The sequence below is a fragment of the Dipodomys spectabilis genome, unplaced genomic scaffold, assembly GCF_019054845.1.
Source record: "Dipodomys spectabilis isolate Male_0828 unplaced genomic scaffold, ASM1905484v1 ptg000061l, whole genome shotgun sequence".
NCBI classification, from domain to species: Eukaryota; Metazoa; Chordata; class Mammalia; order Rodentia; family Heteromyidae; genus Dipodomys; species Dipodomys spectabilis.
The window spans coordinates 4,200,642-4,307,590 of NW_024870738.1; the positions used below are offsets into that span (position 1 = coordinate 4,200,642).

Sequence of the window (106,949 nt, forward strand, 5' to 3'; positions counted from 1 at the left end):
AATGACATGGTAATTACTTAAAAATTGGATAGGTTATAAGAATGGAGAAATAAGAGAATGTAAAAAAAGGGGCAGGCAGAACTCTAGACAATGACCTTGATTGACCAAACATGATTATGATCATATATATGATATATGCATATAATTTCAGTGCATAGATAGAATACAACAGCATATTGGAAATACAAAGTGGTAAAAAAATGACAAAGTAGTTCTCTTTGGAACAGAATGCTTTTATAGGCCATCTAATCCATTAAAAAGGGCAGCATTTTCTAATTTTTTCTCTAAGGGTCAGACAACCAATTTTCCCTGTAACCAAGCATCTTGACAGAATTACTATCTCTTTGTGCTTAATAGATCCTTAGGAAATTAATCCAGCTCCCTTATTTTCTGTCCATCTGAACCTGAGTGGACAAAGCTTTTCATAAAGGGTCATATTGTAAATATTTTGGGCCCCATGATAGTTCTGTCACAATGTAACCGTCATTCTAGCAATGAAAATGGTCATAACCAATGTCTTAAGAGATTGGGTGGGGCTGTGTACCAAGAAAATCTGAGTTGCAAAAATAGGCACTGTACTATATTTGACCTACAGGCTTCAGTTTTCTAACTCCTTCTCTTAATATGTCTATTGGGTCTGGAAGGCTTTAGTCTGTGCATGAGGTGAGTTCTTAGAAGTCACTAAGAGGCAGAATGACAAGCAAAGAGGGAAACAAGTTTTATTCACTTCTAAGCCAGAAACAGCCAGAAATACCAAAGAGTTGGCCCCATGGGGAAACTGGAGGTTTAAATGGCTTTTGTAAGGCAGAGTTGTAGAAGAGAGAAAGAGGAGGTGGTGGGGAAGGGTAAGGTATGGAAGAGCAAGACCCTTTTGAAAGATGGTGGAATGTGTATCCATGATCAGGTTTGCATGCTTGCCAGGGTGATGTATGATCCAGACACATAGCTTCAAAGTTTCTGAGTACTGTGATTTTCTCAGAATAGATCACAGGAGTTACTAGCCGTGTCTGGGGAAGATAAGCAAAGCTAGGCAGGACGCCTGCCCAAAATGGAGTCTTCATATAAAATGGAGTCACTTAGGCCCATGTTTATTGGCTTTGCGTAGTCCACTGACTGGTACTTGTCCAAAACAAATGTTTATTATTAGTCCATAGTGAGATAGGTCTAAAAATTTATAGCAAACATTTAAAAAGTCACACTGCAATTTAGCACTGTTGACAACTAAGCACATGAAACTTTTTAGTAATCTTTCTTCCTGTATTTAACCAAGAACATCAGATGATGATAACCCCAAAATAAAATACTGAGTCCTTCCTGGATACAGTTTGAGAAGTAACTCTAAATCCCACACTTGTCACCCTTTCCTTAGGTAGGAAAGGAGCATGGATCTGTCATCTGAGTCAGTTAGGGGCAGTCTGGATTTAAAACCAATTTTCTCAGTTACTAGACAAGTAATATTTTCCAATGTGGCACAAATTTCACAAAAATTTGATAGTGACTTCAGCTTTTTAACCTTCCTGCAAAGCCACGATTATATTCTAGAGCCCTTTTAAGCCTGCTTAGAATAGTATGCTAAGTGGTCCTGTCAAGGGAGCTCTTCAACTTCTAAACTCCTGACTCCTGTGTCTGGTGTAATCTGGGCCCAGAAAGTCACTCCATGCCAGTCTGCCCTTTCTCAACCTCCAGGCTAAATAGATATGAGGAAAACAAACTAAAAGTACACCCTAACTATTCCTTTTCACCTCCACATCAGGCAAAATTGGTGGGTTATAAGGAGAATCCTATGGCTTGTAATCAAACAAAAAGCATATCATTCCAAATATGATGTCTTCCCTCTTATTCCCTATTATCCACCTAGAAGATTTTTCAACCCTCAGTTACATAGAAAAAAAAAGAGCTACTCATATACCCAAAGGAAGTGCAGATAGCTATTAAAAATGCAACAAGTAATGAAGGGGCAAATGCAATGTCAGTGGAAGATAGAGAAGCTGACATAATTTGTAGAGGGCTCTTAGAGGCCTACAATATAAATGATAGCCCAGATTCATTGACTGTGTCAGCAAGATCAGCTTAAAGAATGGTTACTTTAAAATGAATGAAAGTATCGACTCAGAAATGAAAAAGATGACTCTGGCTGATGTAATTCAGCAAGTAAGAGAAAATGGCCATACCATGGTAGGTCAAAGGTCAGTTTTAGACATAACTTGCTTCAGTTTTACTTTGAAGAAATTTAGAAGCTTAGTAGTCATAATTTCAGGTTCCATTGGTTTAGTGTCATTGGTAACTGATTTAAGGCTGAGAGCACATTTTGTCTGGTCTAAATTAATTCTACATATTTTGGAAGCAATTTATTAGATATTTATTATGGAATTAACTCATACATAGAGACTTTTTGTCTTTCTGTCTGCCTATTTTTTATTCTTTCTTGTAATGGGGTTTGAACTCAGGAGCTTGTACTTTCTTGACTTGCTTGCTCACAGCTACAATGCTACCACCTGAACCATTCCTCTAGTTTGGCTTTTGACAGGTTATTTTGGAGAAGGAGTCACTCAGACTTTTCTGCTTAGACTAGCTTTTGAACTGAGATCCTCTGGATCTCAGCCTCCAAGGTAGCTAAGATAATAAGAGTGAGCCAATGGTACTATTTTTAATTCTACATCCTTTTTTGTTTTTCTTAAGTTGAGCCCTGAAGAGGCTTTTTTTAGGTGACTTAACAAGTTTGTTTTTATCTGCCTGAAATAAAAGCCTTTATTTTAAAATCTCCAAAAATTTGAATATTGTTATCATTCTGATGATCCTTTTCATCTAGTCAATCTAGATTTCCATTGATTAAGACTTTTTAAAATCCCTGAATTGTCGATTTATTTAGGGAAATGCAAATATGTAGGCTTATACTTATTCAAATATATTTACCTTAGAAGTGGAAGTATGGCTCCATTGGTAGAATGCCAGCCTACAGTAGAAAACTCAAGCCAACCGCACATGTGAAGTCCTGAGTTCAAGCTCTACTATTGGTGCATGCATGAGTGTGTGTGTGTGTGTGTGTGTGTGTGTGTGTGTGTGTGTGTGTGTGTGGACACACACACCCTAAAATCCAAAAATACTCATAAAGAGGCAATGAAAACAGTGGTACCATTCCTTTAAATACAATATAGAAGGATTCCCCCACCGAATTGTAAAGATCAGTATAATGTGATCCAATAGTATCACTTGAGGATATATCCAAAATAATTAGAAACAGGTTCTCGTATCAATTAGAGTATTAGTCACAATAGCAAGAAGTTGAGGCAACCCAAATGCCCACTGACGGATGGATGGATGGAGAAAATGTGGTGAATATATATATATAATGAAATATTTTTATCCTCAAAAAATGATACAACATGGATAAATCTCAAAAACATGATGCTAAGGGAGAAAAACCAATCATAAAAAGACAACTAATCTGTTATTTCCCTTATATAGAGTATCTATTTCAGTAAAACTTAAAGAAGCAGAAAGTAAAATGGTCATTACCTGAGACTAGGAGGAATAAGAAATTAGGTATGAAGATGCAATGAATATAGAGTTTCAACTTTGTAAGAATAAAAATTTTAGAGACTGAGTTCACAGCAATGTAAATATAGTTAATCACTAGGGAACTATACATTTAAAATGGCTAAGATAGCAAGTATGTTTTCTATGCTAAATTTAAAAGTAAATTGATGTTAGAATCCCATTTGTCCAACCTTTCTTTGATTTGTTGTGCTTCTGGGTCTTTATGAAGAAAATTTTGGTCTGTGCCAAGGTACCCTAGAGTTTCTCCTATTCCTTCCTGTAGTGTTTTCAGGGTATCTGCTTTTACATTGAGGTCTTTGATCCATTTGGTGTTGATTCTGGTACAGGGTGATATATAAGGATCTAATTTTAGTTTTCTACAGATATTTAACCAATTTTGCCAGCATCATTTACTGAAGAGGCTGTCTTTCTTCCATTCTATTCTTTTGGCTCCCTTATCAAAGATTAGGTGGCTAGAGATCTGCGGGTTCATTTTGGGGTCTTCAGTTCTGTTTTTTTGTTTGTCAGTAGTGGGGCCTGAACTCAGAGCCTGGGCACTGTCCCTCAGCTCTTCAGCACAAGGCTACTGCTCTACCACTTGAGTCATAGCACCACTTCCGGCTTTTTCTGCTTATGTGGTGCTGAGGAATTGAACCCAGGGACTCATGTATGCAAGGCAAGCACTCTACCACTGAGCCACCTTCCCAGCCCCTTGGGTCTTCAGTTCTATTCCATTGGTCCTCAAGTCTGTTCTTGTGCCAATAGTAGAGTTTGAAGTTTGGTATGCTCTCATAGAGGATTAGGAGGCAGTGTATGGAGACATCACAGACAATAGCATTGATAGACCAAGAGTCAAATCAAGCCCTGAAGCCAGGTGCTGATGGCTCACACCTGTAATTCTAGCTACTCAGGAGGCTGAGATCTGAGGATCGCAGTTCAAAGCCACCCCAGGCAGGGAAGTCTATGAGACTCAGCTTAGATAAACTATCAGAAAACTAGAAGCAGTGCTGTGGCTCAAGTGGTCAAGCACTCACCTTGAGCTGAAGAGCTCAGGAACAGTGCCCAGGCTGAGTCCAAGCACCACAACCAACAAAAAAATATCTAGCCCTCATATTTAAAAGCACTATCATATCAAGTAAGGTGAAGTATAAGCTTCAGCTCCCTTACTTATGGTGTACTCATCTTGCAAGGATGTTGCCCCTATATAAACCCAAAATATGAATTTCATGATTTTTTAATTATTAAATATTTTTTGATTATATTTCAAAGCTTTTGAAAATATAACTGTCTTTCTTAGCTAGAGGTAGGCCAGATCTGAACTTTAGGTTATAGTTTCCTGATACCTGATCTAGGTTAATTACCCTTTGAAATGTTGTCAGTGTCTAAAAGATATCAGAAGCATCTACAAAATAAAATCCAATATTTTATATAACAAGATGTTTGTTATCTGGCCTGAAACTTTTCTGCTAGTATCATCCTTTATCCACATGTACCTTTTTTCTATCATTCTGATTGCTATTTCACCATGAATTTTTTCTCTTCCTTTCCCCTACCACTTTTACAACTGCAATACCATGTTCTCAGGAAGAGTTCCTTGGGGTCCTTCTTCCCCCATCAGAATAAAATTTTCATGTCTTCCTAATTCATAGTTCTTTTTTATAACTCTCCAGTGACATACATACATACATACATGCATATATGTCATGGATTCCTATTATTTCTGCCTATATTTTCATCAGATGGTCATCATTGTGAGGGCAGAAAATGTGACTCAGTGAGAGTTACATGTTTTTATAGAGAAAAATGAATTCACTGAATTATTTTAAACTGTAGTCACTTGTAACTACCATTGAGATCGTAAAATAAAATTTTGCAAATCAATTGTAAACCCTCCATAATACAAGACAATAAGACCCTCATTTGCTCCCAGTTATGTATTTTTGTAAAAAAAAAATCAATTCTTAATATAGATTTTTTCGAAAATGATTTGTTACTGAACAGAGTAAAGTAGTCAGACATCTAATTTGAGAAGTTCTATAAGCTATACATTTAGGTCCTTATATCCCTAGTAGGATGGCGTTAGGAAAGAGCTTTCCTCTGAAAAGGCAAAAATTCATGAGAAACTGCCATTTGGAGCTATTTGTAATCTTAGACCTTATTTGTGCTGGTGACAGTTTTTATGGCTTCTGAAATAAGACTCATATTGCAAGGGAATAGCTCCGAGAACCTAAGCAAGGAGAGAGAAAAGAACATCACCCAATTCCACTGGTCTTTATAAAATGATAAGGTGGAACTCAGAGAGATAGCAGAACCCAATGAAACCACTCAGAGCTTGATCAAACTGCACTCGAATATGTATTTTCATTCCTTTGTGATACTTAGAAGGGGAATATTTAGCTTTCAAGTAGATGTGTGAGGGCTTGAGAATGTGTCTCAAGTGATAGGGTACTAACTAGCAAGCATAAGGCCCTGAATACCACTAAATAAATGATTAAATAAATATGAGTGTATAATTTTATATCTACACCAAACTTTTCCCAAATGATTGTGTCGTCACATTTCCTCTAGTAATGGATGAGGGATTCAGTTTGTCCATGTTCTCCATACCCAGTCTGCTCAGTGCTTTATTTTCAGCCTTTCTGTGGTTATATTTAATTTTAATTTGCTTTTATTTTGCATTTTCCCAATGATGAAGGATTTCGAAGACTTTTTGTGTGCTTCCTGACTGTTCATACAGCATCCTCAGTGAAGTGTCTGTTCAAGTCTGGTAGCCAGTTTTCATTAAGCTCTCTGTCTTTTCATTGGGCTATCAAAGTGTCTGTTACATTTGAAAAGGGCCCTTCTGAATAGTTTTCAGAACTTTTTTTTTTTTTTTTGTCGTGGGGCTTGAACACTGTCCCTCAGCTCTTCAGCTCAAGGCGAGCGCTCTGCCACTTGAGCTACAGCTCCACTTCTGGTTTTCTGGTGGTTTATTGGAGATAAGAGTTTCAAGGACTTTTCCTGCCCCGGCTGGCTTTGACCCGCGATCCTCAGATCTTAGCCTCCTGAGTAGCTAGGAATACAGCCACCAGCGCCTGGCTAGTTTTCAGAACATTTGACCACAATAACTATATTTGGGTTTGCAATATGCCATTAATGCCTTACCCATATATACTATTTATGCCCAACATCATGCTCCTAAGTAGCAGTACTATTTATATTGCTTTGCTCACAAAGATGACATGTACTTCCCACTTGCAGCTGAGTCACACATTTTCTGCCACTGATTGTCACAAAAAGTCACAGTATTTCCAATCTAATATATGAAAATAGATGCAGAGTAGATTGAATTTCACATATTGTTATCAAGCCTGTTGACTGAAAGCTATTGGATTCTCAAAGTCCTTCCTGAGTAGATAGGTCAGTGTTTATTTTCATGGATTTTGCTGTTCTAAATCGAATCAACCAGCCAACAAGCCTTTATTGAGTGCTCTAAGTCATCTCTATAAGGCATTACATATTAAATCCCCGTTCACAAATCCAATTCCTCTTTTTTTGCCCTAAGTTTTATTTGCTTTCTTTTTGAAAGCAGTATTAAGCCCTCTCATCATTTTAGCAGCAAGATAGCAAATGGAGAAATCAAATTATTTCCCAGAAACTTGACATCATCGCAATTCCAATATTAAGTAATAATCATCATCATCATATTAATAAGACATTAACTTTTCATAATAATTCATAGCACGGTCATACAATTCAATTACATTTAACGACTACCCCCACAGAGTAGAAATTACCTTTCTGTTTCACTTACAAGGAGATAATTTCAAGAACTAAAGAAACTCATTTGAAGAGGAGTTGAAGCAAGAAGCCATCTGAGTAAGATCCTCCAACAATTGATCATTTTCCTCTTAACACACGTTAGTCATGAGCCAAACTATGCTTACAAGAGCTAAGGAAACCAGATGAATAAACATAGTACTAGGTTTTCATGTAACAAAAGGAAAAGATACATTGAAGAAGGCAGGAAGGAAGGAGTGGTGGTATCTCCCCTCCCTTGACTCAGCGGTGTGGGCAGAGTGACACACAGTAGAAGGGAGTGGCAACTAAGTCTGGACCTTAGATTTGACATCTAGTACCAGGCCTGTCATGGTGAAACCAGGTGCCAGGTAGAGCTCCACAACCCCTACCCTGTGCTAATTCGCACAGACCGAGCCACTCTAACTGTTAGCCAAGCCATTAACAACCTCCACCATCCCTCCCTCCCTGAGCATCAGGCAGCAAGTAGAGAAGCAGAGCTCCACTCATTAGAAGGCATACAGCTAGCACAGGCCTTTGTCTTGGAGCTCAGTACTACAACTGCCATTGTAAGAATCAACAGGAGGCAGAAACTAAAGACCCTGCACATGGGCTAGAACTTGCTGATTAAGCCTCTACACTTGCCTTTAGACCATGCACCAGGAGAACAAACAAGTTTTGGCCTTCAACATTGCTAGCTTCAAGTGGTCCTAGAGTATACTCCTTATCCACCCCCGGCCCCCCAAAACTACACAGGTTTATGTAGCTGTGAAATTAGATGTGACCCAGCTTAGCATCAACTTTAGTGGCTAAGGAACTGTCTCCACCACAGATCCTCAACTTCATAAAGGACAGCTATCCCTCAAGACATCTGATAACCAACCTCTTAAGGGTAAAAAAGTAGATGTTCAAGACAGCAAGAGAAAAGAAACATATAACACATAAGGGCATCCCAGTTCACAGGACAAGAGATAGTAGCATAAGGATTTCATACTGCTGAAGACAAAAAAAGCCCTGTCATCTGAAAATACTCTATGCAGCAAAGACAACCTTTAGAAATGAGGGAGAGATAAAGACATTCCCCAATAAAAGCTGATAGTATATAGCTCTGTTAGACGTAAGCCTACAAGAAATGCTAAAAGTACTTCAAACTGAAGGAAAGATGTGTTAATGAGTAAAATGAAGACATCAGAATGTCTAATATTCACTGGTAGGAGTAACTATTTAGACAAATTCATACTGCTCTAATACTGTAAAAATAATGCACCAGCCATCCATATCTTTAGTATGAAAACTGAAGAAAAAGCAATAAAATATTAACTACAATATTGTGTTAAATGATAGACAATATAGGAAAATATGAACTTGACATAATTCATAATGTGGGGAAGGAATGGATGCAAATATAGAATTTTTGTTCATATATTTTCTGTTCCTTTTTGTCCCTTTCCTAGCTTTATAATTATGTTAAGTTGCTATAATTTCATAATAGCTTGTTATAATTAAAAGATGTTACTTAATAAGCTTCATGGTGGGGCTGGGAAGGTGGCTCAGTAGTAGAGCACTTGCCTTGCATGCTCGAGGCCCTGGGTTCGATTCCTCAGCACCACATAAGAAAAAAGCCGGAAGTGGCACTGTGGCTCAAGTGGTAGAACACTAGCCTTGTGCAAAAAAAAGCTCAGGGATGGGCTGGGAAGGTGGCTTGCCTTGCATGCATGAGGCCCTGGGTTCGATTCCTCAGCACCACATAAGCAAAAAGAAAAAAAAGCCGGAAATGGCGCTGTGGCTCAAGTGGTAGAGTGCTAGCCTTGAGCTGAAGAGCTGAGGGACAGCACCCAGGCCCAGAGTTCAGTCCCCATGACCAGACCCCCCCCCAAAAAAAAGCTTCATGGTATCCACCAAGTATAAATATATAATAGACAAACAAAAATAATAAGCAAGGAATCAAAGCACACAAGAAACTGTAAGAGAAGATGTAAAAGAACTACAAAAATGTTTTTTAAAAAACTTACAAAATAGCTGTATCAAGACTTTCCCTATTGATAATTACCCTTAAAGACACAGAGTGATTGAATGGATTGAGAAAGTGAAGACTCAACTATACGTTGCTTATAAGAAAATCACTTCCACTCTAGGGTTATGCATATCTAAAAGTGAAGGGATAGGATAACATGAACCTTAAATAAAAAATGGTAAAAAAAAAAAAAAAAAAAAAAAGACAATTGGAGACATAACTCAAGTGGTAAAAGGCTTGCCTAGTGAACATGAGGCCCTGAGTCAGGTCCCACTACCACCAAGGAAAAAAACCAAACAGTAAAAAAGAGTCAGTATGTGATGGCAAAGGGGTCAATTCAGCAATAAATATGAAATATAGATATGTGTGTGTTCAACATAGAGCACCTAAATATATAAAGCAAATGTTAGTAGATATAAACAAAGCTGAAGGTAGTAATGCCCGCTGGTAACCCCAGTTACCTGGGAAGTGAAGGCAGAGATACTGAGAGTTCAAGGCCAACACAAGCAAAATAGTGAAAGCCTCTCTAAAAAAATCATAAAGGGGCTGGAGGTTTAACTCAGGTGGTGGAGTGCTTTCCTATCATATACAAGGCCTTGTGTTCAATTCCCAATCTGAAAAGCAAAACAAAAAACAAGTCTAATTCAGACCAAATCAAGACTGTATTATCAGGATTCTTTTGGCTAGCGATGACAAAAGCATATTCAAATTAATGTATGCAAAAAGGTGAAGTGTTGGCTGATATAACTGAAATTTTCATGGGTTAGTCAAGGATAACTTTATCCCCAGGCTGAAATATCAATAATAATTGATGTCTTATAGATCACTTAATTCTACTCATCTCTATTTCTCCTCACTGGTTGGATTTTTGATTTCCTTTCTCCTACTGCTGAGCAAGAAGCAATGATATAGTCACTGGTTAGCTTACACTGGGTTACCTAATGACTCGTAATCTACTGTGGTGAAAACTATAGATTAATTTGACTGAGTCTCCCAACTCCTCATAGATGTGGAAAAATAAAAGTAGCAAGATATGATAGTCTTTTTAGAAACCTGTGGCATTGGACAAGGGAGTTCTCAAGGTAAGATGACAGTACATTTACCAGATGAAAATAAAACAGTAATATCAAAAGCTGATGAAGGCTGGGTGTTCAAGACTCATGCCTGTCATCCTAGCTACTAATGACGCTAAGATCTGAGGACCACAGTCTTCAGACCAAGCAGGACCAAGCAGGAATCTATGTGACTCATCTCCAGTTAACCACCAAAAAGCCAGAAGTGGAGCTGTGGCTCAAATGGTAGAACAGTACCCTGAAACATAAAAACTATTGTCTCTTATGCTCAGAATTTATTTGCATTTTTTCTGTACATAGCATGTTTTGGGCTTGGGCCCTGTCCCTCAGCTCTTCAGCTCAAGGCTAGTGCTCTACCACTTAGGCCCCAGAGCCACTTCCGGTTTTCTGGTGGCTTATTGGAGATAAGAGTCTCACAGACTTTCCTGCCCGGGCTGGCTTTGAACCGTGGTCCTCAGATCTCAGCCTCCTGCATAACTAGGATTACAGGTGTGAGCCATCGGCGCCCGGCAACATGTTTGTTTTTTAATACCCATCTTGGAACTTTTGTTTTGTTTGCTTTGTTTTGTTTTGTTTTCCCAGTGCTGGCCTTGAACTACAATCCTCAGATCTCAACCTCTGGAGTAACTAGGATTACAGGCTGAAGCTTTGGGGTTTTTTGTCTGTTCGCTTGCTTTTTTGTATTTTGGAGGTTCCGTGGGCTTTTTTGGTCGGTTATGGGGCTTGAACTTAGAGCCAGGGCCCTGTCCCTGAGCCTTTTTGTGCTCAAGGCTAATGCTCTACCACTTGAACCACAGCTCCACTTAGGGTTTTTGAGTGTTTTATTGGAGATGAGTCTCACTGGGCCTTTTCTGCCTGGGCTGGCTTGGAGCCATGATCGTCAGATCCTGAGTAGCTAGTCATGAGCCACTAGCGCCTGGCTGAAGCTTGGTTTTTAATAGATAAATTTATTATTTTATATTTGATGATAAAATAAATACCTTTGATTAAAAATAACCTTTCATGATATTTATTTTTCTCTACATTGTTTTTTTCCTTTTTTATGGTACTGGAAACTTGAATTCAGGACCTTTTGTTCTCGCACAGTTTACTTTCTCTTAGCAAACCTGGCTTTTTACCGGTTGATTGGAGATAAAAGTTTTTTGGACTTTTCTGCCTAGGCTGGCTTTGAACCACAATCAGCCACCTGAGTAACTCAGATTGCAAGCATAAACCATGAGGACACAGATTATTTTTGACTTTTGTCTTTGTTATTACTTAGCTTTTGCTTAGAAGTTTACGGGTATGTGTCATTTTAAATTATAATGTTGATAAGCGTAAATTTTGGCTCTTTGAAGTATACTTATTTAATTAAAAATCTAAACTGGAAGAATAGCTGAGAACAAATTCATGGAAGATGAGAGAAAATTCCCTGTCCTCTCATTCTCCAAATTTATTTTATTTTGTTATCTGCTTCTGTGATTTTTGACCCAATTAGTTACATTAAAGATGTTTATATCATTGTGCCAGGTAAGTTTAGATTCATCCTTGAGCTAGAAAATCCCAAATGGCTTAAACAAATAATGCTCACCTATTGACATCTCACCCCTGACCTGGTCTGGCCCTCAAAAGTTCCATCAGGCATCACTGATGAGTCTCTCTCAGCCTCAAACACAAAAAGATTGTCAATTACTCTAAAATTATTATCAACATTGACTAATTTCATTATGCCTGGACATTATTCTCTGGAGACTTTGTTCAAAAGGTGCTCACAGTTCTTTTAATAGGGATTTTAATGCTTTATTAATATCTCTCTTTGGTCTTTTCTACCTTCACTACTCTAAGGGAAAGTATACCTCAATTACATATTGGAAGAAAACTTTCAGCATTTTGTTCTATAATCTAAAGAGGGAAAACAAGACAATCAATTTTCAACAACATCTTTTTCTCATTCTCTGCTAGAGCCAGAGGCATGTTACCATGAAAACCGTGTTGTCTTTATGAAAACAAAAATATGTATTCCATCAATGGGCACAAGGGAGAAGCTAATTAGCTTGCACCAGAAAACAACTATGTTTAATCTTCTAGGATAAAATGATGTGAACGAAACTCAATCAGTTCAGATTTGCTCAGCAGGCTCCTTGTGATTTTTTTCTTTTTCTTTTTTTGTCTCATAAGAAGTTTGTTTTTGCTAATGTTTATCTGAAAAAAAAATTCCAGAAGTGAATAGGGATTGACTTCAGAGATGAAATCCTATACCTCCAAATTCAATCAATATTAAAAATTTTCATGATTATTCAGGCATGGGAAGAGACTAACTGTAAATAACGTGTCCATTTGAGTGAGTAGTAGTAGAAAAGAAATCTTGTCTATGAGAAGCCTCATCTCAAGAATGAGTCATATCTTGAGGCTCTTATCTCTCTTCTCTTTAAATTCCTGTGATTCTCCTTCCAGTTGATGTTCTATCAGCATTTTAAAACTTCCTGTCTGGGTTGGGAAGGTGGCTCACTGGTAGAGTGCTTGCCTTGCATTCATGAGTCCCTAGGTTTGATTCCTCAGCACCACATAAGCAGAAAAAGTGGTGCTGTGGCTCAGGTGGTAGAGCACTAGCCTTGAGCTGAAGAGCTAAGGGACAGCACCCAAGACCAGAGTTCAGGCCCCATGGCAGGACACACACATACACACACACACACACACACACACACACACACACACACACACACACACACAACCGTCCTGTGCATAGTTAAAGAAAGTGGACTGGAAGTTAAGGAATTAGAAGAGGTAGAAATAGTGGAAATCACTTTAGGCAAGAATCTGAAATCAATAATTTTACAAGGCATATAATGATTATCAAAGTTTACTCAGAGTTCAATACCTAGAGACTGAAGAAACAACTGAACATTCAAGTTTTCCTGAAGCAGAAGCAAAACAGTTTTTAATGAGAAAAGCTACAAGTTGGATTTGTTTAGTCTCTTGATGCAGAATACTGGATAATGGAAGAGATAATGTCTCCAATTTTGTTGAAAAATAATGCTAAGAAAGAATTGGGGTGTTACTTGTCTTTGTTTATTTTTCAAGACAATAGGGTCTATATTTAATAGAACTAGTTTGCTGGGAAGCATTTATGTTTTCCAAACTTGCTGTATGGGCATATACTTTCTTCTGCATATAGTTGTCAAGGCAACATGCCAAGTCTTTTATGTACTTTTATTTGCTAGTTAAATTCTCCAAGAAATTCTGTAGCTAAACCCTGGTTCTGTATGTACAGGCACAAATACATGTAAGATACTTGTATCAATAAAATTGTCTCTATTTTGCAGTAGTGATATCAAATCATTTGATTAAGGAAAAGTTTCTCTTATTGAATATGAAACCCAGAGTCTGAGGTGAATCAAGGAAATACAACTCATTTTAATGAGCAAAATCAGGGTTATATATAAATAAAAAGTAGAGTTCTTCAACGCTAAAGTTTATATACCTTCATCCAGTTAAATCTTAGGTATGCATTGTAATTGTAACAAATTTTGCTTTTATGCTTGTACTGGGTTTTGTTGTTGTTGTTTTGTTTCGTTTTGTTTGTTTGTTTTTGTTTTTTGTTGGTCATGGGGCCTGAACTCTGGGCCTGGGCACTGTCCCTGAGTTCTTCAGATCAAAGCTAGCACTTATTCTACACTTGAGCCACAGCACCACTTCCAGCTTTTTCTGCTCATGTGGTGTTGAGGAATTGAACCCAGGGCCTCATGCATGCAAGGCAATCACTGTACTACTGAGCCACCTTCCCAGCCCCTGTGTACCAGGGTTTGAACTCAGAGCCTCCAGCTCTCACTGGGCTTTCTTGTTCCTGGCTGGAACTCCATCACTTGAACCATGTTTTCAAGCCTAGAATCTTGCTGGTTAATTGCAAACAGAGTCTCACAGTCTTTTCTACCTAAGATGGCTTTAAACTTCAATAGTCCAGATCTCAGCCTTCTGAATAACCACCAGTACCTGGCCAGTTGGAACAATTTTAAGTGATTCTTCTCTATCCTAAGTGTTAAATTTAGGCCTCATTTTGGTTTATCTCAATCCATCCTCATAACAACCTATCAATTACATACCATAAATTTCCCCTTTTATAAATGAGAATACTGAGTCTCAGAAGTTCAAGTGGACCTAGAATGTAGAATTAATGTGCAATGTTCATTGTTTAGTTCCTCCCAGTTTCGGGGTGCTAAAATGGTCTGCTCGAGTTTGAGGATCCAGCTTTGTAAATATGGCACCCCTTCATTCTCATGTTGATGGCAGGACCAATTAGAAAAGACCTAAAAATATATTTTACTTGGTAATTCTTTTTGTTTTCTATTTTTATTAGCATACATTAATCAGATGCAAGGGTTTCATTATAATATTTACACATATGCATAGAATGCTTTCCAATCAAACCCATCTCTTCTATCACCCTCTTCCTCTCACTTCTTAGAACAAATTCAACAAGTTTCATTGTTCTATTTTCATGCACATGTATAAAATATTTTAACCATGTTCACCTTTCCTCCATTTCCTCTCTTTTTCTAACTTCCATTTCTGTTGTCAGACATTTCCAAATAGAAGCTGTTTTAAATTTGTGTCCTTCAATTTTTAGGGCTACATTCTGAGCATATAGTAGGATAACTAGTGTGTGTGTGTGTGTGTGTGTGTGTGTGTGTGTGAGAGAGAGAGAGAGAGAGAGAGAGAGAGAGAGAGAGAGAGAGAGAGAGATATGGCACTGTCCTTGAGCCTCTTTGTGCTCAAAGCTAGCACTCTACCATTTGAGCCACAGCTCCACTTCCGTTTTTGAGAGGTTAATTGGAGATAAGAGAGATGTTTCTACCTGGGCTGGCTTCCAACCACTATCCTCAGATATCAGACTCGTGAGCAACTAGGATTGCAGGCATGAGCCACCAGTGCTTGGCCACATATCATATTTGACTTTTTCAGGCAGACATATTTCACTTAACATAATGATCTATAGTTCCATCCATTTTCCTGTGAACAACAAAAGTATATTCTTATTTGTGGTAGAATAATACTGTTTTGTGTATAGACCCAATTTTTTATCCATTTATCAGTGATTGCCACCTTTGTAAGATATGAATTAGCAGAGAAAAGAAGCAATGGTCCTCCAAAGGAATAAATAAATAAATAAAGTTAAATGTTGGGAATCATAAATGTTAGTACTGAACAAGTGGCTTGTGTGTTTACTTTAAAAATATGATGCTGCTGGCTTTTTAAATGGTCCCAGTCTTTCTTTTCTATTTCTAATAATTCTTATCATTTTACCAGCTTGCTGAGAAACCAATGAAATCACTTTCTTCCCTGAGACAAAGTTAAGACATGGAATACTGTGAATGGTTAAAGAGCAAGAAAACAAAATGGATAACCAAGTCCTGTTTTGAACTCTTGAAATCATAACAATGAAAGTCTTCACACCCAATCTACAATCAATTCAGTCTGGAAGCTAAAAAGAATTAAGCACATTACTGTTCTTGATGCAATCAGTCTTATCAATTAGAGCCTGAGCAGCCCTGAGTACCTTGTGAAGAATTGCCAATAAAAATACTAAAATAAGCTTTGTACAAGCTGGGAGTATCATGACATCTGTTTTCCAAATTACTCTGCTGTAATTGTTGAATCTCATTACAGTTGGTAAAAATTGTATTCTTTCACTTGAGATAAGTACTTGTGATGTTTAAATAGCATCACCTCCGCGATGATGGCTGAGAATCCATGATAATTACATAGTTGGGCTGAGTTTGCTAAAAGGTGAGGATTCTTACCAAAGACTTGTATCACTCCGGATGCTTATGACTGTGGACAGTCGTGAACTTTACATCAAAGATGACTTATGCAGGGAGATAATGGAATGGTTTAGGCAATAAAAAGTCCAAAAGCAAAGGAGCTTCAGAGATTCCACAATGCTACTATAGACTTGGGTTCTTTTCTCTTCTGTGAGAGTTTGGATTTTACAGAAAGAATAAGTATCATGTCCTCAGTCCTACAGTTTTGGCTTCATCCTAAGGAATGCATGCCTTCTCATAGTAGAACTGCAACTGATAACCATACTCCATTCACCCTAATTGATGTTTTCAGTGAAAGGGAGGTTTCTCATGGCATCTCCTGAGCCTGAGGAAAGTCTCCATCCAGTTGCTCTCCACAGATCTCACCTTGATCCAAACTGCTTTAGGACTGCCCAGCCTTGAACTAATATTGACAAAGAGAATGGAATTTCCATGTTTGGTTCGGAATTCTAAGTCACTGGAATAGAATGAATTCTGCATCATGGACCAAAATAGTGTAATATTTTAATTCAGTATTATTAAACCCCCGCTTAAAACACTAAGGAAGTCTGTTCTGAAAAACAGAAGTAGCCCAGGAAGAATTATTTATTTGGACAGTTAAATGAAACCAATCACTGTCTGCTGTATCTCAGCCATCAACACTAGAAGAAGGGATGCTTACCATTCCACCACTATTTGTGGTTACAAACATTTTTGTGACAAAATAGGACATGTCTTGACACACAGTCTCCCAAAAAAGAGCAAGAGAACCTTCAGGAGGGCATCATGGGGAGATAACAGCACCTTGGACAAAGGGGGAGAAGAGGAAATAAAGCAACCAAGAAGGTAGGGTTGCAAGTTGACATTGCATTTCAACAGAGGAACAGAAGTAGCGCTATTGAATCTGCTCTATGTTGTTCAGAAGACTCAGCCCAGCTGAGTAACAAATGGCCTCAAGTTCAAGTTGTTTTTGGCTTCTTTAACCCTTTCAAGTCCTCAAGCTCATCTTAAGCAACACGCTGTCATCATGGACTGCTAGATCACATGACCAATCTTCCAGTTGACCAAGCAACTTCAATTCATTGCAGTGGCCCACTTGCTTATGTATGTTTCTACCAACACTGGAATTGTGATGGCAGAAGACACCATCTTCTTTTGTTTTCTCCTGTGACATTCTCAGTCACATACTTGATCTTGGCCTAAGGGACTGCACAAGAGACATTCAGACACCAAAGCCAGAAAGCACATCTTTCTCTCTCTCTCCATCTTCCCAAGTGTAATTTTTCCACTCTCCTTTTCACTCACTCTCTCTCTCTCTCTCTCTCTCTCTCTCTCTCTCACACACACACACACACACACACACACACACACACACAATGTTTGGGAAGGCTGGAGTGGTTGTCTATTATTTCAAAACATTTTCTGGAGGGACCTCCCAAACTTGCCTCTCTTTATTAAGCCAGTGTTGGAGAGAATTCTAAGTTGGGAATGATTCCATTTCCCTCATCCAGTTCAGTGCCTCTTCCAAAATAAGCAATCCTTTGAAGCAGTGATGAGAACATTCCTCTAGTTTCTGCCTGGACTACTCTGAGACTGCTCATTCCATTTGTGAAGGGACAACAATAGATTTGAGAAGTTCTGTCTTCTTAGCTGGGAACTGGTACCACTGTGTTACTTCCTTGGCCCTGGCTCTAACTTGTTTGTTTGTTTGTTTTATTCTACTTGGAACTTCTTCAGAAAGGTAGACAGCTATCACTTTCCCGAAGGTTTCTCATTCCCCAGTGAAGCATGACTGTCCTGTTAATAATTCTATGTTGAATATGATTTCTGTGCTTAATTATCTTTGTAATCTTAACTCTCATTCTGTTATTCATCAGTATCATTTTAAATTCCTTGCCCAGGACATTACCTAACAAAGTTTAAACATTTGGACGAGTTGCTTCAAAATACTATGCTAAATATTAATCCAGGATAAGAATCATTCATGTGTTTGTATGCTTTCATTCTTATTTAAATAGTCAACTCACAGTACAAACTTTTGTAGCACTTTAGCCTTTTTAAAAAAATTGGAGCCTTTTGGTTTCCACAGGAGCAGCTATCAACCAGCCATTCTTCATCCCACGAAACAGTTTATGTAGTATAATAACTAAGACACTTAGACTCAGAAGACATGTATTCAAGTTGTGATGCTTATGTGGACAATGTTGGAGAAATAATTTTGTCCTATTCGAGCTTTTACTTTTTCATCTTGAAAGCAAAACTGCTCAGAAAATCTAACTGATGGAGTTCTTTGGAAAAAATCAATTGAGACAATTCAAGTTGAAGACTTTTCTTGATTAGAAAGCATGACACACATTTTAGTAATACCACGTTATTATTCCTTGCCTATACAATCCAAAATCTAATTACTGAAGATACTAAGTTTACAGTAATGCAGGAAGATTATTTCTTGAGTTCAGAAACACAAATGGATTTGTGTTTGAACTAAAGCTCTCACTCAGAATTTATTTAACCCAGAGTTTAATTTAGTTTATTCTAAATCAATTTTGGTACGATCACTCTTTTTTAATACCTGTTGTTTTGGTTTTTAGGCTTGTGTTTCAAACAGATTCTAAGTCTCAAAAATAGAGAACTATATGAAATATCCATAACCCAGTCAATGAGAACGAGCAAATGCATGGCTTTGTATTATTTTTATTTTGAGCATTATATCTATATCTATCTATCTATCTATCTATCTATCTATCTATCTATATATATATATATATATATATATATATAATAAGTAGAATCTTGTGGATGAAGTTGTAAATCCCCTTTTCCTTCTAACAGGTTTTATATGCTGCCCTTTCTAGCGTCAACTCCAGAATGAAGGATCATATATCTTCACTGCCTCTATATTTATTTCCATATGGAAACACACATAATAGTGCTTAGCATATTTAAAATCATGTGAACATTACTATGTCATGTGTATCTTACCGCAAATTTCTCCGTTAACTCCATAGTGTATTTTAAAGGTCTGTGTCTAACCAGTTTATGCTTCATTATTCTAACTAATACATTCAGTCTAAGTACATAATATATCAGTTTTTCTGTTGGCCAATAATCAGGGAGTTTCCTGGTGATTTTGCAATTACAAATTAAGCTACAGTGCTCATTTATATAGAGCTTTCCTGGTGCTCCTCGGCTAGAATTTTCTCAAGGGTTTATCCTTCACAGGGAAAATGTCAGGGTTTCAGGCCATGTACATTTTTAACAATAATAAATACTGTCAAATTTACATCCCAAATGCAACAGTGAGAAATGATACTTTCACCCCACATCTTTCCAACCCTTGTCATTGACAGATGTTTTCATGGCAATCATTTTAATGGATTTGAAATGACATCTCATTTTAATGTGTCAATTTGAGTTTCTTTTCATGTAGCTTTTAGGCATGTGTGCTTCTTGTTCACCAAATTGCCCATCCCTATCTGTATTATTGCCCTAAGACTTCTATAGCAAATAATTCCAAACAGTGGTTTTAAAATGACACTAATTTAGTCTTATAATTTTAAAGATCAAATTCCAAGATGAGTTAAAATGAAGGCATCAGCGTGGCAGTTCCTCCAGAAGCTGTTTCCTCTTTCTGGGGAAAGGCTGTTTCTGTCAGCTTGCCCGCATGTACTATGTTTGGCAGCATCCTTGGCCTCTATTCATTAAAGCCGGTAGCAAACCTCCCACTTCTGACAACACCAAATACCTTTAGACATAGCACATATCCCACGAGGGTCAAAATCACCCCTCATAGAGCTTTATGCTCTAATTCACACTCCTCTGTCTACCATGATCTCACTGTCCAGGATGGAGATGAATGTACAGATAGAAAAGAGAGCAAAGATAGGAATGTATAGATAGGAAAGCAAGTAGGAATAAGATGTTGAGTATTGACAAAATGAGATAAACCATCCCCAAAGGGAGAAAGGCAACAGCAGCCATAGCAACAAAAATACAATTTCTATTTGTGGTCATCTTATATTTGAGACCATGAATATGAATATTCTAGTTGTAGACTACAAATGTAGACTACAAATTCCAGAAGTAAGCCTTCTGCTTTTATTTTCTAGGTGAACATTTTCTCAATATGCCAGATTTATAATTAAAATGAAAATTTCTTTACCATATTCATCTACTCTCATTTTATATTACAAACAAGTCATAATCACATATGATGTAAAGACTAAAGTGGGGTTTTTCTGTCTTTATCATGAACCTGACAATTAACTGAGAAAAATAATTACAAGTTGAACAACAATTTCCATGTAATTATAATGTCTTTGTATAATCTCTACACTTGTTTCCTTTTTATAAAGTTAAAACTGACAGACACTGGTGGCTCATGTCTGTAGTCCTAACAACTCAGGAGGCTGAGGTATGAGGATCCTAGTTTGATTCCAATCTGGACAGGAAAGTCCATGAGATTCTTATCTCCAAATTTACCACCAAAAAAGCTGGAAGCAGAGCTGTGGCTCAAGTGGAAGAGCACTAGCCAGCCTTGAGCACAAAAACTCAGGGACAGGGCCCAGTGCCTGAGTTCAAAAACAAAACAAGCAAATAAGAAAGCACAAAATTGGGCTGGGAAGGTAGCTCAGTGGTAGAGAGCTTGCTTTGCGTGCATGAGGCCCTGGGTTCGATTCCTCTGCACCACATAAGCAGAAAAAAAAGCCAGAAGTGGCGCTGTGGCTCAGGTGGTAGAGTGCTAGCCTTGAGCTGAAGAGCTGAGAGACAGTGCCCAGGCCTAGGGTTCAGGCCCCATGACTGGACCAAAAAAAAAAAGCACAAAATTTTTATGTAATTTATTTTATTAAACTGTGCCAAAGACCTATGACTCATGCAACTACAACTCTTAATTTTCGTGTTTTCCTCAATATTCAACTTGATCTGATAGGCCTAGATTGAGGCTTCTGGATGAATCTTTATTTTCTTGATCAAGGTGATTTAATATTTTATGATTGCAAGACGTGTCTAGGTAAACGAGAGTCAACATAGTTACATGCATCACTCACAAACTTTTTTTGTCATTTCTACAGGTGGGGGCAGTGGGGGACATGGCAAATCAGCCTGGGCTACAAGGAGTAGAAACCTGGTAGACCTACAAGGAATTGAGGGCTTGAAGAAGATGGGAGGGAGTCAGAGGCATTGGTTTTTGGATGCAGCCATAGAAGTTACAGCTCCACCAGGTTTCTACTCCTGACAAATGAGAGAAGAGAGGCTATGGGAAAATATGGATTTGGGACTTCATTTAGCGGTGTGCACAGGCCTATGGGAAGAGGAGAGCCCAGGCTACAAACAGACTCATAGTGCCTTCTCTGAAAAGAAGAAATGTCCCTCATGTTGGGGACAGTTAAGGGACTGAGCACAGAACAGATATCTTTGTGGAGAGCTACTTTACTTTCTGATTCACCAAGGATGGAAAAGCTCTTTAGGAAATGTTAGCTCTAAGATTCATATATCTAAAATGTTCTCCATTGAAAGAAATAATAACTCTCTTAAGGCCCACTTGTATTATCTACTCAGGGCAATAATAATAGATGTTAAATATTAATAATGATTCATTTTGCCAGGGTCTCCTGCCCAAGTTCATTACTGATGGAACTACTCATTTTTCAAACTGCATAGGCAGTTCAAGTACATTGTGCTGAAGGCTATAAGGGGATTACAGAAGGAAAAAAGAGATCAGCATGCCTTAAACAAAGTTGAAATAGATTTTTTTCATGGAGGAACACAGATAATACAGCTGTCATTGCTCTTGATCAAAGTTGGAGAGGCTCTAAAGGGATCCGAGTAGAGATGGGATAGGAGTGACAGGATCAGACTGATTCCATCCCATCAGATTTGTGGCTGCAAGTCGAGCATAGATTGACCAATCAGATGGTAGAAGACTAGTTGACAGATGATGAGATGATGGACGGTATAGAAGGTAATATTAAACGAATGGATTCCTGAGCTCCCCACAGAGGAACAGGAAGGACTGAGGTTGCCACTTCCAACCATCCATCTCTGCTCTGACAGTTCAGCCCTCTTTCCACCATGCTTCCAAGAACTCCAGTTATCTGCCCACTGCCATTCCTTTCTTCACTCAGCTTTGGCTAGAGATAGGAAAAGGCACAGAATGAGAGTCAGAAGCCTTCGTTTTGAACCTAATTCAATTATTCACAGGCTTGGAGTTCTTTGGAAAACAGCTGAACTTTTTTACGAAAACTCTTTCCCTGGATCTATAAAGTGAACATTTCTCTTTATCTTACAATACAGTCTTTGGTTGGAGACTTACAGATGATAGTGCTATAAAATTGATAGAAAATAAGCATCAGTTGTGTTCTGCTAATCTTACTCCCATTTCTCCACTCCCTTCTCTTTGTCTCTCCATACATACCAACAGATACACAGATATAGCAAGGAAAACAGCTTAGCATAAAAGAAAACAATGTGAACCAAAGTCTTACCTTTGTCCCTAACTGGATCAATGATTATGGGTCACTCATAGTTCCCTTGTGATTTGAATAATAGCTAATACATTTCTTATGAAGGATTAGAGCTAACACTTTCTAAATAGATTCAGGGGGTTTTAACTGGCTGGCATGTCTTATTTAACCCATTCTACCATTCCAAAATGTAGGTACTTTTATTTCTATTCTCATCTCCTTTATGTGGAAGAGATTGAGGCACAGAGAAAGTAAGTAGCATGCTCAAGCCTAAACAGCTAGATAGAGAGACCAGGACTCTACTTAAGGCACTCTGTTTCCTAGCTATCAGTATTATTTGCACCGGGGCATTTGGTTCTTGTTTAAAGAATCAAAGTATATTTGTATTCACCACTTTAATCTTTAGCTCCCTTTGATAATTTGAAGCATTTAGATTTATCTCATTAATTTCCTTGGAATAATCTCTACATCAGTATTTCAGAGTTAAGCAAAATTTACAAAGACATGTGAGTCATCACTTCCTACTTCAAATTACTTGGTGCTTTGTGACTTCAACCATTTCTCTAGAGAGCCGACTTTCTCATTTCATATCCCAGTAATTCTTTGAATGAAACTCATTTCTAGATCCATTCTCTCAATTTCCTTTATCTCTTGTTTGTGAGTAACAATTTTATTTTGCCTTTCCTACATGCTCTTAAATATAATCACATAGTCAGCAGCCCTTCATCCTGGTAATCCACACTATTTTCCAATCTCTGCTCTGATATCTAAATGTAAATAGAAAAAGCAAACCTATATATAATAAATATTCAATGAATACTTATTTTTCCCATGCTTTGTCACATGCATAAAATACATTGAATTTAAGCTCTTGAAAAGATTTTGGAAACAATCGCATGAAAGAAAAAAAAACACTTGAATACATATCTTAGGGTTCATTTCCCTAACATCAATTTATCTGACCTTTTCTGCTTGACTCAAACATATACTAGTTATTGCAAATAAGGGAAACCATGGGACCTATGTTTCTTTGGGCCTGGCTTACTTCACTTAATATAATTTTCTCCAAGTCTTTCCATTTCCTAACAAATGGGGCAATGTCACGGTATAACCCCTGCTTTCACTGTATTTGACGTTGGTATAATTTGTGGAGGGGAAGGGAAAAAATAAATCATTTAAATAGGGATACAGGAGGTGGACCCATTGCAACAATGAGATGTACAAGTCGTTATGTTGAAAACGAACTTCACAACTTTGGTACGGGGCGGGGGGGGGGGGGGAAGGAGGATTGAGTGGGGGACAGGGGGAGGATGGGAAGGGATGGGAAGGGGAAACAAAAGAAGAGGCTACAATGCTTGATAAGAAATGTACTTATTATCTTGCCCATGTAATTGTAACCCCTCTGTACAGTATTTTCACAATAAAAAATAAACAAAAGAAAAGAAAAGATTTTGACCTCTCTCTCTTTCACACACACACACACACACACCACACACACACACACACACACACACACCTCAGAGACCAGTAAAAGGTTTTCTTTTATTCTTTTTTCTTTTTGTCGGTTGTGGGACCTGAACTCTGGGCCTAGGCACTGTCCCTGAGCTCTTCAGCTCAAGGCTAGCGCTCTACCACTTGAGCCACAGCGCCACTTCCAGCTTTTTCTGCTTATGTGGTGCTGAGGAATTGAACTCAGGGCCTCATGCATGCAAGGCAAGCACTCTACCACTGAGCCACCTTCTTAGTCCCAGTAAAAGGGTTTCTAAAAGTCAAAAAATATCTCTGACGTTGCAACCCAGTGTCTGCCCACCGCTTTAGCCAGGGTAGCAAGTGTAGGATATTTTTTTAATTTTTATTTATTTTTTATTGTGAAAATACTGTACAGAGGGCTTACAATTACATAGGCAAGATAATGAGTACATTTCTTATCAAGGTGTAGGATATCTTAAGAAATCTTTTTTTGGGTTGCTGTGGGAACTTTGAACCTGTTCAAAAATAACCTATCTTCTAACTGAACATAACCAAAAAGTAATACAGAATTAAAATCTGGACAGCAGACATTTCACAAACAATGTTTAAATAGTATTTAATCCTGTATTCCTCAACCTGTGGCACTTTAGGGGACATTTGTAATACCTGCAGACACTTTATTTATCACTTCTGTGGAGGAGCGTGTTATTGGCATCAAGTGGGTAGAGGCCACAGACACTACTAAACTCTTCACAGCACACAAGACAGTTCTGTATGCATTCTCTGACTCCACAAGTAAGAAAAAAAGTAGCCAGCTTAAAATGCCAACACGTTCAAACTCAAGACACTTTTAAAGTAGCTGTCAATACTGACTATAATCATACTTGCACAATTCAAGGTCCTAAAATGTGTTATTCTAACAATTACATCACATTCAAGCCCACAGACAACTTCGGCGCACCTAAAGTTCTCTTCATATTTCTTTCATTCTGGAAATAAAAGCATGCATACTCTCAGGATATAAAGACAAACCAGACTCAAGCCTTACATAGCCAGCAAAATCAAACACCCACAGCCCCATTTTTTTTTTTTTTTACTAAAATGCATCATTTTTACAACCAAGCCAACCTAATAAAGCAAGCCAAATTTCTACTCCTAATTTAATTTCCTACTCTCACAATATCAAGTTTGTAAGGCACGGTGTCATCTGATCTGACTTTTGGCTTCATTTTGTGTTCCAATAAAAGGAGATGTTATACCAGCCCTCTTGTTATATCAGTCTTCAAATGAGGCTATGTTATGACATATGACAGAGGAAAAAAATTGCACCTTCAGATGAGATCCAAATCTGAATAATCAGAGATAAGCTATTCTGGCAAGGCTTGTCTTTTTATTTGTACAGAAACAATGTGATTTATTCTTCTCAACCTCATTTCCACAATGAGTTACCCTAGGAAGAAAAGGGCACCCCCTCAGTTATTGACGGTCACATCTCACTCAACCCAACTTAATGACCCTTGCTTGGTCAAGTGCCACCAAGGACTCTTGGCTCGCTCCAAAATCAATCCTCGCAGCTACTCTCGTATTTTCATTTAGTAAATTTAGAATATTATGAAGAACCCTTCAAGCCCTCTCTGGGATGACATCCAGGAGCCACTTTGCCTAAACAAAGTCGTTGGTTTTAATGGAACAAATACAAGAGCCAATTTGTATTGTGTGGCATTCTGACAAAAAAAAAAATGCTAGGATTCATTTGTCCTAAATTCCATCCCTAATTATAATAACAACTCTACAACTAAAGTAAAGTAGTCTTTCAAAAAGTGAATTAGATCGTATTACTCTAAGCTTCAACCTCTGCCGTAGCTTTCCATTACTGTTGGATAAATTCTCAAATCTGTTGTACAGCCTGTAATATGATTCTAATCCCCCCCCTGCCTTTCTCACTAGTCTTAATGCAATCCTTCCCCCATTGAATTCTATGCCCCCATCTTCTGATCCCTTTTAGCTAGTCTTCTTTCTTCCTGGAAATCTCGTACTGTCTACACCTACTCCCTTGCTTTAGCTAAGTTCACTCCTTTTCTTTCAGATCTTAGCTTCAGGTTCTCAAAGCAGCCTCTTTGGCTTTGCGTTATGTCTGCTTAAAAATTCCATTGATCAAAACAAGTCACATGGCTAGTCCACAATCAAAAGGTAAGAATAGTTATATGCCAAGGCAAGAATCTGGGTAGCCAAGAATAGTGGTTTACAGCTGTAATCCAAGTTATTTGGGAAGCAGAGATCAGAAGGATCATGGTTCAAAGCCAGTCTGGTCCCAGACTGCGTTAGTGAGACTCCATTTCAAACAGTAAGTTGGGTATGATAGTGTATGTCGGTCATCCTAACTAGGCAGGAAGCATAAATTGAAGGATTGCAGTCCAGGTCTGCCCAGGAAAGGACCCTATCTGAAAAATAACAAAAGAAAAAAGGGCAGGAGAATATGGCTCAAGTGGTAGAATAGTGGTCTAACATATTCCAGCCCTGAATGAATATCTGAGTCCTGCCAAAACATGTATGAATATAGGTCAAGGGAAAGAATTGGAATCAAGAAAGCAGTCACTACATTCCTCTTCCATGTATGTACATACTATGATTAGACATATAACAGTGTTTGTTTGGACAGAGTTCATTGACAGACTTGAATGGCTATCTCTTTTGTTCGAATTTTATTTTATTGTAAAGATTTGAATGGCTATCTCTTTTGGGTTCTTTGCTTAGGCATATCTTCCTCCTGAAGATTCATCCCACCCCTGCAATACCCTATTAAGGTCTATTAAAATTCCTCTTTTTTTCCCCACCAACTTCAATGGTCAGTCCTTTCTATGAAATTCCACTGCAAATCAATCTGATAAGGGCATGTCCTAAAGCCCTTCTAAACAAGAAGACCTCCTATGCTCAAGAAAGTGAAAATCGGCCCTGTTGCAGCAATCTTGATGTTCTAAATGGACCTCAAGCAGCACTTACTCACAAGACCTAAACTATATGCAAGTAAGGCCACCCTGTGATAGAGCTGGAACACAGCCAGCCCATAGCCACAAAAATGATGCCGCACATCTCCATTTGGTTCAGCAGGAGCGGCTGCTGCCTCTTTACTATTCACCACTCAAGCCTGGCTTTAATCCTCCTGCTTCCATGACAAGCATTATGAAGACAATCACCAAATAGTCCCAGCTTCTTGATAAGAGACAAGCTAGGAAGACATTTTAATTCCTTAAATCTTCCTCGCAGGCCTGAACACAAGCCTGAGCCTTGTGATGGGTTCCTTCCTCCGGGGAGCCGTGACTTCACTGTTGTGGAGAGAAGGTATGCCTAATAACAACGAGCTGAATTGAATATAGTTTAGGTCTTGTGAGCGAGCATTGCTTATATCCATTTAGAACATCAGGATTGCTGTAACAGCGCTGATTTTCACTTTCTGGGGCTTATGATGTCTTCTTGTTTAGAAGGGTTTCGGCGTTGCCCTTAACCAGATTAACTTGCAGTGGAATTTCATAGAATTGACCATTGAGGTTTGTGGGGGAAAAGGTGCAACTTTCCTTTCTCCCTCCCTTCCTTCCTTCCTTCCTCCCTCCCTACCTCCCTCCCTCCCTCCCTCCCTCCTTCCCTTCCTTCCTTCCTTCCTTCCTTCCTTCCTTCCTTCCTTCCTTCCTTCCTTCCTTCCTTCCTTTCTTCCTTCTTTTTGGTTCCAGTCCTAGGGCTTGAACTCATAGCCTGAACACTGGCCCTGAGCTTGCATTGTCTAGGCTAATGCACAACCACTTGACCCACAGCTCCACTTCTGGCTTTTTGGTAGTTAATTGTAGATAAGAGTCATATAGACTTTCTTGCTTGTGCTGGCAGGATCTCAGCCTCCTAAGTAGCTAGTACTACAGGCGTGAATGATCAGTGCCCAGCAATTTATTCCTTCTAAATAGTCACTCCTATTAGCAGAGTTAAGTGCTCTGATATAGGCCTGTTTTAGAACATGCTGCATTTCCAGCATAGCTCAGCAAAATAAAGAATCCTTAAATGATATCACCAACTGAATTTAGGATTTACCCAGACTTGGCAATGTGCTAGCTACTAAACAGGTGCAGTTTACTGATAAAGCATGATGTTCCTCTTCTACAGATTCTGGATAGAATCATCAGCAATATATTCAGAGTGACTGGATTTAGTCTCTCATTAGTGCCTAGACTTCCCACAAGATAAAGGAAGGTTCTGCAGGAGAAAACACCTCCTATAGTAGCTCCTTAGCAAACTCCCACCTGAAGAGAATGAGCCAACTCAGTTCTTACAGGGAGCTAGAGACCCATTTTTCAGTTAGTGTGGCCTGAATTCCTGGTTCATTTACCTTTACTCATTTTTCCAGTGAATATTTTGCCCTTTCTATATAGCATGGCTTTCACTTGCAGTCACTGAAGAGCAGAGATTAATAACCAAGTCTCACTTCTATCATTTTTCCAGATTCTATCAAAGTCATACACTATCGTGTTACCAGAAGACACATGCACACCACTTCAACAATATCATTGATCATATTATTATCAGTAATTGGTATATTTGCTTGAAATAAATTATTTGGAAACAGACATATATTCCTTATCTTCCTGAACCCCTGATAAGAAATGTTAAACCATATTGAAATATTTCCCCAGGTATTCAATGTCTCTGGAAACAGTAACCTATTCTTTACAGCATTGTCTAATTTATCTCCAGACAAGAAGATGATTACATTTTAGTCAGTTGAGAAAGGGAAGGGGTGAGTGATTTGCAAACATTGATTATGAGTTCATGAACTTTGTTATCCATGGCTGAGTTATAGTTTTCTCACTTCTTTTTGCACTTCCCTTCTCAGTTAGAAAGAAAAGTATATAAATGTGGTATACATTAGTGCTATTTGCAGAGTTTCTTCCTTCTGGGCTTATCTTCCCCCACCCTCCCAAAGCTCAGGTGGACAGCAGCCTCACTTTGGTTGATGAAAATGCAAAAGGTGTTCTGTATTCCTTCTCAGAGAAAGGTTTTACATTGCCAATGTGAGACTTCCCAGCATTTGATTCTTCACACTGTAGGATCCAATGAGACTCCTGAGAATGTAGGCCACACCGTCCTGGATCCCAGGATGTTGAGATCTATATTCCCACAGCCAACTCATGGTGGTCCTGTTTAATGTAGAAGGGATATAAGTATGCATTGACTAATGGACAATCTTCAGAGATGTTATCAGAGCATTAACCTTAATTAACCACAGTAGAGGTCTGCAGTTTTACTTTTTAAAAATCAATCAAGTTTTGTAAACAATAAAGGACTTTACTCTGGAACATAGTAGCCCCTAGTTATCTGTGGCCACTAATACTCAAAATTAAATAAAACTAAAAATTCTTTGCCTCAGTCACACTGATCACTTTTCAACTGCCACAATGGCTGCTGAACTGGAAAGTTCAGATATAGAACACTCCCCTTGTCATAGAATGTTCCAGAGGACAGCACTGAAAAGCTTAATAGCAGAGCATGTAAGACATTGTCCATTCTCTTCTAACAAACCCACCTCACCATGAAGTTACTATTCCTTAGAAACTTTTTGTATTATGATTAAGTTTAAGATAAATTTTAATAATTTTACTTTGATTATTTTATCTTTGAGTAGTTGTACAAATGAGTCTCAATTCAACATGTCAGTTTATGAGCACAATGCATCTTGATCAACGTCATCCCTTCCAGCATTCTCCCTCATCTTTCCCAACTCTACCCATCACCTCAAGTTATCTAGTTCTATTTTCACATATATACATTGAATATTATGACTATGTTCTCTCAACATTCCTCTCCTCATTGATGTACCCCTCCTTGCTTGACCTCACCCTAAAGTATCATCCTAAACCTTCATCTATATTTTAGTACTTTTTATAGTTTTACATTACAGATGTAATCCTATCTACCTATTTATATATAAATATTGCTCTTTCAGTTCAACTACCAAAATGTCCTGAATAATGTGTATTATATTATTATATTATATAGAGAGTATTATATTAGTTTATCCTGAAAATTGTTCTCTCTGTATATATGTGTGTGTGTGTGTATTATATTTCACACTTTATTTTTGCCTGTTGGACATTTACATGGTATCTAGAAATATCCTCTCATTATATACTGACTTGGATCTTTCTGATTCTTTGCTCAGGTTTAACATTTTTCTCGGCTTTGAAATGATAGAAACTATATGATAAATAATTGTATTATTTATGTTTTCAACCTAAATAGCAATAAAGTTTAGAGACTATGACATTTATGTTCAAAATCTTCTCTGATACTTTTGTAATTTTGCTTGTACATATGGACCTTGAATCCATATATAATACATATGTAATACTTGAAGTCTGTTTAGCAAATAAATTATTTACATAAACATATAAACATAAAATTATATAACTTTTGGGCTGGGAAGGTGGCTCAGTGGTAGAGCGCTTGCCTTGCATGCATGAGGCCCTGGGTTCGATTCCTCAGTACCACATAAGCAGAAAAAAAACAGAAGTGTGAGGCTCAAGTGGTAGAACGCTAGCCTTGAGCTGAACTGCTGAGGGACAGCACCCAGGCCCAGAGTTCAGGCCCCACGACCGACAAAAAAAAAAAAAATATATATATATATATATATATATATATATAACTTTAGAGTCATACTTCATTAGAGAATGTATAAAAACTCTTTATGATATGGCAATTATTTTCAATATTCCTTATAAGAACTCAAAAGTTATCTTCAAAATTCCTCATAAGGAACCATCTTGGTTCTTTTTCTACACATTTAAAATTCTGTATTAGGAATAAGTTTAAATTCTTACTGAAAATTCTTATTGTATTTTGAATTTGTAATCATTGAACTTACAAATTTGGCAAAAGCTTGCATCCTTCCATTGAGTTATATCATCCAGGAACATAATATAACTGCATTTTTTAAACATTATTTAGTATCATGCGATAGAGATTTTTTTGTTTCTTCATTTCAGTCTTGTAAATTGTGTTTTGATTTACACTAGTTTGGTTTTTAAATATATTCAACTTTATTTTTTAATTATTTCTACTTCTTTCAGACTTTTCTGTTGCTTTTTTATTGAGGTTTGCATCTCAGTGCTAATTTCATTCTCTTTGTATGTTCATGGCTATACTTTGTTTCAAGTACTTCTTTGGCTAAATCTTACATAGTTTTGTGAGACTTTGTTTTTATAATAGCCTTTTTATCATTATTGAAAGTAGTTTTGATTGCTTTGGCTTGTATTTTGTCCTTAGTTTCATATACTGAGATCAGAAAATATGGCCTGTATTTCTGATTTGGAGAATTTGTCAGAGTGTGTGTGTGTGTGTGTGTGTGTGTGTGTGTGTGTGTGTGTGTGTGTGTGTGTGTGTGTGTCTGCACACATGCCAATCCTGGGGCTGGAACTCAAGGCTTAGGTGCTTTTAGCTTTTCACGCAAGACTGATACCATGCCACTTGACCCACAGCTGTATTTTTTCGCTTTTTGGTCATTAGTTGGATAGCAGAGTCTCACAGACTTTCCTGCCTGGACTAGCTTTGAACTATGATCCTCAGAACTCAGCCTCCTGAGTAGCTAGAGTTACAGATGTGAGCCACTGGTGCCTGGCTTCCATTTTACATGTTTATCTCCCACATATATTTAGAATTTAAAACCAACATTATGTTCTTATGATCGTTGTTTTATTGTTGCATCTTTAGTCATGTACAAAAATTAACAGCTCTCTCTGAATTTGCGTTTGCTACTGGTTTTTAGTATGTCTTTCTCAGATTACGTTTTCTGTTTTTTATTTATTTATTTATTTATGTTTATTTATTTCACAGTTCCAGAGGTGGGAAGTCCCAGAGCAGGTCACCAGCCTCACTGAGGCTTCTTGCTGCTTCCTACCTTGACAAGGGTGTCAGAGCAAGCCTGACACACTATCAGAACAGATTCACTGCCTCTATACGTCAATCACACACAAATCTACGAATCTATGAGTGGAATAATCCACTTATGAAGGCAAAGCCAATCATCCTCCAAAGGCCTTATCTGCAGATACCATCAACAATTGAATTTAAGGGCGAAGCTGTTATAACACACCAAAATTAGTCACCACGTTCCCACCATATGCCTCCTCTCGTTCTAACATCACTAGTAAAAAGGCAGCATTATTTTATAGAGAAGGAATCCCAGGCACAGAAAAAGAATATTCATCTTATCACCATTTATTTCATTTTTAGGCAGACAGTGTGGGGTGGGGGGGCAGAGGCAAGAGGAGATCATCCTAAGCAACTAAGACCTTTGAGACCTTATCTGAAAATACAAATTAAATTAAATTATTTAAAATTATATTTAGTGAAGTAAGCCAGGCCCAAAGAAACATAGGTCCCATAGTTTTCCTTATTTGCAATAACTAGTATATGTCTAGGATAAGCAGAAGAGGTCAAAAACTATGTACATATGACCAGATAAGATGATGTTGAGTGATATGAACCCCAAGATAGGGACACAAGTGTTTTTTTCTTTCTTGCTATTGTTCCTAACATATTTATAATGTACCATGTGATTTTGTTGTTTCTTTGTATGTTCTTCCCCCACGGTATAACCCCTGTTTTCACTGTATTTGATGTGGATGTCCAGCATCTTGTATATACACTTCTCTAGCTTGGGGAGGGGAAGGGAAAAAACAAAATGCTTAAATAGGGATACAGGTTGACCCATTGCAGCAATGAGATGTACAAGATGCAATGTGGAAAAACGAACTTTACAATTTAGGTGGGGGGGAGGGGGAGTGGGGGAGGGGGTAGTTGTGGAGATGGGAAGGGATGGTAAGGAAAAAACAAAGGAGGAGGCAACAATGCTTGATAGGAAATGTGCTCATTACCTTGCTCATGTAACTGTAACCCCTCTGTACAGTATTTTCACAATAAAAACATATATAAAAATAGAAAAACTTAAAAAACAAATTAAATTAAAAGGGACAGGGCTAAGGCTCCGGAGTAGTGCTCTGGCCGACATTCAGGATGGTCTAGGTTCAATCCTTAAGCAAGGCCAGAGAAATTATTTTCCCAAGCTGGGTTTCTGGGACCCTCTGACCTGGAATGAACTAGAAAAAGTGCAGCTGGGGAGGAAATCCTGAATGAGTCGGTGTCAGCGCCATGGCCCCTCCAGGGCGGGGCCTCTGAGGCCAAGCAAGGCCTCACGCGGGTCCCAGGCCGCCAGCATCTCACCCACCCATGTGCATGATTCTGGGCCTAAATGATCCACCTTGAAACCTGAGGCAGAACTCTGGGACTCAAGACCCCACTAGGGTCCCACTTGGAGCTCGAGACCTCCGGGTGATTGGACAGATGCGACCCAAGGCCACCGCCCTGGCCCTGTCACGTGCCGTAACCGCCTCACCAGCCCTCCCTCAGGTTACATTGTCACTGTGTCTTTAAGGCATGTTCTCAATGAACCTCTGTGAGTTTCTCTATGAGTTTCTCCCCCCAAATGCCTTCGTTTTTCTTTTGAATAGTAGTTTGCCTTGCTTGGTTAGAGGATTCTAAGTTCAAAATTATTTCCCTCAGGTGGAAAAAAAAAGTTGTATGCCACAAGAAATAATGGAAGAAACCAGGCACTGGTGGCTCACGCCTGTAATCCTAGCTACTCAGGAGGCTGAGATCTGAGGATCACAGTTCGAAGCCAGCCTGGGCAGGTAAGTCCATGAGACTCTAATCTCCAATAAACCACCAGAAAACCAGAAGTGGTGCTGTGATTCAGATGGTAAAGCTTTCGCTTTGAGCTGAAGTGCTGAGGGGCAACGCCCAGGCCCAGAGTTCAAACCCCACAAAACGAAAAAAAAAAAAAAGTCCAGTATGAGTTCAAATCCTTGTACCAACAAAAAATACATCATGTATCACTTTCCTTTAAGCATTCTTGATCCAGACAGGTCACATGTCCAACGCTCTGTAGCTGCATGTGGTGGTAACCACCATTTCATGCAGGCCAGTTTTAGGCCACACTGTTTTTGAAAGCAAATACTTTCCAACACTGTTAAAAAAAAAAGGTGCTATGTAGGTGATATTTTTTTCCAATCCTACTTTCACATCAAGGAAGTCTGGCCTTTCCTGGAAATAATTTTATGGCTATTTTGTGCTACTTGCAGATACACGATGAATTCCCCCTTGGTTTGCTTCTCATGTAGCACAGCCTCTTCTGATCTACTCAGCCAAGAGTCAGAAATGGCTTCTTGAAGCCAACTATTAATCCATTCAAAGGACAGATTAAACATTTTTTTTCTTATTTGATGCCAGCCGCATATATATTTCTATACACGCCTGAGTTACATTTTCAGACAAATACCTGGCCCCTGTTCAGCTAGGGCTTTTTGAAATCACTCCTGGGATAGCACTAGGGTTGGGACAAGCATGTGATAGCTTTTCTTTATTCAGGCCCCAAGAGTGTTATGGGAAGGAAATAACATGCACACACAGCAATTTATTTTAAATCTCTAAAGCATCCCCCATTTCAGGTTCTCTTCTGTCAGTATTTCCACAAAAAATTAATCTCCTAGGCCCCTCACAGAAGTTCCCCAGAGCCTCACAATTCCAGCAGTGTCAACAACTTAGAGCCTGGGGCTTTAAATAATGAAAGATTCTCCCTCTTTCAATGGAGAATATAAAAGATTGACAGGCAGGGGCAGTGAGGACTGAGTACCAGCATTTGGGAGCTCTAAATTGCAACTTGATTTATATGACAAAACAGATAATAGTTAAAAGCGCAACTTGTGATCCTTAGGATCAATATGCCATAACCATGTGTCATTTAAGAGTTGCATGATCGAGTTGGGAAGGTGGCTCAGTGGTAGAGTGCTTGCCTTGCATGCATGAGGTCCTGGATTTGATTCCTCAGCACCACATAAGCAGAAAAAGCCAGAAGTGGCGCTGTGGTTCAAGTGGTAGAGCGCTAGCCTTGAGCTGAAGAGCTGAGGGACAGTGCCCAGGCCCAGAGTTCAGGCTCCACAACCGACAAAAAATCGAGTTGCATGATCTTAGGTAAGTCACCTAATTTTCTGCTCTTTTTATCCTTCATCTCAAAACAGGGATCATAATGCCTATTCCATAGGTCTTTTAGGAATATGAATAGGATATGATTTATGTAAACTTTCATTATAACCTCCCAGTAACAATTGGTTGAATAAAATAAATTTAATATTTATATTGAAGCAATTATCTTAATGCTTCAGTTCGAATGATAGTTCTATTGATTATTAGATTTTTAGGTATTTGATATGTTTCTTTCTTTTTTATTGTTACTGCAGAAGTGATATGCAGAGGGGTTCCAGTTACATGTCAGGTAATGAGTACATTTCTTTTTGAACCATGTCCCCTTGTCCTTTACTGTCTCCCAGTTTTTCCCTCCCATCCACACCCACAAGATGTACAATTCATTTTCCACATAGTGTCTAGTAAGTACCACTTTTGTATTTGTTCACCCTCTCTTCCACCTTTTCTTTCTCTCGTGAGCCTCTCAAATACAAACAAACAAACAAGACAAAAGGAAAAGAAAACAAAAACAGCAACTCAAAAACTTTCTTGTTTCCTTTTCTTGGAGTTCAATTCATAAAATGTTATTTTACATGATCATATGCACATAGCTATTGAACCTCCATTTCCATAACTTTTACCTAGTAGGGAAAATGTCTTAGTCTCACAAGACTGTTGTTTGAATTGTATTTGGCAACACATGTAATGTCCCATGCACAGTATGTGCCACACTCTGAATGCTTTAAACATTGTCGCTCTTGTTGTAATAGCTTGTTGTAGTATTATAATATTATACTTCCATTATAATGTTTTGAGAAGCAAAGATGAAATCTAGTTGAAGTTCTAGTTCTAATACAGTGACATCCCTCAAAGTCTTTTTTTTTTTTTTTTTGGTCTTTGTTTGTTAGCATATGTTAGTGTCCATAGGGCTTTTACTGTTTTATTTCCATACAGGCAAACAGTGGGTCCCCCATCAAACTCATCCCTCTATCACTCTCTTCATTTACTTCCCTCTTCTTGGAATAATTTAACAGGTGTCATTATTTTATTTGCATACATGTGTGTATCATACTCATGCCCTCTCCTTTCGCCTCCCCACTCCTACTGGTTCACCTCCCCCAAATAAAACTTGGTCTACATGCCTGTCCTCCATTTTTAGGGCTGGATTCTGCATATGAGAGAGAACATAGTGATATTTGGTTTTCTTAGGCTGGCTTATTTTGCTTAATATGACAATCTCCAGTTCCACCCATTTGCCTGCAAATGATGTAATTCCATTCTTCCTTATGGCTGAATGATACTCATTGTCTATGGATAGCAAGTTTTCTTCATGGGCATCTAAGCTGATTCCACAGTTGGCCTATTGTGAATCATGTGCAATAAACGTGGGTGCACAGATCTCAGATATCTCAACTGTCTGTTGACCTAGAGGCATGCTTCAAATTTTTGAAGATACATGATTAATCATCAAGCGTTGGCTTTTGTTGGCTACTTAGATGTCATTGCATTCCATTTATTTTGAGAGGGGCTTATTACAACCCTCACAGAGAACACACAAAGCCTTTAGGATAGCCTGGTAGGACACACACTGTGTACCACCTGCAAGCAGCCGGCTGGACTTGTCAGTGTGCCTACCATGCTCCATTCATGCTGTCCATCCTCATGCCTGCCATTTGTCTCTTTTCCTTTTATGCTGCTTGAGATTCACTCACATGGTTTAGCTTAACTCTTCTCTGCTTTCTGCCTGACCCTCATTGGTCATAAACAACATATAGGCTCTTAGTGGATTTTTCTTCAGCCTTATGATTGCAACTATTTCTTTCGACAAACAAAAGGGAGTTTAGTATCTAGATATCAGAAAAAAAAAAACAAATAAAGAGACTGCAGGGCCAGAGAAAGCTCAGAGTTTGGGCTCAAACTGGATTTTATACAACAAAGGAGAAAAAGCTAAAATGTGGCAACTGATTTAAAACGCTTCTCTTTTTTTTTTCCCCATAGTCCCTAGAATTCCCCCAAAAGCCAATGCTATTAGTCGTGAAAATGCCTCTAGCAGAGGAGCAGCTTGTAAGAGGACAGTGACAGCAGGATGGACCTAAAATGCCTGATGAAAGGCAGGCTCCTCAAAGCACAGGGCTTCCCTGGGGAAATTAGGGTTGGCAAGCTCAGGCCTGTACTCCATATGCCTTGTCTACCGTCATCAGCCACGGCCACCTGTGACAAAATGTCCCCACCTTCTAACAGGCCTCGGGGCCAGGCTTTCCCTGTCTGTTTGCTTCCTTTTTTTTTTTTCTTGTCTCCTCACTTAGAATCTCCTTTTTACTTTCTTTTCTTCTGCCTCTTGTTCATTTAATTATTCATATGATAAACACGCCCTTCACATGATACAAGATCGTGTTCTCTCCACTTCTTGAAATAGCCTTCCTGATCCACCTGCATCATCATCATCGTGTAGAGAGTGGAGCCTCTCATGGACGAGGCTCAGGGAGTTGAACTTGTGATATCCGATGGCAGTCCTAGGATATACAGGTTAGTGCGGAAATCATTGGCATGGCACTAACTTCCTAGCCTTGTAATACTTTTCGGCTCTGCCCATCTCCCAGCACAATCGTTTCAAGCATCAGTTTGTACTCCCCACATCGTCTTTCATACCATCTACCAGACAAGCTAGCATTAGCTACTTGAACAGGTATCCTCACTCTAGTTCTGCAGATTAACACAGTACTGGTTCCTTCTCGCTCAGTTAACACTTGAGTGCAGGACAGCTACTCATTCACATTTTCTCCAAGTGGCAATTAGGGGCCCAGACAACTTTCATCTTGTTGCACTGTCTTCAACATCCATAGCCCTAAGTGTCCTTCAGAAGTGCCCTGTATTACAGCATGCCAAAGGAGAAAGCAAATGGAGATGTGTAACACAGTGGAGGCTTTCACGACCCAGGCCTAGATGTGGCCGGGCCTTTCCCACTTCTGTTTATATTGCACTGGTCGCACTGGGTCATGTGGCTATAATGAATCTCAAAGAATGCTTAGCATTGTGTACCCATATACCCAGAGAGTGGAGATTTCATCTACTTATATTTTTCTGGCACTTTTTTTTTTTCTGGAACCAAGTGACTAGAGTTGCCAGGTAACAAAAACATACTGCGTCTTTCTTGCTTTGCAAAGACTAAGATGTTGTTTCTCCTATGATCCTGCTGTATCTCTTTGATTTAGAAAGAAGAGGTTTGAAAGAGAAGTTGTTAGTCTGCCCCTCATACAGCTCATTCAAAAACTCTTCAGCACCAGATGACAGTGTCAATAAGCATACAAAGAAGAAAGAGCTTTCCAAAGATAAAACTTCATTAAAATGCTTTTTTTTATTGTGAAAATACTGTACAGAGGGGTTACAATTACATGGGCAAGATAATGAGTACATGTCTTATCAAGCATTGTAACCTCCTCCTTCGTTTCCCCTTCCCATCCCTTCCCATTCTCCCCCCCACCCCCCTAACCAACCCTCCCCCCCCACAGTTGTAAAGTTCGTTTTCGACGTAACGACTTGTACATCTCATTGTTGTTTTGTGACTGCAAATGTTGCTGCAAATGTCGCCACAGAATATAGACAAATCAATTCATGTTCTCTTCCCCAACTCTGTGTAGACTAGTGAGACCACACTGGACACTAAAAGTGATCTGAAGCCATACTATGATGTCCTGGCTCAGAAATCTCAGGCGTCTTCCAGATGGCTTTTCAAAACTTGCCAGCTGAATGTTTGATCATTGTTAATCCATATGTTGGGCAATCTTACGATTGTCTAGGAGGAACATTTGGGTAAGGCTTGGCTCTCAAAAGTGTGATAATCAAGAGTCTGTTGCACTGGTAGAGATCATGTAGCAAATCCAAAACCCAGAACTTTGAAAGCTGTGAGAAAAATGAGATGTAATAACCCAGAATAATCAAAACCCATTTTGTCAATCCCTTCCTTCTAAGGCTATGAAAGGGATAACAGGAAGACCCTTGGACTCAAGGGTAAAGGAAGAAAAAAAAGAAAGGAGGATAAACCAAGCATGATGGCACATGCCTGTAGTCTAACATTCAGGAGGCTGAGGCAGGAAGACTGCAAGTTTGAAGTCAGTCTGGGCTACATACAGAGTAAGCCTCTGTTTTCAAAGATAGTGAGGCCTGGCACTGGTAGCTCACACCTGTAACCTGAGATCTGAGGATCGCGGTTCAAAGCCAGCCCAAGCAAGAAAGGCTATGAAACTCTTTAAAAAAAACTTTTATTATTATTATTATCTTTTAAGTAGTTGTACAGAGAAGTTTTCATTCTACAAAACAGTATATGAATACAAGGTGTCTGACAACATTGTCACCTGGCTGTGAAACTTATCTCCAAGTAACCACCAGAAAACAGGAAGTGGTGCCTTGGCTTAAGTGGTAGAGTGCTAGCCTGGCGATAAATAGCGGAGGGACAACACTGAAGCCGAGTTCAAGCCCCATTACCCACAAGAAAAAAAGATAGTGAGGATTTGTCCTATGTGACTCTCAACCATGAGATGAACAGTTTCATAACAGTGAGAAAGGTACCAGGGTGCTGTTATTTGATGATATTACAAACCAAATCTTCCAAGAGGAGTCTGTTTATATTTTTACTGCACTCAGAAAGATACAACAGCTCTATTTTGGCAAGAAATTGGAATAAATGGGCTTTATTTAAACCCCAGCTGCAATGCACATGTGTACAGATTAACAAACCGTGCTGAACAGCACGGTTTGTTGCCAAAAATGCAGAAACAGCAAAATATAATTAAATCCCCAGTCACCCCAAAATCTGCACTGCCAGCAACTCAATTTCTTGGTCAATCTCTGATTTAAGACAGCGTGGTCTTTGGCCTTAGAGCTATCTGAGAAAGGAAATATCCCAGCTTCTACCTCTATAATAATATCTCATGTTAGCAAAGAACTCCATTATTTATATAACACTTCCATTTTCTGAACTAGATGGTTGTACAAATCAAACAGAAAAAGTATGAAGTAAAAGGTTAGCTTCTTCATTATCATTAATATCATTTGCATCAGCTATTCATGACAGTGTCTCCATTTCACACATGTATTGGTCCTTGCTAATCTCAGCTGGTAATGTCCCCTTCTTATTCTCCACTTCATCCTAGACTTTCAAAATTACATCCATCTTTATTTTATTTTTTAATTCATTGTGCTATTTCTGTGTGTTCACCCCCTCCACCATATTCTCTTTCCTCCACTCTTTTTCCACTCCTCACTTTCAAACAGTATTTGGTAGGTTTCATTACGCTGTATTCATATCCCTTTGTTCCTCTTCACTCTCCAATACCTCCTCTTTACCCTGGCCTCCTCCCTCAGATGCATCTTTCAAGTTCCATTTAAGTCATTATCAATTCCTTCAACACAATGATCTCATAGATATTGTGTGGTTTCCTGCTTTTTTCTTTGTGAGCTTTTCATTTCTACAATTAGAATAAGATAATGAATGGTTGTATAGATGAACAGATGTATGAAGAGACGGATGGATAGATAGGGGAGATACATGGATAGGATAAACGAATAAAAAGAGACAGAGCTTTGAAAGGCACAAAGATAGGTGATATACTATTGCACTTAAACGGTTGGTCTCTGGAGCCACCCTGAGTTCAAAAGGCGGCTGTGCCACTTACTTGCTATGTAACTTTGGTTAAGTTACTCAACCACTTACTTAGTCCTTAGTTTCTTCATCTGTGCATTGGATTAATCAAATCCTCTTCTAGGTTTATGATCAGGATTAAATGGATTGATGCACGGGAAGTCTTTCATGTAGTACCCATTCAATAAGAGATGCTCTTATTTTGAAAATGAGTTTAAAATAAAAACCATATGCTTTTTCCCCAATCCATCAGATTGTAAGATGACAAGAATTCACTCATGTTTTGTGGAACTTTCAAACACATCTTCTCGCTATGAGACCCCTAAAATAGTGACTATTTTCTATTTATCATTTTATAATCAGAACAGTGTTATATACAGAGAAGAAAAATTTTATGAAAAAAATAGTGAATGAATGTTATATTTAACACAGAAAAGACTAAAAGAATGCCCTCAAACGTAACAAAAGCTGATACCATTTTCAACTCGTCTCCTTTTCCTTCCTTAGGAATAATATTAAAAAACAAATGTCAAAGAATTTATTTATATGCCAATGAATTGAGTACCATGATCTGACTTGTGTTGTAGAAAAATCATTTGGTTAGTATGATGGATTGGTAGACAATAAGGAATGAATAAAAGTGGTAGCAGAGGGACTAGTTAGAAGGTGACAGCATGCGTGTTTCATTGGGACAGAAAAAGAAAATAAGAGAGAGAGAGGGAGAAAGCAATGGGAACGGGAGGAAGGTTGTCTATGGGATGAGAAGAGGACATCAAGCTAAATGATCCATTGCTGATTGTACTAATAGCTTTTTCATAATTGTGAAGAACTCAGCTCTTAGTCTCCTCCCCCTCTTCCTCATACTACCCGCCTCCAGGCAGTCATATCTAGCCCCACAATGTATATGTACTTATATAACAATGATTACCCAACATATAAGAACGAGCTAATGCCTACCTGATTTGGCTATCGCCAATACAACAATCAAACAGCAACTCATCTTCATTGAGTGTGAACTCTGATAATGGGCAGTTGAAAATGAACCAAATTGCCGATGAATTCCTTTTGCTTTAGAAATTATTAGAACTAGCTAATATCAATCAACAAAGTATCAATAGTCTTCTTCTACCTTAATTTTTTTCTCTCTCTTTTTTTTTTTTTTTTTGGTCGGTCGTGGGGCTTGAACTCTGGGCCTGGGCGCTGTCCCTCAGCTCTTCAGCTCAAGGCGAGCGCTCTACCACTTGAGCTACAGCGCCACTTCCGGTTTTCTGGTGGTTTATTGGAGATAAGAGTCTCACGGTCTCTCCTGCCCGGGCTGGCTTTGAACCGCGATCCTCAGATCTCAGCCTCCTGAGTAGCTAGGATTACAGGCATGAGCCACCAGCGCCCGGCTTTTTTTCTCTCTTAATAGCAGATAAAGTGCCTTGAAGTTAGACTCTCTAAAAGTAGTGTCAGGTGGAACTAGTGCTATTTATTTCCCATTGGGTACTTCCCAAGATCAGAGTTTGTAGAGGAAGAGTTCTGAAGCCAAGACTTAGTATTGACTACTCTTGTCTTCTTTTCTGGAAAACCGTGAACTAGGTGTTCAGATGCTTTTTCCAACATCGCTTACCTCCCTCCCCACTGTCTGTACCTTGAGCCACATAGCTAACAGAGGAAACTCAGATATCTGCCTTTGATGAGATTAAATTCAGGTGAATACCAGAATTATCAGGAGTCCCAAAGGTTTGTCTCAGTCCAGTTCCCCAAGTATCAGTGCCAGAGGCAATGTACTGCAGAGCTCCTAACAAAGCAGGAATGAATACACAGACATAATGGGCCAGGACTGGAGGAAAAGCCAATCACAGTGTGCATTATCAAGTGATAGTTATCTTACCTACTCAAATCAAATAATACAGAAAAACATAAGCTGAATTAAACTTTCAGCCGGCTTTGAGTTTCTGATGAAAGGATATAAGTGGGGAAAGTGTAAGTTAAATTGTGCATCCGATGAATTATCAAAAAGTTGTCATGATAAGCTTTGTTGCATTACTGAGCTGCAAAGAATGCATTTCTTTTATAGAATTTGTCCTAGAAAAGGCAATGTTTATGACCAAGACATAACATCCATGTAAGAGCCTGATGTATAAGAGTCAGAATTAAGGTACTAATCTAGTTTACAGTTTAAAAGGGATATGTATACACACACACACACACACACACACACACACATGCACACACCAAAGGCACAACTTGGTCCTTGGCTTCTTTCCTGCCTTTCTTCAACATGGTACACTCATGCCAAGCAATTTTGTTTTCTTGAGTTACTCTATTGTTTCCTACTTGTCACCATTTCTAGGCAATGCTTTTCCCATTATCTAAAGATTCTATTCTCCCTCTCTCTATTTGATGAGTCTCTACAATGAAGTCTTGTTTCTCTGTGCATCACCATTCCTGTATATATTGTTTATATAAGTGTTGTCTCTTGTAATCATTTGTATATCATCTCTTCTACTAGACTGAGAACTGTTTGGGAGTGGGAGGTATCTCATGTATAGATTCCTAGTGCAGGCTGGGTGTTGTATGCAATCTGATAGTGCTGTGTAGTGGATGAAAATGTTAGGCTGCACTTTTCTAATATTGTGGTATTTCACACTAATCCTCCAATTGAGCCCAAATAGGGTGACTATTCAGAAAAGGTTTTGATAAAGAGATCAAAAGGCTCTTGCTGGCAATTAGAACCAACCGAATTCTGATGACCATTTGACAGCCAAAAATTTCAGATACAACCATGCTAAGACGCTTCATAAATGGATCATGTCAGTACTAATATAAACAGTTGGTGCTCTTAAATGAGGAGAAATTGTTTGAATTACAGTGATTGCCTCATTCCTGTGAATTCCCTCAGCAGCAACACAATCTGTTCACCAAAAAAGGGGCTTTTGAAAAGCATTCCACATTGCAAGGCAATGCTTGATATGATGAATAAATGCACTGAGAAACATCTGTTAAGGTACAGCTTCTAGAAGGCAGAAATGATTTCTTTAAGAGTAGTGAATTACATGGAAATATTTCTCTCCAAATATTGTCTGACATTCATTGAACTTCACGGTCTCCCTCCAAAATGTATAGCACCAAGAAGGGGAAAGGAGAAGGTAGGACAGGGTTAACATTTACTGAGTGTCTGATTTTGGTGCTTAGAACTGGTATTTCATTGGTGCTTAAATGCATTATTTATGTATTCCACATAACTACTTATAATTTCTTGAATGTGTATTCTCTTTCATGCCTGGGTCATTTGACATTCACATTTAATCTTCTCCTATTAGAATGTGCTGTTAAGACACAGATCGCATGTAGCTTTTCCAAGAATCCAACTTTGGCTCCCTCCAGAGACCTTGTCTGTGCCCTTTCAGCATCCTGTATACACCTCTATTACGTTGCTGTGTACAATTTTCCAAATCATATCCGTCTCTTTTATTGAACTAGGAGATCCTTACAAATAGAGGCTGTATCTCTGGCAGTTAAAACAGGAATTGCTAGGGGGCTTGGAAATGTTTGTGTGACTATATGCAGCTGCTCTGGGTGGTTTGCTAGCCAGAAAACACATGTTTCCTTTCACACCATTTTCATGCTATGATATTTAATTTTATGCATCTACCTGACTGGGCAATGCAGTGCCTCCACATTTGGCCAAATGTTGCTCTGGGTGTGTTTGGGAGACGACTCTTGATGAGGTTGGTCTTCTAATCAGTAGAGTTAAGTAAAGCAGATTGCCTTTTCTCCTATGGATGGACTGGTCCAATTGCTTGAAGGTCTGAATAGAACACAAAGGCAGATTAAGACGGAATGTGACTATCTTCAAACTGGGACGTCATTGTTTGCCTGAGTTCAGACTCAGATTGAAACATCAGTACTTCCTGGGCCTCAGCCCGTTGATCTTTGGACTACACCATTTCCTCTCTCGAGTTTCTAGCTTGCTGACGGAAGATCTTGGGATTTATTAGCCTCCACAATCGTAACAAATCAATCGCTATGACAAATCAATCAACCTATCAATATATCTTTTATCTACTCACCCACCAATCCACCCATCCAATTTTATCCATCCATTTATATATCCAAACATGCATCCATTTTAATGGCTTTAGTTTCTCTGGAAAACTTTGATTAATGTACATACCTTTTATGTGGGTACATTCTATCATTTTACCCTCAATATTTTACCACACTTAGAGACTCAAAATGAAGATCATTGGTTTGAAAATTCTGCTTTAAGGTGGGCAAATTGATGGTTCATTTTTATAATCATATTAGGAGGCTGAAACTTGAAGGACTACAGAAAGAGTTCAGCCCAGGCAGAAAAGATCCTGAGACCCTATTTTAAAACTAATCAGCAAGTCGGGCATATGTGTCTCATGCTTATAATTCTCACAATTCAGGAAGCTGAGATTTGAGGAGTGTGGTTTGAAGCCAGACTGGGTAGAAAAGTCCATGAGACTCTACCTCTAGTCAATCAGCAAAAATGCTGGACCAGAAGTGTGGCTCAAGTGTAGAGTACCAGCTAGGAGCAAAACAGTAAAGCAAGAGTACAAAGCCCTTAGTTGGAGCATAAATAAATAAATAAGTAGATCAATCATCAATAACTAATAACCAACCAGCAAAAGGTAGGCACTAGCCTAGCCAACACAAGACCTTGAATTCAAAACCAAGTACTACCAAATCTCTTAGCGAGTAGCGCAAAATAATTTTATATAGATATTCTCAAAGAATTTGCTACCTTAGAATCACAACAACTTCATCTCTTGTTCTTCTTATGACTCAGACATCCAGAGAGAGAAGACTAGGGTACTGTTTTACTTCAAGAAACAGGAGAAACAAGGTTTTAGTCCTGTCCTCTGAAGAACTTAACAAACCATATTATCTGTTTAAAAGCTGCCTAATTAAAATGGTCTGTGAAATAAGCACCATATGATAGATGTATGAACTGTTGTGTAATCCAAAATTCTTGATTTTTGCAGTGAATTTTTACTTTTCACTTTGCAGTGTCACAGAGTATACAATCCAGTATCAGCACCCATGAGAAGTCAGATAACACAGTCACTATCTACATATTAATTAGATTTCCTTGGTTGACTCATTTTTCCTACTTTCATTCATTTTCAAGGACTTATAGAGGAATTCAATACATCTACTTTTAAAACTGCAGGGTTTTATATCCATCAGATTGATTCAGGCTGACATCTCTTGGGAAAAAAAAGAGAGTATATATCATCTATGATCCCCTCCTCTTGAAATGATTTCACCTTGACATCTATTATAATGTATTTTAATGTTTTGGGTAGTTGGTTGTTTTTTTTAATTGTTGTACTGAGGTTTGACCTCAAGGATATGTGCTTACTAGGCAGATACACTACCACTTGAGCCATGCCTTTGGTCCTTTTTGCTGCGGTTGTTTTTGAGATATAGGTCTTGCTTTTTGTGTATGCTGTGTGGTGTGTGTCTGCTGTGTTTTGTGTGTATGTGTCTGTTTGTGTGTGTGTATGTTTGCATGTGTGTATGCATGTGCCAGTCCTTGGGCTTGAACTCAGGTCCTGGACATTGTCTTTGAGCTTTTTTGCTCAAGGCTAGTGCTCTACCACTTGAGCCACTGCACCACTTCTAGCTTTTTGGTGGTTAATTGGAGATAAGTGTCTCACAGACTTACCTGCCAGGGAATTGAACTCAGCCTCAGATATCAGCCTAATGAGTAGCTAGGATTACAGACACAAGCCACCGGCACCTGGCTGTCTTTGCTTTTTGCCTAAGTGTATGAGCTTTCTCACTATGCATCCCTCCATATTTGTAAGGAACTATCCATCTCAATTGCAGCAGAAATCAGGTAGGCCTAGTAGGGATGGGGCATGTACAATAAGCATCTTCCTTAAAGAATGGGCAAGAGCCCTTGAACTTCACCGATGATTTCTTCTTGAAAGGGTGGCCATTTCTACTTCTTCATCTACCAATTGTGTCTAACCCTTCAGGATCATGGTTTAAACTCAATGAAACAGAGTTGCTATTTGTTCACTGTATTGGTCACAGCCAAATCAGGTAGTCATTTGTTAGTTCTTATATGTTTGGGAGTCATTAATATACACATCTATTTACATAATGGCATTGAATTAGGCCACTTGAGGTTTTAAGGATCGTAAATTGTATGGTTTGAGAATAAGTCATATTGATTAAGTGAACAGAGGCAAGGTAGAGTCCGGGCAGTGATTGAAGGGATGTTCTAAATGCCCATCTGAGCCCTACCATCTGTTCTTCCAACCTACAAGAATATCATTCCTTTGTGCTTTGAGGAATTTCTTTTTCCCAGAACCTCTAATTACTTTGCTAAGAAATGTCTGGGGCTTTCATTAACAAATATCAGAGCAGGAATAGTTAGCAACCAGTAGACCATGAGATGGGTAGATAAATTGGCCATTGATTCTGTGGTGGGAAAAAATGCCACCAGAGGTGATTAAGGATAGCTACTCATTACAAGTTTGTCCTACTTCTCAATCTGCTGTTAAGTCTAGCCTGTTTGCCATTACCACCTCCTATAACTCTGTGAAAATGTGCTTCCTTATTTTCCTACCATTCATTTTCTCATTGCTCCTTAGCTCTCTCTTTCCATGGGCAAGTCAGATTATGTACAACTCTGACTTTACACCAAGATTGGACTACTTTTGGAATATTTTTTATCACCTAGCCACTCTTCCTTTTGTGAGTAGAATCCCAAAATAACATTAATTAGGAAGAGTAAGATATTAGTTTGTACAATTATATCATGATTGTTTTATGAAGGATCAATATTAATTGATAGCATATAGATATTGTAATATAGGATTGTTTGAATAAAGGAGCTCAAAATGTGGATGATTTGTGGGTGATGGCAGGAAGAAACGTGATATTTTCCTATGATGTTGGCTGCCTCTTTTATATCCCTATGAGAGACAGAAGCAGGAATGAAATGAGTGATTTCTATGAAACAATGTGAAGTTTAGAGCAGAACTTTGCTTAGAAAATAGGTCAGAAGAGGTGAAATGGTATGCCTTTCGTTGCTTCTCCTACCTATCCACTGCAGTTCCTCCTCTAAGACGCTCATTTATCTCTGCAAGCCTGACACTACTAGGCAGTGGTGTGTACCCTTCTGGGTTGTCATTGATGGCATTACTCACATCCAGTGCCAGATCAGATTGTTCTTTGCTGTGGAAGCTGTCTGGTGCATTGAGAGATGTTTAGCTTCATTCCTGGCATCCAAATAGCAGATGACAATAGCACCCTCTTGGCAATTAAAGATAGCTCTTGACATCATCAAATGTCTCTTGAGAAGCTGAGGATCACTAAGGCCTCAAGAAGACAAGGAACCCAAAGAAACCTCCAAAAAACTCAACTTCATTACTCAGAGAGAAAACAACAACAACAGCAGTAACAACAACAACAACAACAATACTACTTAGTTACATGGTGATTATTTGCACTGAATTTGAACCATTGATTTGGCCTACAACCAAACAATAAGTGAAAGAGAATTGAGGAGCAGCTATTTCTCAGCATAGGGGGCATACTTCACTCAAAAATATTGACATTTCTGAACATCTGAGCCCTACAGACAAATCTCTGGTTACCTAACAGAAAAACTCCAGCATTGGTTCTGGTTCCCTGCTGTATTCAGACATTTCCTAAAGCTTTTATTTTACAACAAGTACATTCCAGTCCATTTGTGACCTGCTAATAGAATGCATTTTTATATTTATGTGCTTCCACGTTATCTGTGGTCTCTTTGGGAATGCTCCCTGATTGCTCTCCAATCATTTCCCACCCCTTTGGAGAAAATTAGGTATTAATTCAGGCTTGTCAAATCTTATATGATATATTCCATTCAGGAGCTAATACCTCATCAACCTTACCTGGCACTAGAAAATTCAATTTCTCAAGATACCAGCTGTTATCCTGGAAACCTTGCATATCTGTGTAGAACAACTAATAGGAAATGTTCTTGCTGAGCTCATTTTTTGCAGCTGGTAAAGTTTTATGATTTATATGTGAAGTATAGCTCAATGAATCTTTAAGCATAAATAAAATGAATAAAGGTACGGTATAGTATTGCAAGTGCGTCTTTGCTATCATTACAAATAATAATACATAACAATATAATAGCTATACACAATTTTAGGCTTTTTATGACACTTTTCTGTGAAGGCTTAATTTCAAAAAGCACAATAAACTGTAGAGTGGTTTTTCAATAAGATTGGACACACATCATGTTGAATATCAATCAACGTCAATTTGGTTTTTTGTTTAATGGCTGCAAATATTGAAAAGCCAATCTATAGTGATACATTGTGGCAAATGGAATTAAAACTTCAATAGTTCATTTTGCAAGGCCAAGATAATCTCTTCAAGACACTAGAATGCTCCAGAGCTTTCTGTTAAACATTGGGTATGAAAACATTCAGCTCGGGCTGGGAAGGTAGCTCAGTGGTAGAGTGCTTGCCTTGCAAGCCGGAGGCCCTGGGTTCGATTCCTCAGCACCACATAAGCAAAAAGAAAAAAGCCGGAAGTGGTGCTGTGGCTTGAGTGGTAGAGTGCTATCCTTGAGCTGAAGAGCTGAGGGACAGCGCCCAGGCCCAGAGTTCAGGCCCCACGACTGGACCCAAAAAAAAAAAAAAGAAAAAGAAAACATTCAGCTCATCATTTGATCTGGATACAGGAAGCCCAAAGAAGAGATTAACATAAGAGATATTTCATAATATTTACAGCAACTGTAATCTGGTATAAATTTTCTGTGGTTGTTAGGAAAATGAACCCTTAGATATGTATTTTAATGTTTTTTTTCTTTCATGCATTTGTTTCTAACGCATTTATAAGATTATCTCTTTGTTGCTTTGTATGTCCCTCCCCCACAGTATAACCCCTGCTTTCACTATATTTGATGTCGGTATAACTTGTGGAGGAGATGGGGAAAAACAAGTCGTTTAAGGATACAGGTGGACCTGTTGCAACAATGAGAAGCACAAGTTGTCATGTCGAAAACGAGCTTTACAACGCTGGTGGGGGGGAGGATTGGGTGCGGGGGTGGGGTGAGGGAGGCTGGGAAGGGATGTGAAGGGTAAACAAAGGAGGAGGCTGCAATGCTTGATAAGAAATGTACGTATTATCCTGCCCATGTAATTGTAACCCCTCTGTACAGTATGTTCACAAAAAAAATTTTTTTAATAAAAATAAATTTTCTGTGGTATCTATAAATGACAAGAGTTAAAAGTACTACTAAGAAACAGAAAAATTAGCTGGGCACTGGTGGCTCACGCCTGTAATCCTAGCTACTCAAGAGGCTGAGATCTGAGGATTGCGGTTTAAAGCCAGCCCAGGCAAGAAAGTTTGTGAAATTCTTATCTCCAATAAACCACCAGAAAAACGTAAGTGGTGCTACATGTAGCTCAAGTGGTATCCTTGAGCTGGAGAGCTGAGGGACAGCACTCAGGCCCAGAGTTCAAGACCCACGACTGACAAAAAAAAAAAAGAAACAGAAAAATGAACCCCAAGTTCGCATGGAAGCCTAAAACATCATGAAGAACAAAAACAATTCTGAACAGAAAGGGCAAAGCTAGAGGAATCACAATACCAGACTTCAAACTACACTACAGATTCAAAGTAGCAAAAGCAGCATGGTGCTGGCACAAAAATAAACATGAAGACCAATGGAACAGGATACAAGACCCAGAAATAAAAACCACACAACTGAAGTCCGCTAAGCTTAAATAAAGGAACCAAAAGCTTACACTGGAGAAAAGACAGCCTCTTCCACAAATAGTGTTGGGAAAACTGGTTATGTACATGTACAAGACTGAAACTAGACCTCTATCTTTTACCCTGTACAAAAAAAAAATCAACTCCAAAAGGATAGAAGATCTGAATACAAGCTCTAAAACTTTCAAACTACAACAAGAAATTGTAGGGGAAACCCTGGAAGATACAGTCATAGATAATTATTTCCTGAACAAGACTCCAATGGCTCAGCAAATAGGAGTCAGAATGGATGAATAGGACTGCATCAAACTAAAGTTTCTACAAATCAAAATTACCAGCATCAAGAGCTAATGAACAGAATTGGAAACATCTTGGGCAAGTACTCAATGAATAAAGGTTTCATACCAGAATATAGAAAGGGCTTTAAAAAAGTAAATGGAGGGCTGGGATGTAGCTCAGTGGCAAAGCGTTTGCCTAGCAAGTGCAACGTCCTGGGTTCAATCCCCAGTACCAAAAAAGAAAAGACAGAAAACAATTAAATGGAAAAAGAATGATCCAACTGATGAATAGCTAAATGAATTGGACAGATCGCAGAAGTACAGATAGCTAATAAATTCACGAAGAAATGCTCAATATTCTTAACCATAAAGGACTTCTCCAAAACCACACTCAGATTTCATCTCACTCTAGGCAGAAAGGCAAACATCAAGACTCAGGCCTGTAATGCCTGCTACTTGGGAGGCTCAGATTTGAAGGATCTATGCTCAAACTGAGCCCAGGAAGAAAAATCTTTGAGGTTCCAACCTACCCCCCCCCCAAAAAAAAAACAAAGCAGCATAAAACAGAACTAGAAGTGTGACTCAAGTGGTAGAAAGTTAGCCAGCTGCAAATCCCACCAACAGGGGGCTGTGGGGGCTGCTGCAGCCTTGGGAAGGAGATGGCAAAAATGGCAATGGTTTGGGCTCTGCAGTGATGCTTATCTTGGTTTTAGAGCAAGTAGACCCAAATAGGGGACGATGAAGCAGGTCCAGCAGGTCTTCACCTGTTGAAATTCTCACACGATCATGCTTCTGAGATTTTCAAAGTCAAAGATGCTAAGGGCCTTTGATTCTGTTCCCTCTCACAGAAGACATTCCATCTACAGCTTTCTTCTACTCCTGCTTCTACAGGAGGGAATGATAACTCAGAACCATGCTCAAAACATGACGATGCAAAGACCACACCTCGCTCGGTCATACCAGCACCAGGCTGAGGAGCTGTCACCCTGGGCCTGGGGCCAGTGGCAGGGGAGGTGACAGGGAAGCCCAAGACATCTCCTCCCACCCTCTGTCAGCACCTGGTGCCTTCAGCTTACAACCTGTACTGCTCACCACGGTTATTAAGATGGAGAAAGGTGGGTATTTCTAAAAGTCGAAGACTGACCCAGGCACCTGTGGCTCACGCCTGTAATCCTAGCTACTCAGGTGGCTGAGATCTGAAGATCACAGTTCAAAGCCAGCCTGGGCAGGAAAAATCCATGAGACTCTCATCTCCAATAGACCACCAGAAAACCAGAAGTGGTGCTGAGGCACAAGTAGTAGAGTGCTCGCCTTGAGCTGATGAGCTGAGGGACAGTGCCTGGGCCCAGAGTTCAAGCCCCACGACTGACAACAACAACAACAAAAAGATTGACTGTTACTTGAGGGCAGGAAGAGGGACACAGAGGGGTCAGTGTGGTCTCTGCTCTGCTGCCCAGTGTCTACTGTGCGCATACTGAGCCCACCAACGCCACTACTTACGCTGTGGCTAGCTAAGCGTGGACTAAGGTAATCCAGTAGTGGACAAGTACCTGTCACAGGAAACACCAAAGTCCTATCACCTGCCAACTCTGCGTCAGGGGTGGGGGATGGGTGCTCGTTCCCTGCCTTCGCCCCCCTGTCCACAGAGGTAGCTCAGCTGCACGCCCAGCACCCCGTCCCCATCCCGTTCCCTTCCCCACAGCACCTGCCCTAGACCACAGATGAAAGGCCTCAGCACCTGCATGTCTGAAGCAGTGGCAATCACTGTACTTTCACAGTGGTGGTTTAGGGATTTGGATTGCATCCACCCCTTGTAAGAAGGGTAACCCTGTGTCGCCTTCCATAGTTGCTGGGTTTTTTTGTTTTTTGTTGGTTGTGGAGTTATGACCTCTGGAGAGCGAGACAATCCATGGAGGCACAGACAGTGAAAGGTGGACAAACGATATTTATTTACACTATTTACACCAGAAAAGGGCTTGAGACTACCTTGTGCTGGGCTAGATCCCCAGAACCAAGAGCAGCCTCCACCACCAAACCTCCAAACCTCCCATAGGCAGTCCCGACCCTCCGGCCTTTATTAGTTGGTCTGCAAACCACCCATTAGTCGGTCTGCAAACCTCCAGACCTCAGACCTCCACAGCTCCAAAAGCTCCAAAGCTCCAAAGCCCCAAGCCCCCACTGGAAGGCTTTTCCCTTTCTGCCCTTCCTCCTTCTCTGCAGGCCTCTCCACCCTCCACAGGCCTGCCCTGCCTGCTCTGCTCCGGGAAGCACGTCTCCACGGGCCTCTCTAGAGGAAGCCCCGAATGGCCTCCAGAGGAGACTCCGAATGGCCTCCAGAGGAGGCCCCGAATGACCTCCAGAGGAGACTCCGAATGACCTCCAAAGGAGGCCCTGAATGATCTCCAGAGGAGGCCCAAATGGTCCCTCAAGGAGGCCCTCAATGACCCCTTCTGCTGTCTCTCCCTTCACTCCTACTCCTCTCCTCCCTTGCACTAGCTCTGCACTAACGGTTTTTCCCCTAACCTCCCTCTAACCTCTCCTCTCCTGCAGACTATTTTCCTCAGGACTCTCCCTGTCTCCTCAGGACTCCAGGTGTCCTCCCGACTCCAATCTCCTCCCTCCGGACTGTTTTCCCCCTAACCTCTCCCTAACTTCTCCTCCAGCCTCTGGTTTTTCTCCTGCTCCCCCCAGGCCTTGGAGCACACAGCCTATGCACATCCAGATAGGCTGCGTCCCTCCCCCAACTAACGGTTTCATACCGCCATTCATGCTCCTCCCCCAAGATGCCCCCTCTCCAATCCCCATAGGCAGCTCACCACGAAGGGCTCGACACCCTACCCCATACAATAGCATACCCCGCCCTCTTTCAGCGGCACGCCCCACCCCTTCCGGCGGCATGGCATGCCCCTCCAGCAGTGGGGCGGTGACTTCAGCCTCTCAAAGCCCTGCTCTGTCTGTGGCCTGGTCTGTGGAGCAGTGAGGCTCACCTCTTGATGCCCCGCCCCCTCCAGCAGGCTGGGCCACGTGCCACGCTGACTATTGGGCCGTACTGATTATCAGGGCCCCATGGGTTATTACAGTGTGTCTTGAACTCTAGGCCTGGGCACTGTCCCTCAGCTCTTTAACTCAAGGCAAGTGCTCTACCACTTGAGCCACAGCACCACTTCCAGTTTTCTGAGTGGTTTATTGGACATAAGAGTCTCACAGATTTTCAATTCTATTCCATTGGTCCTGAGGTCTGTTCTTGTGCCAGTACCAAGCTGTTTTGATTACTATGGCTTTATAGTAGAGTTTGAAATTTGGTATTGATATTCCTCCAGCAGTATTCTTTCTGTTGAGGAGCGTTTTTGCTATTCGGGCTCTTTTATTGTTCCATATGAATTGTTGGATTGCCTCTTATATTTCCTTGAAGAATGAGGTTGGGATATTGATAGGTATCACACTGAATTTGTAGATAGCCTTGGGAAGTATTGCCATTTTCACGATGTTGATCCTTCCAATCCAGGAGCATGGGAGGTTTTTCCACTTTCTAAGTTCTGTTTTGATTTCCTTTTTCAGGTTTTTAAAGTTTTCATCATAGAGGTCCTTCACTTCTTTGGTTAATTCTTAGGTATTTTATTTTTTGTGGGGCCACTACAAATGGAGTTGCTTTTCTGATTTCATAGGTCCCATGGTTTCCCTTATTTGCAATAACTAGTATATGTCTGAGACAAGCAGAAAAGGTCAGATAAATTGAAGTTAAGTGAAATGAACCCCAAGACAAGGACTCAAATGTTTTTTTTTCTTGCTATTGTTTCTAACGTATTAAGATATTTCTTTGTTGCTTTGTATGTCCCTCCCCCACGGTATAACCCCTGTTTTCATTGTATTTGATGTAGGTATAATTTGTGGAGGGGAAGGGAAAAAACAAATTGTTTAAATAGGGATACAGGTGGACCCATTGCAACAATGAGATGTACAAGTCGTTATGTTGAAAACGAACTTTACAACTTTGGCACGGGGTGAGGGGGGTTAGGCAACAATGCTGGGTAAGAAATGTACTCATTACCTTGTTCGTGTAAATGTAACCACTCTGTACAGTATTTTCACAACAAAAAAAAGCATTTTTTTAAAGAGCTTCATGGATTTTCCTGCCTGGGCTGGTTTTGAACCGCGATCCTCAGATCTCAGCCTCCTGAGTAGCTAGGATTACAGGCGGGAACCACCGGCGCCCAGCTTACCTTCCATAGTTTTAAGAATGCGATGTGTATCCTGCAGACTGTCCTGCCATTAGCTACGTGAAGTCACTACATGATCTGCTTGATGTGCACACAACTGTTTTTTAAAAGACTACACCTGAATTGTTTCATTCTCTTATGTTAACATGAGCAATGTATGCCCAATGTTTAGTTGGTGTACGCTTTTAAAAATTTAATATTGAAATAAAATATTTGAGGGAACCTTTTTTTTAAAAGACAAGCCCATGTTGCAGACCTGTGGCGCCGTCCCCCGTCCTGCAGGAGCTTGAGCTTCTGCCTTGCTTTCACCGAGGTATTGCATCGCCACACACCACTAGCCCCAAACAGCCTGGCCTTGGCATCCATTTGGAGGGTACTCCTTAACCTGAACCAATCCCCAGAGACTGAAGGTTGTAAGAACACCCCCCTCGGGCTCCCTGGAGCCTTCCTGAAGCACTCCATGGAGGCTGTTCCAGCTGGACCAGCTGGGCTGGACTGGATCAGACAGATGCAGAATTTGAGGAGGACTCGGCCCTCTCAAGTTTCACCCTGTTGGAAACCTGTAAGAATCCATCCCAGCCAGCCCAGGAGACCATGTGGACGCAGTCACGTACAGGAGAAGGAGGTTGATAAGGATGTTTACTAGTGGGGCCGTAGCTCCCACTGGAGATGGAGCAACTGGGTACCTGTCCCCTTCAGGTGAATCCTTGCAACTCCGGGGCGAGAGAGGGAGGTACACTGTTTGCACAGAATTCTAGGACAGGGAGGAGTTCAGGTCTGGGTGGAGCTGGAGGCTACAAGCTGCCCTGGCAAATGTAATGGGGGGGGGGGGGGCTGAGGACCTGAGGTGGGAAGAATGCTATCAAAACCCAAAACATGGAAGCTGGAGAGACTGGAGAAGAGCTGCTCAGGTCAAGATCACAACTCCCAAGTTGTTCAACTGTTGGCCTCCCAAGGCCTTGACTCCCCAGCCCAGCTTCTAGCTAAGGGACCTTGCTTCTTGCTTGTGCCTCATCTCTACCCAGATCCCCAAGATTCGAATTTGAGACTTGATGAGCCTTGGCTGGCAGAGGAGGAAGTGCAGTGGGGACCACTGAAGCAGGAGCCAATCACAGAACAGTGTCTCAATAGCAGGGACCAATGAGAATACATACAGGAGCTGCACCTTTTATTGGCAGATCTGCTGTGTTGGCAGCACGTAAGAATGTCAGGAGAGGTCTTCTCACTCCTCATTCTCTCTCCCCTCTGTCATATATACCTATATGAATATATGAATACAGCATAATAAAACCTCCCAAATGCGGTTTGGGAAAAGAAGAAAAGGAGGAATAGAAATATGGTGGAAAGCTGGGCACCGGTGGTTCACACCTGTCATCCTAGCTACTCAGGTGGCTTAGATCTGAGGATCGAGGTTCAAAGCCAACCTAAGGAGGGAAGTCTGTGAGATTCTTGTCTCCAATTAACCACCAGAAAACTGGGAGTGGTAGAGCACTCGCCTTGAGCTGAAGAGCTGAGAGACAACGCACAGGCCCAGAGTTCAAACCCCATGACCGACCCCCCCCCCAAAAAAAGAAATATGGTAGAAAGTATCAATGTGTTCAAGTACCCTGTGTGCATACAGAAATATCACAATGAAACTTCTCCACAATACACATGTATGCACATGTATGTTAACTCAAAAAGAAAATTAAAAAGTATGATTAGGAGTATTTGGTCACTTGGATTCGTCATGAAAAGAAATGCTCAATTTCAGTTAGAATTAGTCAAATTAAGATGTTTTTACATTTAAATTTCACCAGCTTCCTGAATTCTATCCATAGAGTGCCACACTAAGAATTCCAATGACACATGAAGGGAAAAGCAAGACAGAATGGTGAATCACTTGGAAAACCATACAGCACAAATTTCCACCCGATGCCTGCCTCTTACGTCCTTGAGATTATCCACTAAGCTTCCCATCCTCCTTTCACTCTTATTTTCAAAAACTACCTTAATTCTCTGTGAATATGGCACTGCCTAAGGGCCTTTGCACATACTGATCTCCATACCTAGAACGGGGGCAAAAGCTGCCTTAACATTGTTGTATAGCTAGCTCTGTAAGCACCTTGAGATTGTGACCTGCTGTTAAGAATTGCAATTTCGAATTTAGAGTTGCTACTTCAAATTGCAATCTGTTCTGTGAGACTTGATTTCAACATGCGTGGAGTTGGCCTAAGCTGCTCTGTTGAAAAATGAGATACACCTATATGACACTAACCCTTGACCAAAGCACACCTATTGATTAATAGTGCTACTGGGTAACAGGGAGTGTGAGGAGCTTAGGGGAGGTTTACACTACCTTGTCAACATTATATATTGATAACAGTAAAATTGATTAGGGTGAGAACCTAAAGGTCTCAGCTATTAAGCTTGCTTATGTCATAGAAAAATGCATATGCAACTAGCAAAAAAAGATAGCTTTAAGAAACTTCTAGCCAAAGCTTCATTTGGGGCTTCCTGGTTCCAAGGGATTCTATGTACATACACATCCATGGCTCCTGTTTGGAAAGCAAGAATGTGTCCTGCTACGGGCCTTACAGAGAACAATACAGCCTGAACTTTGACCTCTCCAGATTCCTTAAGAAAGCCTTTGACTGTGATGTGTATCCTTATCTTAATGCCTCAATTATACCCTTTTCCTGTAATCAAGTACTGAATTTTAAGCATTGTGACTTAGGGTCAATCATCTTTAGCAATCATGCCCTGTTTAACTGTCATTATTCTTAGTGTACAGTTCCTACCAGCAAATCTTCCTTCTCTTTGTCTCTGGTTTACTTGTCTCTGTGGCATTTATCACTATCTCAAATATTACATATTTAACTTCTTACATGCTTAGTTGTCATTATTTTCCTTGTTACAGTTTTTATTGTCCTCTCACTCGCTATTCCATGAGAGGAGCAGTTTCTGATTTCATTTTTTCCCTGCAGTATCTCCATTGTCTGAAGTATAACAGACTTTCCGCAAATATTCCATGAATAAATGAATGAATTAAAGAAAGAGGCAGAGTCGAAAAAATCATTTAGAGTTCAAGGCTGTTTTGGCTCAGCTCTGAGGCTGGAAATCAATACATAGAAGCTTAGAAAGATGGACAATGATAGAGTGTGTTCACCTGCTGATTATACTCCAGTCAATTATCATAAGGGACAGAGATGTTAAGTGACAGTCGGCTGCAATAGGAATTGATGCACATAATCTACATTGACTCAAAGACCCAAAACTGATGTCCATGAAGGGTCGCAAGTAGCTCAGGGCTTCACTTTCTGACAGCTATTTCAGCCTCTGCAGGCAATCGGAATCAGCCAGGTGTGGCATCTCTTGCAGTCTCCCTAATACTTTCTGAAGCTTTTATTTTGCACAGAGTTGGCTCCAGAGGCGTGAGGACAAAATGGCTGATGATTGGCCAGCGCCACGGGCTTTGTCAGTTGGGGACATTAGCAGTGAAGTTTGGAGAATCTAAAAGTTTGACGGTGAACTGGTTTGATGGGCCTCTGATTCACAGGTTTGACTTCTCTTCACTAGAAACACTCATGTGTAAGTGCCCCCATTGTAACTTCTGATCTAGAAAACGCAGATCACCTTTGAGTGCTGCCCAATTAAACATTAACACACTCTTACCCTGCATGAAAGCAATGATTTCCAAGCTTTTGTCTATATCAAAATCATATGGGGACTTTTTTTTTGGAAAAACATAGATTTCATGGGCTTGAGCTACTGTTAAGTAGAGCAGTAAAAGCCAGGTGCCAGTGGTTCACGCCTGTAATCCTAGCTATTCAGGAGGCTGAGATCTGAGGATCACGGTTCAAGGCCAGCCAAGGCAGGAAAGTCCATGAGACTCTTATCTCCAATAAACCACCAGAAAACCGGAAGTGGCTCTGCTGCTCAAGTGCTAGTCTTGAGCTGAAGAGCTGAGGGACAGCATTCAGGCCCAGAGTTCAAGCCCCACGACCAACAACAACAACAACGACAAAAGTGGTGCAATGATATTACATATATATGTATATATTCATTTATGTATATATTCACATATATACATATATGTACACACACCTCTTATGCATATTGTTATGTATGCATATTGTTATATTTGTATATTTTCACAAATATATATATGTGAATATATACATATATATTCATGCATATCCTATATATTCATATATTATATATATGTATATATATATATATATGTATATATATGCACTCCTTACCCTGATTGAGAAGCTCATTTTGCGTAGAATCTGGTGTATCAGTATTTTTCAGATGTCTGTGTGTGATTCTACAATTTCAGAACATCAGTCCTGGAACTGTTTTATAAATAATTGGCATATTCAAAAGTGATTAGTGATTTCAATGAGCAACCTAGATTAATTTCTTTTGAATTATAGGGAAAAATGTTTAACCATCAAAGCAAAAGAGACTAAAATTTACTTCAGGCTAGAGGAAATGTGTGCTGATGTTATGCTCCTGTCTTCCATTCATTGTCCCATGTGTAAACTTCCAGAAGACAAGTAGAAAAGGCAAACAGAAAATTATCCAACATTACAGGTTTTGTGTTTGAGTTGGTTGGTAAGAAGCTTGTACTTTGTTATTATTCATAGATTGTTGGAACAAAGGGGGAAGAGGCAGCTGTCATATGATTTGCCCAAGAGTGCAACAGCCAATAACTAGACAACTTTGGGATAGAAAGAAGCCAGAGTTCTCCTGTAATATGCCATACTCCCATCCCAAGACAAAGCTGCTTCCACAGTTCTGTACTGCTACAATTAGAAAGAGGCATTATTGGTCACATACAAATCACCCAGAGTGACTAAGTGAATTCGCATCAAATTAAACATGCTTATCCTCACCTTGTAAAGATGAAGGAAAGGGAGATCATCAGAACACCTCCCTTAAATCTTCCAGCCAGGAAGTCTTCTGAAACAGTCCTGCTGACAAATGGTCTAACTATCCCTAGAATCACAAGTGTGTCTGGAGCCAGCTGCTATTCACTTCTCAATACTGATGGGATGGTGCAAATGTCTTTCCAAATTCTGCATTCAGTGTCATCCTGTTGGAGGTTGAAATTGACCACTTAATGACTCTAGAAACTCACACAGTTAACAATGTTAGGAGAGGATTACAAAGGCTCAATAGCTATATGCATATGACCATATAAAATGATATTTATCGAAGTGAACTCCAGGAAACGGAAGTACAAGGGTTTTTGGTTGTTTTGCTTTTTAGTTTTATTTTTGTTTGTCCTTCCCCTGTGTCACTGTTTTTGACCTCTGTACCTTTGTCTTGTATGTAAGTTTAACTTTTGCGGGGAGGGTAACAGGGACACAGAAATGGTGGGACAAATGCAGCAGTGATACTCACTAGACACTGTTGAAAATGAACTATGCAACTTGTAGGGGAGGAGGTCAGAGAGAAAAAACTGGGAGAACACGAAAGAAGAGGCAATACTGTTCAAAAACAAATATACTTGGGCTGGGAAGGTGGCTCAGTGGTACAGTGCTTGCCTTGCATGCATGAGCCCTGGGTTCCATTCCTCAGCACCACATAAGCAGAAAAAGCCAGCAGTGGCGCTGTGGCTCAAGTGGTAGAGCGCTAGCCTTGAGCTGAAGAGCTGAGGGACAGCGCCCAGGCCCAGAGTTCAGGACCCACGACCGAAAAAAAAAATAAATAAATAAACAAATGCACTCATTACCTAACTTACATAATAATTCCAACCCCTCTGGACGTCACCTTGACAATAACAATAAAATATAATTTAAATTTTTTTTTAATTAAAAAAAGAAATTGGCCATGGTGGGCATATTTCCAACATAGAATTTGACAAACATCAAAGCTGTTGTTCAGACCAAAACAGACAAAACCAAAATTTCCTTGTGTTGTTATATTGCTGGGCTCACTATATATTAAAGTGGGTCTTCTATGTTGACAGCAGTCATATAACCAAATACTGCTATGTTATTCCGTGTCAGAGGAAAACAAGCCTCTCACTAGTTTGTGAGTTGTTCTTTCCATGGCTAGTAAACTAATTCAGAAAAGCCCACTATTCCGTGGCTTTCTCCATAAAGAGGGCCCTTTGCCCACTATGACAGAAACAAAGCTATTTGTTTTCATCATTTCCTCCAGCACAGTGCAGCTGAGAATCTCAAGTGAGAGTAAAATGTTCCTCCCTTCTAAAGTACTTCTCTCCAGTTCTGCCCTAGAATGAAAATCACATGAGACCAAAATTCACAGCCCAAGGTAAATGATCGGTCAGCCTCATTTAACAACCAATTTGCCATCTCCACCACTGGTGAGTATCCATTGTAGAACATCTGCCTTCAATCCACAGATTATTGGACTAAAGACAGAAAGTGCTTATTCATTAATCAGAAAGAAAGGTGGTCATTATTGGCCAGCCAATGAAAAGAGTACATTTATAGGCCCAGAATCTCAGACCTCAGGGAACCCACTTTTGCTTTTTCCTTTACTTTTCTATTGAATCCCCAAACAGTATAGTGCATTTTCACTAAATCCAGTAACATCAAGCTAGTATATCAGAGGCTATTAATGAATCAAAGAGAAACCTGATGTTTCCGTATCTATAGATGGTGCAGGAGTTGTTTTTGTTTTTTTGTTTTTTTCATTTCCAGCAGTTAGTTCCAGAGCAAAACCAGGACACACATTTGAAATACATTTCTACAAACACTACAGTTAATGTTGATTTTGGAAAACACAGGAAGGAAAGGGTCCAAGATAATAATCTAGTTAATAAAAAAAGAATTTTTCCAAGAAACCACTTTCATCTCAGATTTTCATTCTTCACTTTGTCTTGGAGAATTTCTAAATGATCCTTGGGTAGAAAATAACTCCAGTGACCCCTTACTATTCGAGTGTGAGTGTTTTCTGTTAAAGCTTGACCAGTACATCTATTATAGACTATACCTATTGACTGTTTCAAAGAGTAAAGACTAATTTACATTTGTGCCACTCTCTCCATTCTCTCTTATGAGGAAAAGCATAAAGGACTACTGGCCATGGAAAGAAATTTGAAATCAAGGAACAGAAAAGCAATTAGACCCACTTATAACCAAAAACCTAGTACTCACACTCTTTGTAATCAATTGCTTATAAGGACTAGAATGTACTCAAGCTAAAGGGTCTTGTGGAAGAGGAATCTGTATAGATTCCATGTTCCAGAAACATAGAAATAAAGAAGAAACGTTCAAGAAACCTAGAGACAACTGAATCTTTACTCTGATTTACCACCTCCAACTTGAGTGAATTGCCCATTTTCAGAATCACTTGACTCAGATTTTCTGGAGAAAGAATTTAGTGACTACTGGTAGACCTACAGATTCACTGGCCGGGGAATGTTGTTCATATTGGTCTCATCTCATTGGATAGCAGTTAAAGCTATGTAGGACAATTTCCCATTTTCAAAACTAACATGGAACAATGTAAGACAGGAAAGGAAATTGGCCGTAGGAGACAGATTCCCTAGCATCTTCACTTTGTAACCAACCACAGAGCAGTGCCAGAAACAGTAGTTTGTGTTTTTTTTTAATCAAGGATGATTTAGATTTTTAAGTTATGGAATTGATCTGTTTAATATGAAATATATAAATATATATCCATGTACAAAGCTAAAAGTCAGCTATTCCATCATTCTGTGAAAAAAATATCAAAACAGTTTCAAAAATGGTTGCTCTACTGACATAGAGTAGACCCAGATGGAAAGGAACACAGCATATGATGTTTGTGTTGCAATAAAATGATTGCAGTATTAATTATGCTTACTTCTCACCGTGAGGTTAATGGTTTTGCTTTTCATTGCTAATTCTAGATCAGAGGTCAGAAAACCTTTTTTTCTGTAAAAGACTAGATAATAAATAATTTAGGTTTTTCAAGCCCTGTAGTCTCTCCCACTACTTACCTCTGCTGAAGTACCCAAGCAGATATAGGCAACAGGCAAATGAATAGATGCAGTTGTGTTTTATTAACAAAAATGAAAGCAAGGATTACTAACCATTGTTTACCCACCTCTGTTTTAGATCATTTCTTCTCTGCTTTCCTCAAACATTTACCTTCTTTAAATACATACCATCAGAAGATGCAACTTATCACCCCGTTTGTTGTGGCCTTCAAGAAATATCTGACTCTTTAACCCAGATCTCCACCTTTAGCTTCATCTCTTGTGCTCACCATTGTTTTTGGAAACTTTTACACTCGTGGAGAACACAATTTCCCTTGCATCCTAGTCTCCGAAGTCCTTTCAAGTCTTAACTTTCAGTGATCTTTTCCCTCTGCCCCCACTTAATCTACTCACTTTCTCCTAGATGCTGGCATTTCCAGTGACAACCACCTCTAAAATCTTGATTTCACACTTGTCACTATCAATCCTTCTTCCTTTCATTCTTTCGTTTTAGTGCTTCAGAGTCCAATAGTTCTTTGACTCACCGAGGCCATGGGACTTCCCACGTATTATCCACTACTTTCATTTTTATTGTCCACCTTCCTTGCCCTCTCTGATCTCTCTTTCTCCAGTTTAGACACCAATCAAACACTTGTATACTTCCTTCACTCCACCCTCTCACTTTCTCAGTTCTCCACCTCTGCCATAGCTGTATTCAAGCACTGAGTGTGGCTGGGGAAAAATGTGACCACAATTCCCATGTGGACCCTCAGAATACTTAAGAATCTTCCCATATTTTCTAATAAAGTTAATTTTTCCACTCTTGGAGACAACTACATCTTTTCTTTTCTTTTTTTTGGGTCCGGTCATGGGCCTGAACTCTGGGCCTGGGTGCTGTACCTCAGCTCTTCAGCTCAAGGCTAGCGCTCTACCACTTGAGCCACAGTGCCACTTCCCGCTTTTTTCTTTTTGCTTATGTGGTGCTAAGGAATCGAACCCAGGGCCTCGTGCATGCAAGGCAAGCACTCTACCACTGAGCCACCTTCCCAGCCCCTTTACATCTATTCTATCTTTGATTAACTCCCCCCCATACACACACCAATCACCACCCCATACTTACTCTTATTTGAAATTATGCTTCCTAGGTCTCAGTAACATGTGTGTTACACATGGAAAGCTGCGGTTCTCTAAAGGCTGAGTGCTCTCCTTCTTAGGTTGATTTTCCGAAAATCACTGAGGGGATTGTGTTAGTTTTTTCTCCAAGCGAAAAGGAAGTGAGCATAAACTTGAGGAGATATTGATTCTCCCAGACTGAAAGGGGACTTGGGCTTGGGATGAGTCTCAGAAGATGATTATATCTTCTTCTCACAAACCTTGGAAAGGTGTCATAAGATTAGGAGGAAATAGCTATAGAGGAAATAGCATCTCTCTGGGTCTCAGACATGAAGGCTCCCGATCTCAGTCCAAACATTTTAGGATCTAAAGCTGACTGAGTTTCTCCTGAGTCCATGGCACTGGATGAGCTTGACAACAAACATATCAGTAGCCAAAGGGCCCTTCTTGAATGTTATGAGCAATATAAGTCCCTTGAGATCACTGATTAAACCCTTCAGAGGCTCTGTATGGTGACTAACGTTGACTATCCAGCCATACTGAGGGTGTTCAGGATCAATTAATTCATTTCAGAAAATTAAAACCATACATTCTTTATACCGTATATTAAGAAGGAAAAGGTAAACCCATGACACCTGACTCTGCACGATGTAACTCAGAGGGATAAATTTCTGCTGGTGATTCTCTGCAGCACATTCTTTTTTAAGTGAAATGCCCAACATGTGAATTGAATGAAAAGTAGGGTGATACTGAGTGAGGATTTCTTCTGCTATTCAAGGTGCGCAGACTCTGATTGCAGCAATTCCTTGCCACTTATTGCAGCTTCACTGCTGGCTGCCATCACCTTCTCTCTTGAACTGGATGAATGAAGTCTATAGACAAAGGATGAGTGCAGAGAACCTTATTCGAAAGATAATTGTCTATATTAAAAGTGGCTGTTCCTCTGCCCCTCATAGCTGAGGCTAGGGAGTTTTATACTCGAGTTCTGCTCTACTTGGGTGCTCCCATGCAAATGAGGGATAGGATAGCCAACCAATCAGAGCAGACCACTGATGTCATAGACTGGATGTGGCTCCCCCCCCCCCCCCATTGTAATTAAGTGTTTGGAAGGTAATTTTATACTGGTCAGATCCTGTGACACTTTAATTGGTTGTTAAGTCCCAATCTGTTCAGTTCTGCAAATTCCTTTCCTCCCCTGCTTACCACAAGGAAGACTATATAAACTTGAGCAACTCGAAGAAACTGAGGAGGCCGAGGCCGGATGTTTTATTTCCTGTTAAATGATTTCTTTTGAAACAATTTTGTTTCTTTTGTTGTCTGATCTCAGCTGGCCAGGCTAAAATAGTCTCAGGAGCCCTGGAACCTAAGTACTCTACCCTTCCTTCCAATACTTATGGGTATGGCCTAATATTTGTCATGTAAATATTTAGGTTTCCAACTATGATATAACTGAAGTGTTTTCTTTGACCCATGAAACTTAAACACTTAGAATATCACGTTTATATTCAATACAGACCTGACTTCATGAAGTCGAATGACTTCACTCCACTTAAAAAAAAGGAAAGAATTTAAAAACCCAAGGTTTTCAAAAGGGCATACATAGAAAGATAGAGAATTTCATATCAGCAGGAGTGAGCAAAGAGGCCGTGGGTGGAGAGGAAAGTGAGCAGAAATCAGCTTTACTTACTTTGGCTCACATTGGATTTTGCAAAGTAAAGGGTAGAAAATCAATCTTGTCAAATCAGTGCGAATTTATACACTTGAAGGAGTCTAAAGGTCTTAGAGAGTATATTACACAGTAGAACATTCTTGTCCCCTATTACATTGTAGAGGTTCTAGAGAGAAGGTTGCATTCTTCTGTACTGAGAAAACACTGACAAGAATGTTGCCATGTTCCTCATCATGAGGAGCCCAAGGTAGAAGCCAGATGCAAGACAGACTTCCTCAGTCAGCCCAAATACGTTGAAGGATAAGCCGGAAACAAGACAAAGGAAGCTCTGTGTGATAGCTCCTGACTCACCAGAACAAGTTTCCAGATAGTACTGTACAAAAGGCCTCCTTATCTTGCCTCTGAATGTGGCTGCATTGGGCATTTGGGGACTAGGCCATCCGATAAGACTGGCTCCTCAGATCACAATCCATGCCACAAAAATAAGACCTAATCATTCCCAGGGATTCACAAAGGAAACAAGAATATGGAAGGTTGAACCTTGAACAGAAGGAAGGCCTGGCCCGCTCTGATTTTCACTCCCCTTGGTGTGGAAGAAAGCTCACAAGTCCTGAGAGAAGGTCGGGAGATATAATGGACTCTGTCCTTTGTCCTGGGGATGCTGATCAATAGCTAGGGCAGGAGGTGGACTTGTTGCAAACATAGTTGAATTTTGTAAACATGCTACTCAGCTTCCCTTTTGGCTTCCATAAACTTTAGTGATGCTTGTAAAACATCTGCTAATTGCAACTGCCCTACTTAGATGTGCAGAAGAATCACCATGAAGGCCAGCATGAAAGAGAAGAGCACTTGATGACATGCCTTAACCTCTTAGGCAGGCATGTCAGTGACCTTATTCTTCTTGAGAGCCCCAAAAGAAACTGAGTCAAGGCTAAGAAGTCCACTTCCTGACTCCACATGGACCTTCACTATTTAGTGCCAAACTTAATGATTTAGGCTTCACATTTTAATAAAATGGAGCCAGGACCAGTGACTCAAGCCTGTAATCCTAGTTACTCAGGCTGAAATTTGAAAGACCACAATTCAAGGTCATTCTAGGCAAAAACATTCTATAGATTCTTTCTCCAAAATAACCAGCAAAAAACAGGGCTGAAGGTGTGACTTAAGTGGTAAAGCACCTGCTTACCAAGCATGAACTTCTGAGTTCAATCCCTAGTTCTGTCATGTGGCTCCTGAAAGAAGCTATAAGACCTTAAGGACATTACTTGACTTCTCTGTGCCTCAGTTTCCCTAGCTGCAAAATGGATATAAGCATTTATATCTTAATGTATTACATCTATTATGTGGGCTGATGAGTGTGAAATTCCTGGAACCATGTATACCATAAAGTCATAAAGTATTAAATAGATGTTTTATAAAAATTAAAAATAATTGTTATGTTATTATATACTGAACATCAGATAAAGCAACATCAAATGGATGGCTATTGGCATTAACAGGTATAGCAAGAGGAATTATAAGATACCCTCAAGATTTTAGGGCTCATAGATAGATAGATAGATAGACAGATAGACAGGCAAACAGATAGATAGAGATATGGCAATTATTCAGTCAAACATTAATCTAGGCTGGGTGCCGGTGGCTCACCCGTCATCCTAGCTACTCAGGAGGCTGAGATCTGAGGATCACTGTTCAAAGGCAGCCCTGGCAGGAAAGTCAGTGAGACTCTTATCTCAAATAAACCACTAGAAAACCAGAAGTGGCGCTGTGGCTCAAGTGGTAGAGCATTTGCCTTGAGCTGAAAAACTGAGGGACAGCGCCCAAGCCCAGAGTTCAAGCCCCATCACCGACAAAAAAAAAAAAAAAAACCCACCATTCATCTAGGTACTTCTTTGAAAGGACTTTGCAGAGGTAATAATGAAAGTCCCAAATCACAATATTATCCAGTAGGCTTGAACTAATCAGGCAAGCTTCATAGAAGTCCAGATTGGAGATGCATTCTACCTGGCCTGATGGGAAGTTAACATTCATGCTGGGGCTTTCCTATGCAAGATACAATCTGAAAAGAAATGGTGATTTCTAGATGCTGAAGAAGCCCCTGGCTGACAACCAGGAAGAGAAAAGAGACCCCAGTCCAACAAGTTCAAGGCTGGTTTCTGTCAACAGCCAGTGAGCTTGGGGAAGACCCACAAGCACTAGCTAAACACATTGCCCAAGCCAGGTGCCTCTGGCTCATGCTTGTAAATCCTAGCTGCTCAGGAGACTGAGATCAAAAGATTGTGGTTCAGTAATCACTACCTTACTTATGTAAATGTAACCCCTCTGTACATCACCTTGACAATAAAATTTTTTAAAAAATTCTACATAATCACTGCAGAAATTATAAAAAATGAAACAGGTTGTAAAAAGAGAGATTGTGGTTCAAAGCCAGCCCAGGCAGACAACTCTGAGAGACTCCTATCTCCAATTAACTGGCAAAAATCCTGAAGTGGAAATGTGGCTCAAGTGGTGAAAAAAAAATGAGACCCTGAACAGAGAATCATTCACCTCATATCTAAAATTTTGACCTACTTTTGTTGGTCAGACAGACTTGTAATATAATCTGTATTGTTTCAAGCCACTAAATTTGTGATCATGATACGTAGCAATAGAAATTACAGGAAAGAAATGCAAAAAAAAATTAAAACATAGCTGGGAATGTGGCTCAGTGATAGAGTGCTTGCCTAGCCTGCATGAAGCCCTGGGTTCCATTCCTCAATACCACATACACAATAAAAAGCCAGAAGTGGCACTGTGGCTTAAGTGGTAGAGTACTAGCTTTGAACAAAACAACAACAACAGCAAAAAAGCTCAGGGACAGCACCCAGGCCCTGAGTTCAAGCCCCAGGACCAGAAAAAAAATTTAAACGTATACAATTAGTATGTTACAAGACAATATGTCCAAATCCACGGCAGCTACAGGGAAAGATTTTTGTCACTGACAAAGTCAGTCCAAAGTATTCACCCATCAAGAAACAAAATTAAACAATCCCCCCCCCAAAAAAAATAATCAGTTGACTGGTAATGACAAACTTGGACTTAAGGGAAGGTATTGCTTTGTGACTTATCAGCCTGGCTGAAAGGACAAGGCTAACTTCCTTATCCCAAGAGGCAACAGGCTTGGTGTTTCCCAGCCTAGCTTGAGTGATTAGAGATAAAGATTGGGTAACGTCCAGGCTTAACCTTGACACAAGTTTCAAGTGTCCCAACAGGACCTTTGACTTGCAGACTTGCCAAGTCTCCCTAGAGAATTAGGCAGACGATTTTAGGACCTGGCCTGGCAACCTAAAATCTAGTATTGATTAGAAGAGAAGGGAGAGCCTGTAATGGTTAAGAGCACCGGCTTCTGCATTAAAGTCTGATTTTATCCTCTTCCAAGTTGACATTTTTGCAAGTTCCTTACCTGCAACCGCGTCTGTGAAATGGGGATAAGAGTTATGAGGATGCCTATAAATCACTAATGCATTATGAAACCTAGCTTTTAGCCAGGCCTCTGCAATGGCAGTTATTACTGTTTTGAATGCTGACTGGGATCTTCTACTGAAACCCTAATGCTGGGCTTTTTTTTTTTTTTTTATCACATTGAATGCCCAATACTGTGGGCATTCAATAGAATAGAGAGCTGAGTATATCTTGGTCCCTTATTTCTGAACCCTGAATATCTACTTAATGACTGACCATTCCAGCTAAGAACAGTGGCTATAAGGCCATGTCCGTCAGCCCATTACAAACTCAAAGTAAAGCAGTCACGCTTCCCTGGCCCCATTCATCCCCATGCTTTCTTTTTTCCTTGTCATGTGAATTGTGCTAGTGATATACACCAACTGGCTAGAGTTTCATTAAATAAAACCAAGGACAATGTAGTAAAATGACCAGATGAAGTGAGTCTATTCAAAGCAGTAAGTTTCTGATCTAAAAACAGATGAAACGATCACTATTTTTTAGAGATAGTTTCATGAGGCTAAGTTTATGTCCATCATTCATTAAGCTGGGAGGAGGGTCATTGAACCAGCTTTGATGGCAGAATAATAAAGCAATCAAAGACATATACCATTTATAATCACATCTATACTCAACAGACTAAATAGATTCTTCTTTCTGAGCCTTGCTAAGTGAGGTAATTTAAAATTATATCAAATTGCATCCAAGGAAGTGGTGCTACTATTTTTCTCATTTGTGAGGGTGACTGTCTATTCTATGGATTTGCAAATTGGCTAATTGCCTGGAATATTTAAGAAGAAAACTGCTGTTCCAGTAATTCTGTTACGGTTTTGGATTAAAATCAATGGATTTGGCTGAGTGGATTTAACTAGCATAAGCAAGTATCTGTCATATTTTATATGAGAAACCTGCTTATTTTTTAACTCACATTTTGAAAAGGAAAGCTACAGCAAAATGTCTACAATTCCTTACATTCGGCAAGATATTCCTTCACTAGTATGTAAGATCCAGGAAGTGAAGTGTCTTTGCAACCCTGGTGCCTAGAATAGTGTCTGGCAAAGACACAGGCACTTAATACTTACCAGGTGACGTCTAAATAAATGAACTCAATGACTTAATGAAATGAATTAGCAAGTGGCTAGATACTGATGTTATTTACTAAATTCTGAATAGTCAATGTAAACATGAATACATTGTCAAAAATAGGCAAGAAACCATATATATATATATATATATATATATATATATATATATATATATATATATATAAATGTTAGCTACTCAGGAGCCTGAGGATCACGGTTCCTTACCCTGGTAAGGAAGAGCCCATGAGACTTTTCTCCAATTAACCACAGAAAGTTACAAGTAGAGCTATGGCTCAAGTGGTGGAGCACTAGCCTTAGCAAAAAGAACTCAGGGACAGCGCCCAGACCCTGAGTTCAAGCTCCAATATCAGCACAAAAGAATGAGGAGGAGGAAGAGGAAGAGGAGGATGGGGGGGGGGAGGAGGAGGGGGAGGGGAGGTTCCATGGTCACATTTCATTGCAATTACTAGATCTGCTGGAATAGGAGGATCGCCAGTGTTAAGTAGAATCTATCTCCACAAAGTGTTCATTCGTGAATGGAAATTTCCAGGCTCTTTTTATAAATCATTTTATGATGGCTCATTTGTGAGAAGCAACTCTTGTCTCGGTGAGTATGTGGCAACAGTGCCATCTTCTGGGAGAACTGGTCAGACATTTTAGAATAACATTCTGGAGTCTGGGTTATTTTCCTATAATGAATTAAATATTGAATCATAGAAAATATTATATTGGAAATATCTTTAGGAATCATCTAGGCCATAATGTCATCTGATAGGTCATGATTTTCCTTACATAGTCAACTATGTTTTCTGGACCTTAAAGTCATCTCTCAGAGATTATTCATACTCCTAACTATAAATACTAAACCATATCACAGGTTTCCTATAAATCTGAAACTGAGAAGCAGTTAAACTTCATGTTCTGAGTACCTAAAGAATTCTTTGTAAATAGCAGTTGTTATAATGATCTGTCTCTAGTTATGTGTGGTTATCAAATACTCTAGAAGTGTGGCTAATCACAGGAACTGGCTATTTTATCACATTGTAATTAACTCAAAATTATAGCACATGTAGGTAGTGTAAGGTTTCTTGACCTAAACATTATTTATATTTTGAGCTAGATACCTGTTAGATACCAATAGCATACTCTCTTTTTCTTATTTACTTAATTTATTTTTGCTGGTCAAGGGCTTGAACTCAGGGCCTGGGCACTGTCCCTGAGCCTCTTTGTCCTCAAGACCACTGCTCTACCACATGAGTCACCACTCCACTTCTGGCTTCTTGTGGCTACTTGGAAGGAAGTCTCATGGATTCTTCCTGCCCAGACTGGCTTTGAACTGTGATCCTGAGATCTCAGCCTCCTGACTAGCTAAGATTATAGGCATGAGCCACCAAGGCCCAGCTTCTCCCTTTTAATGGTCAAAAACATAACCTGAGGAGGAAAGGGCAAAAATTACCCACACTCCAGAACCACTGGTCTAGTGACTAATGTATTTTAGCCAATTTTTTAAATATTCTTTTGATTCAGACAAAGTACTTGCCTCTATACTCTACAAAGGAAGTAGTTTTGTCATAAAACCAATAAATATTAGGAAAATACATGTGATCACAAAATGTCTTTCTTCTTTATTCTGCCTCCATGTCGTAGAGATGAAGCCAGGATAGTAATATTAGAAAATTCTGCTCAGCCAAAACTCTCCAGTGTAACAGCAGAAAACCTTTATGGCATCTGGTTTCTCTATCATTGATGTGGGTAACTAAACATATTGATCACACTAGGTCTCAGTGTATTCTCTGGAAAAGGTAGCAAATAGCACCTACCTAGCAGGTTTGCCATCAGGGCTAAATTAAATGATACGCAAAGTGTTCCTTGCTTAGTGCTTGTTCAATATGTAGTAGATGTTCAATAGTTGTTATTTTAAACATTCTCTGCCCAAGCAGAAAATGCTTTGTAACCCACAATACTGAGTATCACTGTGTTTCCATTACAAATGCAAATCCATTAAAACAAACTAGCCAAGTTGGTTTAAGTCTAGTTTTATTTTAAGTTCTGGACACAGATTTTAGTACTGATGTCCAGAAATTTGCAAAGCATTTCTTGACGCGATTAAGCGTGCAAGAGGTACTCTTTCAGCTCTTCAGGGAGGAAGAGAGCACCTATCTTGTAATGCTGATGGCTACGAAAGCATTTCCGAATTCGCAGTCGGCACAGTTGCATTAAAGAAGGAGGCCCTGGAGAAAGACCATAAGACAAGTAAGTCATGCACTCACATCAGTGATGGAAGACTCTCTTTTTTTAAGCATACAGGATACAACATTGTTATAAGGAAATATGTTTAAGAGGGTTTCTAGTGGGTTTTTTCCATCTTCTTTCCTGATATCTAAGTGAAGTAAGCTCACTGGATTTTAATTTAGAACAAAATGAAAGACATTTAAGACTTAGCCTTACTAACAGAGGATTAAGGAAAAACTAACTTGGGAATTGCACAGCTACACAAAACTTCTTATAATGAAAAATATCTGCTTAATGATTTTCTCCTCTTTTATCTTAAAAACTACGGTCATATTTCTAGAGGTAAGCATGTTTCTTTTGCCTTCTTAGGAATTTTAAGATGTTTAAAGACAGTAAGTCCTCAGTGAATCAAAAGTGTATGCCATCAAGTCATATCTGCTTTTACATATTATGTTCAGAGCTTCGGCTCATGGGTGAAAGGTGAACCAGTCTAAACTTTCCCATAGGGAACACCCAAAAGTTTTACACTTTAGGATGATGGTTGTCACCAAAGGGAAGGTAGAGGTTAGAGGGGAAAATAAGAGAAAAGATTTTTCTCTCCGGAGTACTTTGGACACTTAAGTATTTGGGGATATCAGAACTTAGGGGGAGCTGTTACTGACATCTCATGGGTAGAGGGCCAGGTTATGACTCTCCAGTGTACAATAAAGTCTCAAGTGGCCCAAACTCTCAATAATGCTAAGATCGAGAAACCCCATTATAGGGTAAAAAGATAGCCAGTGCTTTTTCCCCCTTACTTCCACCCCTTGTATCAAATTATAATGGAGATTCTCTTTTAGTTTTTAGGTAGGGGTGTGTGTGTGTGTGTGTGTGTGTGTGTGTGTGTGTGTGTGTGTGTGCGTGCGTGCGTGCGTGCGTGTGTGTGTGTGTGTTTTAAGAACACTATAAGCCAGGTGCCAGTACCAGTGCCTCACACTTGTAATCCTAGCTACTCAGGTAGCTGAGATCTGAGGATATAGGCTCAAAGCCAAGCCCAGGCCAGAAGAAGAGGTATTGCTCAAGTGGTAGAAGGCAAGTCTTGAACAAAAACCACTACGTAAGAGGAGGAGGCCCTGAGTTCCAGCCACAGACACAGACACAAAAAGAATACCTTAACTCGGTGGCCCATAATCTAGGCTGCAATTCAGAATTGTTGAGTCCTACCCTAGCAATATCTCTTTGCTCATTGTTGGCTCAGCTTGTGTATATATATTTTGTTAAATGCACAGGCCCCATATCGTTCTGTGGAGTGGGAGAATACAATCAAGCAGATACTGTGACCTCTGTTCTCCACAAGCATCACCACAAGCCACAAGGAGTTACGTATCTCTTGGGTAAAAGAGAAATGACCATCTGTCTCCATCTCTAGCAGCACTTTCAGAAGGGCTTTATTGGAATTTAGGACACCTTTCAAATTCTGCCCAATATGCTCAAGGCATACTAAAGCACTACCAGAAAGTGCACTATGTGGAAACAATGTTACCTAACCTTACTGAGGAATTGTGAAAGATGTGACTAATGCTATGTCATGGGCGACTGTAGGAGGTACTGATAAAGCATTTTGAAGAACAAGACTTCCCAGCAAGCCCTATAGTGCAGAAAAGTAAGGTGTCAGTTTAAGCTCACTGTAACTATTGATGCCAAGTGAATAGCTGCTGGTGGCTATGAGAAAGAGTAGTGTGTAACAAGTACATCTCTAAATGCATGTGAACCCACAGCTGAACAGCCACAGTAGCTTTGCAGCCACTTGCTGGCACCTGCAAGCATGAGGTTACTCTACTCTATAATAAGATTGGTAATTATATTTGTATGCATTGATCTATTCCTATGGATCTTGATTTCTTTTTTCTCCCAATGTAACATTCATGATGCTTCAAGGCCAAAAGTACTTTCAGTGGGGAGAGGCTCTGCTGGGTAAAGCTGGCCAGAAAGGGATTTTTAGCTTTCATTGTGTGCCATGAGCAAATACAAGTTTCATTGGTTCTTAAAGATGGGCGAATATTCTGGAAATCTTTCCTTTTTCCCCTCTAGAGAAGGGCAAACATCTTTCCAAATGATCATGTAAAGCCTAATGTAGAACATGGTTGCATTTTTACCTAACAATATCGAGTCACCACACCACTGAAAGAGGAAAATAATCTCATTGAGTCACTTCCTTGGGCACAAAGAAACAATTGGGCTAGATTGGGAAGGACACCCAGAGCCAGGAACCACTGCACTGTAAATGCAGGTCTGACTTCCTGTGCTTGCTTGGGACCATTTCCGGTGGGCTTCCAGCCTGCTGAGAAACTCACTCAGATCCCCAAAGTGACTAACAGTGGTACAGCAAGCAGCAATTTTCTCCTGAGGCAAATCACTCTTTTTCTTTTCGTTCCTTTTGTTTTCTTGTCAGTGGTAGGAAATCAACTCCAAGACCTCACTCATATTAAGCATGCACACTCTATTGGTGAATTATACGCCCTGAGCCCTAAATTATACTTTATAAACCAGTAGGATCCTTGGCCACACCATCACTATGCAAAATGTCATGTAAAGGAATTAAAAGTAACCTGGGTTTCTAGAAATAGCTCTGGGAAATGAAGTGGAAAGTAAAAAAGCCAGTGAAGGCAATTTGAAAATCTATGAGACTATGAAAGGGGGGGGGGGTATATACATCCTATGTTATGACTTTAGGAGGTCTTAAGACACATTTGCCTTGCAGATAACTTTCCCCAATAAAACGTATTTTAAAAATTGTGTTTTACAAATGTGTTGGTATAAAAAAATAAAATCCAGGGGTTGGGAAGGTGGCTCAGTGGTAGAGCGCTTGCCTTGCAAGCATGAGGCCCTGGGTTCGATTCCTCAGCACCACATAAGCAAAAAGAAAAAAAAAAGCCAGAAGTGGCGCTGTGGCTCAAGTGGTAGAGCGCTAACCTTGAGCTGAAGAGCTGAGGGACAGCGCCCAGGCCCAGAGTTCAGGCCCCACGACTGGACCCCCCCCAAAAAAATAAATAAATAAAATAAAATCCAGGGTGAGTTTTAGTCATTTTCTTGTTCCTTTTGATTTTAAAAGAAATTAAGACATTTCTATGGGCCCTGAAACAGAAGAAATGAGACCTTTAGGCAGACAGACAGACAGATAGCATTTTGGGGTTGTGTGCTGGAACGGTGGTTTGATCTCAGCGCCTCACGCTTTCACTTGGCTGGCTTGTTCATGGCTGGCACTTTACCACCTAAGCCAGGCTTCAGCCTGGTTACTGGAGATAGATGCTCATGATTTTTCTGCCTAGAGCTAGCTCCAAACCATGATCCTCTGTTGTCAGTCTCTTGAGTAGCTAAGATTGCAGCCATGAACTGCCTATAAAATACCTTATTATTTTTTGCAAAAAAAAAAAAAAGAAATCAAACAAATGTCAATATAATTGTCCAGTGGTCATACCACTGTTTCTCATGAAGAGATCTCTCCAATGGACTATTCCTTTTGCTAGCCCTGCTGGCACTGCTTGAGAGGTTCAAGTCACCACAAGTACCCTGAAGCAGGAGAAGGAGGAAGAATTATTTGTCCTAGTTTACAGTTCTGCCCATAGCCAATTCTGTATCTCAATATATGGAGAGAGAATAAGCAGATAGGATGAAATCAGACTTCTGAAAGGGAGACCTGCTTCAAAGTCCCACCACCCTATCACAGTCAATGCTCTAGAAAGCCAGCATTTACTAACATGGCTGCTGAAACATGTACAGACAATTAATATTGCAATCAAGTCTCTCCACCAACCAAGGAGTTTTTGCACCCTCAATCCCAGCCCACATTCCAGAAAACTACCCTCTCTTTCATGCACATGGCTCAACCACAATGTTTAGTTTCTTGGGTCAAGGATATCCATTCTAATTTAAGGAGTATGTGCTTTCACTGATTGGTGAGAATCCCTACAATCTGATTGTTTTTTGTCAGTCATGGGGCTTGAACTCTGGGCCTGGACGCTGTCCCTCAGCTCTTCAGCTCCAGGCTAGCACTCTACCACTTGAGCCACAGCACCACTTCTGGTTTTCTGGCGGTTTACTGGAGATAAGAATCTCATGGACTTTCCTACCTTTGCTGGCTTTGAACCACGATCTTCAGATCTCAGCCTCCTGAGTAGCTAGGATTACAACATAAGCCACCCGGCACCCAGCTACTTAACTGAATTTTAACCACAGAAGTGTGTAGTAATTTAGCTCATCCATAGAACAACAAGACAGCCTTGAATACTGGACAGCAGCAAAATACTTTTGCTGCGTTATTCTCAAAAGTACTTCAGAAACATTAATTTTGTGTGTGTCAGTACTGGGCACTGTCCCTTAGCTTTCGAGGCTGGCACTTTACTACAGCTCCACTTCCAGCTTTTTGCTGGCTAACTGGAGATAACAGTCTCACAAACTTTGCTGCCCAGGCTGGCATCCAACCATGAGCCTCAGATCTCAGCCTCTAAAAGTATAATTATAGATGTGAGCCACCAGCAATCCAGCTTAAAATTAAAATTTTAAATAACATTTTAACCTTTAAAAAAAAAACTGGCTTACCCCCATATGAATATTACATCATCCAAACAGTCTGTCTCCAATGTACCAAACAGCAGTAAGGCTCTCTACTTCATGACCAGTACTGTACCATAATAAATATTAAATAGACTCAGCTTCTAAACATCTGGTGGTGGACAGAGAGTGATTTTGTATAGGACTGGAGACTCAATAAGTACTTGCCTCCTACTAGAGTACAAAGTGATGTCTAGACATTAAGGATTAGATTTGGGCAAAAGAGAAGCACCTTCTCGCTCCATGAATATCTGGGTCACAGGACTTTCCGGAGACACTAGATCTACTGGACGTTTGCCATCGATGTCCTTGGCATGCATGTCAGCTCCGAAATCGATAAGCAAACATGCCATCTTGTCATTGGACCCTCTGGCCACAACATGGAGCGGGGAATCCAGTCCTTTGCCGAGGTTGACATTGGCTCCTAAAGTCAGAAGAACAAAATGGGATCAGCGAAGTATTAGAGTCCCACCATCCTTCTCAAAGCCTGAGCGTCAAGCTTCCCTAACAACAGGGATCCATGGTGAGTATGGCAATTCTGTGAAAACAGGAAATAACTAAATAACCGGACTGCCTTGAGTAATATAAGGAAAATGCCATTTAACAATGGGACTGAAAGTACATCAGTATGAGATAATATAGCATAGGGAAGTAAAAAAAATCACCACTGAGAATTAAAAACATTCACATTATATATATATATGTATGTATATTTATATAGTCCTGGCATCATCAAAGCTGCACATTCATTAGTAATAGAGAGTCTAAGTATTAGCCAGTACAGACTGTGAATGTTAAAATGATGAAATCCCAAATACATTAAGAGCAGCTGGAATCAGATCTAGGACTTCAGACTGTGTGATTTGGGCTGTGAAGCATAACCACCTCTTCTACACTGGAATGTCTAATCCCAAGATCACTGGGAAGGTGGCCAAGTTCTTGTCTTCAGATGTAAGGTAGAACTGTGAGGGCCATCCTCATCCCAATTCCACCCCTACACTCTTAGTATGTTGCTACCAAACTCAGAGTTTAGTGTCACTGGGAAACGTGGGGGCCTGTGGCATTGCCTGAGCTACTCTTGCTGCAGCAAAATACGAATGTGTTGACTCCACAAATGTTAACTGAATTGGTCTTATGCTGTTGTTGAGTTTGTGAGGAATGCCAAACATAGAGATTTCCTGGCTAGGGGTTTTAAAATGGCTAAGAACTTCCAGTCTACTTGGTGATAGAAAGTGGCGGGGCGGGGGCGGGGGGGAGAGAAGGAAAAGAGAAGTAGAGAGAATGGGAGAACTAGTAAATTACTGCAAGGCATTAAGAACTCTAAGACGAGTTGGGATAGAGTTTGGATTCTTGACGATTGAACAGGGTTTATATACAGAAAGAGGTGATCAAATGGTATTAAGAAAGGTGCTGGAAATCCTAGGAACATGAAAGGTAATAAGGAAAAGGTAACTATTTAAAACAAGCTAAAAATGGTATATGCTCAATTTCCCTAGTTAAAGAGAACTGGAGAGTCCCAAACAGAAAAACTCCACCCAGATCCAGCAGCTTTGCAAGATTGCAAGATTGCAAGAGACAGAGGCAGAGGAAAGAGAAGAGAAACTAATGATCATTGAGGACTACCCTGGGAAAGTATCATCATCATCATCATCATCATCATCATCATCCTAGTTACAAGTGAGAGAACTAAGCTTCTGTTAAAACAAACAAAAACAAACAAACAACTTCTTAAGAGCACAGTCTGCAAACTCTGATTAGGTCCAACTTCATTGCCCATATTCTTTCCTCCACTACAATACAAAAGTCTTTAAACATACATTTCATTTGTTTTTCTTTCCTTGCTTTGTTTTTTGTCTTACCTGACTGGAGAAGCCTCTTGGCGCAATCCAAATGTTGGTGTTTACAAGCTTGGTAAAGAGGTGTGCCGAGGTGGTTGATGTTATGGTCAATATCACCCCCATAAGTTATCAGCGACTCGATGCATTCTAAGTGCCCTGTAACCAGAAATATGAGGGTCAGGTTACAGCACACATTTCTTTAGCTAGAGAAGCAACATTATCTCCATTTCTTGCATGTTTAAATTTGTCAACAAATTCAAGGATCAAAAATCATTTCCTTGGACTAGGAACTGATTTTAAAGACTGCCCTCAGTGAATGGATTGGCCACAAAATGTGAGCGACAACTGACAACTGTGAAAGGAACTAGACTAGAGACTAGTGTTGAGAAGAGTTATGGAGGCACGGGGATAAATGTTTCCCTGAAGAAAGGGTATAGGCCCCAAAGGACAGGGAAGGAAAGTTAGTTTCACCAAGGTGAGGTCTGGGAGACAGAGGTGACAGCCAATACAGGTAAGGCTTAGAAGAAGATGCTAAATCCAACAAGACCAGTGTCCAGTCCAACTAAACTGGGTGGATGAAAACTCTAGTATTGACCTTGGTCCAGAATGTCATAAATTAAGCATTGCTCTTTTATGATTTCTTATACTAATCCAGTGATAAGTATCCAATATATATGAGTTAGCATGTTAATGGTTAGGGAGATAAATATCACATGGGTTTATCCAGTCAAATGAAAAGCCAGTCTAGATGATGATGATGATGATGTTTTGATGATGATAATGATAATGATGGTGAAGACAATGGAGGTAGTGGTGGTGGTGAGAAAACACCAGAGAAAGTGAACTTTGCAATTTTATTTATTTTCCTCACAGTTAAAATTATCAGGAGATCAGTGGCTTTATAAAAAGAATTTCTTAACCCAGAACTCAATATAACATCTAGAGTTTGCCAAATTGAACATTTGTTTCACTTGGCACACTTGGGTGACCCTCAGAAACTAGCTTTAAGGCCTTAAAAATAGAAGAATGGAGGACAAAAACTGGGAGAGAGCGAGGGACAGGGTGACATTGTCCAAAAAGAAATGTACTCACTACCTATTTTATGTAACTGTAACCCCTCTGTACATTGCCTTTATAATAGCAATAGCTTTTTTTTTTACTTTTTAAATAGGAGGATGCAATCTGTTGTATAAAATAAACTGATTTCTTTTTTGTATATATTTTTATTGTAAAATGCTGTACAGAGGGGTTACAGTTACATGAGTAAGGTAATGAGTACCTTTCCTATTGAGCATTGTTACCTCCTTCTTTGGTTTTTGTTTTGTTTTGTTTTTTTATTGTAAAGATATTGTACAGAGGGGTTACTTACAGTTATATGAGTAAGGTAATGAGTCCATTTCCTATCGAGCATTGTTACCTCCTCCTTTGATTTTCCCCCCACCAACCCTTCCCTCCCATCTCCCCAACTCCTCCCTCCCGCGCCCGACATTGTAAATAAAATAACCTGATTTCTGAGGTCTCATGTTCAACAATACATTCAGAAAATGTATTAGATATTCAAGACAAATAGATGATTGATAGGCGACTATGTGTTAAGCCCCATTCCAGAAATGCAGGGGAATTCTCAAGGTTATTTGTATCAGAATTCCCTGGAGGACTTGTTAAAACAAATACATATTTGTTAGGCCACATCCTCCAAATTACTGACTGAATGAAGGAAGCTGGAGTGGGCCCAGGGGTTGGCATCAGTAGACCCTCTCACGCAAATGTCTTCAGTAGCAGGACCTTGCTTTGAGAACCACTGCTCTCAAAGATGCCTCTTCCTCCCTGTTTCTTGACATTCCATGAAAAACGGAAATGTTCCAACAGATTTACCTCTTTTGGCAGCTTCGTGCATGGGGGATGCCACATCGTTGACAGGGTGCGGGCTAGCCCCATGGCGGAGGAGCAAATCTGCACATTCCCGGCTGCCGTTGACACAAGCGTTATACAGGGGAGTGTGCCAGTCTACGGTGGTACAGTTCACCTGGAGGAAAAACAAAGTTCCAAAATAAAGACAGGCAATGGGTGTCCTGAGTTCAAACTTAAAACTCTTCCACATTTAAGATGGTTCTGTCTTTTCTCTGAACCTTTAGTTCCACAGCTAGAAAATGGGAAGGAAAAAGCATCCCAACTTCTAGAAGATTGTCAAAAATAAAGAAAAAAAAACACTTCGAACGAGGTACAGCATGTTCACTAACAAAAAATGTTAGTGAAGTTTTCTCTAAACCACATCCACCCTGAGATTGTGAACATTGAAAATAACTTAGGATAATTTTCAGAGCTTGAGAACTAATCTCCTGATATTAAACTTTCATCCTCAATCAATCAATCAATCAAGTTTCCTCACAGAAGCCAGAGTAATCTTCTAGAAACTGTGAAAATATAACTTTTTTTAAATTAAAAGCATGACTGTTAATACAAATACACAGTTAACACATGCCCAAAGATCTTGCTCAACTCATTCACTAACAAGCAAATCAATAAGGGAATCAGTAAAATGGTAAAGCCGGCTCAAAAGAGAATTTATGTAGTCAGTGGGTAGACTGCAAGAATATATTTTTAATATAAAACTGGTTAGTGTCCTATAAAACTAAAGCTATGACCTTTGGGCTTATCTTTTCTAATGTGAGAAATCAGACAGAAATTTATGAGTTAACATCTAATCTCACAATATTTAGACTACAGTGGAATAGTAAATAGCAAAGCCAAATGATCATGGACTCGTCTATATTGTTAAATAATTCTGTGGTGACTCAAATGATATTGTAAAATCAACAAGTATAGGACATGAATGTGGCACAAAAGAAGCCCTGGGCACAAACTTCAAGAACATGACCCTTAGATGTGTATTTTAATGTTTTTTTCTTTCATGCATGTGTTTCTAACACATTTATAAGATTATCTCTTTGTTACTTTGTATGTCCCTCCCCCACAGTATAACCCCTGCTTTCACTATATTTGATGTCAGTATAACTTGTGGAGGAGATGGGGAAAAACCAGTTGTTTAAGGATACAGGTGGACCTGTTGCAACAATGAGAAGTACAAGTTGTCATGTCCAAAACGAGCTTTACAACGTTGGTGTGGGGGGGGGGGGGGGAGAATGGGCGGGGGGGGGGGGGGGGGAAGGAGAAGGATTGGGATTAGGAGGGGAGGGGGGAGGCTGGGAAGGGATGTGAAGGGTAAACAAAGGAGGAGGCTGCAATGCTTGGTAAGAAATGTACGCATTATCCTGCCCATGTAACTGTAACTCCTCTGTACAGTATGTTCACAAATAAAATTAAATTAAATTTAAAAAAAAAAAAAAACAAAAAACTTCAAGAACATGCCCACCTTTCAGAGAAGGCCCCAGGAGCCTAGAGCGAGTAGCTTTTTCAAGTTTGCACCCAAGATGCCTCTCTGACTTTACCTTAGCCCTAGCATTGTTTCCATATTTCCCCAACTAGCTAGAAATCTCGTGATGGAGTCACCCCTGGCTCTCTACTAATCGAAAGATTAAGTGAAACTGTATTTACCCGAGCTCCATGACTGAGCAAAAGATTTACACAAGATGAATGGCCTCCAAGACAGGCTTCATGAAGAGGAGACACTTGGTCTGCAGTGATGAGGTTTACAGGCCAACCCTGGCAGAGAGAAATTGTCTGAGTGAGTGAGTGCACAGAAACAGTACCCTAGTATTCGTTTTGTTTTAGTAACATAATCCTTCTTTTTTTTTTATTGTAAAAATACCATACAGAGAGGTTACAATTACATGGGCAAGGTAATGAGTGCATTTCTTATCAAGCATTGTTGCCTCCTCCTTTGCATAATCCTTCTAAGTGTTGGGTTTTTTTTTATTGCCACAGTGCATGAAGGTGTTGATGGTGATGCAACAAAGAAGCAACCATCCTGTGCTGCAAGGGAGAGTGTAACATGGTACAATCACTAAAGCAAACAGCTTAGTAGGATCTAGCTTGGTTGATAATGCATGGCCCTACAACTCAGCAATTTTATTCTTAGTTTTATACATTCAAAAAAGACACTTAATTAAATACTTAAGAAGATTTAGAATAGCATTGATGGTGATCACTCCAACAACCCAAATGTCTACTATCTACAGTCGATTGGAAAATAAGCTGATTTAATCATTCAGTGCATTGTCACACTAAACAACTTATAACTGCAAGCAACTAGAGGATGGTGGTTGCTAAAATAATGAATAGCCGGGCGCCAGTGTAATACTAGCTACTCAGGAGGCTGAGATCTGAGGATTGTGGTTCAAAGCCAGTCCAGGTGGGAAAGTCCGTAAGACTCTTATCTCCAATTAACCACCAGAAACCAAAAGTGGTGCTGTGGCTCAAGCCTTGAGCTCAAAAGCTCAGGGACAGCACCCAGACCCAGAGTTGAAGACCCACAACTGACAAATAATAATAATAATAATAATTATTATTATTATTACTATGAGCACAAGAAGTGAAACATCACTGCCTAAATAAAATATATTAACATAATAAATACAAATAATAAACATAATAAATAATAATTAAAAATAAAACAAATGATCACGTCAGTATAAAATATAAAATTAGACACAACTAATCACTGTTTCAGACTACATACATATACATAAGAAGTAGGACCATGGGAAAAAAAAGTAAGGGAATCAGACCAACGGTGACTTCCATGGACTAGGGAAAAGACTGGGCTCACAGACCAAGGGGAAAGGAGCCATCCATGTGCTGTTTTTCTACTTATTGACCTGGAAGGCAGTCACATGGTCATATGCGTATCATTATTTTGTTAAATTGTACATATCTATTTCTTTTACATTTATCATATTTCTCAATTAAAAACAATGTCAAGTTAGCTGAGCCTAAATTGCTAGCAATTATTAAATTCTAACAAATTAACACATTATTCTTTCTTGAAGGTCAATTTAAAAGGAAAATTTGAAACTACAAGGGAAAAAATACAATACATACACCTTTTAAGAAGCCCAGATGTACTTTAGTATTTTAGGAAATTAAAATGTATTAAATAATAGAATGGAAGTAGAGGAAAAATGAGGGAGGGGATAATAAGTTCAACAAGAAATATACTGCCTACCTTACTTATGTAACTGTAAACCCTATGTACATCACCTTGACAATAAAATTAAATTTTAAATTAAAAAAAGATTTAAAAAAGAATCAAAAAATAAACAAACAACAGCCAAGCATCGGCGGCTCACGCCTGAAATCCTACCTACTCAGGAGGCTGAGATCTGAGGATCATTGTTCAAAGCCAGCCCAGGCAGGAAATCTATGAGACTCTTACCTCTATTTAACCACCAGAAAACAGGAAGAGGCATGTGGCTCAAGTGGTAGAGTGCTTGCCTTGTATAAAGAGATCAGGGACAGCACCCAGGCCCAGAGTTCAGTACCCACGACTGACAAAAAAATCCATTGACCTGGGGGGAGGCGGGGGGGGGAGGGGAGGGGGGGGGAGGGAGGGAAGGCCACGGGGCCGGGCCGGGCAGGGAGGGGGGGAGGGGGGAATGGGAGAAAAATGAGGCAGGGTAACAAGTTCAACAAGGAATGTATGCCCTACCTTACTCATGTAACTGTAACCCCTATGTACATCACCTTGACATTTAATTTTTTAAATTATTTAAAATAAAGAATCAAAAAATAAACAACAGCTGGGCACTGGTGGCTCACACCTTGAAATCCTACCCCCTTCAGGAGGCTGAGATCTGAGGATCATGGTTCAAAGCCAGCCCAGGCAGGAAAATCCATGAGACTCTTATCTCCAATTAACCACCAGCTCAAGTGGTAGAGTGTTTGCCTTGGGTGAAGAACTACAGGGACAGCACCCAAGCCCAAAGTTCAGCACCCATGACCAACAAAAAATAAAAACAAACTCTGGGCCAGGTACAGTATCAGTATGATATTTTCCAGATCCATACATTTCCCTGCAAATGATATAATTCCATTCTTCCTGATGACATCTAGGTAATTACTGCAAACATCATTCAGTCTACCGTGGGACCTCAATGCTACTGACATTTTGAACTAGATAATATTTGACGGGAATGTCTGTTACAGAGCTTGGAAGTGGTTTCTAGCCACTAGGTGCCATTATTACCATCACTCCAATATGGCAACCAACACTAGGTCCAGAATTTCCAAATATTCCCCCCTTAAGGGCCTAAATTGCTGAAGTTGAATATTACTGTTTTACATGATAACTTTATAGAACAGAGCTGTCTACATAAAGTGAAGGCAACTTGAATGCACTAATTTGTTGGTTGTTCATCTAATAGATATTTACCATAGTATCTATTGTGTGCTTAGATGTGTATTAAACTCTGGTATGACCCCAGTTTCTGAAGAAGAAATCAGGTATTTTGGTGGAGATTCACCCCATTTTTCTTTTCGCTTCTTGCTTTTTTTTTCTTGTGGGGCTTGAATTCATGTCCCTGTGGCTGAGCTCTTCAGCTCAAGGGGTCCCAAGCACTCTGCCACTTTGAGCTACAACACCACTTCTGGTTTTCTGGTGTTTAACTGGAGGTAAGAGTCTCATGGACTTTCCTACCTGGGCTTGGCTTTGAACTGCAATCCTCAGTTCTCAGCCACCAGCATCTGGCTTCACCTCCTTTTTCTTAAGAAGAAATTGATATCTTACTGTCAGTCCATGATTTCTTTTGCTCCATTTGGCATAGTCATAAGATGTGCTGAATATTTACCACTTGTTTTTCAAAAAAAAAAAAAAAGCTACCTGGCTCAGGAGGTTACGCAGGGACAGAAGGCGGCCATGGATCGCAGCATCATGCATTGGGGACCAATCTGACACCACATCTGTATGGAAAGGGTAGACAAGTTACATCCTGCAAAGGCGCTGAAACTGTAGGCTCATCCTTGCCTACAGTAAGAGCCTAATGCGTCCTGAAGGAAAACTTGACACTCACTCAACCAAACTTGCTTTCAGCATCTTTCCTTTCCCTTCTTTTATTTTCTTTTCTTTCTCCTTTGTGAACACAACAGGGCCTTGTATTTGGCAAGTGAGAGATCTACCACTTTTGCCCCGTGCCCTAATGATATTTCTTGTTCAGTTTATTGGAAATGGAACTATTGCAGTGCCCAAACTAAGGACAACAGAAGTAGCCTCAGAAAGCATGTTAAGTGAGATAAGGCCAGGCACAGAGTATAGTACCACATGGGAGCACTCAATCAACACTAGTTGATCTCATAGAATTTAAAACAGAATGGTGCCTAGCAGACACAAGGGTGGGGAGACATGGGGGAAGGTGGATTAATGGGCACTAATTTATAGGCAAAAGCATCCCGGTTGTTTCATTGCTTAGTAGGGTAACTCTAGATAAACAGTTACTTACTGTGCATTTCCAAGAGCCTGAAGAAAGGATTTTCAATGTATTCATGGATGGATAATAAAACTAAAAGCACTCATCTTCCCCTAGGCAACCATACCCTACAACACTCCTTGCTGTGACCCCACTGAACCATCTCCCCTCCCCTTCCCTCTGAACAAACCTACCCCGCAGTCTTGGAAGAGAGCTTGAGAGCAAGGCCGCTTCTGGCACTGATGCCCCTGCTGGACACAGATGCTGTTGAAACCTTGAAACTCTCCATTCAGGAGAAGCTTGCTATCCCATCCTGCCTGTCTGTCCCCACCTCCATCTGCCTCGAACCCCACTTCACTTTTTCTGCCTCAAATAAAGACACTCTAGTTGTAAGGATGGTACGCCATTTCCTCTTCAGTCCTGCTGAAGGAGACTTGGTTGCCCTTCCCAGGTTTTCAGCCTGAATAAAACCTGTTGGTCTGTGGAGTTCATCTTTCTCCTTTTTCTTTCCTTACATTCACCATAAAGATATGGTATCTGAGGAAAATAGGTACGTTTAACCTGATATAAACACTACAACATGTATACATGAATCATAACATCATACGCATAAATATGCACAAGTGTTTTGTTGTACCAGTTAGAAATTAAATTAAGTGTTTAAAAAAAAAAACAAAGAGGCAGGTTGGGATGACTGCACTTCCATTTGCACACTGGTTTCAAAGGCAAATGACCCCGTTTGTTAAGTGAGAGCTTCGTTAATTACCAGCATTAGTGTGTTCAGCTGTGGTTGCCAGTCTAGTTTCCTGCTTGAAACAAACTTTGGCATCTCAGCAAACAGTGCCATATACTAATAGTAGTAATCATGTAATTACATACATCATTAGGTTTGGAATCAAATGTAAACTGAATTATGTCTATTTATAGATTACTTCATGTCCTGATATTAAGCACAAATCAGAGTTCAATCTGACCTTGAAACAGGAACATTATTAATACCCAAAGGCCACATGCCAATTCAGTTGAAAGCAAGCCCTGGATTCAGACCCACTGGACCTCTTCTGTGCTTTGATTTCCTCACCGGACTTCTTTTTGGTAAAGTGAGTCCAGTAATATACTTATTCATAGCTGAATGCATATTAGCTACTAGTATTAGCTTGTCCTGATACTACACAGAGTCTGGATTACACCCTCTAATTTTGGCATTTAAAATAACAAATTTGTCCTACAGCCATGTAGGAAGAATACAAATTCTCAAGAGAGAATCCTGTAAACCCTATTCCAAACATTAAGTGCTTTCCCTCTCTCTCAATCATTAAAGATAGATAGAACTGAATAAGGACATAAGCCAAACTTTTTTTTCTCATCTCCTGTTGCCTCTGATTTCCAGAACCAACAAATGCAACGAGTCAGAAAATTAGAAGGCTTGTCTGAGCTTGTGTAAGCTCCAGCTCTGCCCGCTTTGGTCAACACATGTCATCCCAACAGGATCAAAAGGCTTCATACAAGTTTTTCTTTGCGTGGGAGCTAAGAGCTCCAAAAAGCTGAGGAAACCTGGAAGCTCAGGATTGTGCCTAGTGCCATGCATCTTCAATGGCCATGACGGAAGCAGGAACACTTTGTACTTACATGTGTTGGCTAAGGTCTGCCTGCCTGCCACCCAGAGCCATCAATGCCCGGGAACATCTGTCCCAGTGAGCAAATGATCATCCTTCCAGATGGATTCACTTAGCATTGAGTATATGAAAGGAAGCTGAATGAGCCGCCTACACACTGCCCATCCAATACTTTCCCTCTGTAGTCACTAAGGTCTTAAAGCACCTCAACTAAAATCTCCCAGGCATTAGGCCCAATGGGTACTCGATTAGAGTCCTTACAGTATTCCCTTAAGTTCCCAATTCTCTCAGGAAAAAATATGGCTGCTCTCAGGGCTTGGCATCTAAGTCTAGACTACAGGTATGGAAAGATTTAGCTACAAATTCGAATGAGAAAGACAAGAAATTGCATCCAGGTAGTACTGATAGTGCAGTATGCATTCACACAAAATCTAGATTGGGAAGATCCAAAAATGGAAAAAGGTTTGGAAAACCCATTTTAAATTGACTTGCAAATGTGCTCTAATGGATGGCCATGTGTATGATGACTAGCCCATACTTTTTTTTTCTTTTCAAGTGCTCAGCTAAGAAATACAACTTCCATACTCCTCATCTTTCTTAAAGCTACTTAAGGTTATTGGGGTTGACAGCCTAAATTGGCCAGGGAGGTAATTTGGATCCTAAACTGTTAACTGTTCAGACTTCATTAATATATTATGTTTAATATATTATTAAACATACTGATTTATCATATAATCATCAATCCTCCTACTTAAAGCAAATAATGAAGTATACACTTCTCCAAGAGAAAATTAAAGGCAACTTGATGTTTTAAACCCATGCAGAATGTAGTATTTACAGAGACAGCCTGTGTAGGGAGTATTATTGTTTTTCTGGAACACATAAAAGGAGGCTGACGATACTAATAACTGTAACTAATTAGCAAACTAACACCTTCATTGAGCTTAATTCACATACCATACAACTGACCATTTGAAAGTGGACACTTCAGTGTTTTTCATTATATTCACAACATTATACACTCAATACCACAATCAATGGTAGAAGATTTTTCTGCATCCCACCAAATAAATCGGTGCCCATTAGAATTCACTCCTCATTTCTACTTCCCCCAGACCCTGGCAACTATTGATCTACTTTCTGTCTTTATGGATTTGCTCGTTCTAGACAACCTCATATAAGTGAAAACATACAATACATGATCTCTTATGAATTTTTCTGTTCCTTTAGCACATTTCAAGATGTACCCACACCGTGACATACATAATTACTTCTTCCTTCTTTGGTCAAATAATCATTGTATGGTTTATTTATTCATCTTTGGATGGAATTTGCGTTGTTTCTACCTTTGGCTAGAATTAAAGATGACGCTAAAAGCATTTAAGTACAAGTGTTGGGGCGGATGTATATTTTTAGTTTCTTAGAGTGGAATGTCTATATGATTGTAATACAGTGTTTATCAGCCTTTTGAATCTGTTTCCCGTTTAATATTCCCATCAGCAATGTGTGAGATTTACCTAACTAATTTAAAGTCATTTCAGTCTAGGATTTGTTAAGCCTGTCACAGTATGGTTATACTCCTGCCCAGAAGAAAAACATGGATCCTTATAAAGTCTAAATCTACCTCAAATTTATACAAGAGTCAGGTGCTGGTAGCGCACACCTATAATCCTATCTACTCAGGAGACTGAGATCTGAGGATCACAGTTCAAAGTCAGCCCAGGCAAGAAAGTCCATGAGACTTATCTCCAATAAACCACTTAGAAAATTAGAAGTGGCGTTGTGGCTCACGTGGTAGAGCACTCACCTTGAGCTGAAGAGCTGAGGGACAGTGCCCAGGTCCAGAGTTCAAGGCCCACAACGGACCAAAAAAAATTATTCAAGGACTTTAGCCCCAGCAGATCAAGACAACTGATTATGTAACCTAACCTAAAACAGTGAAAATAAGTAGGCTAATGTGTTAGCATTTTTGTAATCTTCAGATAGAATACAGATACACACAGTCCAGTAAATGCTATAATTTGGAACATGGATTGGTCTATCTTTGTTTTGCTCTAGAAAGCAGTAAAGAGCTATGAAATATACCTTCTAAAAAAACAAATTAGGGATTGTAAACGAGGACCTATAGATTCAACACATACCCAGTTAAACTCCTAAAGAGCCTCATGGTTTTTCCTGTTGACAGCTGGAAAGAACAAATTAAGCAGTGGAGGGGAGGGAGCTAATTTCCTTATAGAACATGGATGATGATCGCAGAGGACACCGCTCAACAGATGCAGGGACCCAAGACTATAATATTCTCTTCCACTGACGCCACAAAAGTCTTCGAAACTCATCATTATCTATATGAAACATATTGTATAAGCCTTTGGCACAGCCATAATCTACTGGTTTTGCTGCCAAATAAAAACAGGTGCCAAATGGGGTTGCTAGCAATACCAAGGACCCAGTAGAATACCTTAAGGGTAAAATAGGGCAGAGCACTCTCATAATTAAAAAAAAAAAAACTCCACAAGTTTTCCAATCAGTGACATTAATCTTACTTTTTAAAAAATGTGGCTTTCTCAAACCTGCATCACATTAGGAAGGTTGCCATTTTATTTTTATTGCACTTTCTGGAATGATTTCTAAAATTGCCATTATTTCAGGAGAGATTTTAAATGCACTAATCGGTACATTCTGAAAAGAGCTATTAACAAAGCTCTGAGAGCTCTAGTGAATACGGGGCAATCTAACCACCTTCGGAAACATTTTGAAAGCCAAGAGGAGAAAAAAGGGAATTTGGGTTGTTCGCAGGGGGATGGGCACATTTGCCTTCAGTCTTTGGGACAACGTAAGGATGGATTCAATGGCCTAAACCAACAGTAGAGAGGATCTGTTACTGTGTTTACAATTATGATGCACTTCAGTTTTTATTCCAGGATAAACAGAAAAAAATGAGAGAGGGAGAAAGAGAGGGAGAGGGAGAGAGGGAGAGAGGGAGAGAGGAAGAGAGAGAGAGAGAGAGAGAGAGAGAGAGAGAGAGAGAGAGAGAGAGAGAGAGAGCGAGCACAGAGAAGTGGAGGTTTAAATTCAGAAACAAGCAAACAGAGGCCCCTAAGACAACTCTTGAACAAGTTTTTCTGGTCCACTACGGCTCTTTTCTCAGCTCCATCACCTAGCCCCTCCCTCCTTTTCTCCTTTCCCCACTCCTATTCTCCTCCTCTCCCATTCTGCTGCCTCTTTCTATCCTACACAGAGCCCTCAAATGACCACATATTCCATTTAGTAGGATTCTCTTAGAAATCACCCCTTCTTAGAATCATGTTTCACTATCTGAAAATTCACTACTAAAGAATGCAGTTGTTCCCTTCCTATACTTGTTCTTTCCTGACTTGTACAAAACAAGGTCAATTTTGTGAAGAATCTATAAAGAGTTAGCTACCCATCTTCTTACCTCTACAGGTGTGAGCTCTAAGAAAAAACCTAAACAATAGACACCAAAATGGGAACAGGGTTACCTGTCTGGTGAGCTTATGATGGCTAATGTATCCCTCAATGTATTTTCAAGGTTTTCTAGAGCTCTCGTAACTAAATACTACCAACTAGGAGGCTTAAGACAATACAAATGGTTTGTTAAACAGTTCTACAGGCTAGAAGTCAGGAAGACCATGTTCTTTCCAAAGATTCTAGGGAATAATCCATTCTCACCTCTTTGGAGTCTGGCATTAGTCACCAGTCACTTGGCACTCCTTGACTTGTAACTACTTCACTCTCATCTCTGCCTCCGTTGGCACATAGCATTCTCCCTGTAGGTTTTCTCTCCTTTCCTTCTTAAAATTCTAGTCGTATGGGATGAAGGGCAGCCCACTGCAGTGAGACCTCGTTTATATCTACAATGCCACTACGTTCAAATAAGGTTGAAGTACACAGGAAGTTAGGATTTCAATGTGTCTTTTGGGGGAAGGGGATATAATTCCCTCCTAACAAGGTACTCTTCAAGGTTAAAATGTACTCTTTCTCTGCTCATAGAAGAATCAAATGTCTCTAGAGGCAGCTGCCAATCTTTATACCCTTTCCCTCTCTACTTCCAGAAAAGGAGGCAGAGGACAAAAACCCTGCAGCAGGGAGGTGGGAGCAGCAAAATTCCCAAGATGAACATCACCTGGCCCAATTTGCCCTCTAGCTTATCCTTGGCCCAGGGAGGTGGGGGAGGGGGGGAATGGAGGACATGATTTATCTGAACTGCCTTTCCTGGCATAGCCAATTAGAAACAGCCTTCTGAGTATTCTACATTCCAGACTTTACCAAGTCAGTACTTCCAAACCATAAAGACATGCAACCAACTAGAACTGAGGTTTTACCTGAGGTTTCAGAATGGTATAAAGCAGGAAAGAAAACAACTTGGGTAGAAAAAAGGGGAAAAGCATAAGGGGAAAAGCATAAGAGTAACTCAGCTTGGTACCCAAAGGTTGTTAGTCTGATTCAGAGAAGGACGGTACTGGTAAGAAGGCAGAGATGTCCAGTCATCTTTGAAAACATCTCTTTAACCTCGTGTAATTACAACCTCCAGAATTTCTTCCTGCTTCTGTGTCCTTACTCATCCTACATCTTTGGCTGTCCCAGGGCTCTGTCATTGGCGCTCAGCTCTTGGCCCTCAGAAAATTCCTCCTTTACCTAGATTTCAACCACAGCTCCTCTGCAGAACATTCCGAGGTTTCTAACTCCCAACCTGTACTCATTGCCAACCTCAACCGCATGTCCTCCTGCTGCGCTCTGAGCCTAGTTATTGCTAATTTTACATTCAAAACAGAACACCAACATGCCTTTTTTCTCACTCTATCCCAACCCAGCTTCTGAGATTGATTTTGTGCTGTCCTCTCTCCTTTAGCCCTTGTATCTAATTAAGCAGCATGGTCTGATTTCCCTTGCCTTTCACATCGGCACTCTTTTCTATCCCCTTTTCTTAATTGTGGTTGGATGAGTGCAATGGATCTCAAACAATCCTTTGTCAGCATCACTGAAGCCTTGGTGGGAAGGAAGATTCCTAGGCCTACTCTACACCTACCATTTTCTTTGTAGCTTTTGTCTTTTTTTTTTTTCAGAGCTAAGGACTAAACTCAGGGCTTTGCACTAGCTGCAAGTACTTGTCCAGTGAGCTAAATCCCCAACACCTAGACTGGACATTTTCATCAGAATTTGCTTGCACACGCCTTTTACAAAGTCCTAAGGCAACCTCCTAGGATATCACCCAAGCTTACCCTGATGTGTATATTATGTTGATTTACACACAAGCTTCATGATTGCCAGGTCTCTGCTCCCGTGCCACCAATAGCTGTCAACTTCCTGATTAATAAAGGTTAATCTCTTTTATGCAGCTTTGAAAGCTACTCCATCCAGCTCCATCTCTAGACTTGTTCTTACTAGACTTGAAAATACTCGGCTGTTTGGCTGTAACAACAGGTTCTCTTTGTAATCAGCCTATCTCTGAATGTAACATCTACCCACAGTGAAAAGTGGCGACTTTACCTCTCCCCTCTAGAAACAAAAACAAAAACACCCTTAGCTGTAAAATAATTGTGCCAACATTAACCATATTATCAATCATTTTCTATGATTGGCTTGATGCTTTAAAAACTTGTTTTTTAAAAAATGGATTCTTCCTGCCACTATGCTTTTCTATTGCTTCAAACTTGTGTTTACCATATAATGAGCTATTCTGCTCTTTGTGAGTCCAAATCATACTCGCCCAAGGAGTTGAGTATGAGAAAAATGGAATAAATGAGTAAACGAAATGAGCACGTTTGCTTGCTCAACCAGAAATAAGGTATTTTAGGTGATGGAGGTGTGGATCAAATAGTAAAATATCAGCAGTAAGCAAGTGAGCCATATGAGGGAAAGGCCTTTAGTTCAAGCCCCAGTACCAGCCAAAAAAGAAAAGGAAAAAGAAAGAATGCATTTTGGCTTTTATTTCTTTTTTCCCTTTTCTATACCTATATATTCCTAAATTAATAACTCTCCTATGACTTTAGAGTTCTGATGACAAGTGTTGCTATCAGCCTACAAGGACACTGGAATTAATGATCTCTCCTCAAATGCTTGCACCATCTTCAGGACACTCACCAAGTGACAGTGACCTAATACACGGAGCTCTATACACTAGCAAATACACAAGGCTCTATACACTAGCAAATGCACAACTGGGGAGGTTCGATCTCATACCTGTAATTAACCTCTTCAAAATATAAGCGAATTTTCTTGCAAAATGATTCAATCAGAGCCAGGGGCGACTAGCTTATATTTGTAATCTTAGCTACTTAGGAGGCTGAGCTCTACCGATCATGATTCAAAGCCTACTTAGCCAAGAAAGTCAAAGAGATGACTCTGGCAGCAATAAACCACCAATAAGCCAGAAGTGAAGATGTGGCTCAAATGCTAGAGCATCAGCCTTGAATGAAAAGGCTAAGGGGCAGTGCCCAGGCCCAGAGTTCAAGCTTAGTACTGGCATACATTAAAAAAAAAAAAAACAAGGTTTAATGTTCAATCATAAACCCTAATCCCACCTAAATGCCGAATACCTAAGATGTCTTTTTTTTTTTTTTTTTTTGCCAGCCCTGAGGCTTGAACTCTGAGCTTTTTTGCTCCGGGCTAGCACCCTACCACTTGAGCCACAGCGCAACTTGAGCCACAGCGCAACTTCTGGCTTTTTCTGAGTAGTATATTAGAGATAACAGACTCACTGACTTTCCTATCCAGGCTGGCTTCAAACTACAATCCTCAGATCTCAGTCTCCTGAGTAGCTAAAATTATAGGCATGAGCCACCAGAGCCCAGTATAAGAAACCTTTTTTGTTCTTTTCAGTTGTGGGGCTTGAACTTGGGGCCTAGGTGCCGTCCCTGAGCTCTTTTTGATCAAAACTAGCACTCTACCACTTTGAGCCACAGCACCACTTCCAGTTTTCTGGTGGTTAATTGGAGATTAAGGGTTTCATGGACCTTCCTGCCCAGGCTGGCTTTGAACTGTAATCTTCAGATCTCAGTCTCTTGAGTAGTTAGGATTATAGGCACAGGCCACTGGCGCCTGGCTTAAAATACCCTTTTTATTTATTTATTTTTTAGCATTAAGGTTTTCCTATTTATAAGTAACTTTTAAACCTCCTATTTAATAAGTAATGCATTCGAAACTGAAGTTTTCAATGGAGAATAAGCTGACAAAAGTCTCTCATCTATAGAACTCCGCAGGTAAAGGTGGAAACATTTTGTAACAATCATGTAAAAGACCCGTACCAGCAAGCTGCGGACATCTTTTTACTAGCTCCCCCATGAACACTCCTCAAAATCCGCACCCACCCCCACCCCCAGGCTCTCCTGGCCTCTCCTAAGCATGTTAAGCCATCCTCTCCCGGCGCTTGGATTTCATAGCTCCTCCAACTCACCCCCCATCAATGGACTTGTGAAGAGTATGGTGTCAGAAGCACTTCCAGGTCTCAGGGTCCTGCCGCCGCTCCTGGCCCTTTGTTGGTCATCCATGATGCTTTCCCTACTGAACTTTAAACTTCTAAACTCGGTGGTTCAGAAAAGTTCAAATTCCATGTCCCCTTCTGTGTGCTCCTGAGAATCGTGAATGTTGTAGCCGGCTGGACTATACACGTCCTGGACAGGCAGGCGATCTGGAACAGAGAACAGTACAGGCAGGGTAATCTGAGTACCACCTGTGGTCAGTCAGGCACACACACGCACACACACATCCAAGCACACTACCTAGCTGGCTGGAGGCAAGCCAGAGCCCACAATAGCCCCTCCCCAAGCCCAAACTCTGCAAAATTGCTGATGTCACGTCCTTTCCCAAACTGAGACCAATCAGGGAGGAAACCTTGGAGTTTATCAGGAAGGAAACTCACACTTTGTAACTTGTAGAAGCAAGGGAGCAGAGTGGCAGAAGGAAAAAAAAACCAAACAGCTCATTTGTTTCAAAGTTTCATATGCTGCTCAGAGCAATTTGCTACTTGGGGCCTTCTTGGTATTGAAACAAGACCCCCATCCCCAGAGTTGAAAAGCAAGGAAACCGATTTGGTTGCAGCCTTTGCTGATTTGACTTGCACAGTTCCATGTACAAGGCACCCTGACCATCTGCACACGTGGTTTCAATTTTGCTGGGAGTCTCTAATGGAAAAATGTGTCTATATGTTACAAAAAAATGCAAGGGTGGGGGTGGGGTGGAGAGGACTTCTGTTTTCTTCCTTTGAACGGTAAGCATTTCATTAAATGTCCTAATCCATTCTTCCTCCACACTTTTTTTTCTTGCTTCTAACTAAAGAATGAATGATTACAATTGGACAAAAGAGATCTGCCATCTTTCAATCAATTGTAAATGCTGTTTTGTTTAGGTTTCATCCATTTGCCTAAACAAAAATATCTGGCCTTTCTCTATATGTGACTTATTTCCAAGTGTTATGGTTGTTCAATCTGAACATACTTCATTTAACCTGTCACATACAAATTACTAGCATTTGGTACTGTAATCAATAGAAAAACATTGTTAATATAGTATTTTGCCATTTTCTGTGTGTCTTTTTTTGTTGGTGGTGGTGATGGGGCCTGAACTCTGGGCCTGGGCTCTGTCCCTCAGCTCTTCAGCTCAAGGCAAGTGCTCTACCACTTGAGCCACGGCTCTACTTCCGGCTTTTTCTGCTTATGTGGTACTGAGGAATCCAACCCAGGGTCTTACGCATGCAAGGCAAGAGCTATACACTGAGCAACCTTCCCAGCCCCTTTTATCCTTCTAGCACATTGTAATTTGGACATTTCACCTACTCAGTGTGCTTAACAGAGCAGGTGTAGAACTCTTTTCTTGAGTGGCTCACTTCATGACATTTGCTAATATCTGGAAAGTTTCTTCTTTAACTTTCCAATTTCTATTTTCTACTGAGGCAGGATAGACATGGGAATGTGAGGCATGAGAACCAGCATCCTTGGATTCAGAGTTAATCACTGCTGGATTAGAAGCACACAAAGTGTTATTTTGCCTCAAACTTTACATTCTATCAGTAAAGTGTAACATCGAGTAAAAAGAAATCGAAAACAGAGCTCTCTCCCAACAGATCTTGCCTTTGTGGCCAGCTGCAAAGTACAGAGATACATATTCTGGGAAAAATAACTCCTTTGGGTACAAAACGTGTTTGTGAAGAAAAAATATTTATCTCAAGAATAGACAATTGTCTTGTAAAGGGTGAGAGACAGAATCCATACTTTGAAGAAACGTTCAGACAGCAGTGATTCAAATTTGGAGAACAAAAAAACCCAGCTACATCAATGACCTATGTTAAGCAAGCTAAACAGAGACCTTGAGGTCTCTATAGCCAGTTGACAAAAATGTCTCCACAAGGATGACACCAAGATCCCCGCTGCCTAGCCCCTTCTAGCCCCTCCTAAACCTCGTAGGTTATATCAGTCACCTCAGACAATAGCCGGCGCTGCTTCTCACTTCTCCCTGTGAGCAGGGGTCTTGCTGGTCCCTTTGCAGGCAATAAACCCTTGCTTTGTTCTCTGTACCTGGATGTCTGCGTGGTTTTCTGGCAAAGTCTAATATACTCTGCAGCTATGTTCCTTTCTTTATTCACTAGTACACTCTGTACTGTGCAAATACAGAATGCAGTAGTGAATTTCCTTATTCTCCCAATGATGCAACCTGAATATCACCATTTTTTACTACTATGAAACTACCATAGTCCATACTTCTTTATTTTATGTTAAGTAATGGGACAAAGGGGTTTCAGTTCAACACATCAGATTATAAACGCAATACATCTTGACCAATGTCACCCCTTCCATCATTCTCCCTCATTTTTCCCAGTCCTGTCCATATTTTTGTACATATGGCTTGGTGCATATATGCAAATATTTCCAAAGGAGAGATTTCTAAGAGTGAAAATGCTGAATCAAAGGTGTGCTTTTATTGCCAGGTGCCTGTGGCTCACACCAGTAATCCTAGCCACTCAGAAGACTGAGTTCTGGGGAGCATAGTTCAAAGCCAGCCCTGGTAGGAAAGTCTGTGAGACTCTTATCTCTAATTAACCCCTGGAAAATCAGAAGTGGCACTGTGGTTCAAAGGTAGAGTGCTAGTCTTGAGCAAAACAACTCAAGGACAGCGCCTGTACCCTGAGTTCAAGCCTCACGAATGACAAAAAAAAAATTACTTTTATATGAGTAATAAATTGTATAAAACTAAACTCACAAGTTTAAGGAAAACAAGAATTCTGAAGATCACTGATTATATGAATATTGATTTCTGCTTGCAATATTGTACTACAGATTTGCAGAAGCTTACCATTGAGATAAACAGAGTTAAGTGTTCAAGAGGGCGCTCTTTATTTTTGTTTAGACCTGCGTGTGAGCCTTTAATTATCTCAATACAATTTTAATTTGAAAAAGAGGCTTCTCATTTAAAATTGGGATAAATACTGCCAAATTGCTCATCATCTCTGTTTGAAGAATTAACTGAGAAGGCCATAGCATAAAAATTCTTCATTAATCTATCAGGAGAGACTTGCAGAAGGATAAATATATTTGGCTGAGAGTGAGACAATCTCTCTGAACATAGACTGGACGAGAAAGAATTAAGCAGAGAGGAGCCCGATGGAAAGTTACTAATGTTTGCTCCTGGTGAAGTCTTCTCAGTACAACTTCTCTATTTACTTTCCATTCAATTCCAAAACGTGAGAATTTTCTACATTCAAATTTAAGTTCCCAAATGACAATGGAGAGTATTTCTGGCTTTTTGCCCTAGTACCTAGGAGGGAACTCATCAGCTTTTAATTTTCTCATTATATTTATAGCATGGGTGACCTACCAATTAATAAATCTTATGGGAACTAGATTTTTAGGTGGTGCAAGCAGTGGGGCTTGAATTCAAGTTCTGGGCACTGTTCCTGAATTTTTTGCTCAAGCCTGGCACTCAATCACTTGAACCGCACTTCCACTTTCAGCTTTTTGCTGATGAAGTGGAGATAAGAGTCACACAGACTCTCCTGTTCAGGCTGTCTTCAAACTTTGGTTGTCAGATCTCAGCCTTCTGAGTAGCTAGGATTTGGTGTGTCACCAAGTCCATCTGGAAGCTGGCTGTTATTTTTTAACTTTAACAATCGTTTTTGGTTTGGTTTGGTTTGGTTTGGTTTTTTCAGAGCTGAGGAACGAATTCAGGATCTTGCACTTTCTAGGCAAGGGCTCTTCTACTCAGCTAATTCCCCAACCTCAACAACAGTCCTTTACAACAAAGGTCATGAATTTTTAAATATTAGGATAAGGAGAAAATTGAACTATGTGGATATGAGCTGTGATTATAGAGACATAGGGTCTCTGACTACAAGATATAAGAAAATAGCAATATTACTAACTTCTAGTAAGGCTTAGTTGCCTATTGCGTGTGTCTCTGTGGTCACCAAAAATGGCTCAGGTTTGAGAAGAAAAAAAGAAAAGAAAGATGGCAAAGCCACAATCATTAGTTCCAGGGCAATGTGAACAAGAGGCTGTACCTCTGCCCTATCCTCACTTAACTGCTCAAGTAACACCTCACTCATGGATTATAACTCTGCTCCTGAGGCCTTGGGAACCTTGAAAGTCATTTCCAATTAGTCAAAGTTGGTCCAAGAGCTGAAACCTCTTGTTATTCCACCCAGCAATTTTCCTAGGACAAAACACATCCCTGATAATTTGGGTTTCTCTGTATTTCATGCAAACCTAGTGTCTATTTGTGTTGTTCTGGCAGAACTGCTTCTGCTTGCTGAACGATCTGATGCCCCTTTACAGAGCAACCACGCATTCCTACTGCATGGAGAAGAACAAGAAGATACAAATAAGAATTCGGAAAAACCTGACATAAACAAACGAGAAAAGAGGTGGCTCAAAATGTAGATAAAGCTAGGCATAGTCCTGTAATCCTACTCAGAAGGCTGAAATCTGAGGATCAAAGTTTGAAGCTAGCCTGGGCAAGAAAGTCTGTGAAACTGTTATCTCTAATTAACCACCAAAAAGTTGGAAGTGTAGGTGCAACTCAAGTAGAACACCAGCCTTGGGCAAAGATGCTCAGGGAAAGTCTCCTGGCACACACACACACACACACACACACACACACACACAGAGCACTCACACAAAACTCTGGAGATAGTGACCATAATATAGACCATAACAATGGGATTAGACTCCTCAAAACTATCAGAGATGGGAAAGACAAAAGTGGGAGGGGAAGGTTTCTAAATTAAAGAAGTTAAAGAGCCCCAACGTCTAAGCCTGGCTGGCTATGTTCAAAAGGTACATTCATGGGATTCTGAATGGTGGAATAAGACAGAAAAGACGTCAAAATCACAAGGTAGAATCATTAATGTGGATGCAGTTGTATAACTGTAGTGTATTAGTGCCCACTGCATTGCAGTTTGGGAGATAATCTGTGCTCTGTATGATACCATATGAGCCTGTGAGGCCCAGCGGTGAACATGTGCCTGTCTACAAATTCTGCACTAGCTGGGAAAAGCTAATGCCCATTTTCTAGTCCTAACATGTAAGTCTATCTAAAGCCTGAATTATCCAATCTGTTCCACACTAATGTCATTCCTCCGAGACTCAAGGGCCACATGTCCCAGGACCATGGGCCAATGGGAAACATTATTGCACAATAATGACGTCATAAAACAGAAGCCAACCTTCATGAAGGATTCTGATATCTGGCGTATTATGAGGTATTTGCCTTAACTTTACCTTTTCAAAGCACTGCACTAAAATACTTACCTTGGAAAATGAGTTTTAGGGGGCCTATTTAATTTTTGTTTGCCTTCTCCTAAACCCTGGCGAAGGATCCCAATGTCTGTAACTTACAAAGAATTGATTTTAAAAATACATGTATGGGCTGGGAAGGCGGCTTAGTGGTAGAGTGCTTGCCTAGCATGACTGAAGCCCTGAGTTTGAGTCCTCAGTACCATATACACAGAAAAAGCCAGAAGTGGCGCTGTGGCTCAAGTGGTAGAGTGCTAGCCTTGAGCAAAAGCAGCTCAGGGATGGTGCCTAGGCCCTGAGTTCAAGCCCCAGGAGTGGAAAAAGGAAAAGAAAAAAAAAAGTGCATGTGCATTCATCATGTATGGATTTACACTTACAAACAAATGTGATTTAAATGCATGTTTCATGAGTGGATAATATACACATGTGTGTGCTTGTGAGTATATGTGGCCACAAACATGTACATGAGACCACTTGACTACTTCATGGGCCACAAGCATGTACATGAGACCACTTGACTACTTCATGAGAAGCCAAGTTGGCAAAATGCTAACATTTGATAAATTGAGGTGACACCTAAAAAAGGTATTCAACGGATTGTTTCTGCAATTTGTCTGTAAGCTGGAAGTTTTCTCAAGATGTAACAATGGGGAAGAAAGAAAAATCAGTCAGTAGAAATTAAAGCCCCCCTTTTATACAGGTTAAATTTGTTGAGACAGGCTGCTATTCCACAGTGTGACTAGTGTGCTCATGCTGGTACAGACTGCTGAGGAAAGGACAGAATATATTCCATATGCAAATAGACTACATCTGGGCAAGAGCAGGCCTTGGCAGTGATTTGTGATGGGAGAAAATGTGAGGTCCTGGGGCGGGGGAGGGGGTAGAGCACCCTCCCCTAACAAGCTGTGGCTATTCATCTATTCACCCCTCCACCAGAGCAGCTTTGGGCAATGTCTCTGAAGCGTCAGCTATTCTCTTTGTGTTCCCTGCGTAAATCTCAGCAGCCAACATTGTTACTGGGGGAAAAAATCTCTACAAACCTCATGTTTATGTGGCATAGAATTATTAGAAATACAAGGGAGGAGAATTACTTTAGGAGGAAACAGGCTTTTAATAAAATGGGAACAAAATAAATTCAAGTACACAGCCAAATATTTAAATGATTTTTACGGAACTCTGAAAGCATTGAGGCTTAAAATTTTCAAATGGTACAAGGCAAGATTAGTTTGTAAAATGATAGGCAGACAGATGGCATAGGACTATATTAGATATGTATATCTGTGTGTTATGAGAAATACGCACAAGTATATGTATGTGGATAGAAAAGTAATGGAGGAAGATAATATATAGAAATGTAATATTGGTTATCCATTTGGTTATGAAAAAGGTTTTGTCTTAAAATTATTTATTTTGTGTAAATATTTTCTCTTAAGCTACTACTTTAAGAAATCTCATTTCTGGAAATATCAGAAATCTTTCAAGCATTTTTTGATGTTACTGGCATTTTAAATATATATATTTTATTGTAAAGACACTGTACAGAGGGGTTACATTTACATGAGCAAAGTAATGAGTCCATTTCTTATGGAGCATTGTTACACCCTCCTTTATGGGACTGGCATTTGAACTCAGGGCCTTGTACTTGCTATGCAGGTGCTCTACCAGTGTGCCATGTCTCCAGCTGTGTTTTTCACAGGTTACTTTTAGGATAGGGTCTCCCTTCCTATCTGGGCACATGCCTGATCTTCAATGAGCTATATTAGGCTTCTTTTGGTTGCTAGGATCCCAGGCACTGTGACCAGCTCTCTGCCATTATGATGGGCTTTCCCAGACATTTCCTTCCAGGCAGGTCTGGAACTGTGATCCACCCAAGCATGTCCTCCCCACATAGTCTGGGATGACAAGCACAAACCACAGCATTGAGTTAATGAACTAAGAAGAGAGTCTTGCCTGGTGCTGGTGGCTCTCACCTGTAATTCTAGCTACTCAGGAGCTGAGATCAGAGGAATACGGTTCAAAGCCAGCCCGGGCAGGAAAGTCCGTGAGACTCATGTATAATAAACCCCTCAGAAAGCCAGAAGTGGCGCTGTGGCTCAAGTGGTAGAGTGCTCGCCTTGAGCTGAAGATCAGCTCAGGGACAGCACCCGGGCCCAGAGTTCAAGCCCCACAACGGACAAAAAAGGCGGGGGGTAGGGAGAGAGTCTCACAAACATTTTTGTGTCCCCTAGCTTATTTAAATAATCCTACGGATCTCTGCTTCGAAACTAGCTAAGATTAAAGACTTAACAACCCTAACTAGGATCCTAATTTTATGTCAGGCCTGGAGCTTGAACTCAAGACCTGGGCATTGTTTTCTTTTCCCCCCTCAAGGCTAACATTCTACCACTTAAGCCTCAACTCTACTTCTAGCTTTTCAGTGCTTAATTGGAGATAAGAGTTTCAGGACTTTCTTACCAGGGCTGGCTTTGAACTGTAATCTTCAGATCTCAGCCTCTTGAGTAGCTGGGATTACAGGTGTGAGCCACTGGCATTGGACTTGTTCAAATATTTCAAAAGATTAAAAAAAAATAAAGTTTAGCTGGATGCCAGTGGCTCACGCCTGTAATCTTAACCACTCAGGAGGCTGAGATCTGAGGATCACCGTTCAAAGCCAGCCCGGGTAGGAAAGTCTGTGAGACTCATCTCCAATAAAGCACTAGAAAACCGCAAGTGGCGCTGTGGCTCAAGTGGTAGAGCGCTTGCCTTGAGCTGAAGAGCTCAGGGACAGTGCCCAGGCCCAGAGTTCAAGCCCCATGATCGACAAAAATAAATACGGCTCATGCCGCCAGCCCAGCAGAAAAGTCCCATGACACTCATCTCCAATAAACTACCCAAAATATCTGGAAGTAGAGCTGTGTCTCAAAGTGGTACATAGAGGGCTAGCCTTGAGCACAAACAGCTTAGGGCCAGTACCCAGGCCCTGAGTTCAATCTCCAGATTGAAAAAAAAAAGTTTAGTCTGGTACCAGTGGCTCAGGCCTGTAATCCTAGCTATTCAGGAAGCTAAGATAGAAGCCAGCCCAGGCAGAAAAGTCCTTGAGCCTCTTATCGCCAATAAATGACTTAGAAAAAGCTGGAAGTGGCGCTGTAGCTCAATTGGTACAGGGCTAGTTTTGAGCAAAAAGTCTCAGGGACAGTGCCCAAACCCTGAGTTCAAGCCCCAGAACCGAAGGGGGGAAGAAGAGGGGCTGCCAGGGCTGCCTAGCTATTCAGTAGGCTGAGATCTGAGGATTAAAGTTTAAAGCCAGTCAGGGAAGAGAAATCCTTGAGACTCATTTCCAATTAACTAACAGAAAAGCAGAGGCTGGAGGTATGGCTCAAGTGGTTAGAATATCCAGATATGAACAAAAAAAAGCCAAGTGAAGGCTTGGAGTTGGAGTCCCAGTATCAGCTAAAAATCACAAATACTTTTTTTTGTCATGGGGCTTGAACTCAGGGCTTGGGCACTGTTCCTGAGCTTTTTCACTCAAGGCTAGCATTCTACCACTTCCTTCTACAGTACCACTTTGAGCTACAGCGCCCCTTCCAGTTTTCTGGTGGTTAATTGGAGATAATAGTCTCACAAACTTTCCTGCACAGGCTGGCTTTGACCATGTTCCTCAGATCTCAGCCGCCTGAGTAGCTAGGATTAAAGGCATCAGCCACCAGCTCCAGCTCACAAATATTTTTCTAATGTTACCTACATTAAATCAGAAAAATAAAAGATCACACTCTACACTACAAAATCGCCACCCCATCCCTGTTAAGCACTTACATAGTCCTTTCAGGTAGCACAGCCAAGAAGGAGACAATTAACCAGGCTTCAGCTCCAGCGACCCTTGAGTAGCAGCTTCGGGCTATGTCAGAATCCCTACATTATCTACCTCATTGCATCTCATCATAATTATTACATCATCTCACCTGGTCACTAAGTGACCAGGTGAGATGATGGAGGGTGAACCCAGTCCAGTAAGGTACTTTTAGAGGTTATATTCAGAAGATTTTATTGTGAGATATCATGTTTTTGCAGTAATTTTTTTATTATCTTTAAGTAGTTGTACAAAGAAGTTCCCATTCTACAAAACAGTATATGAATACAAAGTGTCTGACAAACATTGCCACCCATCTCTCTTAACCCATCCATGAGATATCATTATAATTATTCTATTTTACTGTTGTTAATTATTGCTAAATGCTATTGAGCTTAATTTATAAATCAGACTTCATCACAGCTACATAGGTATAGGGAAAAGCCCAATACACATTGAATTATATTCACACTACTGTGTGAAATCCAGTGCTAAAACCAATCACTAAGACCTTAACAGAAAAAAATAATATATATCATCTACAGAATAAACATTTATTTTTAAATTCAGTCACTTTGCCAGGCACTTTGTCTAATCAACTTATCTAAAATAGTACCCCACCATTGATCACTTGTTTCCTGAGTCAGCCTTATTTTTGTTTTTACTCTTTCCCAAACTAATGTTACATACGTATATTTGTTCCATGCTTCCCCACTAATATACAAGTTTTTCAAGGCCCGGCATTCTGTCCATCTCTCATACTATAGTGTCCAGCCCATAATAGACACTGAGTTAAATGTTAAGTAAATTGAGAAGTAATGTTAGAACACTTCAAATATGACTAAAATTGTCTTTAAAACTATTTTGGGAGTAAAACATGGTATATAGCGTGACACATGAAATGATCTATATGAGTAGTTGATAAACTGTGAACAATCTCAATAGAAACAAAGCAGGCACCAGTGGCTCATGGCCTGTAATCCTAGCTGCTTGGGAGTCCAAGATTGGGAGGATCATAGATTCAGATCAACTCAGATAGAAAAGTTCATGACATTCCTTCTCAATCCATTGCTGGGCAGAGTGGTATGCAGTGGGCATCCTAAGTGATGCGGAAAGTTGAGCTTTGTTCTTCTAAGCCAGCTCAGGCAAAAAAAAGTCTGAAAGCCTCTATCTCCACTCAGGGAAGCTGGATGCATATGGCCCAGGCCTGTCATCCCAGCAATGATGAGAAGCCTAAAATATGTTGATCACAGTCTTAGTATGTACCTGTAGAGGAAGCAAAACTCTATCTTAAAAATAATCAATGAGTCATTCACCAGTGGCTCTTGCCTGTAATCCTAGCTACTTGGGAGGCTGAGATCTGAGGATCTTAGTTCAAAGCCAGTCAGAGCAGGAAAGTCTGTGAGACTCTTTTCTCCAGTTAATTACAAAAAAAAAAAAAAAAAACAAGCAAGAAGTGAAGTGGTAGAGAGGTAGCCTTGAGTAAAAGGGACAGCACCTATGCTCTGAGCAGCTCTGGGATTAGCACAAAAAATAATAATCAGTGAAAAGCAGGATAGAAGCCATGGCTCAGTGGTAGATCAGCTGTCTAACATGTGTAAGGCCTTGAGTTTAAACTCCAACACCACCAAAAATAAAAATAAAACAGTCTAAAAATCAGATAACCAGTCCAATGGTATAAATAAATATAATTTAATGCAATGTAGCACTAGGAGAAAATTTAAAGGTTATTTTGTATTCAATAAAGTACCTACCCTCATAAATCATATCAATAACTCACATGACTCGGTGATCTGGATTATCAAATGGTTCTGATGAGTGTTTGCTCAGGACCTTGGTTAGGGATTGTGTACACACACACACACACACATATACACAGCAGAGTTGGGAGTTTCATACCAATGACTTTTAGTATATATAGTCTACAGTTTCAGAAAGCAATGAAGAGCTATTTAAGAGGCTGAGATCTGAGGATTGTGGTTTGAAGCCATCCGGAGCAGGAAAATCCATGAGACTCTTATCTCCAATTAACCACCCAAAACTGGAAATAGAGCTGTGGCTCAAGTGATAGATTGTTACCCTTGAGCGAAAAAGCTCAGAGATAGTGCCCAGGCCCAGAGTTCAAGCCCCAGAACTGGTTAATCAAAGAAAGGAGCTGGGAAGGTGGCTCAGTGGTAGAGTGCCTGCTTTGCATGCATGAGGCCCTGGTTCGATACCTTAGCACCACATAAGCAGGAAAGGATGGAAGTGGCGCTGTGACTCAAGGGAGGGAGGGAGGGAGGGAGGGAAGGAAGGAAGGAAGGAAGGAAGGAAGGAAGGAAGGAAGGAAGGAAGGAAGGAAGGAAGGAAGGAAGGAAAAAGCAATGAAACCGCAAGTCCTCAAGTCCTCATAAGCCATGGGCATTTTAAATAGCCTAGG

General features: G+C 40.1%; 1 protein-coding gene across 3 annotated transcripts; it reads right to left on the reverse strand.

Moving 5' to 3' along the window:
• Positions 1–44,513: 44,513 nt before the first annotated feature.
• On the reverse strand, positions 44,514–95,711 carry Asb9 (ankyrin repeat and SOCS box containing 9). Of its 3 annotated transcripts, XM_042680503.1 has the most exons (8): positions 95,701–95,711; positions 95,376–95,609; positions 85,763–85,842; positions 82,540–82,647; positions 80,860–81,010; positions 79,006–79,140; positions 77,379–77,570; positions 72,324–72,555 (listed from the first exon to the last, which is right to left on the reverse strand). In XM_042680503.1, the coding sequence occupies exons 2-8, from the start codon at positions 95,467–95,469 to the stop codon at positions 72,431–72,433; spliced, it is 885 nt and encodes a 294-aa protein (XP_042536437.1). In that variant the 5' UTR covers positions 95,470–95,609; positions 95,701–95,711; the 3' UTR covers positions 72,324–72,430. The 3 variants fall into 3 exon arrangements, with proteins under 3 accessions (XP_042536438.1, XP_042536437.1, XP_042536436.1); XM_042680504.1 differs by lacking the exons at positions 72,324–72,555; positions 95,701–95,711 and adding an exon at positions 44,514–44,601 and having other exon boundaries at positions 95,376–95,669; XM_042680502.1 differs by lacking the exon at positions 95,701–95,711 and having other exon boundaries at positions 95,376–95,669.
• Positions 95,712–106,949: the final 11,238 nt, after the last annotated feature.

Bases quoted from the DNA above. Each gene is read 5' to 3' on its own strand.
- Asb9 (XM_042680503.1), bottom strand. From the start codon at position 95,469: ATGGATGACCAACAAAGGGCCAGGAGCGGCGGCAGGACCCTGAGACCT. The intron at 85,843-95,375 runs GTGAGTTGGAGG...CTTTCCATACAG, and splicing joins CACAAGTCCATTGATGGGGG to ATGTGGTGTCAGATTGGTCC. The intron at 82,648-85,762 runs GTAGCTTTTTTT...TCTCTCTGCCAG, and splicing joins TGCGTAACCTCCTGAGCCAG to GGTTGGCCTGTAAACCTCAT.